Source organism: Aricia agestis, chromosome 8 (genome assembly GCF_905147365.1).
Source record: "Aricia agestis chromosome 8, ilAriAges1.1, whole genome shotgun sequence".
Lineage (NCBI taxonomy): Eukaryota > Metazoa > Arthropoda > Insecta > Lepidoptera > Lycaenidae > Aricia > Aricia agestis.
Genome location: NC_056413.1, coordinates 13,453,084 through 13,584,149, shown reverse-complemented (window position 1 = coordinate 13,584,149; position 131,066 = coordinate 13,453,084). Strand labels below are relative to the sequence as shown.

Here is a 131,066-nt window from a genome sequence, read left to right as displayed (position 1 = left end):
AATCCCGAATTTTGGGGGGATTTCGGGGAACACTTGGGGAGAAACCGAGTTGGCCGTCTGGCAACACTGGGTACTAGGTACCCAGTAATATGTTCGTAAATTATTGACATTACCACAGAATAGATAATAATACAAGTAACATTACCAGACATTATTTTAATCAATATAAGTAGGTACCTAAAGATAATATCGAATTTTCTATGTGCGCTAGTAATGAATTCCTATTAACTTTATCATTAATTGTTTTTCGGTTATAACTGATTTAACAATCGGATTACTGAACGGATTTTAATGAAACTTTACAATAATATAGCTTATACATCAGAATAACACATAGGCTACAATTTTAACCGACTTTCAAAATGGGGGAGGTGTTATGTTCGTTTTCTTATGTTCAACGATTACTCCGCCGTTTGTAAATTTTTCTTTTGGTAAGTATATAGAGTATCATGCCAATTTAGTATTATATTCACAAAAGTGGTGATCTGATGAAGGATCCATAAGTTATCGAGGGTAAACTCCTCAAATTTTATAGGGAAACGTGTGGTGACTTCGGTTTCGTGAGAAGTATTCTAAGCATATGCTATAAAAAAGTAAGATTTTGCACCGAGGTATACCTGGTATACCGTGGTTCGGAAGGTGCTGAGAGAACTCCTGATTCTTTATAGATACAAGGTTGGGAGCTTCGGCGTTGTTTTAAGAACGGAAAGCATATTATGCTACTATGCAAATTACATTCATCGTCATCATCATCACTACCATATTACACTATGCGTCGTCGATTATGAACCTATTATGTGTTATTGGTTCTTTTCATAGTCTTTTAGATCGAGACTCGAGTTTGTCAAGCGATAATTTAAAAAAATCTAATTATAAACCTGAAGAGTATGTTTGCTTGAACGCGCTTACCTCAGGAACTATAGGTCCGATTTAAAAACTTATTTCAGTGTTAGATAGCTTATTTATCGAGTAAGGCTGTAAGCTATATTATATGTATCTTAGGGGAAATATTAGAAAAGGATTATCTCACGAACTACTGGAGTAATTGTTATGGCAATATTTGGCACAGATATAGAGTAGACCACGTGAAGAGAGTAGGGACATAAGCTATTTTTATGGGAAAATGTACGGTTTCCGTAAAATTCCTAATTTACGCGGGCAAAGCCGCGCGGGACATCTACCTAACACTAAAGTAGTTAAGTACACCCACAGAACAAAATATATTAGTAGGTACTGGGTAAACCTCTTTAATAAAATATGCGGTTATCTTGAATGTCGTCGGTCGGGACTCGGGAAGGATAGACGTAGTGCGCTGTGCGCCGTATGCACTACGCGCTACGGTATGAGTAAGCTGGAGGTAAACGCCCGGTTCGTCGCGTCAGAGGAACAAAGCAGCCCCAGGCAGGCTATTGACCTTCGCGTAGTTGAACTCCGATGCACCTGCGTCCTGCACTAAATACGACCTTGAACATGGGTCAGACTAGATTTGTCGATCGCTGAGTACTACGGGCCTTATTAGGTCGCTGCCTATGTTTTGTGCGTTGGAAAAACCGTTGACGAAAAGGACAATAACTTTTGTCCTGCCTCTTAGTTCATAAATAAGGCCATAATAATAAGTATATGTGTTCATAGTTATTCCTTAAATCTATTTTAAAATTTAAAGAAAAATCTAAACTTTACTTCGAAACAATGTACTGGCGGTCGTAGTCATATCTTTAATCTGCGATTCGATTGAACGACTAGCGCATTCATTGATTGACACCATTCAGGGCCCCCGTAAGGTCTACTGGCGTCTGTGTGCAAAAAAGGGATTTTGGCGCCTCTTTAGGCAAATTTTTTGGGTCCTGGCGCCCCTAAAGATGACGATTGCATTGCACACATTGCACATAATATTATGGTAGCGTTGACACCATTCAATTTAATGACTCGGCCGAACGTTGATCTAACAATCGTCACTCAACGTCCAACTAGTTAGCGATTAGTAACATAGTCCTTTGAAAATAGCGGACATGAAATCAGTCAGGTAATTGAATTTTTCCCACTCCGGCGCTAGTAGTCATCAAAACAAATATAGTGTCAAACAGCTCGCACAAGCTGCAGCTAGCTGATAGCACTGTGTTGATATTTTTTCGATTAAATTTGCTTTAACGTGCGTTATCCTACTATCCTACTCCCTACTAATATTATAAAAGCGAAAGTTTGTTTGGGTGTATGGATGTTTGTTACTCTTTCACGCAAAAAGTACTGAACGATTTTAATGAAACTTTACAATAATATAGCTTATACATCAGGATAACACATAGGCTACAATTTTAACCGACTTTCAAAATGGGGGAGGTGTTATGTTCGTTTTCTTATATTCAACGATTACTCCGCCGTTTGTTAACTGATTTTCAAAATTTTTCTTTTGGTGTAAGTATTGGGTATCAACCCAATTTGGTATTATATGAAGGATCCATAAGTAATCGAGGGAACTCCTCAAAATTTATAGGGAAACATGTGGTGACTTCGGTTTCGTGAGAAGTATTCTAAGCATATGCTACCAACAAGTAAGATTTTGCACCGAGGTATACCGTGGTTCGGTAGGTGCTGAGAGAACTCCTGATTCTTTATAGATACAAGTTTGGGAGTTTCGGCGTTGTTTTAAGAACGGAAAGCATATGCATGTCGCAGCCGACAGGTTTAAATAGCCGTTCAATCAAACAGCTAGCCCTTTGACTGAACAACGCCATTCAATCACACGTCTAGCTTTTATATTGAATATTTTAGTCGCTCAAAACGTTCAACACTACAGCTGATTCAAAAGCCGCCGTCTAATTGAAGTAGTTCAGCGCGCACTGCGGCGCTAGGTGCGTTTTATTTACAATATGGCGTCAACTAGCAGGTGTTTGTTAATAAAAGTTACAAGTGTTATTAAGAGGATTCCACACCGCCCTTTTTTCCATACAAACGTTGTCCCCTGTTTCCTCCCTGGATAATGCTAGTAGAGTTATAATTTTTTTCCTGAATATCTACGGCCACTAATACAATGTCCCTATGTTTTCTTTTTTTTCATAATTTAATTATTAAATAAGATATGAACGTTCAAAAACCCAAAAAAATGGCCAGATTTTCCGCTGTGTTCAAACGTCCAGAAAATAGATTTGGCTAGATTATACCAAAAAAGCAAAACATAGGAACACAGCTCAAGCCTTTTTTTAATCTTTAATGAAAATATACTTAAATCGGTTAAGTTTTGGAGAAGGAATCAGGGGACAACGAATCGTTGATTTTCTGGATTTTCTGCAGTTGTCTCTATCGCGTTTTGCGGTATAGGCTTGAAGTAAGGGAGACAGCTATAGATATTACTCGTACTTTTTTTTCATTTCTTTAGCCCCTGGTGTATCCTCTTAAAGAGACAAAAATTGTGGAGGCACATACGAGTGAATTATAATTTCACCAAATATTCGAGGAGAAATTACGGTATAAAACCGTACGGTATAAAACAACCCTAGGTATAAAAAAATCCGAATTTTTATATAAAAAAAATTGAATTGGATATTACTTCTGACACAGAGGTTATTAGAGTGTGATTTTTGATAACATTGATAAAGGATTACTCACACTATCGTTTCATGCCTAAAACTTTTTCTAATTCGATCTAATCGCGAAATAAAAAATAAAAAACTAAAATTACTAAATAAATAAATATCTCCCTACTTGATCACAGTAGGTTAACCAAATTCGGAGAAAAAGTAAAGTATTAAGTGCTTGTTCAATTGGTGTAAAGAAAATTAATGTTACTTGATTAGTTTTTTTTATTAATTTTTATGCAAATTTTTTACCCGGAAAAACGCCAACTTTGACACTCTTTAAAAAAATAACTACAAAGAATATCGATCTCGGAGTTTTACTCTAATGTTTATATAGCTATCGTATAGTATTTTGAAAGAAAAACGTTGTGAAACAAAATCGAGGTTTTTATCACACTGTGCGCCTGACTGCGGCTATTTATATGGGCCGAGGCGACTGCCAGAATATTCCAGGGAGTATCTGACTCGCGTAAACATGGGTTGATCATTTCTAGAAAATACGCGAATGTAATCGTACACAGCTAACGCCATCTAGTAGGGAATTTATGTTGTATAAGTTCCATTGGTTTGACGCTAGATGGCACTGTGTCCGTACCCGTAACAATATTATATTAGTGAGTAAATGTTGGTAATGCTAATGAGTTAATGACTATTATAGTGTGGCGGTACCCACAATAGGGATGATGACAAGGTCAAAGATTAGCGAATTTTGTTAATAAAATAAAGAAATCACGGTAAAAAATAAGTGTTCCCTAAATTTCAGCTCGATAGCATTTGTATTTTTTTTGTTATGCGCCTTCAAAGTTGGATAATCAAGTCGATTTTTTTTATTTTTATTTTAATAAACAATAAATAAAATACGATCACAAACTTAATCTAATACAGTGTAACATAAACCATTACTGGTTTTTCCGCACACTGCCATTCGTCTTCGACAGCTCTTTTTAATTTTCAATTATATTTCCTAATATTTGTATACCATTCGATAACTTATGCAATTAAAAGCAACTTTTGTTATAAACCACTTTCATAAACGCAATATTTAATATACCTATCGAACAAAATTCTCTCCCGATGCATACAAACTACGAAAGAGTGACGTCAGTCTTTCGTAGCACTTTGTATGGAGCATTTCGGGCAGGTCTATTTTATGAGATGTTTGAATTGTCATATCTTGGTGAATTTTTAGGCTATCGGACTCATTCTTTCAGCGATGTTTATATTTTTTAAGGGTCATTCAATTACCAATAAGAAAAAAAATAGTCATCAAGCCTATTCGTCTAACATTCCTGCATCGCGCTATCAAAGTTTTCTGAGCGCGTCGGTATCAGGGATGTTGCGAATATTCGCATCCGCATCCGCTAATGCGGAGCATCCGCGCAAATTTGGACATCTGCATCTGCATCCGCATTAAATCAATGCGGATTTTCATGCGGATGCGGATGTCTTACGAGTTGCGACAAGAAAGAAAAGGGGCGCGTTTAATTTACGAACCTGAAGTCGTAACCGCCTTGACTCGGAAAAAACGACAATTTTACTATTTAGAAAGAAAGAAAGAAAACCTTTATTTGTGCAAGAAAACATATATAGTTTAGTTAATAATACATCATAAAATGTTTTCGAGCACAAGCCGCGCTGATGGTTGGTGCATGGTGAATGCTGCTAATCCTATTGTTAACTTCGAGCATTAATAAAAAAAAATAAAAAAAGCGAGTTTGTTTTATAATTTTCATTTGCAAATAATCATTTCTGTATAACAAAAGTATGATAAAATAAATTGGTAACACATATGAATATTTTAATTTATATTCATATTTATGATATTCATACTTTTTCATTGTTTTAAATTCTTCATTTATCGTAATACTAGTGACCCGCCCCAGCTTCGCATGGGTATAAAATTGAATTGACACTGAAAAAATGATTAAATTCAGCAGTTTTGATTTATATTTATTAATTATCTATATACTACCCGTGGCCCGCATTGGCCGGTACTGTCGCAAAAGCTACGTCCCGCAATTTTTAAATCTGAAATAAGTAATTATACTTATCTTTGAAAATATTCATATAAAACAATAACATTATTTCTCCAGTATTTAATGAATGTTACTCTACTTGAATCACTCTATTTATTAAAGAATACCGCATCAAAATCCGTTGTGTACTTTTAAAGATTAAAGGGAACAAAGAGACAAGGGAGAGGGAAAAAAAGCGAGTTTGTTTTATAATTATGTTAATATATATAAATTCTTCATTTATCTTATAATATGTTAAAAATCTTCTGTACGTGTATTTGTAATTGAACTCTACGGCTACGGCTAGACCGATTCTAATGTTTTTTTTTGTGTTTTATTTAATAGGTTCGAGAATGTTTTAGATTCACAATACGGTTTAAAAAATTATATAGGATACAAAACATCCGCATCCGCGGATGTGAGCCTTTTAAAATCCGCATCCGCATTCACATCCGCGGATGTGTAAAAATCGGGATCCGCAACATCCCTGGTCGGTATATATACGACAGCTGAGATGTATCACGTGGGCTCCGGCCTGACCGAGCATAACACCTCGCTCTTCCTTTGGGGCCACCACGCATATGACATATCCCACATTGGTGACCCTCGACAAAACACGCCTCCTTCATCATCATCACTCCCCGCCCCTCCGCACCGCGCCAGCCAGCATCCGCCTCATCGGGTACATCGTCCACTAGCCGCAATGTACCGCGGCCTGGACGACTCCGCATCGGCATCATCGGGCTTTCTCACTACACCGACCGGTCAGCAAGCAGAGCACATCTCTCCTGGTCAGCACGTAGCATCGGCCCCGCACGGCAGCTTATCCGACTCACTGGATCCCGTGCAGCAGCTTACAGTTCCGACTCACTGGGACTCACTGCAACAGTTCCGACTCACTGGAACTCACTGGCACTGGCGACTCAAGCGATAAGACTTCAAGATTCGACCTCCGGTCTTCGGGGGAGAGTGATGTGGCGGTACCCACAATTCGCCTAACATTCCTGCATCGCGCTATCGAAGTTTTCTGAGCGCGTCGGTATATACAGTGTGTAACAAAAATAAGTGATAATACTTTAGGGCGTGTACTTGTTCCTTGTAGAGAGTTCACTGTGAAAGTAGCAGCGCTGAGATACGATAATTTTTTTTCACTTTTGTATGAGCAAGGGCCCGAGCGTCACGAGTTTCCCCATACAAAAGTGAAAAAAAATGTTGGTCTTTCAGCGTTGCTACTTTTACAGTGAACTCTCTACAAGAAACACGTACACACCCTAAAGTATTATCACTTATTTTTGTTACACCCTGTATACGACATCTGAGATACAGTATCACGTGGGCTCCGGTCTGACCGAGCATAACACCTGGCTCGGTCGGAAGATCTTCCTTTGGGGCCACCACGCATATCCCACAATAGTGACCTCTCAAATAAAGTTCTTCAGGTTCAGTAGGTTCAAGTTTTATTTACGGAGTTAGGTAGGTACTATTGTTATTGGCGCCGAAGTGGCGCTCCCATCCAGACGAATAAGCAAGGGGACGCTTTTGGCTACCGGCCAAACGGAAACTGCCTTAAGACTAGCTTAGATTATTTCAAGAAATATGTATGCGGTATGTGCATTTTATTTATCAGTTTTTATGTACATATTACGGTATACGGAAAGGTAGATAAGAAGTCGCTGTAGGTACCAAGTGGCAGTGTATTAAATAATGACGATGATGAATCGTTTGGTCTCTTAGTCAATCCCCACAAATCTCAGGCAATAATTGTCGGTAGCAGGTACATGACGCAAAGATTAAACGATGTGCCCAGAGTTATTTACAACGATACTCCGATTGCTTACACACACTCTGCAAAAAACCTCGGAATAATTATTGATAGCAATCTGTCCTGGCAGCCTCAAGTCAATGAGGTAAGTAGGAAAATATTTCACTCGATACACATGCTTAAGCGTCTTCAGAACTTTTTGCCCTTAAAAACTAAAATTTCCCTAGTCCAGTCACTCATTTTCCCTATCCTTGATTATGCTGACTCCTGCTACTTAGATGTTACCGAAGAGTTGCTGACTAAGTTAGAACGTTTGCAGAATCTCTGCATTCGTTTTGTCTTTGGTCTTAAAAAGTATGACCATGTCTCTGCTTTTCGGTCACAGCTAAGGTGGCTTCCCATTCGTCTTCGGCGAAATATCCATATTCTCTCCCTCCTTTATAATATCCTTTATAACCCGTTGTCTCCCTCTTACCTCGTAGAGCGTTTTAACTTCTCACGATCCTTAGACGTCCCTTGTAGACCTAATGTTAGAACGAACCTTTCCCTCCCCTCCCATCGCTCCAACTTCTTTTCCTACTTATTTACTGTTCATGCAGTCAGATTGTGGAATTCTCTTCCCCATGCCATCCGTGATAGTCCTACTATTACTGTCTTTAAAAGACGCTTGAAAGAGCACTACTTCAATTCTGAATCCAGCCATGATTATTAAATATACATATAGAATGTATTTATTTATAGTATATTATAATTTATATAGTTTATGGTATAGTATACATATTGTATTATAATATAGTAAGTATGTTATTATTATTATTTTATCTGTGCACGCTCTATCTGATGTTTTCTGATCAAATTTCTCTTCTTAGGTCTGCTGGATGAAATCTCTTTAGAGTTAAGCAGTACCTGTTGTGTCGTCTTTCTTTATAAGTATAACTTGTTACATGTTTTTTGTGTGCAATAAACGGTTAAATGACAACTCCCACACCGGCTTCGGTGAGGGTGGCCGCTTTCATTGAAACCAGGCCACTACGCAGGAGTAATTTTATAGTGCCCAGGTGTGTGGGCAGTACACAAGAGCACTCTCTATTCCTTTACTCTCATAACCCAGTGGGACGGACGACCGACACGACTGCCTGGAGACTGGCGAGAGATCAGCTGTAGGCCTACTAAGAAACCGTTTTGAGACTCAAACAATCGGACTAGAATGCCGCGTCCTACTCTAACAAAGTCATTTCACGTTTGTTCTAAAGAGTAGAACGCTGAATTCTCGTACGATTGTTCGAGTCTCAAAACGGTTTCGTGGTACAGCCCCAAGCGCGGGACCGGCTCTTTAAGTCTTTAAATGGCAGTGTATATTGGCATAAGAGATTTTTGTTATTCGTCACTTGTATCTCTATCATACTTCGTCATCTTCTCTCGGAATAATCGAACTCGTACCCATCCGGTAATACCAATATCTATTTTGATGGACGACCTCGTTTCGAATCGGTAGCGATTTCACCCGCATGTCAGAATTGAAAAATTATAAATTAAAATTGTATGTCAAGGAGATTGATAAAACCCCTTTTGCGACGAGAATAATTATTTTTAACAAAGGACGAATTGGAAAAATGCTAACGGCGAATATTTTGAAATTTAGATTTTTATCTGTATAGCTATTATATTTTATTTATTAGCTACATTGGAGTTGAGTTCACTGGGGACATGAACCTCCGAAAATTGTACTCTCTAAAATGATTTTCAATTGATGTTAAAATAATAAACGCACCTCAGTTGATCTATAATTATTGTTTCAATATGAAATGCGTGACCATCCCCTAAAAAATTAGGCTGCGGCCGCGCTTCGGAGGTCCTTCAACTTCGTGGGGTTAATGAAATAATTGGCTTACGGCGATTTCACTAATCTGTAAGGTGGTTTCAAATTCAAGAGATTCTATTATGTTTTATTGTCAGTGCTCCACAGTACACACACACCCAGTAAATAACAAAGTTTAGACAAGATTATTTTTACAACATATGTACTTGTCTCCTGGACTCTAACTTCGGTAATAAAAGGAAGAGAAAGAATAACCATATCCGTCATAATAATTTTATTCGCATATTATAATTGATTATGATACATGGAGCACAACGGAAACCGGTCTGCCGTAGACGCGGATCACCTCTCAGACATTTCCGCTCCAAATTAAATTATTTATATTGCATCGACATTCGTTATGCAAAAACGTGGCTACATATTTACTAGTGAGAAGTCTCGAGGCAGCATCGGTCATATGGACGCGAGGTCCTCGCAGTGCAGTCGGCCGCACGGAGCGTGTCCGTCGGCCTCTTCGTACATATACTTAAATAATAACAGTCAAATAGACAGCCGAATGTCCGTCCAATCATTATATTTACATACTAACAGACACCACGCGGACGCGATCGCGGCCTCCAGGGCCAATTTTACCGACGAGATGACGCGTCACGGGCGCACTGACTTGTATGGTTTTTGAATAATATTAAATCACTTTTTTTTATAATTTACGACGAAAATACCGAGAACCTAAGTCTTATGACGTTATTGCCAAACATAGTCCGTGCTTTACACACTTGGTCGCCGCCGGAGACGGGTCGGGCCGAGCACTCGCGAGTGTGGTCGGGCGCACGTGTGCCGAGTGCGGGTCGAGTCCGTGGTGGAGCCGGGCCGCTCCGGTCGGGCTCCACTCGTGAACCGAGCACTGACGAGTCGGGGCGGGGGCGGAGCGGGGGCCGGGCGCGGGCCGCGCTCACTCGGCCTTCACCTCCGCTACGGGGGTCGCCTCGCTCACGGGCGCGGCGTCGTTGGTGTCCTCTACGCTGGTCGGCACTTCGGTCCCCTCGTTGGGACGGTCGTTGCCTCCTCCCCCATCTACAATTTAAAAGATATTAAAACTAAAGTAATGTATAATATGACTTTAGCCGCGTACTGATCAAGCGAGCAGCCCTCGCGAGGCAGCCTTGGACATTTGCCGCAGTACGCATGCCGCCGGTCTGTAAGTTTTCTAATCCGAGGCTGCCTCACGTGGCAAGGTCGAGCCAGCATCGACGCTCATAACTCACGCAAAGAATAAGCGAGGCAAAACATTACCGTCTTGAGTGAGCGCAGCAAACATACCGAAGCGCCTTTGAGCATCGACAAAAACCGACAAGATCGGCTCGGGCCGCGGCACGCTTGGGCGAGGTAGCGCGTACGTTTGCCTCTAGCGAGGCACGTCTTGACCGACCGAGGAATGGGGATTGTCCATTTTTTTTTAATTTTGCTCATTACTAAAACATTTCGGGGAATAAGGTCAGTGATCGTTTTTCTGTATATAAACGAAAAAAATACCCATTAGTTACTTATATTTTTGAACAAATATGTTTAACCTTAGTTTGACCTTCAATGGCGTTAAATTAGCAATAAATTCGACCAACAATACGTTTCAAACTTTTGTAATCTTCTTTAAAACACTGCAGAGGTCAATTGTCCGCCGATGATGACGTCAGAGCGAAACTTTAAAAATTTATTGAGAAAAAACTAGCCAATGAATTTCAAAATTATTTAATTTATATTCTTAAAATACCCTATTTTAACGAAAAAAAATTCAAAATGTACATGTGATTTTTTTTGGACAATGCCCATTGCCATGCGAAGCTGCTCGCTCAGTCAGTACGCGGCTATTTACTTTTAACACTACCATTTTGTTTAGAGTAAGTACTTGTCAATCGTAGTTTTTTTGTTTTTTACATCACTAGTGAAGCACGCAACTCCGTTGTGCCAAAATTAGCTTTATCGCCAGGAAATCGTACACTTTTCCGGGATAAAAGTATCCTATGTCCTTTCCCGGGACTTACGGTATCTCCATTCCGAATTTCAGCAAAATCGATTCAGCGGTTTGGGTGTGAAGAGGTAACTAGGGTTGCCAACTATACTGTTTTGAACAGTATTATACTGTTATTCACTAAATTATACTTTTTACTGTTGAACAAAAATAAAGTATACAAAATACTGTTTTTAGCATCAAGGTGAGAACACTTTATTATGCCATATTAAACTTAGACGCTTAGACATTTTATTTTTATTTTTAGTAAGTTTGGCGAGAAGCTCTAATAATGTACGTATTTAAACGAATAAATAAATAATATACTGTTCATTTTTCTAAAATACTGTTTAAAATATTTCAGTGATCTGAATATACTCTATTTCTTGTGAAAAAAGTTGGCAACCCTAGAGGTAACAGACAGATGTACTTTTGCATTAATGTAATATTAGAAACACATCCAGTGTTTTCATCATTTCTATATCAACTAAGATTGTCGAAGAAAAAAGAATAATTTTGCTTTGCGAGGTCGAGTTTAAGAATAGAGCAGAATTCTGAATTGGATCACTCACTACGCTGATGATGATGGTAGTAGAGGTTGTGTCGTGGCGCGTGGTGCTGGCGAGGGGCGGGCGCGGGCGGCGCGCGGTACATGGGCAGCGCGGGCGCATGCGGCCGCTGTATCGGCGCCGGGTACCGCGGGGCCACCATGCCGCCGCGGTTCATCGCGTTACCGTTGTTACCGCCCCTTCCGTTGTTACCACCGCCTACCATCTGAAAATGCAGGTATAATTTACTATTGCTGTAGTTACATTTTGAAGTAACTTTATCTGTTTTCCGTCGATTTCCTAATGTAGAATTTCGAATTGGAATTCCGTGAGACAAGTCTGCTTGCACTTGAAACGTATGTGCAGAATTTGTTCCCTTCAGAAAGAAGCGAACATGTGCGTCAGTTAACCCATCAATCCCCAAGTGTCTGCGATACCCATGATGCAGGTGTTTTCAACAGATTTCAAGGATTCGGATGTTTGAATACGGAAAACGAAAGCATTTATAAATCTTTCTCTTTCACTAAACGCTTTTTGTTGACTTTTTTAAAAAGCATTTTACATTTATTATTTAGTACCTGGATGACCAAGCTTTGCTCGGTATAGCAAACACTCATTGACTTCATGTTACTTAATAACGCCATCTGCTGGTCGTTAAAACAATTAGTTGCTTACAAAATAGTATTATTATTTGCCAATAGATGTCAGGAAGAGTCATATTTTTCTGCTTATCGATTATCGATAAAACACGCATAAAAAGACATTTTCTGAAAATGATTCCTAGCTAGATCGATTTATCGCCCCCGAAACCCCCCATATACTAAATTTCATGAAAATCGTTGGAGCCGATTCCGAGATTCCAATTATCTATACTAATATTATAAATGCGAAAGTATCTCTGTCTGTCTGTCTGTCTGTCTCGCTTTCACGCCAAAACTACCGAACCGATTGTAATGAAATTTTGTATACAGATAGCCTAAAGCCTGAGAAAGGACATAGGCTACTTTTTTACTGGAAAAAAGGGTTGTAAGGGGGTGAAAATACGAAAATTTGTTCAAATAAAGTTAGTTCCAAAAATTCATAATAGATGGCGCCGTGCGTCTCTTACATCGCGCTAACGCTTGCCCAACATCTTTCTATAAGAAGTGGTATCATCATACACATAGTTTTTTTTTTTACGATTTTTTTCGATTGTTATTTCTATTTTACGTTATTTAATAAGTCAGTACTTTATATTATATACAGTGACGTAACCTTAAACCTATCAATGATAAATAGTTTATGGGTAAAGTTGTGTAATTGGGGGGCTAAAGAAGCTTTAAAATTTGGCATAAAATATAAGGTTTAATTTAAAAAAATGAAATATTATGTGCACACTGCACAGCTGTTTTGATTTAAGGGGTATCAGGCTTTTTTTTATAAAAGCTTTTGACACCAATTTTGTTGACATCGCGCGCTATAAACTGAAGTCCACGCGGACGAAGTCGCGGGCAACAGCTAGTATATATATATATATACACAAGAATTGCTCGTTTAAAGATATAAGATTATGTATCTCAAGTTATTACCTGTTGATGTTGCTGGTGTTGTTGGTGTTGTTGGTGTTGTTGGTGTTGCTGGTGCTGCTGGTGTTGCTGTTGCTGGTGCTGATGCGGGTGTTGGTGGTGCTGGTGCGGCGTGTGGGCCGGCGGCGGGTGCTGCGGGTGGTACTTGTGCGGGGGGGAGTGCGGCGGCTTCTGTTGCTTGGCGCCCTTGGGCGTGGGGGAGGCGGAGTCGCACAGCTGCGCGAAGCCGTTGGCGTGCTCGTGCAGCGGGCTCTTGAGTTGCGGCGGCGGGCGCGGTTGCGGCGCGTACTGCTGCTGCAGAGGCGGCGCGCGGTATTGTTGCTGAGGATTTTATTAAATAAAAGTAAAATTGACAAATAATTATACACACAATTTTTGTTACTAAACTCGGAAACAACTTCGCGGACTTATGTGAGACATATTATTATGTTGCTATTCTTAAGGAGAGTACTCAGTACTCGATTCTCATTATAATTATGTAATAAAATTAGGTACTTAATTTTTGACCAAATTTTCCTTCAAATAAATGAATCATGGACACTAGTAAAACATAATATGCGGCCGGCGCGGCGGCATGCGCCATCAAAGAAACACCGCGCCGCTACCCTTCCCGCGCGGTGTCCCTGCGTTGGGTAATTATTTAAGGGCTATTATTTAACTTTAAGCTACATCTGCTCGGTAATCAATTGATTTTTTTCTTCTAATACAATAGTCACATATCGCATCTTCGAGTATTGAACAATGAACATGTCTAACCAGTCATGCTGTATACACATTACACATATGTTGTACACCCTTACTATATAATGACAATATTTAAACAATGAATACGATTTACAATGTCTGATAAATAAGAATATTCACTTTATTAAGAAGCATGAAACATAATACATATTATATTTTATTGTATTAAATTCTTTATTATAGTTTGTGCGTTCTAAGATGATATATATGGGTGACAGACAAATGCTAACATGCTAAATGCTAACTTATTAATAAAAATTATAAATATTAACTGTGAAAGTATAAAATTATTGTTACGAAAACATTTGAAAAATGTCATATGCATGAAATGGAACTTATGTCAATAGAGATTGACTCGGTTGAATCGAAATCAAATCGATAAAAAAGGGCGGCCATCTTAAATCGCCGCCGGCACCACTGAAATGTCAGTACTGCTGTGTGCTGCTAACTTATTAATAAAAATTATAAATATTAACTGTGAAAGTATAAAATTATTGTTACGAAAACATTTGAAAAATGTCATATGCATGAAATGGAACTTATGTCAATAGAGATTGACTCGGTTGAATCGAAATCAAATCGATAAAAAAGGGCGGCCATCTTAAATCGCCGCCGGCACCACTGAAATGTCAGTACGAAATCGATAATTTCGATTGCAATTCCTTTACGAAGTGATTCGATATTTTTAAACTATCGATTAATTTTTGTTAGGTAACTTCCCTACTATTGCCAATTATAATGTGTCACGCATATCATCATAAAACGCACAAACTATAGTAAGAAGGTGGGTGCATTTTCGGTAGGTTCATTTTGGGATATTTCGACATTGTTTGGTCTGGAAAATTATATTTTAATTTTTTTTATGGTTTGTATAGGTAAAATATATTTCTTCTCTCACTCACTTGCATCTGCTGAACGGCCGCCGCGACGTGTATTTGAGATGAGAGGAATGGCGAATTGAACGCGTTGGACTGAGCCTGCTGCGTGAACTGGAGCGGGTATGTGGGCGCCGGAGCGGTGGGCGGCTGGTAGGGCGAGTAGTAGGAGGAGGCGGGGGGCGCGGGGCGGGGCATCAGGCCGGGCAGGGAGTACGACGCGTCGCCCACCGGCGCCGAGTAGCCGAGGAACTGCTGTTGAAATGTGTTGACCCCGCCTACTCCGCCGACCCCACCCACTGCACCACCTTTACTGCCTGTTGAATAACAATGTGTTACGAAAATGATGTGAGAACGTCGAGCTTAACAAGACTGTTAAAGAGAATGTAGGAAACACTTTACTAATATATTTTTTACATGTCTTATTGACAGATGCCTTTGTCTTATAAATTGGAAATGTCATTTGGCAGACAAGAATAGGTAAACATATTGTATGCTAGGTCTTAATTTTTAGTTTTTCAAGTATTCAACATTACTAAAAATATATACCAATGGCACCAATTTGTTGAGTTGAAGGCTTGACTGTAGCCGACATGAGGGAATTTGAGGTGCTTGAAATAAGGACAGTGCTTGGACTGTTACCCAGTTGTCCGGATTGACCGAAAGCTGCCCCGCCTCCTGCAGCTGCCGCCTAAAAAATAAAGAAAACATATTAAACTTGCAACACTATTTCGACGATTATATTTTATTTAAAACTTTTAGGTAAAAAAGAAAACAATAATTTACAAAAACATATAAATGGGCTTACCATGCGATATTGACTCGGAAGGCTTTGGAACATATCTGGAGGTGGCTGGTAATTGTATGGAGTAGCAGAGCCAGCACCATACGGGTTTCCTGGAAATCCTCCAAATTGTCCTCGAGTTTGATCCAAAAAAGCGCCATATAGTCCACCCTGCTGTGGCAGCTGTTGAGATGAGCCCAGCAACTGCTGCGATGAATTGAACAACACAGCGGGAGGCGACGGCACAGATAGCCCACCGTACCCGCCCTGGTAGCTCACATGATTGTAATGCTGCGGCGGCGGCGACTGGAGCTGCTGAGTCGGTTTCACTTTGCACACATTCGGTGGAGCACCCGTCTCCGTGTTATTCTCCTCGAATCCAGCGAACTGCAATTCCTCGCTACCTTCAGCTACGGCGGGCATTTCCCACACCTTCTTAACACTAGCGATTTTTAAATTGAGATCCGCCGCCAGTGGTGAGATTGTGTTGGAGGTGCTCATATTATGTGTACCCCTCGGAAGCCCCAGTGACTTGCTAGTTTTGTCTTCCGTGAGTTGTCCGAGATCGGAGTCGAATGCGAAGTCTAGTTTCATGTCCGAGGAGTCCTCAGGTTTTTGCGTTGTGTCGAACGACATTTGCAATCCGAGGGACCCTTCGGCCTCGGACACAGGTCGTCCGGTCTCGGCCTTGATCATTAATTCCTGAATAGACCTCGGCCTCGCCCTCACGTCGCCATTGAATGACATAGATCTCGACTCCATTTCACTGGATACTTCCTCCCCTTGCGGCTTGGGTCCTGCTGAATTTGGTTGATATTTTTGTTTCAAAGCCTCTGCAGGCGGTGCAGTTTTGTAATTGGTATTCTCAAATATAATAGTCTCTACTGGAGGAGTCGCTCCATCTAGCACTCCCGCTTTTTCAGGTCCTAAAGGAGAAGGTGCTACAATAGCCGCTTTGGCTTCTGCTGCATTATCGCCGGGACTGCTACGCTGGCTCGATTGACTCGACTTGGCGTCGACAGGAACTTCAGTGGGCTCCTCCACGTTTCCTCGCAATGTTTGAGCGATAGGCTTGTCCCAAGCATTGACAGCTGGAGGAGGAGGTGCATTGCCAGTCTCCGGTCCGAAGCTGCTTGTCAATCCCATCTGTTGCTTCTGCCTTTGTTTTACAAATCGAGGTGCCAAATTAGCTTGCCGAGGCCTATCATACTGAGCATTCGGTTTGCCGCTAACGGGAGCAGAACCACGCGAGTTTGACTTATCATTTCCACTTCTTGTTGAGGACCCATTCCTTCCTCCACCTTGGTTAGACCGAGATCTCGGTTGCTTCTCCTCTTTACCTGTATTAGGAGTGCCCCTTGCGTCTTTAGAGGTTTTCTTATTACGAACTTCTTGAAAACCGTCATCAACAATTTCTTCGTCTTTCTTATTGCTAGAAATTTTAAGATCATTGAAACCTTCAGCTATTTCAGTGGCCTTATTTTCTCCTCCCATATCTTTCTTAGTCGTTTGTTGACTGCGCGAGTTGTTTTGGCGGTTGTTAGCATTTTGATTACGTCCGCCATGTGGACCTTTCTGGGATTGAGAACTCTGTCTGCCGCCGGAACGTCGACGACCACTCGTTCCACCCTCAGAATGTTCAGAAGTTGTTTCCCAATTTTCGTCTTCTCCACTCTGTGGGCCACCAGCACCTTTCAAACGCCTGTCTCGACCTCTCCGATTGGAGGAGTTTGCACGAGATTTATTAGATTTTTCCCTATCTTCCAGGTTGTCCTTGCCGTCCTCGCCGTCTTTAACGGCTCTATTGGCTTGACCGAACGGACTTTTCGTATTCGGAGGTCCATATCCAGCTAGCCTTTTAGCTGGCGCCGGGGGCCTAGACGTACCCTGGAATCCACCTCTACCTCTACGAGAAGGCTGACCTCTAGGAGCAAATGGTTCTCTATTTTCTAAGCCATCAGTCTGATGAACTATCTGTTCCGAGGAAGGTTGGGCTGCATCTTCAGGTCTCTCCTGTTTCTTTCCACCTCTAGGACTTCGCGGCGCTTTGCGCCTTTCCTTGCGTTCCACGTTTGAACCTTCTGTCGAACCATCCGACTCACTCGCTCTATTGTTAGACCTAGAACTACGATGCGTACGGCGACCTCTAGTGTCTCTCGCTCCCCATCCCCTGACATACACATTGTAACCACCACTATTGTATGGTCGTCCTTTCTTCTCAGACCCCGAGCCGCTCGATTTTCGTTCAATAGGATCTTTTATCATCTTATTTAGTTGTTCATTACTGAAATTTCTCTTATCTTCGAGGGCACGTTTTTGATCCAGACCAGAAGTATTATCCAAAGAACTGGAAATATGTCCTGCATTAGTGGGGTCTGTGCTCGATTTAGATGCCAATGACTCGGACTCTGATAGATCTCTTTCGGATTTTTGAGTACTGAATTGCTTGTTTTGTTGAATACTTTCTGGTGCTTGCTGTTTTACGTTAAGGTGTATATTAGAAGAAACTTCTGAGGATGACATGGTTTTAGTTGCCTGCATGCTTGTTGCAATGGTGGGTTGTATTTCAATGTTTTCTTTTACTTGAATAGCTGAAGTGGATGATGACATATTTTGCACATGAACTTGTTGATGAGATGAGATTTGGGCATTGCTTGAACTATTTGAACTCGCAACACTACTATACATATTGGAGTGGGATTGGGTTGATAAGTTGGAAGAATTATTGCTTGCATTCTGATGCGTGTTAAATGCGGGTGGAGGATTATGAACGGCCTTATTCTCAGATATTTCAATTTCTTTTGACTCTTCTAAGTTACGCCTCGGTGATGGCTCTTTTTCCGTCCTTGAAAGCGCATTTTGTTCTTCTTGTGCGACTTCTGCCCACGAAGACTTGCCGAAATCTTTTTCAAATGAGTCACTCGGCACTGTGTTAGATGGGGGAGTAACTCGTCTTTCGGCAACTGCAACTTGTGGCGAGGTATCGCTAGAAGCAAAGGGCTCAGCTAAACCTATACTTTTTCTCTCAAACACTTCTGTTAACTTATCCGCAGCAGTTCGGCTTTGTTGTAGTGGATCTATAGGTGTCGCTTCTGATGGTTTTCTATCGTCACTACGTCGATCCTTGTAGTCATTCGAATCTTTAGAATTAGATCTATCCAGCTCACGCCCAGATCGTTCGTAGTCTTGCATTTCAGATCGCCACTGGGGGCCCGATGATACATCTTTGTCCCTGCGTACATCATCTTCGCGATCAGAATAATCCCTGAAAATAATAACAAAGAAAAATATAAATTAAAAAGTAAAAAATATAGATTTAATCACAATTCAAAAAGGACATACCTAGAATAGGAACGGCGACCATTTGCATGCCTCGGAGCATTATATGGGGGTGGCTCTTGTCTTCTGGGCGCTGGTTTGTTGCCAGTAAATGCCCATCCACCTTTATGCTGTTCCTCTTGCTGCCGATTCTGTTGCTGTCTCAAAAAGCGCGGGGGTAAGTTGGCATTGAACGGTTTCGAGAAAGCTGGATTAGATTGATCGCGGTCCCTGTCCCTATCGCGGCCGTAATCTCTCTCCCTGAAGTCACGATCGCGATCCATTCTGTCTCTCTCGCGGTCTCTTTCATTACGATCTTTGTCCCTGTTGAATCTCTCGCGATCCATTCGATCGCGGTTATCGTTCCTCTCCCTCTCGCGTACTTCGCGTTCCTTGTCATCTTGACGTTCTCTATTATCTAATCTACCTCTATCCCGCTCGCTCGGCCTATCTCTGTCACGATCACGGTCACGATCGCGATCACGGTCCCTATTTTCAAACCTATCTCTATTGTCCATACGGTCGCGGTCCCTATTGTCGACGTCTTTTTCCCTTAACGAGCGTTCCCTTACGTCATTTCGCTCCTTGTCGCTTTCTGCATGATCCCGGTCCCTAGGAGGATTCCTATCTTTTTCCCGGCTGTCAATATCACGTTCCCTGTTATCATTGCGGCCTCTATCAGACCTGTCTTTTTGTGTAGACGCGTCTCTCATTTGCCGGCGCTGCTCCTCTTCCTTTCTCTGGCGAGCTCTCGCGACTGCTTGTGCCACTTCGTTACTCTGTTTTTGCCGTCTTTCGGCCCACAGCTGCTCCTCATCGCCGGTTTCTATTTTAGATTCGCTGCGCTCGCTCTCAACATTGGAACGATTATTATTTTTTACAGTTTTACTAGCCGGCGTCGACGATTCACCATCCGAAAAGTCCAATTTTTGACTGAAAATAACATATCCTTAGTTATAGTTTGTTATTTAGGCTATATTATAACAAAGTTAAAATATTATTTAGGGTAAGTCTTCTTTTTTACAACATCGGCTATTTCATAACATTAAAAAATACTTACTCATAATCAATGTCGTCATGCTGTGCCCATCCTGCATCCCGTGAGATGTCATCTAGTGAAGATATTTGCTCCTCACGCAGTATGGGGCGAGCAGTGAGCACCTCCACCGCCCTGGGTGTGACGGGCTGCCGGGGCACTTGTCTCTGACTCGAGTTACTGTTCGAGTTGCTACCTCCTGTATTGCTTCTATTGTCACGAAGAGTACTCAATGTTCCCAATCCGAGGCCAGCTCCATTGCTACCTTTCATCAGCTTAAAGAAAAAATAAAGTAATAAATGATAATTTTACAACAAAATGCAAATTGTTAAGTATGAAATGAAACATTTAACATACGAAGGATGGCAGAATAGCACGGTAGGCGGGTGTTTGCTGTGAGGCGGGCGTGGAGGCGGGAGCGGCGGCGGGAGACGATGAAGTTTCTGGCCGAACGCCGGCTGTCCCACCGGACGTCCAACTGCCTTCCGCTATACAAGAAAAAATAAGTAATGTCAAAAAGAAATACTTCTTGTCTCTTAATTATAAGCAGAGGTCGGAATTAGGTAGAGATATCCAAATGTTGAAGTGAAATGAAAATGTTTTCTTATGGAAAATCTCGTGTGGCAAACAATATCACGAATAAATAATAATAATCTCTAATGGCCTGTCCACATTTCCACATCACGATGTTGTCAACGTGGAACGGTGCGGTAACGTGGCACGGTACGTTGACGTGACGTGCAAATTTACGTTAACGTAACGTAAAATGTACGTCACGATATAGCAACATTGTACGTCGCCATGCCTTGTAAAACTGCAACATTCTTCACTACTGATCTAGATTCTACATCTACGCACGCGCACAACACGTATTCTGCTTTTACTATTTTTAAAAACGTAGAAAAAAGACGTGCATTTTACGTTACGTTGAAATAAATTTGCGTGCGTGACGTTAAGATTTAGACAGGCCCTAATACCTCCGTGGGGCTAAAATGGTCGCTTTGAAGAATCATGATATGAATCATTTTTCTAAAATCGCAAAATGCAACTCTGCTTGCAATTCATTTCTGTATTTTTGTACTGACTTGGCATTTGTCAGTTTGACAGTTTTGACAATTCATTTGCTGAATTGTTTGAGAGTAATTACTAAATGTGACCATTTTAGCCCCGTTGATTATATTAAGATATCCTATTGTTATTTCTCATCATTAGCCCCTTACAAAAAGGGAAGGATTGTAAGTCTCCCTCTCTCTGTGTAAAATGTGTCATGAGAGAATTTATGTTAAGTTAGTGCTAATCATCTTTGGTATGATATCTTAGTTCCCAAATGGATAAATCAATTCAGCTCAATGTTTTTTCAAATGTGTACTGCAAAGCTGTTGCCGCAGCAGCATCGTTTAGTCGTTTAACATACATATTTCAGGACACAGGATGGTTGGATTCCGATCCAGTGCACGCGCAGCTTTATAAGCTGCGCGTGCACTGGATCGGAATCGGAGCGTACGGATTTGTTTGCTTTGTATTGATTTGTATGGTACTGCGTGCACTGGATCGGCATTTCTGCGCCTGAGACCGGAATTTATGCCAATGATGTCATCCGCAGTGAACGGGCTATTCGGATTCCGATGGTTTCAAGCTCTGACGTGTTTGCGATGACGCGACGGCTATACATAAATACTTATTCACGATGAATGACGATATTTTCATTACTTTAGTGGAAAAATATGAAGAACTTTACAATCTAAAACATCAACATTAACCAACTGAGGAGAGACAATATTTGGGGTGATATTGGGCAAATAATGAATTTTGTTTCCTCTTGTTTCTCTTTTCCTCTTCTGATAAAATACAGCTAATTACAACAATATCCTCTTCACTATTCTCCATAATGAAAAAGCATGTTAACAGGCTATGAGGGATTAAAAATAACTAAATTGCCGATGCTGAATGCGAATGCAGTGGACGCACCCCATCGGCATTTTGTAAATGACGACGCTCCGTACGCTCCGATTTCGATCCAGTGGACGCTCAGCTTTACCGGAACCGACAGTTGAGGTGGGAGGATGACTGGCGCGCTGCACTGTCGTCGTCATATTTTGCGTTGACGTCCATCGCCACAACGCAACTATGTTCGACAAAATGCGTCATTTTGTTCCTATGACGGAACAGCATCGTATCTCAAAGCAGGGGGGCATCACTCTTACTGATGAGTTGAATAAGTTATAAATTTTACAACACTTTAAAGATGCATACTTTGTGGTCTGAGTTGGGGCTGGGTAGCAGTGTGCTCCGCAGACCGATGTGATGGTTGTGCCGCAGCCTCCAATGAGGGGAACTCTGTGCGGAAGTGTGGGGACGTGGGTGGCGGCAGCGGGACCCATCCTCCAGACCCTGCTCCCGCAACCACATTGCTGTTTGGTGTTGTAGTCTGAAAATCATTGACATTATTTTATGGAAACTTGTTTCAATACTAATAAACCCTTATTAATCGGGACTTAACGCGACTTATCCTAGTAGTAATGCTACTACATACTTTTTACTACTAGAATAAGTTGCATTAAGTCCCGAATAATAATTTTTAATTATAATGCAACGCGAAAGTTTAAAATTTCAACTAATGAACCCTATTTTTGGCATGATATTGTAATCAAATTTTTCATAAGCATTATATGAATCTCAAAAAAAAATCTATTTAAATCCTTGCAAACAAATAAAATTATTTATTATAAGAATGTGCTTCACATTATAATGGAATGTACAATATAATTGCTTTAGTTACATTTACATAATCTATTGTTTCAATATCAGAAGCACACGGAACTAATTTAATATTAAAACAAACAGAACTTACTATTGTCTGAGAAATGCATGTTACTGGTGCAGATACAGTTGTTGTTGTAGTAGAAACAGAGCTGAAAATATAAAAATACATTAGGAAATATACAAATAAAAATAAAAAAAATGTTTATTTAACTCACCACAGGTACAACAACAAGATGTTTTACACACTACAAATTAGTTAGCACACAACTTCACAGAAGTAGTAGTAAATGTCAGAACAAAGAAGGCAGTCAATCTTGGCTACATATTACTATCTTAAATTTTAAAATGCCCTACTTTAATTGGTTGATGTGAATTGTGAATGCAATATTGATCAACTTCAACATATTATGTTAAGATAGTAATTAAGATAGTAATATGTAGCCAAGATTGACTGCCTTCTTTGTTCTGACATTTACTACTACTTCTGTGAAGTTCTGTGCTAACTAATTTGTATTATGTGTGTACAATGTTATGAAAAAGAAAACATAATAACTATACAGCAGAATTTTAAAAAGTAAAATACAACATACTTAGCATTAGAATCTTGACCGGTTTCAGTTTTTAAAGATGGAAGATTGGCTGGTGGACGTCTTGCGGAGGGAACTTTTCCAAGACTTTGCATTCCATGTTTACGGCTTAGTTGAGATTTTACAGAGGACGGTTCCGAATTCTCGTTCTGAAAAATGTTTAGGTAATTTTATTTATTGTACTGTAACATGATATATGCTGGATTTGGAACAATTTTATCATTAGTTAATGGAATAATAGCACTTCTGATATGCTAACAGATTCGCCATCAAGACTCTTATTGAACAGATGACTTGCTAAAAAAACCGGATCATTACTATATATTATTATTAAACATTGTTATCAAACAAAAATTACATTCAGTTTCTTGATCAAGTTGTTGTTTAATCTGCTATAAAAACAACAAATTTTAAAATGAAAACGTATGAGATATTTATTAAAGTACTAAATTTCTTTTTAACAAAAAAATTACATAGAGTTACATGTTTAAGGAACACTAGCTATTTGACCGAGCTTCGCTCGGTATTCGATAAAACACGAATAAAATGACATTTTCTAAAAATGATTCTTAGCTAGATGGATTTATCGCTCCCGAAACCCCCTATATACAAAATTTCATGAAAATCGTTGGAGCCGATTCCGAGATTCCAAGAATTGCTCATTTAAAGATATAAGATTATAGTTTAATTTTTATAATGCAAAAAGGATGGTAATATAGAGTAATGACCATTATTTACAAAAAACATGATCTTCAGTTGTTAAAACAAAGGCGAATGAATGTCTAGGGAGGTAAACGAACTCTAGTTTTGAAACTATCCAGATGGGACTATTCAGCTTTAAACCAATGTTATTGTCATTTTCACTTTTAAATATCACTTTTTAGTACAGAATTAATTTCCAGTCACTAGAAGAAACTAGAAGTTAAGCAGTGAAATGCGAAATCATATTTTGAAATAATATAAATAGATAATAAATGAGAATTTTAATACAATTTATTGCATTATAGAAAATTACTCAATAATAATTTACTGGGTAATTTAGTAGTTAAGTACCAGTACAAGTAGGTCTAAGGGTGAAGCCAAATGAGCATAATTTAGTGAGGCGCAGAATTTCTGCCGCATAATTATGCTTGTGTGAATCAAACAGGACTTTTGTAAGAAACTGAATGCAGCAGAATTTCTGCCAGCCGAAATTCTGCGTCTCATGGATGAACTGAGAAGTGGAGTGTCTAAGTTATATTCATATTTTATTACTTAGTCATGTTTTATGCAAAACTTACCCGATTAGCGCAGTACAGACTATTGATGTCCAACTTTTGATATTTTTGCTTGCCGGACGTCGGCTTGCTCTGCGCCGTAGTGCCTCCGCCGCTCGGCGTCGAGAGTGCAGACATGCTGCGATATACACACCATCAGGAGTTCACCCTCGCACCGACCACCAACTGCAACCATTACAATCTATGCATTACACAACCACTTTTCTCACAGATTCCATTTGCACAGGAATTTCACTTCACACAGACTATTTTTTTAACTGCTTTTCACTCTGACACGTATGTTGCACATTCATTGACCGCATAGTCTCGTAAAATATCGAGTAATCCACAAAAAACTTGATGTTTTAACAGAAACTAGCCCTGCCCTCTGAATTATATTGACGTGTTACATCCGTAGGCTGAGGGACGCTGAACCGATTATTAGCATTTAAAACTTTTAATTTGAACACTTTATTCACAACACTTTATATCTTCTCATATTATTTGTGGCACAATAACGGTACAAACAAAAAATTAGTAAAGAACGGTAAATAACAAAGTAACTTTTTTCCCCCATTTATAAAGTCTTAAAAACAAAATAAATCAGTACCTCGGTCCGTTAAATTTAATGAATTGATTTTATAAATATCTAAGCTTGTAAGCTAATGTATTTTTGAAGATTACTTTAGATTTATTTCCTAATCTACTCTACCAAAACTTATATCACTTTGTTTTAAGATGGCGTCTGAGACGACTATCTCTTCTACAATCAATAGTGTGACGTCACAAATGACAAAACTCACAAAGACGCGACTTCAATTTTGACAGAGCCCTCTATTGAGGAATAAGAAAAGGAAAACAAATGCGTTCATAAATAATAAAAATATATAGATGGTTTTTTATATAAAATGTACGTTTCTAATAGTGCTTTACAGGTGTTTTATTAATTATCATATTAAAATAAAACTAAATTGTAGCAATAATCTATTTATTATTACAATTTAGCTTTCCAAGCAAAACTTTATAAATTGAACGCTTAAACACATCCAATAATTGACATATGCAGCGTTCCATTTCACGTTATTTTGACAGAATTTTTGGAATGTTTAAATAAAATAGTCTAAAGCTTGTTAAGAGTGATCATGATGATTTGGATGATCGATCGAAAAGGGTCCCGTAACTTTTCGATCGATCATAATAATCTATTATACTCCTTAATAATAAAAATGCTTACACAGCTAATCCATACTTATTACTTATAATATTATAAAACGTAAGAGTTTGTTTGTTTGTTTGAACGCGCTAATCTCAGGAACTACTGGTCCGATTTAAAAAAATTATTTCAGTATTAGATAGCCCATTTATCGAGAAAGGCTGTAGGTTTTATTTTATAACGCTAAGACTAATAGGAGCGAAGAAATAGAGGAAAATGTGGAAAAAACGGGCTGAAATTATTTGAAAGGGCTTATTTGAACGCGCTAATCTCAGGAACTACTGGTCCGATTTGAAAAATTCTTTCAGTGTTAGATAGTCCATTTATTGACAAAGGCTATAAGCTATATTTTATTACGCTAATGTTTCTGTGAAATATCTAATTTACGCGGGCGAAGCCGCGCGGAACGTCTAGTATTATTATATTACGAGGAAAGTGATACGACGTACACTGGTTCATCACTCATCTAGTTGTACCTAACTTGTAATGATATAAGTAAGTACTTGTTATATTATTGTGGTGACAAAAGAAATAAATTATTATTAATAATTATTATTATTACTAGTTTTATATAAGCTTTAAAGAAAAGGTATAAATGGTATGTTTTATACAAACATTTAACTCTTAGCTATGTGTATTTCTGTTTTATCTGAGATAGTTAGAATACGGTGCCAGTCTCGTTCACGCCTGCGCAATATTATTACGGATGATATTGATGAACAGAAATCAGTAAGCGACGATCGGTGAAGTAGTTCATAAGAAGAAGAGTACGAGAGAAAACCGGCAGCCATGGCCGGGAACATGGGGATGGAACAATTGATCCCAATTGTAAATAAGCTGCAAGATGCATTTACACAATTGGGTGTTCATATGCAGTTGGACCTGCCTCAAATTGCAGTCGTAGGTGGTCAATCAGCAGGGAAGAGTTCCGTTCTAGAAAATTTCGTCGGCAGGTAAGAGAGATTTGTAATTTTGCATTTCAATATTTCCAAAAAGCTATTTATGAAAATCAATATATTAAACATATTTTAAAATTAGTGTTATATATGTGTTTATATACGTATGTGGTTAAAATATTTAGGTACAGTAATAAGCATAAAGGTTTCTGTTATGTAAGCTTTAACAGGTATGAATTGATATTACGTATCCGGTATCAGATTGACCTAATTTAAAAATACTAATCATTGTTTCTAAAAAACTTTGATATATTGTCTGTTTAACTCAAACAAAACGGGGTACTACTTTAGTGAAAAATTATTATTAAAATTTCAACAAGATAAACGATTCTTTATCTTAATTATTATGTCTTTGAAAGGGTCATAAATGTGTCTTTTAAAACTACACCATCATAGCGAAAATGGCCCACATTTAATGCGCATGTCACGCAGTATTGATCTTGTTATCTAGCCATCTTGTATTTATATTTTAACGTATTCTTAATTTTAAATATAAAACCAAAATTATACGCCAATATTTTTTAAATTTTACATAAAAAATAAAATCATTGTTTCCCTTTTTTACCCGACTGCCAGGAGGGTTATTCAACTTTCAAGTAACCCAAGAACCAGCACGTCTAGGATCGTAATCCTTGAGTGGGTAGGTACATATAAAAACCCACCCAACATCCACGTGATGTAATATATAATATATTTATAGGCAGACGCAGGCAGACGTTCGACGATGTTTAAATGTAGTCGAATGAGGTATTATACTTAACAAATTTGCAAATAAGAAAGAATTCAATTTGCATTCTAATTTTAAAATACAAACTTGTTTACATAAATCACGATTACGATTTATGTGTCATTTTTACATGATACAATTTTCATACTTACATATTTTAATTTCATCCTCGTTATTTTGACAAATACTTTACAAATTACAAGAATGGAACGGAACGTAATTTTTTTGACATTTGGCGTCTGGCGAATGCATTGACTTTTATAAGGGCGAATGGCGATCCAAAACGATCACCAACCAGTCAACCTATACTAGTAATCTGTGCAGTCAACCACCATATTGAAAAATAAAGTAGTGTATTGATGATGTGAAGTACAGACAAAAAACAGTGCATTTATAGTGATTTGCGGTGTTAATTTAATGTATATCACACAAAATGGCAGGAAATTATGGGATGCAACAATTGATTCCCATCGTCAACAAATTACAAGATGCATTTGTGCAAATGGGCGTACATATGTCTTTGGACTTACCACAAATTGCAGTTTTAGGTAGTCAATCTGCTGGAAAAAGTTCGGTACTGGAAAATTTTGTCGGCAGGCAAGTAACTCAACTATCTCTAGCTCATTTCGTGGAGACTAGGGGCCCATATTCAGTTTTTATGAGAGTTATTTTTATTGGTATTTGAGATGATAAGAGCCATAGTCTCATTATTTGAGAAATATTTATTGTTTATCATAGTCGTGCTGATAATCATTAGGGCTATTATTCGCCTAACTTTGCTTAAGAATGCAAAACAACAACTATGATTACTATTACCTTGTATTATTACATTTTGTACTGTACAGAGTATATTTGAACAAAGACTCCCCCTATGAACATACAAAGCTATTATTTAGAAATAAGTGATAATATACAAGTTTACTAAATTCACATTAATTTTGTGCTGTACAATATGTGGATAGTTATTATATTATCATACTTAGTTTTAGTATGAAACACGGTGGATTTAATCATAAAAAGTACTATTTGTTATGTTATGTAAAAGTGTACTATAAATGAAGTATTTTGTTAAGAAATAGTAGACAGAAACAGAATATAACAGATTCATAATTTAAGGTAAAGGTAGGTTGATTTTAAAGCCAAAGGACATGTTTGATTTTTAACATAATATACAGTAGTTTGACTGACTGGTTTAAGTTATGAGTCATAGTTGTATGAATGAAACATGTTTGTTTCCTATATGAATGATTTAGTAATTATTCATCTGTCTAATATTTGATAATAACGGAAAATGAATTAAATGTTAATACATAGCTATTTTAAATAAAAAAATAGACAATATAAAATATGCAATATTAAAAAGTATTAATAGTGGTACATGAAATCTCCTAACAGTGCTGTTGTACTTAATTTGTGTACACAAGCTCTAAACACTTACACTATGTCTGTAGTTATTGCAGTCTTTATGTTCAAATATTTTCAGGTGCCCAAAACAAAGCAGTAACCAATAGAATTCATACAATTTTTGATATAATATGAACCATTCCATTAGGGATTATTTATATAGGAATTAGGGATTATTGATGTTATGAAATGTTACTAGTATTGAAAACATAATTTTCACTTGATTCAAACTCCACTACTTGTTTGTAATTTGAACTTGGATAATACATATTAATGTTAAAGTTTAAATGTCATTTTATACTAAGAAGGCAATAAGTCAATAACACATTGAACATTTTTGTTTTAGAGATTTCCTTCCAAGAGGATCGGGAATTGTGACTCGACGCCCACTTATTCTGCAACTCATCAATGGCCAAGCAGGTAATATTTTTCAACTTGCTATTTAAATTTCATAAGTAAGTACATGAAAAAAAGATGCCCAATATTGTAATGTTTATCTGTTTATAAAAACATTAGTGTTTTAATTTAATAACAGCTGATGCTTTAATTTTCTGCTAGGGTATTGCAACTTCACAGAGTTGGTTTTGATTCCTTATTGATTGGTATATTGGATTTGACAAACCTAAAGATAAGCAACCTATGACATAGATTTATTAATTAATATTAATTAATAAATCTATGTCATAGGTTGATTATCTTTAGGTTTGTCAAACATATGTTTGACACAACAATACAACTGATAAGTGAGCAAATAGAATACAAATTAACATACATGACATATAATAATATGATTTATCATGGACGCATCTTGTCAGTAAAATTAACAAATATGAAAATATTATTAAGTTGAAAAACCTAACATAATATTGTGTTGTTAAGTCTTTTAACATTAAGAAGAGGCATACTTACATATAATATGTAATGTATAGGTTGCCTTAAAAATACATAGTATGTTTTCTACTATTGCTTAAAATCTAATTGTATAGAATGTGTCCCGACACCGGTGTCCGATCCTTTAATGTTATGATGTATGGTATATTTTATTGACGAATTGGCCCTTAAATTTTTTTTTCTCTGGGTCTAATACTAATCAACCAATACTTCATAAGAAAATCGTTATAACTTTTAAACTATCTGACTTAGAGCATAGAGGTAAAGGAATTTATTAAAGATGAGAACCTCCTCTATCTTTTTAAAGTAAAAAAGAACCAGTTTAGACCCAATTTCACCAACCTCTGTTTGTTAAATCCTAACAAGGCATTATTTAACGGACCTTGGAAAATTAAACAGACTGTTAAAATACTTATGTCCCACAGTAAAAATTTAACAGCGGATTAGTAAATGCAATGTTAAATTGTGGCTAAGTGAACAACGAGTGAACAACTATCAATTCGTTCATTCTTGTAATAACGCGACGAAATTGCAATGTACAAGATTAATACGACATGTTTGCTGCAATGTGTCACTTTCTTCCATAGTAGTATAATAGTAGATAATGCGACCAAATTAAAATATCACTGATCGCATACATTTGTTACGCTATAACAGTTCTTCTTAATTTACTAATAGTTTTAAATTTAATAGATTATTATTGTTACTAATAGTTTTTAATTACTAATAGTTTTTAATTTAATAATAGTTCTTCTTTATTATCTGTCAAAGCTGAAAACATGAATCATAATACAAACTTTTAGTTACATATTTCGGTTTGGTAATTTTGATACAAGTTAGTATATTTGCAATGTCAAGGAAAATCCGAAGACTGAATTTTTGGCAAAGTGAAAATAAATAATTATTCATAGCTATGAAAATAATTAATAATAAGGACATAGCGGAAACATGGCAGAAAGACTCAAAAGTCAAAACAAATTCTTTTATTGATATTGCATATTATTGTCTTTGAAAGTTGTTATTTTGACTCATATAACAGCCTGTTAAATATTTAACGGACCTCCCATAGCAGGAATTAAATTTAACACCGTGTTAGGTGATTAAGGCCCAATTTCACCAACGTCTGTTAGTGTTAACAGCTTGTTAAAATGTCATGTCTTCTCTTTCATTCGTATGAAAAACGAAAAAAGTAACGTGATACTAATCCGAGCGTTAACTTTAACAGTCGTTGGTGAAATCGTGCCTTAACATGACATGGCAAAAAACGTAACCCTTATAGATTCGTCATGTCTGTCTGTCTGTCCGTCCGTATGTCACAGCCACTTTTCTCAGAAACTATAAAAGCTATACTATTGATAATTAGCAAGTAGATGTAGTCTGTAAACCGCATTAAGATTTTGATACAAAAATAGAAAAATTAATAAAAATTTTAGGGGTCCCCATAGGTACAACTGAAACAAAAAAATATATTTTTTCATCTAACCTATGCGTGTGGGGTATCTATGGATAGGTCTTTAAAAATCATATTGAGGTTTCTAATATCATTTTTTTCTAACCTGAATAGTTTGCAAGAGAGACTCTTCCAAAGTGGTAAAATGTGTGTCGCCCCCCCTCTAACTTCTAAAGTAGGGGCATGATAAGTCTAAAAATAATATATGATGTACATTACTATAAAAACTACTAATGAAAATTGGTTTAAACGATATCTAGCAAGTAGTGGGACAACGTAGTGTATGTAAAGTAGTGGGAACGATATCTAGCAAGTGAAGGGACCGTGCATTTTATGACGTTATATGGAGTTGTTGTTAAATGGAGAGAAAAAAAAATCAATACTTTTTCGTCATTATACAGTGATTTTCTTTTACTAACCGTATTTACAGTTTAAAAGTTTATGTAACTATTTAAACTGAGAATATTATGATAACGAATAGATATTAATAATCCATGACTCCTTATTATTAGTTAGGGACTAAATTCTAAAAAAACCTACATAGGCAATCAATCTCAATTCGTAAACAAAAGGACTAATTTCTTAGAAAGTTCTGTGTGCATGATGCCGAAAGTCGAATTTATTGCGGGCTAGGATAACAATGCGACAAAAAAACGTACACAGCTGTGCAGTTTTTACTAATTTTAGTAATTTAAAAGGTACTTTTTATTGTTCAATTGTTGTCATGCTGACGTTATTGAGAGTGGGTGTGATGCTATGTAGAGTGTACCAGTGTATGGTAGACAAGCTAAACCAACCAAAATCAATTGATTTCGACGCTTTAGAGAGTTTGTCGTTAAATAGAGTGACGTTACATGGAGTTTACACTGTACCTAATATATTAACACAGTATGGTTTATAGATACGACATTCACATTTCTAAATAGACATTCCATATTTCTATATTTTTTATTAATTACAACATGATTTATTTACATTTATATACCAAATCTATACTAATATTATAAATGCGAATCTCTGTCTGTCTGTCTTGCGCGTGGCCAGCGCTCATCCCGGGGGTCCTGGGTTCGAGTCCCGCAGGCGGAACAAAAAGTTTTCAATGTTCCCAGGAACATTGAAAACTTTTTGTTCCGCCACCGCCACCGCGCGCTAGAAACTAAAGTCCACGCGGACGAAGTCGCGAGCAACAGCTAGTCTTGTTATATAACAAGTTTGCAATAACTATTTACAGTTTTTCTATAATTTTATAAATTAATATATAACAAGTACATTAGTCAGTTTTCATTTAAGTATATTATAATGTTGTGCCATTTTTTCTTTTATAACATATACATAATGTATTAGTACAGTATGGTTTATATTCATGCTAGATCTTATTAATGTGACTTTTTTTTTTCTTATATACTTACATATTTTATACTTACATATATATCTCAGTTATTATTTCTATACATTTTTATTATTATTCATTTATTCTATTATTATAGTTCTGTGTATGTCATTTTAATCACAGTTATTTACATGCTGTATTATACATTATATTAGTTTTCAATAATTTACAAACCTTAAATTAATTTTCATTAAATCAACTGAAATATAAAAATTAATCAAAAACCTTTTAATTTAATTACAATAAACCTTATTGCTGCTGCGGAACCCTTCATCAATAGTACTTTGATGATATTATGATGCTCGAATTATTCGTAATTAATTATAGATGACATTTTAATAATTTTGAGAGTTGTCGTTTTCAGGGTTTCGTACCCAAAGGGTAAAAACGGGACTCTATTACTGAGACTTCGATGTCTGTCCGTCTGTCTCCAGGCTGTAACTCAAGAACCTGAGCTGAGCTATAGCTAGACTTCTGAAATTCTCACAGATTATGTATTTCTGTTGCCGCTATAACAACAAATACTAAAAATAAAATAAATACGGTATTTAAGGGGGGTTCCCATACGACAAACATAATTTTTTTTGGCCTTTTTTGCTCGTAATCAATAATGGTAGCAGAGGCATTCATCAAGCCCCATACGGTCACCAGTGACCGAGACACAATAGAAATTCTATTGTGTCTCGTTTTTCCACGATCGACGGGTTTAATACTCAAAATATTTTTGATTATATATGTACTTTAATAATTAATAATAAAATTAAAATAAAATAAATATTTAAGGGAATATCCCATGCCATACAAAAACAATTTTTTGCCAACTTTCGCTCAATAACGGTACGGAACCCTTTGTGCGCGAGTCCAACTCGCACTTGGCCGCTTTTTTATTACTGTATAATATACCTACAGTATACAGTTTTCTGCCGCTTTGGTATAGGAATAACAATTTATATTTTATATTATGAAAAATCGGCCAAGTGCGAGTAGGACTCGCGCACGAAGGGTAAATTATGTTTGTCGTATGGGAACCCCCCTTAAATACCGTATTTATTTTATTTTTAGTATTTGTTGTTATAGCGGCAACTGAAATACATAATCTGTGAGAATTTCAGAAGTCTAGCTATAGCTGAGCTCAGGTTCTTGAGTTACAGCCTGGAGACAGACGGACAGACATCGAAGTCTCAGTAATAGAGTCCCGTTTTTACCCTTTGGGTACGAAACCCTGAAAACGACAACTCTCAAAATTATTAAAATGTCATCTAAAATTAATTACGAATAATTCGAGCATCATAATATCATCAAAGTACTATTTAGGTAAAGACTTCAAAAATTCTAAACAAAATCATATTGCTCTCTCTATGGCGCTGAGATCAATAACCTTACATAAACAGTGATTTCAAGGATGCATTATATTTTTTCAACACGTAAAAAACATTCATAGCTCTGCGGTAAACAGCTTTTTCAAAATTTAAATGTCTAGAGAGAAATAATATTACTAACGAGCTTTTGCCCGCGGCTTCGCTCGCGTTAAGAAGTATCATTATATACAAACTTTCATCCCATATTTTAACCTCTTGAAGGTGGAATTGATCAAAATCCTTTCTTAGCGGATGCCTACGTCATAATATCTACCTGCATGCCAAATTTGAGCCCGATCGGTCCAGTGGTTTGGGCTGTGTGTTGATAGATCACCATGTCAGTCAGTCACCTTTGAGTTTTATATATATAGATTACTAGCTATTCGACGGAGCTTTGCTCGGTATTCGATAAAACACGAATAAAATGACATTTTCTAAAAATGATTTCTAGCTGGATCGATTTATCGCCCCCGATACCCCCTATTTCATGAAAATCGTTGGAGCCGATTCCGAGATTCCAATTATAAATATATATACTTATATATAAGAATTGCTCGTTTAAAGATATAAGATTATACTTACCCAATATTTTACACGACGTTGATAAATATGCGTAAAGAAAAGAGCGTAATGTTAATATATCGTCTCTACATTTATAGCAATAGAACATTAAGGTGCTCCTCACCTCACCGGGAGCATTCCCATGTAATGGAACGTTACAGAGTCGAGCATTACATCAGTGAAGGAGGAGAACCGTGCATTACACTGCGCACCGTCGAATAATGTTACAAATTACAATACACGCGAATACTCCCAGTGAGGAAGCACCTTTATATAATGTTTTAAAATATCTGTAGGCTTAGCATAATAACAGTAGACATAGGAAAGAATCGACATACTGACAGATTTTATCGACAAAATGGCGGATTTCCATTGTCTAACTATCACTTTCTATTCTTCCGTAGAAAGAAACCATTTCTATGGTGACCATGCTACGCCTGCTGGTTGATAACGATGAGGCAATATGTTAATAAATATTGTTTGCTACAGAGTATGCCGAGTTCCTGCACTGCAAGGGGAAAAAGTTTGTCGACTTCAACGAAGTGCGGCAGGAAATTGAAGCGGAGACGGACCGCATCACGGGATCGAACAAGGGCATCTCTCCCGTGCCCATCAATCTGCGAGTCTACTCACCCAATGGTAACTTTTTTTTTATTATAATACGTAGCTTATAATTTCATCGCTTGGCAAAGGTGGAAGATGAATACGCCGTGGATTTGATAAGTCTCTGGCGAGACGAGGAGTGAACAGGGTGGGAGAGTGCAAGTCGCTTTTGATGGATCGCGCTCAGACGAAGATATTATGGTAATAGTAGCTAGTGTACTGTGTATGTTGGTAGATATTGTATACCGTGGCTGGCGCCAGTATCGAGGTATTTGACCCAAGATCATCATTGTACCAAGTGTACCACTTTTACTGTCAAGTGTCAAAGAAGTTTTTAGTGTTGATGGTCGAGCAGAGACGCAGGGTAAAACTTGTTTAAAGCAGTAAGCACTCATATCAGATACTTCATAACGGGTATCTGCGCAAATCGTGTGCTGTCAACACGATTCCCCTCCAATCAAATTAAGAACACGTTAGCTTATTGACCTCTGCGCCTGCGCTGCATATTGGCTACTGAGTACCGAGTGATATAGTAATAGGGTTGCGGTTATTTTTATAGCCCTAATGTGTGTCATTAGGCCTCATTAGTCATATTATAGGTTGGGGAAAAAGTCTTTTCGCATTAAATTTGGTTTAAGCGTTTTCAATCTGGAAATTTCGATATCAAAGATGCACGTCGCTCTGGTCGCCCTGTTACGGACAAAACTGATTCCGTTTTTGAAAAAGTGGAGCAAGATATTAGTAGTTACGATGTAGCTGAAGAACTGGGGATTGACCACAAAACGGTTTTGGCGCATTTGATACAAGCTGGCTACACAAAAAAGCTCGATATTTGGGTACCTCATGAGCTCACTGAAAGAAACCTAATGAACCGTGTACTCATTTGTGATTCTTTATTACGACGTAATGAAACCGTATAATTTTTGAAGAAGCTGATAACTGGTGATGAAAAGTGGATCACTTACGACAAGAACGTGCGAAAAAGATCGTGGTCAAAAGCAAGTCAGGCTTCACATACTGTGGCGAAACCCAGGTTAACTCGCAACAAGGTGATGCTGTGTGTGTGGTGGGATTGGAAGGGCATTATTCATTATGAGCTGTTACCGCCAGGCAGGACCATCGATTTTGAACTGTACTGCGAGCAACTGATGAGATTAAAGCAAGAAGTTAAGAGAAAGCGGCCGGAATTAATCAACAGAAGGGTGTGCTAGACCTCACACATCTTTAGCCACTCAACAAAACATACGGGAGTTTGGCTGGGAGGTGTTAATGAATCCTCCGTATAGTCCTGACCTTGCACCTTCAGATTTCCACCTGTTTCGGTCACTGCAGAACTACTTAGGCAATGTCAGGTTGACATCACAAGAGAACTGCCAAAACCACTTGTCGCAGTTTTTTCATCAGAAGCCCCAAAACTTTTATAGCAATGGGATCATAATCAAACAACAAGATGGCAAAAAGTTATCGAACAAAATGTCACCTATATACTTTAGTCAATTGTAAATAAACCTTATAAAAAACCTTTTGAATTTTTATACAAAATGCGAAGAATCTTTTTCCCCAACCTAATAGATATAGTGACGATGGACTTGGACGATGCGTGTTTCAACTCTCTAGCTATTACCGTTCTTGAATACAGCCTGGAGACATACAGACATACAGACAGACAGACGGACAGACAACGAAGTCTTAGTAATAGGGTACCCTTTGGGTACGGAACCCTAAAAACGAAATAAAATGTATATTCAAAGGGGGTTCTCATACAACAAACGTGATTTTTTTTTACCTTTTTCGCTCTATGTCCTTAATGGCAACAGATAGGCACTGAAAATTTCACGAAATCCCCATTTATATGTGCAATTTAATAACTAATAATTAGATTAAAATAAACAAAATTTAAGGGGGGCTCCCATACAAAAAAACGAAACTTTTGGCTTATTTTTGCTCTATAACGGTACGGAACCCCTCGTGCGCGAGTGCGACTCGCACTTGGCCGATTTTTTTAGAATATTAGTATCAACTTATCAAGTATGGATGCCACAACAGCGAACATCGATTTCAATTGTTTCATTGTTCAAAACATATTTGTAAATAGAAAGATGTTACAGTGATAAGCGACCTTCCCGTGCCGATGAGTCTAATGTGTCTATCTGTTAATGACGGCTATAATTATGCCTATCATTTGAGGAAAAATAGCGAAGGTTGTATGAATAAGCCAGCACTGTGGAGTACGACCGCTGATGGACCATCTAAAACACCTTTGTTTTTAGATGGAGTCATTAGGTTCCATTAGCTTTGTCCACACTGTGCCTTTTTCTGTTCGTCAAGGGCATGCGTTATAGCGCAGTCAACAGCGAACGTGAGGCATACCCGCGACGTATGCCCTCTGACCGTATCCCAAAAACAAAAATGATAATGTTGGCGTTGCGTTCGTTGACGCATTCAATTATTGCATGCGCCAAAACTAAAGTTGAATGAAAGAAGATGACGAAAATTGAAGACGAAAGCGCCTAATGTGGATATAGCTATTCAGGCATTCAAGATCTGTAAGTCGTCATATAATTTGCTAGTGTTTTAAACAAGCTGAGTAAAAGACCTCGTTTAAAGGAGAATAATACATATATTCTACTATGTCCAACTATATTGATAGTTAGATACCTAGTTCGGATCCAATGAAACAGCAAAATAGTCTTTTCATATACTTACGTTTTTTTATAAGAATATCATTTTATATCGAAGCTGTATTAAAGTTGGATTAAAATATTGGACTCGGGGTAAACGTTAAGACACGTTTAAGGGGATATAGGTATGATATCTTCTTACAGCATTAAGTCGATGAGTAAATAAGTGATTATCCGAGAGTATTAAGCTTTAATCCGTAAACGACTTCAAAAGATATCGATTTACCAGTTACCTAGACGTCTGGTATAGACTATAGTAAAGTCCGATTGGTTGTTTGTTCTAGTTAGCTGAAATGTCAAAGGTGCAATCGATGATATAATCAATAAACCATCTTATGTTATCTATCTTATTAAGTTACTATGTTGTTTTTCATAGTTGCCCACAACTTGCTAGTGACTTTTCTCATGTATATTTTTTTCCGGTGTACAAATATCTTAAGCCCCTTCTAGGAACAATCGGTTTTGCTGTTTAGGCTAGAGGTAACAGACAAACAGGCATAAAGTACTTTACAAGATTGAAATCTGAAAAATCACAAATTCTTTAAACCGTTTTCGGCCAAAATGCAACATTTACTGATTGTTCTGCGCTATCTATATTGTCGAAGTGCTGATTTCGGTTCAAAGAGCTCAGATCCAAATCAGTTTAGTTCCGGAATCCTGATTCGCTTAAACGGGATAGAAGGTGCGCTGTTTTCGGTACAATACGCCAACGCAAAAGGTTGACAAAGGTTTGCTTTTGAACCTATATCTTTCAAGGGTTATTCTATCGATATCTATCTAGCAACGTGTAGCTCATATGTATATTATGAACTTATCCATACCGCGTTCCAAACTCAAGGATAATGCAAGAGGCGTCATTTTGGCGATTTTCCTGCACGATATCAGAATTGCTTTATAAAACTTCCAACTGCCTCAAACGCTCAAGGTCGCACCTTAAGCCGCCAATGACCCCATGCCAAGTTATTGTTTATAAAGCCTAAAAGCACAAAAGCTATCCTTTAAAGAAATGTCCTGATGCCATATATGACGCCATTGCGTATGAGGCATGAGTGCAATTATGATAATGAGTCAGTGTTGATCAAGTGCCTGAGATAACTGTCTGATTAACCATACTGACAACTACATACTTTATCTATACTAATATTATAATTCTGCAGAGTTTGTTAGTTAGTTTGTTTGTTTGTTTGTTTGTTTGTTTGAATGCGCTAATCTCAGGAACTACTGGTCTGATTTGAAAAATTCTTTCAGTGTTAGATAGCCCATTTATCGAGGAAGGCTATAGGCTATATTTTATTACGCTAAGACTAATAGAAGCGAAGAAATAGAGGAAAATGTGGAAAAAACGGGGGGAAATTATTTGAAAGGGCTTATTTAAACGCGCTAATCTCAGGAACTGCTGGTCCGATTTGAAAAATTCTTTCAGTGTTAGATAGCCCATTGATAAGACAAATAAGAACGAAGAAATAGAGGAAAATGTGGAAAAAACGGGCTGAAATTATTTGAAAGGGCTTATTTGAAAGCGCTTATCACAGGAACTGCTGGTCCGATTTGAAAAATTCTTTCAGTGTAAGATAGCCTATTTATCGAGAAAGGCTATAGGCTATATTTTATCATGCTAAGACTAATATGAGCGAAAAAATAGAGGAAAATATGGAAAAAACGGAGGAAATTATATGAAATTGCTTATTATCTTAAGAACTACTGGAGCAATTTTTATGTTATTTGGTAAACATGAAGAATAGACCACGTGAAGGGACATAGGCTATTTTTTTGCCGAAAAATGTACGGTCGCGTGAAACTCTTAAATTACGGAAGCGAAGTCGCGCGGAACATTTATATTATAATGTAATCGTAGGAAAGTCAATTCTGTACATTGAATATTTTTGTACAATGAATAATACTTGGGACGTGATCTACTATGCTAACGTGGACGAAGTCGCGGGCAACAGCTAGTCCAGAATAATATTTATCATTTGTCGCACTCGTTAATAGTGTATTAGTCTCCATAATTGTATTATATTTATGATTTTGTCTCCCTAAAGGTTAGATAGTCAAAAGTAGGGCCTAAACCACCATGCTGTGAAAATTTACTAACATTGTAGATATATGCTTTGGCATGTCTGAAAGGTAGTGTGGTTTCAGCCTCCAGGCTTCGTAGACTAGAGAAGTATAACAGTTATCTGGAATAATCAAACGTTAAGGCCCAAAAATGCAGGATTTCAAAGACTTGCTACTTCTAATTTTAAAATACCATACTTGTCTGCCAAATACTGTCGTGTTCGTAGAACTGACTCAAGTTACATTGTAATTTTTTTTTTTCGCCATTCACGTCAGCTCACAGATTGGCCGGACGTGAACACTTACGATTACCTACTGGAAGTTGTTAAAAAACCTCCATCTACCGACAATTATTCTTTGCACGTCCATCAATCATCAATAGTTTCGAACTTGTAATTTGTTTTACCTCCGTATCCTGAGGATACTATCCTGATTATTGAACAGATACATACAATCCTCTCTCCAGTAAAAATCTCGGATGTGATTCTGACTTTTTTTGACTGGTTCCGTATTAGATGTATAGAATGACTAAAAGATTGTAGATGGAATAACAAATTCGCGTGATGGAATAAAAAAGATGAAATATCTAATTCCATTCTCTAATTTCGAACACTTATTTGGCCCCACTAAGTTGATCTAAAGTAGCCAAATAAAGCTATAAACCGTGTATAATATAGCTTGCTGGTTCCGGGTCCAGACTGATTATTTTGAATGGTTTACTCCGTAAAGCTTGCGGCGACAATTTGTAGCAACGAAAAATTTAACTAACCACTGGCAGTTTCAATAAAACCAATCTGTTCTTTGCGTGACCAAGAGTATTTCAGCAACTTACGTGTTTGTAATATAATCTTGAACATTGCCCGTGTACTGACGATCTTTTCGACATAATGCGATTATAAAAGATTATATTGTTAGTTGTGAACACGTGACCTACATATTATAAAAATATTTATATTCACTGTTAAGGTAACTCGACTCCTGTTAGCGTTATTTCTAGCCTTTTTACACTTCAATCACCCTCTATCATCAGCATGGGCGCCGGCAGGGGGCGCCAGGTGGTGCACTTGCACCCCTCGGGAATCGCGGGATCAACAGAAATTATTGAAATAAAAAACCGTCTGTAACTCTATTACCATGCCGTACAAAGATAATTTCAGCGTTCGCCTACTACGGCCTAGCGCCCTAATTTCAAGTCTCGACAAAAATAATTTAATCTCGACGCCCTATCTTATCTAGACATCCTTTGTGTTTGACTCAGTGTTAAATCAGTCGCGTTCGTATTGACCACTCCACAATGAGTAAATAATAGCAAAATCAGAGCAATGAGCATCGAAAAATAATCATTGATTAGTCATTAGAGAAACAGACACGAATTATCTGTACGTCTTTGTATTGTACCTATCGATCGTTGATATACTTTGCTGCTATTGTATCAAAGAATTGTAAATATTTTCGTGCTTGCATTGAACATGATATTTTATCTATTTTATAGTAACAATTTACCGACAAAGTAAATAGTTGAAATATTAATAACTAGATTCTACCCGCAACCTCAGTTCATCAGTTAAAATTAAGCATAGATAGACAGAGCGACCAACTTTCGCATTTATAATTTTAGTAAAGAGACTCGTGGGCATTGCCCATTGGTCATTTGTTTTTCACATCCGTCGATCTAATGTGGAAACTTCAATACTCCGAATTTAATAAAGCAAATTTTGAGGTCGATTAACGCTACTAACAGGCTACAAATATAATATAATTAATGATACAGGGATATACCTACTATAAATGATTAATCAATTGAATATTTTTTGGTAGGTATTTGTTAGATTTTAAATATTTTTGATAAGTAATAATTCTGTACAAGAATTCTTAATCACAGTCACAAAATTTAATGTTAAATGTCGGTGTGAAAATTAGTGTTAACTAACTAAATCGCATTTGTCATTAATTGTCATTAATTGTCATAATTGCCATAATTGCCATTTTGACCGTCTATAGATGATGCAGTCATTCGGCTATACGGCACACGAAATTCTCGATTTGTGTTCGTCATGATTGACGAGTCAGCGGCGCGGAAAAGACATTGAACTTGTCACCGCCCACGACTGCGGGTGACTGCGGCTTATCACCACCGTGACCCGGCTTGTTAGCTGTTACTGTACAAATTATATGCAATTTCGTGTGATGGACGTTGATTTTGTGTTTGTTTTTCCTCTGTATGTATAAGTTAAGCGTTTTTATACCTGCCTTTACACTACAGAAAGAGATTCGTCTTACATCTACAAGTGAGACGTAAACCTTCGTCGTCTTACTGTACAAAATGTCCATCAAATGAATTATGCAATTTCATTTGATGACATTGATTGTGCGCCCAAAATATAGTAGATTCTCTACCTGCCCCCTTTTTCTGCAAATATGTACATACTTTTGAATCTCTACAAAAGTCTATGCGTATGCATATAATTTTTTTTTGCACAAGATTATTGTGTTGGTATATAAATAAATTATATTATGTCGACTAAAACTTGTCAAATGTAGAGCAGCAACTTTATATGGCTGATTTTATATTAAGTAGTTCCTTTCTTTTACGCACGTACACGTAATTATGTGGTTACCTTGCGTATCTTTCTAATTAGATTATACATACAGTTAAAACTGATCGCATCAAAAGTTTCGTCAGGGCCTCCGTTAGGCTAAATAGGATGTAAGTATCTGTTTCATGTTCTACCTAGTTTGTTACAAAACAAAATTAACCCTATCGAGTACATTGTTAAACCTACAATCTTCACTCTTATATTGAACGTTCCATGGCCATGGTCAAAGTCATTAAACGATAGCATCGTAACCCGCATAAGGTTGTAAAAATTGACTCTTTTAATTTTCGCTTTTTAGCTATAACCAACATACATTGGAGTCTATAGACCTTACATTTTGTAGTGGGGTCTGGCCCCTGAGATGCGATGGACAGTTTAGGTAAATCTTTGAATCCTTAAAATAGCGGAATTTGATTTGCCTATCTGTCTTCCTGGAAAATACGTCTATGTCCTATTGTACTCGTACAGTACAATGTAATTCTTCTTTATTTTTAAATTTTATTATGTCGATATCAAATTTTATCTCTATTCATATTTCATCTATGTATATAAAAATGGATTTTCAATTGTGTTAGTAACGCTAAAACTCGAAAACGGCTGAACGGATTGGGCTAATTTTAGTCTTAAAATATTCGTATAAGTCCAGATCAGGGAAGGTTTTAAAGTGACACGAAGTTCACCGGGACAGCTAGTAATAATATATTTTCGGCTCCTTCACATTGCCGTCACGGCTCTAGCGTACTCGTACGTACACGATGCGTACAACTATAAGGCCAAGGTTGTGTTGCAATTTTCAACGATTATTTCCGTTCCACATATACGCGTCTTGATTTAATGGATTTTTATGGCCGCAAGCGCTCACGATGTCTGTTTATATTGAACGAAGTGAGTGTTTTGCCTGGGAATATCGCACTAAAAATACACAAATTCCCAGCCACTAATAAATTCTATGTAGTCTTAGCTTCTAAAGATGTAGCCTAAACAAAAGTTTATTGAATATTGTCTACACCTAAAACTATAGCAACATCCAATTTAATAATGTTTCAATTTATATCCGTAACTGATCGTAATTATTTTTTACCGAAAGAATTAGGTATTGTCGTCGCTGGAGTGACCCAAGGATCAATTGTGGCTTCTTTTTAATACAATGTATATATACCTATGCCTTCTTACGTTTTCTGTTTGTTCCCAGTGCTCAACCTGACGTTGATCGACTTGCCGGGTCTGACGAAGGTGCCGATCGGTGACCAGCCGGTGGACATCGAGCAGCAGATCAAAGCGATGATCTTCCAGTTCATCCGACGCGAGTCCTGCCTCATCCTGGCCGTCACGCCCGCCAACACCGACTTGGCCAACAGCGATGCTCTCAAGCTCGCCAAGGAGGTGGACCCGCAAGGTAAATGTTAACGCCGCTTAACATTTTATATTTATAATGCGACAACGCTTTAAATAAACGTAGACCGGGGGCGCTGCAGGCAAAGGAGAACTGTCAAAAATGTCGTTTTGTATGATGGCGCCTTGTTGCACTATAGACGTTTCCGATGGAACCGTAAAAAAGTAGGCTATGTTCTTCCCTGTTGATTACTTTACATGCCAATTTTTGTAATGAAAAGGTTCCTTATGTTACTCAAAGGTCCAGAGACTCAAGGGCGTCGCCAGCCGATGGCGCAGGGGGGGGGGGGTAACAACAGTATGTTAGTACTATATACATAGGTATTTTTTATTGCTCTTAACTATGCAATAAAAAACATAAAAATGTCATTTTATTCGGATACCGAGCAAAGCTCGGTCAAACAGCTAGTGTATATATATTCGTTCGGCAACTTTTTTAGAATCTCTCTCTGCCGTTGCAGACACTAGATGTTAAATTATTATGAGGTATACAATAGCGACCGGTAAATGGGGTTATTATGAGGTTTCTACGTAAAAGTAAAAGTGTAATCGCCCGATGAATGGTATCAATCAGTTTTGAATATATTGCAAAAAATGCTGTTTTATTCAGCTAGGTGTTAACTATACTTCTCAAGGACTTCCTTATTTACAGACTTAACTAGGCGGGATCTACGTTTTTTGCTCGGACTATGTGAAGTCGATATTCTACGTAATCTTACAGGTTATTGATATAACCTGACCAAATTAATTAGGCTAACGTTTGTCCATGAATCAATTTTCAGTTTACACATTACGCAGTAGGGATGACGACAAGGTCAAAGATTAGCTGATTTTTTAAATAAAATAAAGTCATAGCGATAAAATACATATAAGTATTTCCAAAATTTCAGCTTCATAACAATTATATATATTTTTTGTTATGAGCCTTCAAAATTGTAGTCGATTTTTTCTATAAAATGCCTTAATTTTTGTATACCATTCGATAAGTTATGCAATTTATAAAAAAAAAATTCTTATGAAACCACTGTCATAAACGCAATATTTAACATAGCTATCGAACAAACTACCTAAGCGTGACGTCACAGTTAGGTAACATTTTGTATGGATATGTTGGAGAGTTTTTAAGCTTTTAAAGTCAATTTTGAATGGTCCTTCACTTACCAACACGAAAAAACATCGTCATGCTTACTGTGGGATACGACGCAGACTACAAAGCCAGAGTTAGCTGTGACATGTGATAGGGTTTCTCTGTGATTGTGTTTAATTTTCACATCGTTCATTGATCGGGGAACTGTTGACGTAACCAGTTTACTTTCTCACATTATCCACGCCATCATTAGTCACTTGTCTAATTCACCATCGACGCGTGTCCGACAATGGTACGACAACGGTGATTGCTAAAAACCGGAAAATTCTATAATTTTATGGGCATAATGGATCAGTGGATGAATCTTCACACAACCGTAAATATAAGGAATAAAATATTTAGCTACAGAAGTGAACTTGATATTATCTGGTTCCAAAGATTGACTACAAAGCGTGTAATTTGAATTTATTATTGATATTCTGCGTTGATCAGACGTCTTACTTTTTAGTCGCGCGTAAATATGACATAAATGTGCGCGTAATAAAAACCAACAACAAAAATTGCATATCCTAGTGATAGCTACCAATAGAGGAATGTAAAAAAATTCCATCATTTTTGGTAAAAGATGACCCATATTATGTGTTTACACGGGTTCCTGTCGTTGGGCTAGTTTCCGAACTGATGGTAGACGTAGGCCGGTGGGGTGATTAATGATTATGTCAATTAGATGCAATAGCATGCCGTCCTATTTTCGCCTGTTGTACTGCTGATGCAGAGTCCAGAACAAATTCACCCTGCATGGACTTACTAGACCCAACACAAAATGTATTGAAAAACTTGTTATTTTTTCCCCGACAGGTCTCCGCACGATCGGCGTGATCACCAAGCTGGACCTGATGGACGAGGGCACAGACGCGCGCGATGTGCTGGAGAACAAGCTGCTGCCGCTGCGGCGCGGCTACATCGGCGTCGTCAACCGCTCGCAGAAGGACATCGAGGGCCGCAAGGACATCTCCGCTGCACTCGCCGCAGAGAGGAAGTTCTTCCTCAGGTATGGACTACTACTCGAAGACCACCTTTGGGAACGTACCCATACTGCGTAACCCATTAAGAGGGGGAAGGCGGTCTTAAAAATACTGCGATCAGTCACAGTTGTGTGAGGTACTACTCAAAACCAACTAACGACAAATATTATATAATTTTCATTTGCTACACTTTCTACTTACAAAATGATTTAAAATCATTCTTGTCAATACCACGGGGGGGGGGGGGGGGTCTTGGTATATTATACTACGCGTGGTTACTGAGGGAAGGGAGGGGTTAGAAATCTTAAAAAATTGATCACGTAGTATGGGTACATTCCCTTACTGCTATTAGATTTAGCATTAAAGTGGTTTCTTGTAGTATCTCGTAGGAGCAGCATCCACAGGGTTTTTTTTTTAATGAAATAAGGGGGCAAACGAGCAAACGGGTCACCTGATGGAAAGCAACTTCCGTCGCCCATGGACACTCGCAGCATCAGAAGAGCTGCAGGTGCGTTGCCGGCCTTTTAAGAGGGAATAGGGTAATAGGAGAGGGTAGGGATGGGAAGGGAAGGGAAGGGAAGGGAATTGGGGATGATAAGGAAGGGAATTGGGCCTCCGGTAAACTCACTCACTCGGCGAAACACAGCGCAAGCGCTGTTTCACGCCGGTTTTCTGTGAGAACGTGGTATTTTTCCAGTCGAGCCGGCCTATTCGTGCCGAAGCATGGCTCTCCCACGTATAAAACGGGTTGTTATAAACTTCACCTAACGTTGTGGTAAACCTCAAAAAGCTACTAAAAGATCTACTATTTAAATGCTGGGGATATCTGTTATAGCTCTGTGTAAATAAAAGGAAAGGTGGAGCTAGCTTATAATATAAGGTCTGGGAGCTACGACAACTGCAAAGAGTTAAAGTTAAAAAATATATCTCTGCCTACGCTACACCCTTTCCTTATTAAAGACGTGCTTAATTATTTCAGTCGATATAATCCTAAGCTAATCTTAATGGAGAATCAATCAATCAAATAAAAGCTGTCTACTTGTCATTACTTTGTTAAACTACATAATAACGCATAACCACAGTGTCGTTATTTATTTTTAGGTACCAAGTACATATACGTATGAATTTGATACAGTAGGTAATCTCATAAGGATTAAAATATAATGTTCTCGTTACAAGGTGACCTCAATGTTTATATGACGTCACACATTCTTGCCCGCTAATTGTTTACCTGCTTTCATGTTTGATTGAATGCTCCTTGTTTTACTTTTGTTTATATTTCGCTCCAATTTAAATAAGTATTATGTAAATATTGAAATAAATATCAAACACAGAAAATCCCATGCGTCACGTATTGGAATGATGTTACGAGTAGGTACTATAGAAGAACAATTTCTCAACTATGTAGAAACGAAGTTTAGTCTTCATATTTCCCAATTATTTAATAACAATACTACGTAGTACGTATAATTATGTACCAAAAAGAGAATGAATTTAACATAGACACAAGAGTGCAGGAAATAAAATATACATAATGCCTTATGAGTTATGGGGTTTCAAAAGATGAGAACTTGACTACGATAATTACCCCTTGTTACTTAAAATATCTATTGATATTTTATTTATTAAATTGGTTCTGTAGTTTAGGCGTTAGTACATATCACACGCAATATGGTTAAAAAATGCAGCTTCGCCGTAGTTTCTTCTTTGCGTCCAATTACCAATTTAGCTTTCTTCAATGCCTGCAGGCTTAGCACGGCCACAGTAGAAATGCGAAAGAAAAGAAACGCCGACAGTTTTGCGGACAAACTGACAAATTTCCTTTGTTATAGACACTTTGTCTACTATACCGTAAGAATAAACCTTTCTCTGGTGGCCATGCTAAGCTTGCAGATCAGGTTATATAAAATATTTTGTATTTTCCAGCCACCCCTCGTACCGTCACATCGCTGACCGGCTGGGCACCCCGTACCTCCAGCGCGTGCTGAACCAGCAGCTCACCAACCACATCCGCGACACGCTGCCCGGCCTCCGCGACAAGCTGCAGAAGCAGCTGCTCACCCTGGAGAAGGATGTCGACCAGTACAAGCACTTCCGCCCCGATGACCCGTCTATCAAGACCAAGGCTATGTTACAGTGAGTGTATATGTAGAAAACGTAGGCAGATATGAATCTGACGAGAATGAGTATCTAACCGTATATATAAATGTATCGTAATAAACCGTATATATATGATATAAATATCTAACCGTATCGTACGAGCTTCAAGGAATTGCCCAAATGAAGACAAAATAACGCCTTTATTTTGTCATAATCCAGTATCTAGTCAGTTTCCTATCAAACAGCAAAATAGTATTTTAATAAAGTCAAACGTAAAACGACACACTTTTAAAGTTTTGAATCAGAAGACTTTTATCTTTTTCTATTGATTTGGTATGTAGTAGTTTGAGAGAAACGGGAGTACATCGGACATTTCTATTAGGCTTATAAAGGTATTAGGATCGCGGGTGCAGAGCACAGTTTTTAAGTTAGTCCTCTATAGTTTTTATGTAAATGTTTGTTATCATAATATAATAAATAATAACCATGCCTCTTCTAGGATGATCCAAACACTCCAAACGGACTTCGAGAGGACCATCGAGGGTTCAGGATCGGCGCAGATCAACACGAACGAGCTATCCGGCGGTGCCAAGATCAACCGGCTGTTCCACGAGCGATTCCCTTTCGAGATCGTCAAGATGGAGTTTGATGAGAAGGAGCTGCGTAGGGAGATCGCGTTCGCCATTCGAAATATTCACGGTATTAGGGTAAGGATACATCTTATTTTGATTGATATATTATAGAGAATGTGGCAAATTGCCCCACCCCGACAAGTGCGCCATATAGCTATAATTCCATTTAAGTCGGTTAAAATTGACGTTACTTAGATAAAGTTGGATCTAATAGTCCTAAAAGCAGTAGTTGTAATGTCTTTAATACCACGTAAGGAAACATTATCTTATATTTTTAAACGAGCACTTGTTTCGGAATCGGCTCCAACGATTTTCATGAAATTTAGTATAAGTATAGGGGGTTTGGGGGCGATAAATCGATCTAGCTAGGAATCATTTTTAGAAAATGTCATTTTATTCGTGTTTTATCGAATACCGAGCTAAGTTCGGTCAAATAGCTAGTGATACTTAATACGATAAACGTGCTTTAACTTTATTTTATTTTATTTTTATTTTATTTTTATTTATTTAGGAAAACTTACAGCTAGAGTAACAAGTAGTTTTAAAATAACACAGGAAGGCCAATTACAAGTTTTCACACACATAAAATACGCTAGAGAAGTTAAACAAAGAAACAAACAGCAAACAAAGAACATAATACTTACATAATAATATTGTATATGATATTGATTTATTTTCTTATTTCAGGTCGGTCTATTCACACCGGACATGGCGTTCGAGGCTATAGTAAAGAAACAAATCGCCAGACTAAAAGAGCCATGCCTGAAGTGCGTGGATTTGGTCGTGCAGGAACTGTCTAATGTAGTGCGCGTTTGCACTGAGAGGGTGAGTAAGTAAAGACTAGATAAGATCGCATTAATTCGCCGTGTAACGTCCTACAGTAGTTTTTCAAAGGTAATGGATAAACGCAAGAACAAAAATGTTGCTGAATTGTTGTGAAATATTTTCCACTTTTCTCGTTCTAGTGGCCACAATCACCGCTTTTATAAATTCAATAGCCCAGTGGCTTAAAGCTAGAATTGATTCCCGTTTCAAAAATATTTTATTTTTACGTTTGGTTAGGACAATGAAGTCCACCAGATTTTTTTGAAAAAAAAAAAAGGTTATGCGTCTAAAAATAGGTCCCTTGTCTCTCGTACTCGTACTGAAATATAAAGGAACAGAGGGTGCTCTTGTCTATGCACTTGGCACTATTAAATGACTCCTGCGTAGCTTTCCTACTTTCAATAAAACGGGCAACCGTTACCATTAACCGGTGTAGAAGGCGTTATTATTGTTTTAAAAGGTTATTTTATTATTCTTTTATGCCCCTCCCCAGATGTCGCGATACCCTCGACTCCGCGAGGAGACGGAGCGCATTATCATGTCGCACGTGCGGTCGCGCGAGCAGCAGTGCAAGGATCAGCTAGTACTGCTCATTGACTGCGAGCTCGCATACATGAACACCAACCACGAGGACTTCATCGGATTCGCCAAGTAAGTTTGTTTTACTATGTAAAGTATAACATTTTCACACAGAGACGCTACGATCGGTTTGAATGTGTGCGTGCGTGCGGGGTGCCTATCCGGACGCACATTTGTGTTAGGAGTTAAGACGTTAATCGTAGTAAAGGTCACTCGGTATCTTAGGATTGTATAGCAGAAAATTGTGTGTGTGTGTGTGTGTGTGTTTGTTTGTTTAGCATGTCGGGAGTACGCCGTCGATGAGCCGTTATTGGTAAATCAGCGATCAGACATTGATACCTTTTTGGTCCTAAGATTATGGTTCGTTTTTTTTTCAGTGCACAGAACCAGTCTGAAAACGCAACCAAAACGAGATCGGCTCTAGGAAACCAAGTCATAAGAAAAGGTTTCATGTGCATACACAATCTGGGCATCATGAAAGGTACGTTAAAATTACAAAGTCATACAATAATTGCGTGCGTGCGTGTACGCGAGTATGTGCGTGCGCGCGTGAACGTGAGCGTGCTTGTATCATGCAAATTCATGAATATTTTGAGTGCTTCAATCGTTCAGACACAGCGGGAATCATTCGGTTCCCGCTATGTCCGAACAAGAACTTATCTAACTATACCTTTGGTATGCAGGTGGTTCCCGCGACTACTGGTTCGTACTGACATCAGAGAGCATCTCGTGGTTCAAGGACGAGGAGGAGCGCGAGAAGAAGTACATGCTGCCGCTGGACGGGCTGAAGCTGCGAGACCTCGAGCAAGGGTTCATGTCGCGCCGACACATGTTCGCGCTCTTCAACCCTGAGGGCCGCAACGTGTACAAGGTGGGCCGACGGTCTATGACGTCAGAGCCTGCAACAGAGACGTTTTCTTTATCGCTTCTTTATAGAGTCGCTGTTCAAAATGTATGGAATTGACATACGTGGTAGAGCCATGCTTCGGCACAAATGAGCCGGCTCGACCGAAGAAATACCACGGGCTCACAGAAAACCGGCGTGAAACAGCGCTTGCGCTGTGTTTCGCTGAGTGAGTGAGTTTACCGGAGGGCCAATTTCCTATCCTTCCCTTCCCTTCCTTACCTCCCCTACCCTGTAATCCTATTCCCTCTTAAAAGGCCGGCAACGCACCTGCAGTTTTGATATTGCGTGTGTCCATGGGCGACGGAAGTTGCTTTCCATCAGGTGTCCCGTTTGCTCGTTTGCCCCCTTATTTCATAAAAAAAAATACGACGAGTCGAACGTCGACGTCATATTAGCGACCGCTTATGTCAATTCCATATATTTTGAACGGCGATTCTATAAAGAAGCAATAAAGAAAAATTCTTGGCTAAAGAACCAGGTTACACGCTCAGTTCAGTCCATCAATCTGGTAAGATTGACGCGAAACTGAACGTCTAAGGCATCCATTATACGCTCATGCAAGCGTCAGTCAATTCCGTCAATCATGAGACATGAATTATGTTTGACTGATGGTGACTGATGTACTGACGAATGTATCCAGATTTTCGTCAATCAGCTTCATGCAACCGACAGTCACGCTCTTACACGGTAGGTTACCCATCAGTCACAGTCATGACTGTGGTAAAACTGACAGCAAAACCTACCGTCTAATGGATGCCTAACCAGTTGATTGATGGACTAATCATTTCTTTATTATCAACTTTTTAGCCATCAATCTAGCGTCATACTCAGACTGATGACAAACACGTATAACCTACGTCTAAGACAAATACGACAATTCCTTCGTCCTAACGAACTGTCTCTGTCTGTTATCTGTACTGATTTACATGAAAATTGATATGGAAATACTTCAAGACACGGGAAAGGATGTAGGATAGTTTTTGTTGCGGAGAAATTTACGGTACCCGTTAGATAAACAGCTAATTCTAGAGTAACAGAGTGGCGGGTTATACGCGCAGGCGGGGTATATATGTCGCAGACGAATTGTATTATCCGCCGTATTACATTACGGCTAGCTGTTTTAAAAAACAGGGCCGTTTTGTAATGCAGCGGTTTAACGATTAGCCGGATTGTTATTGCGATACGTTCTTCAATAGGGCGGCCCACGTTTAGCCGCATCGTACTTTCCTCGTATTGGTACTTTCTTTCTTTACTGTTTTACATTGAGAATAATAGAATTTTTTTAAATGCACCTGAAAATTGTGAAAGTTATTAATTGCTTTGTTTAATTCACTCAAAACGTCCCAATTTAGCAACACACTTTCGGTATCCAACGCCATTATTCTTGTTATGTCACAGGCAGCGCCAAGAATATTAAGAATCGGAACTAAAAACTGTCAAAGAGGCGACTGATCTTTCGCATTATTACATTATAGCTAGCAGTTTCGAATAATTTACTGCGCCGAATACATTCCGGCGATTTTTTCATTCAGCCGCATTTAATCTGGCTAATCGATAAATCGCTGCATTACAAAACTGCCCTGTTTTTTAAAACAACTAGCCGTAATGTAAAACGGCGGATTATACAATCCGCCTGCGACATATATACTAATATATTTGATATACAGTTAGACAGTTGCCATTTAAGATCATCATCAGTAACGTTTTCTGTTTTAGGACTACAAACAACTGGAGTTGTCCTGCGAGAACCAGGACGACGTTGACTCCTGGAAGGCGTCCTTCCTCCGAGCCGGCGTCTACCCCGAGAAGACCTCCGAAGCCTCCAATGGCGACGAGGTAAAACCCTTTCACAACTACGCTCATTGGCTAATATTTTTCCTAATAATATATTTATGATATAAGCAGTGTTTGTGTTCATGACACCATTCTATAACCTATGATATATCATTGTATATTTGAGTTACCCAATAATATATTGTTTTACCATGCGATACAGGGCGAAGGACACGAGGTTTGTCGGAGGCTTATTATACCCTTACTGTTCACATAGCTCACTACACATCATGTGTGAATATCCAGGGTGAATTTCAAGAAATATAATACTATTGTATAGTATATTTATTATATTAGAGACGTGTGAATATATTTTGTTCACTAGTTTTTTCTTTGACTAATAATACTGTTTCATACACTTATAATAACACATACACTTTTTTTTTAAATAAAGTTCTAACATAATTCTTTACTTCATCTGGAAGATATATACTTACTTCTTAACATAGTTCTTATTGTTTCTCCTCAAAATTCTTCTTTACACATTCAAATGAAAAATATTTACACGTCTCGCCTTACGGTAATATGTAAAAGTTTTTCAGCTGAAATTCTTGAAATACATGCAAAGTTATATGTAGCATGGCATGTAGAGACTTCGCTAAGAGTGTTCCATCTTGCACATGTTGAGGGTTACATAACCGTCATTCACTTCTGTTCATTCGTATGTTATTCATTTTACGCTGTATTTCGGAAGACTACGAAAACTATAAAAGCTTTTAAGTATTTTATACTTGAAGTGTTCGCTGTGTTTTTACGTCTACAATCTTGAACAGTATGTTTTAGCGGTGTTTCTCTATTTTTAGTTATTTCTGCCTTTACCATCGTTTGGTGTAAATAAAGAAGTAAGTTATTCATAGTTTATGAACTAACTGCATTGGAGTTGGTGATTTTTACTAACAGATTGTATTGAGGTTTCGTAGATAAGTGGGTGTGTCCAGCGTACCTATTCCTTGCGATTTTCTTGTGCAGAAAATTGCTGCAACATGTACTGACAAAACATAATAAAAGTATAGATTTTTTTAATACTGTAATTACAAGCGCTACCTGTCTCTGGCTTCTATTTTCCTGCTTTCTTGGAACTGTTGATGCTTAGGAACAAAATTATTCAAGTGTTTCATACAAAAGATGACTGATGTTTCTGATTGGATTCATTATGTCTGATGTAGCTGTGCCGTTTTGTTAATTAACTTATGTGGAGTTGGTTTTGCCTAGCCCAATTGTGGAGGTGGTGAGTAGAAGAAAAAAAACTTCATTAAGTTTTCTTTCTGCCTCCGTGGGCAAGTGAGATATTTTATAAGAGGAATATGGGAGAATACTGGCTTGAACGAGGCTATATATCATATAATATGTAATAGTGTAGTTGCATGCTTTTTTAAATCGAATATTTCCAGCTTAAATATAAGCTATGAAGCTACTAAAGAAATTTATTTATTGATGTAGTATATAATACATATAATATAGATCATTCACCTCATTGAGTTTCTAGCGTTAAAGAGTGCAGTAGAGGCTTATATTAGCTTTTAGATGAAATTACAGCGACGCCTTTAAAACAATTGATAACACAAGAATATTAAACTGAACAAATATTATACTTTGACAGCATCAGCTGCAACTGAAACAAAATTTTGGAATATTCATCAAAGATAATATTATATTTGACAAGGACTGGAGCTAATACGAAATGTTAATAGATTTTCTACGTAAATATGACATCTAGATCAATACAACTTTACTAAACAGAACTCGTGAAATTTAACAGTATAAACTATAGTGCGGAAGCGGAGGCATGTATGAGGCTGCGTTTCCACTGAAGCGGAGCGGATCGGAGCTTAGCGGTGCCCGAATTGACCAATCGTGCCATTCCAGCGGAATGACAGCGAAGATTACGAGCATGGTGATTGGTCAATTCGGCACCGCTAAGCTCCGCTCCGCTTCAGTGGAAACGCAGCCTAACAATCTTTGACCTACCGCTACTAGTCTTCTTTGCGTACCTGGGGACAGGTGATAGCAGTATACTTCCGGACGAAAGGGATAGCGATCATGGGCCACAGAATTTATACATGTTTCGCCACCGAACTACACTCAACAATCATTGAATCGGTAGCAGACAGGCCCAAATTCACTCAACAACTCGACATTCAACGAGTAACAAAGAGCTGACGCATCGAGTATTTTATTTTCAGAGCTCCGACAACTCCGCCACTAGCAGCATGGACCCGCAACTCGAGCGCCAAGTCGAGACCATCCGCAACTTGGTCGACTCCTACATGCGCATAGTGACCAAGACCACGCGAGACCTCGTGCCCAAGACCATCATGATGTTGATTATAAACAACGCCAAAGACTTTATCAACGGAGAGCTCTTAGCACACCTGTACGCGTCTGGCGATCAGGTATATAAATTGATTTAATGTGGGTTTCGTGTAATTCTGTAATGTTTTATTACGGAATAAAATTATATAACTATGTCATATAAAGTGAAGATAAATTAAAGAAGTATATTTACACATTAATTCCATAGTCTAATAATAATAACATAGTGTACGAGTTGAATTAAATCACCACAACGCAACTGCAGGGGTGCGGCTTTGGGTCGTATATTATGTCACTTATCTGACCTTATTTTGATACTTACATTCCTAAAAACAAATAAAATCAGTAAAAGGATTCCTTGATTAATCATCTCCGTTTCATAGTCACAAATGATGGAGGAGTCGCCCGAGGAAGCTCAGAAGCGCGAGGAGATGTTGCGCATGTACCACGCGTGCAAGGAGGCGCTGCACATCATCGGCGACGTGTCCATGGCGACGGTGAGCACGCCCGTCCCGCCGCCTGTCAAGAACGACTGGCTCGAGAGCCGCCTCGACTCCAACCCGCGCCTGTCGCCGCCCTCGCCCGGCGGACCGCGACGCGCCGCGCCCGCGCAACAAGGTATGTTCCGTAGTCCTTTTAGGGCTCCCACACAAAACTGCGAATTCGCATCGCATCGCGAAAATCTGCGACAAAACTCATTCTGAAAATGACATTTCGATGCGATGCGATGTGAATTCGCATTTTTGGGTTTATTAGTGGCCCTTAAATATACTTCCAGAAAATGTAGAAGGTTTTATGCTCGGCTATGGATACATTTTTTTTATTTACACATGTCAAGATATACGTCAAACGTAGATTTGTTGATTTTACGAGTATGAGTAGATATGTTTAATTTACGAGCGAATATATCTTAATAATCATTGTATATTGTATTAAATAATAACCTATGATTACAAAACTAAAGTATTGGTAGGTAATGGTTATAAAACAACTTTGTCGCATGTGAACGTCATAAAGACGTTTACATGTAACAAAGTTCAAAGACTATTAGTTTATTATCTGTTATTAAGAAAATATTGTTGTTTATCCTTGTAGGCTATTTATTTATATTGTCGATTATACTCATTTATCATTCTTTTAATTTAAACTTGCATTTTTAAGTTTTGTTATATTTTGTTCCATCAAGAAAATTTATTCCTAGGCAGTTGACGGACCTACGTCATTTGGTCGACTTATGTCAAGTCAATGTTAGCTGTGATCGGTCAGATGGGTTTGACTTAACGCGACCAAATTACTTAGGTCCGCCATCTGCCTAGGAATCAACTTCTCTAATAGTACAAGGTACGATGAGATTGACATCGTCTTTTCTGAACAAAAATCCCGTTATTTTTATACTATTTATTTACAATATTACTTGTTTGCCAGCCTCGTTAGGTCAGCGGGGCGCGCCCCCGGTGCCGGGCGGCGGTGCGGGCCGGCCCGCGCCCCCGCTGCCCTCACGCCCCGGCGGCGCCGCGCCCCCGCCCCCCGCCGGCCGACCCAACCCCGCGCAGGGCTTGCCCGCCCCCCTCATACCCACGTGAGTACATTCATACAATAAAAATAGTAATACACGATGACGTGAGTGAAAGAACACAATAACTAATAGAAAAAAATTGCCGTTTTTATGCATAAACTGTGCATTTTATGTGTAGCCAAATAATATAATATTATTAGCCAGGTGATGTAGTAGATAAGTTACAAGTATTGTTGAAATTCTAAGGGAAAAATGAGTAACTGTCCGTATGTTACAAAATGTTAGTTATCGTGTTCATCCACTCACGTCTTCAATTACACATACCTATTGTTATGTCACGCGTATATGTCGTGATCGTACGTGCACATATCGCGTATACTCAGGTACACGCACATACACACACATGGGGTTTCACGCGCACATATCGTGATCGTACGTGCACACGTTAATGTACGCGTATACTCAAGTACACGCAGCAGATACTTTATAAGCGTAAGCAAACGCACACATACGTAAGAATTTGTACGTTTACGCACAACTACACGCAAAGTTCAAATACACAAATTACTTTTTGGATTTATTTCAGCATATAGTTTGTTGCAAAGGTTTTAAAGTATTGCTGACACAAAACTTATTTTCAAGATATAGTATAATATCATCTGTAATAATTTATTTTTAAAAATTGTAAACTGACGAACAGCGAAATAAACCCAAAAAGTTTGTCAAAAGTAGAAAAAATATTAATAACACCTATTGAGTAATGATTCTGAGTCATTGCTTAAAGTAACGGCCTTTTTAACGCAACTTGTTTTTGACGTAATTTGCAAAGAAATCAAAACTAACAACTGAGGTTTATTAACATTTGTTATGATATAGTTACAGTATCTTGAGTTGTTTAGGTGATGTAACAGCCATAATATGCATCTAGTGTGGGCCAAAATATAATAAATACTATATTATTAATATTATGCTAGTAGCAGCAGGTCTGGTAATGGGAATTCGTATAAGGTTATACAAAATATCTGTAAAAGCTTACAATGCATTTTGATGTTCTCGCTTGTTGAATATGCTTTATATCGTGAAGTCGTATAATTTTTGTAATGACCAATAAGCGCAACGTTCTGAATCATTCTATAGAATGTATACCAATGTGGCGCTTTTTATAGCCACTGAAATGATTATTACAGTTCTCGGCATAATCGAGAAGACTACTTGCTTGTTTTAATAAATTGATTGCTACAATAGGAAACATATAATTTATAACTTTTATACCATTGTATGCAATTCCTGAATATTTTTGGCACGTGAAAGAGATATTATGCGTTTTCCCGTTGCCGGCCGTAGTAACATAAATGGGCTTTGGTGAATTAAGCGAGTGAGTGTGTGGTTGTTCGCAGACGGCGCTAAGCGTGCGGAGGCGGCGTTACTAACATAAGTTATATACGAACATAAGGTACTAACTCTGGCGTGCTTGTTAACTTGTGCAATTGGTTTGAGTAACACCTGCGGTCGAAAGAATAGTGTCATGCGACTGCTTTACCGACGTGCGACGAAAAAGCGCCATCTAGCGACATTCGATGCTATAAGGTTTCGGTCGGTAAAGCAGTCGCCCCATTCGATAATAAGCTAATCCCTGTCGCATTTATTATTTGTATTTTTCTTAGGATTAAATTTGTTTTTTTACAACGTATTCGCTAATGTTGATGATTTCAATCTCTACCGAATTATAATTTACTAATGGGTACGCAGGTATCTCCATTTTTGAAAAATAATGATTGTCTAAAGTTAACAACGGCCAGTAGAACTATAAATATTTATACATATGTTATATACAAGTATAGTTAATGAAACATGAATACTTATGATAATATATTAAAAATGTTGCTTCCAAATCTATATAAACATAGCGGAAATTTAAATCTAGTTATAGTAGTGATATTGTATGATAAGTGCTTGACCGGACACGGAGTGAAAAAAAAAATGCATGAACTTTCTGAATCAGTGTATATATTATTTGAGTAATAATTATAATTATTACATTGATGTTATGATGAACTTTGAGAATGAATTTTGTGTTACTATATTTCTGAGAAATTTTTAGAATCAGATTATATAAAGCCCATAGCGCTGTTATTGAAATCTTGTATGAATTTATACGCTGATGAGTTGAGGTTCTGTATGAGATTGTTATATACCATGATATAATGCACATCTTACATATATTTTGTGGCAATAAGTATAGGGTTGTGCACTCATCGAAATTTCCTTTACGTTGTATGAAATGATTTCTAATACATAATATGATACGGCGTTTGTGCATTACCTTTATGTAACATATTTTAACAGATTTTTTATCCTTCAGGGGCATATTTTTAATTCCTTATACTGCCCCAAATATTTTTGTTACTGTAGGAATTATTCCAAATAACTTTCTTTATCATATAATTATGATTTTCTCTATACTTGAATACAAATTCTATGAAATTATAATCTTAAATATATTTTTTGTAACATAATACGCGATAACTCCTCATAATTATTAAAATTTAGAGACGCACAAATATGGCCTCTATCTAAATCAATTTAATTCTGGTAATGCACATTCGACAATTCCGGGACACACTATATTTTGATGTAAATTATTTTTCTCATAATGAAACTATTTTGTTAGTATGTTTATATGTTATTTATGAATATATTACATTTATCCGTGTGTAAGTAGGAGCACTGCATGTATAGTTGTCACTAATGTGTGGTCTTCAATATTATATGAATCACATTTTGTATCGTATGTCAAATCGTCAGCGCAAAATGACCTAAACTTTCATATTTTAACCTTAAATGTCAGTATAAGTTCGTTAGATCTTCTTTTACTTTTTCTTCAAATAATAAAAAATCTTTGGTCTTTTGTGCTGACTCTTTTCTTAACTTTCACAGTTGCCCTGTAAGAATAATTTTGCTTACACGCCCGATGTGTAATATTATGGCAGTTACATTATACTAATAGCTCTTACAGAGAAGCTGTGAGGAATATAGTTTCTTTGTAGCATTATCTGTGTTTAAAAGTAAGCAAATCTAGTGATTTTTTTGTTTCTATTTACGTCCAAGTAATATTTTAATAGGCTTTAAGACCAACCTATAAAATAACACATTTTAGGTGTAATAAAGTTTCTCAATTAATATTATCTTAATGTCTTCAACATATTAACATAAAGTCATATAATTTAGAGTTTATCTAGCTGGTGATCTTCGCTAAGTGCTAGGCTTTACGCTAATAAATAATTATTGACACCATGTGTGGCTCGGCTTTTAATGAAGGATTAGTTATATTAACTGTAAAGTATATACGACTGACATGCCACCTAAAATTGGGTCATATGTCATTAAAGTTCGACTAGTAAATTTTTATGACAGTTGATGACCGAAAAAATGTTTCGTTGGTGCAAAAATCACACAAACAACACCTGGTTGATGATGTTAATATATTTTAAATTGAGAACTTGTGATGATCCATCGTGCGTGATCTAACTAGGAGACCGGGAGGCGGCAGCGCAGCGGCGGCGGCCATGAACCAGCTGCCCCCGCACATGCGGCAACAGATCAACCAGGCCGTCGGCCAGGCCGTCACCAACGCCGCCATGAACGAGCTCAGCTCGGCCTTCGCCAGATTCAAGTAAACAGACACCGACGCGGCGTTACCTCTTGTGATTGTTGCGTACCGTACGCAAGCGTGCACGCAGTGCGTACGAATTTGCGTGCGAAGAGTTTTTGGCGAATTAACAATTTTATAAAACTCTTTGTCAAAGCTCTAGTTTGGCCGTAACAGTCACAAGGGACACGCCGCGGCCACAAGGACCAGTGACGAGTGACGTTGGCTTTTGTAACTGTCGATAAAATGAATGTTGCTGCAACGTGTTCGTAACACCTAACGGCGCGGCTTTTATCTGTGTAAATAAAACATGTTCAATGGGATTGTAATCCGTAACAGTTTATTGGTCATTAAGTTAAGCGATCTCTGCTTTAAAATTAATGTTTTTATTTCGATATAACGCTTTGAAAGTTATCTAATGACTAATCGGTTTAACATATTTTTTGTGAGATTGTTTCTCGTGTGACTAGAGAACGCCGACTATTAATTCTATAAAACGAATGTGCTTATTTAATTAATTCTAAAAATAATCCTTTTTCTGTGACACCGTAATGTTGTCGTTTGTTTAATTTGCTAACATTATAAAACTAACTGTAATCCTCCAGGATGTTATATCTGAACTGATTAGAAGAATGAATTATCATAATCGATAGGTTTAGGATTCGAATAAGTTATGTATACCTTTATAATTTAAAGTTATTAGTAGTTATTTTAGCGCTAAGTCATTAGTAATTTTCGACGCGGCTCGCCTAAGTTGAGTATTTATTGCGAGTGTTACCATGTACGAATTAATTAAAATATAAGTTCGCTTAGCATTTATTTGTTTTGTAATTTTGAGCCTACACGAAGACCACACGGCATAGCAGTGCTGCTACGACCATCTCTATTTTTCTGTCAAAGATATTATTAGTTTGAAATCGGTATAGAGATGATATTTTGTAAATGTCAGTATTATCAGCGAATTATACTTATGCGGCGCTTTAAGATGTAAAGTTTAATCCAGTGGAGGGTCGTGGTTTATTGTTATAATATGGGACTACTTAGTTTAAGTTGTTAAGATTCAATGGCTTAAGATGAGGCGTGTGGGACTCGGCTTCGCTGTTTAGGTTTCCGATGCAGCCGATAGCGCACAAGTGACCTAAAACTGAATGACTGTAAAATATCAAAACACAAGGAGGTCTTACCGTGAGTTTTCACATTCGAGAGCAAGGCTTTTCTACGAACTTGTCCGGGCGTATATTGTCATCTGATGCTATCAATACTCAAATCGACCTGTGAAATATTTTACCGAGAATAATCAGGTCCCGATTACGCCACTTACGCGCTGTGGGTCTCATATCTGTTTGGAACTGACAAAGGAGTTAGCTATTCGTTGCATATTGCAGTATGCATTTGGTGCAGGCTCACGAGTCGCCTTTTCACGGTGCCGCGATTGGATTTTAGCGACAGATTGTAATCAGCATATCATGGATATTGGTTTATAAGTGTTCTAGGATTATATACACTAAAGTTTCGAGTATATTTGTTGATGTTGCACTCGAGTCTGCTGTGCGTACGCGCACGCGAGCTGCGTACACTAGTCGCGTACGCGGTGCGTGTGCGTACGCATCGGGACCAGTTTTCTTAGCTACGTAGCAGATGAAACAAATTTTCATGTCAATGTCTAGGTGTTTCGGTAGCTTAGGGACCCTACGTCGTCCCGAAACTTTTCTCCGTCTTGTAGTGACGTATAAATAAGGTAATATTGAAATATATTCGGGCTTCACCGCTCCGCGACCGCGCTGTATCGGGTCGCTAGCCAAAATGTTCACAGTTTGTATCGTATTCGTAAACACGAGTAAGACCAAAGCCAATGTCTTATATTGTTGCTGTTAGCAATATCTTTGGTCAATTATTAGATTTCAAAGTGGTGATGAAATATAAATCGTTGAATTTTAATCTTTTAAACGTTCATGTAGTTGCTATGCTTATAGCTATTACATTCGTTCACTAGTTTCATGTTCGACCGGCTTCGTAAACGGGACGGAATGTTGTTATATGGCCACAGACTGAAAATCGTAAAACTCAACAAAATTAGAACTACTGTCGCATGAGAAATTCGATTTTGAATATTCCTTGACTTTAAGTTTAAAACGGTGGCCAGTAATAAACAATAGTCTAATTTGCTTGTCGTACATATTATATCGAGAAATAATTTAGGTCCTATGCTTTGAAAAATAAAATAAATTATTTTTGAGATATAAAAAAAAAAACAACAGTATCTAAACATTTCAGTGCAACATTACGTCCATCTAAGATTCAGGATCACTGCTCTCATTAAAAAAAATCTATATCATACAAAAAATTATATCAGGCGTTTTATAAAAATATACTGCGCCCTATGTTCGCGAACAAGGATACGTCACATGTTGTGTTGCCACATCCTCTGAGTATTAATTTTTATATTTTACAATTTATTCTAAAGATGCTTATGACATGGTGGTATTCCCATTTATTATCATGGTAACACTGACGTACCCTTGTCTGGGATCGCTTTTAGACCGTGATGTCAACTAGGAGGTATTTTGAACAATAGGCGTCGTTATACAGTTCCTACACAGTCGCCGTAGCTAGCTCATCTCGATATCATAAGTTTTGCTCTCTTGTTAATAGCGATAGTACCATCGACAAAAGGTATAGAACAGATTGTTGGATTTGATATAGTTTATGAATATTGTTAATCTTATTCTGTATAAATAGATTAATTAAAAGCTATATGTGTACCGGGTCGTTTGATTTAATTAATACAATGTCGGCACAGTGGCTCGAGTAATTTTTTTTGGAAACAAATTTGACAAGAAATAAACAAAAAAAGAACAAAATAGTCTAGAAATATGTATAATAAGTAGCACTTTTATTATAATCTAATTATTTAAATACTAAAAAAGCTTTCAAATGAAAAATATTGCTCAAGTCACATTTGCTTTAAGCTTAATTTTGTGTGCTTTACCCCCCTAAAACAATAATCGTCAGGATCTATAGGTAAGCAGTATTTGCATTACTACAAATGTTTCAGTAAAATGATAGACTTTTTTTGCGGCTACAAGTTAGATTTCATTATTTTATTGAAATATGGTAAGAGAATTGGCTTGTTTTGAAACATTGCATGTATTTTTAGCTTCAAATATCTATCACTTTGGTGTCATTAAATATTAATTTAAATCAGTAAATAGGGAATACTGATACCTAAATAGGTGTAAACTCTGTGTACAAAATGAGAAACATTTCACCTTTAACTAAATTGGCATGATTACCTAGGTTGTACATATTAGGGTCTATACAGACGGACGGCATTTCAACTGCAATCCAACCGCAAATTGCAGTTCAAGTGCAGTTTGAATGTAGTTGATAATGGTTTGCAGTTCTATTGCAGTCGTGTCAACTGCATTCAAACTGCACTTGAACTGCAATTTGTGGTTGGATTGTAGTTCGTCTGTATATACCCTTAGAGTTCTCTTTCAAAGAAACATGTGAAAATTCGTGTTTTAAGTAAAGAGTATGAAATCAAGAAATATTAGAAAAATTGTGATGGAATGCATGCTCAAGTATTTAATATAATTATACGTATATATAAGTATTTATATAGCTTAACGTTGTGTACATATCAGCTTTCACTTTTCTGTCTGCAACACAATCATTATAGATACATCACCCGTCATCTGAAATTTCGTAATGCGTTTATATTCTACTAAAAAAATAATCGAATGAATAAATAAAATAAAAAATAATAACATTATTTTTTATGTTATTTATATCGTTGTATTTCCTATAATCGCCTGTACAAAAAGTCATCCAGATATTCGTAGTCAACTATTCGAATACTAATGTATATTTTATGTGCAGCCGTCCCGTGCCAAACGTGCCGCCGGCGCTGCCCAACCGACCGCAGAACGGACGGCCATTTTGAACGCCCGCCGCCGCCATCTTGAGGTCGTGTCGCCATGTAAATATTACGAATTGGTATTAGCCGCGCTTTGTATAGATGTATAGTAATTATACATCTCGGTTCTACGTTATTACACGCTACATGTGAGACTAATAGACTAAAATTATTTAAATAAAATTAATTGAAAAAAATTCTTATGTCAACATTATGAACTGTATTTTGTATGTACTAAGTAGGTGATAAATGAGTATAGTTAGTCAATTTATTGCAACTTATTTAGTATTGTTGGAAAACGAATAGAATAATGAATGTAACGAAATTGTACGCAGCGAGCCTTATAAAGGTGTTGATGTTTAGTGTTTATCGTACGGAGTACAAGGTGCTGTTATATTTGTATCGAATAATGCACTAGCACCTGAGATAATGTACTAACGGGGTTGAGGTGAAGTATTCATTTACAATTAAATTTGCCTGTTTCTTTGCAAAAACAGTTGCAGGTAAGCTATTATCCTTTTGGCCTGTTAATATAATTTTGCATGGAAATGTCCAATTGAAGTTATTTAGGTGTGATTTCTAATTAAGTCCTAATTATTTTCCCTGTGAGACTGACTGTCGTTTTGGTCTATAAGTGTGTATTATTAGAATTACTCTAAATTATATTATTGATTTAATGTTAATCAATGATTTTATTAATTAGTAATTGATATTTCACCCCAACCCTGTTAAATTTTTAGACCGAACAAATAAAGTGAACGTAGAGCTCTGTGAAAAGTTGGTCTGGTTTTGTAGTAGTTAAGCCAGGGGTTCCCAACCTTTTTCAGCCTGCGGCGCAGTTACACGTAAAATATTTTGTCACGGCGCCCTACTCTACATAAATATTAGAAAAAGATACATAAATTAAATACTTTAATGAAAATAGTTAGGTTAAGCAGGTAAATAATAATAAACAAATATTAATCATCTAGGTGCTTTACATAATTAATATTATAATTTAATTTTATAATTTTTGTGGTTTCGGAAAATATTAAGGATCTACTCATGGCGCCCTTCTTGCCTTTCCACGGCGCACCAGAGCGCTGCGGCGCGCAGTTTGGGAACCCCTGGGTTAAGCTAAACTTAACAAAATATCACACTACACAAACCGCATACGCAACTGCTTGATTGCAAAGTGATAAACGTAGTTTTGTTGCGTGTGTGTGCGTGATGTTGTGTAACTACACGGCGAGTGAGGCGTAGTTTTATCAGCCTCAGTATGTGATGCGCAGAACTCTATCCTTATTTTTTATTCGGTCTGAGGTTGAAGTCTTACGTTGCATTTAGTTGAACCTACCTCGTCAACAACAGTGAGTGTTAGTTGTGTTCGTATTTACTATTTACTAATTTATAGCTAAAACTAATGTTCGCTCAGTATCTTTGTTTAAACGTTACTTGCTAAGTTCAAAAATATTTCTTATTCAGACAATTAACAACAGAATAATGTTGATAACATTTTTTTACTCAATATCCGTGAACTGATTTTGCCATTTTCGGATTTGTAATTATTAGTTATCGTTTTAATTTTATGTTATACTATTTTTAAGTTTTAAGTAAACATTTTACCTCATCGCATGCGTTTTATATGTATATAAATTTGACCAGACATACACATTCCCCCGCTAGTTGTTGACGCGGTCGGTCGTTTGTACCTAATATGTGTATATAAATGTATAAATCGTCGACCTGTTTTTACAATGTATACAAGTTGAATAAATGTACATAAAATATCTCCTCTATTATTCCGACTTCCCGCGCTGTCCATGAATCAACTGAATCACCCCGTAATTTATTTTTATGAGGCCTCTTAAAGGGTTGCTTATACGACGAAAGTTGCGCAATAAAAACGAACGAAGAAAAAATCCTTGTAACAAATGTCATTATCGTAATTCATAATGGAGTTATTTTATTAGTACTAGAGTTTGATTTCTATTACTTTGGGTGAGGTTAGGAGGGATAGAGATGGAGCTTTTACAACAGATCTTGGTAAAATATTGTGTCCGACTGATTGTTAATTTTTGCTAAGCGACCTATTAAATGAAGGCGCCACCACTACGTACGTTCAATTTAAGCCCTTTTAGGCTGAAGGAGTTGAAGCTTTGGTCAGAAATAAAATGGCAAAATATTATGTTTGTTACTTAGAAGTCACTAGTCAGTACCCAATAGCAAGCAAAATGTTTTCATTAACTGCATAAAATAAAAATACCGATAAAACGTTCTAGTGTAGATCGAGCACGACAAACGCATGGGGTATATTATACCCCACGGGGAATAATTCACATTGTTCTACGTAATTATGTTGACTGTAACGCGTAGTTCACACACCGGTCGGCAATTTGGTACTTTAGGGTTGACAGAAGTTAATTTTTTCGTGAACACAACCGGCGAAGGGAAAGGTCCCCGCTAATTGTTAGATCGCATGACGGCCGAGCACTTAACAATATGAAACGTTTCCGAAAACAAGAATCCATTTTACACAAATTAACCACCAATAAATACTGATTTTGTTTGTTTGGGTTAACTTAGGTATGTAGGTAGGTATATTTTTTCCTTAATTTATTTATACTAGGTAAAGGTTTTATAATTTTATTTTATGGTGAGTAAAAAATACGTGCTTCCAAATAAAACCACCTAATCGACCTTAATTTCAAATTGATAAATATAATACATACCTAATATGTTTAATGTTGACAAAATCTAGACTAGAAACCTAGAAAGTCACTAAGGCTGCCTTCACATTAAGTCGCGAGTAGTGCGGCGGCCGCGCGACTTCTAATTTCTATACTAAAACGAGCCGCGCGTCATGTTCTCTATATTTTGGTAGATAGGTTAGGTATTAGGTCTAGGTGCAAATTTTACCTACGTTTACAATTTTACCTTTAGATTTATTCTACCGTCTACGTATTCAAAGTAAGTGTTCAACTTTTTAAACATAAGTGATCATCTCATTTGTACTGCATCTAACACTTCCTGTACAAAATGAAACATTACGCCCATATTAGGTACCGTTAACGGCGGTATAAACTATCTACTTACGATAACTACTCCATTCGAAACGGAAGCTCAAATTTCATAATTCGAAATGTAATAACCAATGACAAAGCTAATTTCGTCACCAATTTTCTTCAGTAATAGCATTAGAGTTATCTATCGCGTAACAAACCGAGACTAAGTGCGAGCAGTTTCCGTCGCGCCCGAAGCGGCCAGAGAGGGAATTACTGAATAATTTGATAGGGGAAATGATTGATAGAATCACACCTATCGATGGGAGGATGGAACGGTGTAAGCGCCATATTGAGTTAAGATTTAAGGCCTTTAAGCTTTCGACTGGAGGGACTGGGGATTTGTTAGCATGTGTTGCAGTCTATGGTATGGTATTCATAGGTAGATAATTAAAGATTGAAATTATAGTTACAGTATAGATACGATTTATAGTGAATTTGTTTTTTATAGTGTGCTTAAGACCAATTTTGAACTCAAACGCGCAACAATCTAATGCTAAACTTTTTAACAGTTGTCTTGTCTAAACATTTTTGCTAGGATATATCATAGATTCATTTGATATGACACAATAAACCTTTTTACCTTACTTTACCTGGCGCTTACAACTTTTCCCCCCATTACGCCGCTAGAGGGCGCCGCGAGCGGACAACTCGACCGACGATTTAATCAAGTCGCACTTCTAATGGCTTTCTCTCTTCATTAAATTGTAATAATGGACATTGTTTTTGTTATTCGGATCCGTGGTCGGCGTGTAATGAAGCGGCGGTCACAAAAAATGATTGCTACTACAGTTTTAATGGTCGTATTAAGCGAGGATATTGCTTTTATAACGCTATTAAGCTTAGCGCTTGACTCAAGTCTGAGGCTGTTATTTTCGTTCGGAGTTTATTTTAATGACATTTATGCAGTTGTTTTGTTGGGACGTAGTACCCGTTAAAACCATCGTAAACATTAGGAATCGCTATTCATAATTGATAGATATTAAATACCCGTTATGCACCAAACTCAAACACTTGTAAGTTCTAACACCACTATCCGAACTATATTTTAATAACTTCCGTGCGCATTAGTTCCTCGTTCAAGGGTTATATTACCCAGGAAGACTTTACTCTTTAGCCTGCATTGGTAAACATGTTATTATAGATCACACTTAGTCTCGGCGGTACAATTATATGCTACTGTGTTTTAATAACATCCATTACCAACGACATAAAGTGGCATTTGACCCGCGATCGGTATGATGGATAATGTGCGGGCAGAGGGCGGCCATTAGAAAATATCTTGAGTTAATTATGCCTCCAGTAATTGCACACAACAGGTTCCAGAGGTGTGCATAAAGGATTGACGAAGTGGCTAAAATAACTAAATATGATTAAGAACCCGAAAAGAAAATCTAAAATACAAATTTCATTTCCACTAGCTGTTAAGATTTAAGGCGCTCCCCCTACGGAGATGCTGTAATTTACCATTTTTAGAGTATTATTAACTCAAAATTTGAAAGTACCTAACAAAGTTATAATAAAAATACAGCAGTAATCTTCAGCATATGAACATTCCTTTATCTGTTATTAATTTCCTATTTTTGTTTATTATACCTACTCATGACACCAGCTTCCAAAGTAAAACCAATTTATTTAAATTCAAGCATACATTTAGCATCTCGCTAGTATTTACAAATTACGTTTATTTGAAACATTTGAAACGTTTTATTTCATTATATAAAGTACATATTTGCCGTTTGAATTATTTTAGGTCAATTTTGAACTAAGATAAGTAAAAAAAAAATAGGATTTTGGTGCGATCTTGGCAACGCGGTAAATGTATGGTCAAGGTCGTTTGCTCAGGGGATGGCCTTAAGAAGCCGTTGACGCGGCGCCATATAGATCGCAGTGCGCTTTTTTGTATTTCTTTGTTTGCTGCCATATATTATGACGAAATACGAAGTTGATTTTGTAGGGTATATTAATCGAGTTACTAGTCTATCAATTTATTTCTTGGTACTGGCAAAACCTTTATCTATACATTAAATTATAAATACAACATAATAAATACCTAGTACAAATCAATTCTTACCATTAAAATGTGCACATACAACACATGAGCAATTTAAACCATTACCCACAGTCATAGTTCATTACAGTCGGAATTTGCACGGTTTTACATAGGTCCTAACGATACGTTTCCCAGTTTAGGGAAAGTACAGTTAATAGGTGCAATTTTAACATTAATCATTGGCCAGTCCCCTTATCGTGAACACAGTACTGTGTAGTATTAGTTATGAGCTTCCGGACTGTTTCGACTTATGCTGTAATCAGTCGAACTGTACCATACCGGGCTATTTCTTCAATTGTAGAGCTGCAATGTAGAGGGAAATCTGCCTTGTGGAGGAGTTCTTTTTAAATTACATTGATTTGCTGCTTACATTTTGAAACATCGGACAGAAAAGCATTAAAGCAAATCTTTATAAGAGCAAATTCTTGATAACCCCTTAGAGCGAATTTTTAAAAGCTTTTATTTAACTTGCTCTGTATGTATGTAAGTATGTATGTTACGATGGAATTTTGGAACTCAATTTTGAAGTAGGTAGATATATTTAACCGATTGAGCTGAAATTTTGCATACACGTTTAGTTTGGATGACCATGCACGATGTGGTATGTGACATCACTCTAAATCCAATATGGCCGACCATCCATGATGGCGAAATAGTTATGAAAATGCAGTCCTACAATATGGATATTAAATAAAAGTGCTTTTTGAGAGTAACTCGAAAACGAATGTAATGTCATTCTACATCCAAAATGGCGGCGCATCCAAGATAGGGGAATAGTTATATTTAATGCACTACTGCAATATGGGTATCAAATGAAAGAGCTCATTGAGAGTATCATGAAAACGAATGTACTGTCATTCTACATCCAATATGGCGGCTCATCCAAGACACAGGAATACATAGTTACTTTTAATGCACTTCTGCAATATGAGTATCAAATGAAGGGCTTCATTGAGAGTAACTCGGAAACGAATGTAATGTCATTCTACATACAAAATGGACGCTCATCAAGATAGGGGAATATATATTTTTAAAGCACTTCTGCAATAATATGGGTATCAAATAAAAGGGCTCATTGAGCGTCGTTGTGTCGTGTCGTGTCGTGTCGTGTCGTGTCGTGTCGTGTCGTGTCGTGTCGTGTCGTGTCGTGTCGTGTCGTGTCGTGTCGTGTCGTGTCGTGTCGTGTCGTGTCGTGTCGTGTCGCGTCGTGTCGTGTCGTGACGTGACGTGGGGTAACGTAACGTGACGTGTCGTGTCGTGTCGTAATTTGCCGTGACGTGTCGTGTCGTATACTCGTATCATGTCGTGTCGTGTTGTATCGTGTCGTGTCGTGTCGTGTCGTGTCGTGCCGTGCCGTGTCGTGTCGTGTCGTGTCGTGTCGTGTCGTGTCGTGTCGTGTCGTGTCGTGTCGTGTCGTGTCGTGTCGTGTCGTGTCATGTATCGTGTCGTATCGTGTCATGTCATGTTATGTCAAGTCAAATCCAGTCTGGTTTTAGCTTTTCTTATCATGCAAATTGTACAGTATATTGAGGTTATACCTTAATATACATTTCAAGGAGAAATTTATTTTTGTCTTTTAAGAGTGTTTTTAAAATAAAAGCATTTTTTCAAAAAGTTTTTTGAATATAATTTATTTCACAATAACTTTACATAAGAATGACACGGGGTCAAAAATATGGAAAATTGTTATTACGAAAACGGAAAATATAACTTTATAAGCTTTTTCTAATATTTTGTAAGTTGCCTAAAACCTAAATAAAATTGTACTCTTAAACCCACATAATTTCGCGTTTTTACCGCAAAACAGTAACATATATCTACCTATAAATGAATTAATTTGAAAAAGTTCTTAATCCGCCTTAAATGTGTTAAAGAATGATAAGTGTAGTACGTAGTCGCTCATTATGTAATTATTAACTTCCAATTTTATGAAAAAATCTAATTACAACAGAACTGTTGCCGTCGTTATATAAATCACTAATTAGTTATTACAAGTAGTAAGTGCTACTAGTTGTGTGTAGGGACTAGGGCTGTCGACTCGCAGTAAGCTACAGACGTTATTATTTGAATGTTAGAATATCCATACAAATTTTATGAATGCGAATGTGTGTCTGTCTGTCTGTCTGTCGGTTATTTCTACACGCCCAACCCGCTGAACTGATTTTGCTGTTTATGGAGATACTTTGAGTCCCGGGAAAGGACATAGGATAGTTTTAACCCCGAAAAAATGTACGGTTCCGGCGCGATACACGAATTTTGTCATAACAGAGATGCCGGCGTCATCTAGTTCTAATAAGACGTAATATGGAGACATGGGAAGGCCAGGTTTCCATACAAAACACTCATACTTAACTGTAAAGTCGTTAATGCACATATTTTGTGGACTATGAGTGTATTGTATGCGCGAAAATGTTGCCTTCCGTTAATTATTATTAATTGCATGGGCGTATCCAGACCGTATTGTTTTATTCGACATTCTTAAGAATATCAAAATAAAGTCGTAACTATGTGGATTGTAGGTAACCTCTATCGGCGGTAGCACCGCTTTTAATAGCGACTAGCTGTTGCCCGCAACTTCGTCCGCGTGGATGTATGTTATTAAAATCGAGATTTAGAAAATTGAACATCCATCTACGACTATTTTAGTTGGATTTATATTACATACGAAATTGTTAATTTACATCAAAGACCCAGGAAACTTGAACCACAGATACTTATCGTTTTGAAAAATCCTTTCTTTGAAGACCGCTTGGCGTGGACAGGGGATGGGGGCCACAGTAGGTATAGCTAAATTAATATTGGAATTTGTTGTGGACTGTTGCCAATAATAATTGTGACAAAATCGCTTGAAGGCACGGATTAAGTTTCTATAGCGGTGTCCACGATCACCGTAGTATGCGACATCAGATTTACTTACACTGTAGTTTGTCTAGCATTGTAGTTCTCCCAGAGAACATGATGAGAGGTTTATTCAAACATATTGCCTTCGGTCGTACATATTCTACCATTTCTACTTATGTGCTCGCCTGATGCTATAGTGACTTAGATTCGTAAAGTTTGACTTTAAAATTTCCATGGCCGGTAACGACTTGAGATACGCAGTGGTCAATATCCATTATCCATCCAGGGTTTGGATAATCGTTTACGAATATTAGGAAAAGTTTTAAAGATCGACCTTTGCTAGAATTGGTAATCACTTTGGTTGTCGTTGTTAATTTCGAGGAGTTCCTTCAATTCCATTACTTATCAAGTCACTATTTTTAGGGTTCCGTACCCAAAGGGTAAAAATGGGACCCTATTACTAAGACTCCGTTGTCTAACTCCAGGCTGTATCTCAAGAACCGTTACAGCTAGAGTTCTGAAATTTTTACAGATTGTGTATACTTATCTATTGCCGCTATAACAAAAAATACTGAAAATAAAATAAAATAAATATTTAAGGGGGGCTCCCATACAACAAACATGATTTTTTTGGCCTTTTTCGCTTGATATTAATAATGACAACAGGCAGGCAGTTGAAATTTTCACAGAATTCTTAATTATATATTGTGTACTTTAATCATTAATAATAAAATTAGAATATAATTAAAATTTAAGGGGGGCTCCCATATAAAAACACAACATTTGGCCTATTTTTTCTCTATAACGGTTATTACGGTACGGAACCCTTCGTGCGCGAGCCCGACTCGCACTTGGCCGATTTTATTGTAAACATGGTATCAAATTCGGGCAATCTATACAACAAAAAAAGAATTTTGAAAATCTGACCACAAACAGCAAAGTAAACATTAACTCCTCCTTTTTTGAAAGTCGGTTAAAAATTATCTAAGATGTTGACCAGTGATGTAAGGTATCATCATGCCAAATTTCATTGAAATCGGTCCAGCGGATTCAGAGATTAGCCTGTACAAACAGACAATCAGACATACAGACAAACAGACAAACAAAAATTTCCAAAACAGTTAAAATGTGTTCTATTACTCTTCTTACATGCCCCTGACTCGTTTTTTCAAGTTTATTTTCAATGTACAAAAATTTTACCTCTACGATTTTATTATAAGTAAGTATAGATAGATAGAATAGAATAGATATAGATAGTATGCTGTATGCACACTAGTATATTATATTCAATTCAAAAAGTTGTGTGGTCACATACTAATCATTTGACCTCTTTTAAAATGAGGTCCATTCAAGATTTAACTCTTCAATCACTCAAATAGCCCTTTCAAGCTCCTGGTTTTTCCGGAATTTACTTTAGATAAAAAATTTCTTAAAGTCAATATTTTGGTTTCCATTTGTTAAAAACACAAAGCTCTTTGGCAGGAGAATAATCACAATTATTATAATTTTTCTATTCATCTTTTGCAGCTGATTAAATCTTTCATATCCATACATGGTTATACTCGAGCTAACACTTTTTCTTTATCGCTTCTATTTAGAAATAGAAATGCCGAAATGTATGGAATTAACTCAAGAGTTCGATAATATGAAGTCGATATTCGTCACATAGTCATGTTAGTTCCATACATTTTGATTGGCGATTCTATATAGAAGCGAAAAAGAACACGTGTTGGCTAGAGGCTCTGGCCATACAATTTTGAGTCAGAAAAATGAACACGGGGTATTTAAAACAAATAGTCCTCCAGAGGTGTCAGCCCTGTGCGTACAGCGGAAATCTGTAGGTCGATATAATGAAACAGTTGTCTAATTTAATTGGCAATACGCGGGTTCCCACACGTCACAAGTCACCCTCCTTCCTCCCCGCTCCCTCCCCACTTCTCCCCACTATTCCCCAACAATTAGCGGCTACGTAATTACGAGTAATCTCGTACATTGTTCGTTAATAAGTATACTTTAATAATAATAACATCATCAAAAAAAACTTTCGGAAGCTATTTCTCAACATTTTAGTACTGAGTGATTATAAAAGAAAAAATACGTGTATTTTTATTTTTAACAAGGATCAATATATCAAAATTCGGCTGGAAGATTTTATTACACCCTGTATAATACATAATAACTATATAATATGCTAAAGTTAGCGTTTACCATTTATTAAGGTAAGTATATTGAAATTCAATTGGATTGAAACGAAGAAAAAATGCAAAAGTACCAAAAATCCACCCACAACAAAAATCCACCATGAGTTTAGGACAGGTGACCATAAACGAAATCAGAATTCAATTGCTGCAACTTCCGGCGTACAAGATAAATACAAATATCAAATAATCATAAAAGCGACTGAACCATTACGCCACCCTATCCCCAGCCCCAGCCCCACGGCCCCACAGCCCCATAGCCCCACGGCACCACTCAAATTAAGTGTGGCTCGATCAACAGTCATTTCGGTTACAATTAACCACACATTTGAGTGAAAAGTCAACCACCCACTTCAATTGATTTATTGTATCCTTCTAGTTCCATTGTACGTAACTTTTGTGTTACATCGATATTGTAATTACTTTTTAGATAAGATAAAATTGATTTTACTCGCTTGTATTGATTTCAAAATGTTTGATTAATTATTTAAGGGTTACTTACCTATTTAATAGTTGTATAGAGCTAAGATGGTTCATGGTATGTAAAATTGGCGCTTAGCTCGTAGCAGTAATAATAGTATGTATTTTAAAAAGATAAAACCGACTTCAAAATTGTACGTAATTGAGAATTAAAATTCCGTATCTCAAAAACTACTACACCGATTTTGGTGAAACTTGCACTATTCCCTGAGTTGAACAATACCTAGTACAACAAAAAAAAAAGAATTAATTAAATCGGACTTGTAGTTCCGGATATATGCGAACACAAACATAAAACATACATACATACATACATACGCTTTTGAAAATTGGCACATTTGCTCAGATGCTGATATAGACTATCATAATTATACGAAAACTGGGCAGTTCTGGGAATATTACATACATACGCGTCGAATTGATAACTTCTTTTTTTTAAGTCGGTTAAAACGTTTACTTAATTGACATGTAAAAGAAAATAATAATTAAAAAATAATATAAGAAGCATCCAGTTTCCTTGTTAAAGAATTTTGTCTGTATATTATACAGCATGACTGGTCGATTCTCATTATAATTATGTAATAAATTAGGTACTTAATTTTTTACCAAATTTCCCTTTAAATAAATGAATCATGAACACTTAGTGAATACTATACGGCCGGCGCGGCGCGGCGGCATGCGTTGGGTAAATAATTATTTAACTTTAAGTTACATTTACTCAATGATCAATTGATATTATTTTTTTATAAGTAAGTATTATTATTTTTTTAACTAAGTAATATAATTTAAGTAGCCAAGGACGTGATGTCCTCGAGTATTGAACATGTCTCACCAGTCATGCTGTATATTATTTACTACAATTACCTTCTATAAAGTGCAAGCGCTATATTCTAGGTATTATATTTTCATTAGAAAAAAATGTAATTAAATCCGAGACAACATGTTGCTATGGGTATAATGAAAAGTAAAGGTGATACGTAACCAGACGACGCATAACGTAACTATCACATTACATTGTTTCACAATCATGCAATATTAATTGGCTGTAAGTAGGGTAAATACTTGTAATTTACGTCTCTTTATAATGCGTTTACCATTTAAGAAGTAATCACATGCTTTTCATACCCACACCAACAGGTTTTTTGGCGATTATTAAACTGTTTACAAGGCAAATTCGAGGACACAATTTCGAATTTTCACGAAAAAAAAGCTTTTGTTACTAGAAGATACGTCACAAATTTATATTATTTTTAATGTTAATATCGCTTCTAGTATTTGTTACATCGTGGCCATGTATGGCGTGTGCCAGCGAGGGCGCTGCGCTGTTCATTTGTCTAAACGCAGTAGCCTGAGTACCCTCCAGTGGGGCTGGGAAAGTGTTGCACTTTACAAAAAGTTAAAACGATTCTCGAGTTTTAACCACTAGCGATTTTATTGTTTGAAGTCTGCAATTGATGATTTCACGAGGCATAATCGATAACATTGTCACTAATTGCGCGCCGATTACTGGTCGATTTCGAATAAATATAGCACGCATTAAATCCATACAAAGTGTTCACATTGTATGTAAAATTGCCTCGATTCGGGAATGTCATTACGTCAAATTCTATACAATTAGAGAAACTCCGAATTAAAAGTTTAGATTGCCAACGGCCGAGTGATATCCATCTCCCGGTAATTTTCGGCTATTTGGTGACTTTCGATCGAAAACTTTTTCAATTAGGCCGTGTATTAGAGGCATTTGGGGCAATAAAATCATGGCCTGATAATTCCAGCACTTGTGCTGATAAATGAGAAATTAATGAGTGTATAAATACCCCTGCTGGTGTTATTCCTGTTGTAGCATTTTCAGCAGCTTTCGAGAAGTTAAACAACTGCTTTGATGGATGTAGAGCAGTCTACTCTACATCTATGCTTTTCATAAGTATACCACGAACGTCAATTTTTTTATGTAAGAAACTTACAATTTCCACTAAAATGATTTTTCCTCGAACGTCATATTGTTCGCTTATCAGAATTTATTCAAAACCATTCGAATTTGGAATATTTGCCACCATATTGAAACTGTCACAACGCCCAGTAGTCCTCAACCATTTGCGCCAGTTGTTTCTCGGTGTCGGTGCCGGTGGGGAAGCGCTTGCTGAACACGAAGATGTACTTGTCGTGGCAGTCCATCATCACCAGGTACCTGTCCTGCACCAGCTTTAGCCGCAGGTCGTAGCGGCTCAGACGCGATGTGTTGGCGATCCCTGAACAAAGTTGATATAAACCGAGGTTCATACTCGAAATACTACTAAGTATTTCGAGTATGAACCTCGTGACGAGAACTTACCTATGAATTCTTATGTGTAAACTGTAGTAAAGCCTTTAGAGAAGTATAATATAGTTAGAAACAATTACTTAGAAAACATTTCGGCGCGATAAATAAAAAATTAGGAAATGTTACAATAAAACAGAACCATACTATAATATTATAAATGCGATAGTGAGTCTGTCTATCTGTTTGTCTGTCTGTCCGTATGTCTGTTACCCCTTCACGCCCAAACCGCTGAACCGATGTTGCTGAATTTTGGTATGTAGATACTTTGAGTCCCGGGAAAGGAGTAAGGACATATGATACTTTTTATCCCGGACAATCCCGCGCGATAAACCAGTTTTGGCGCAACAAAGTTGCAGGCGTCATCTAGTAATATTATAAACACTTACTAGAAGATGGGAACAGTATTGTCCTATACGCGCCGACTCCTCGTATTCTCTCCAAGTAGTAGTGTCTCTTCTTCTTGTGAGGCAGATCCTGGCAGGGGATGGTCATCTTCAGACTGATGCTGCTCCACTCCACCCCGTCTACGAACTTCCCTACGCTGTCTCTGAGGATGTCTTGGTCCTGAACAAGAAAAAAAAATCTCTTACTGCCGCACTCAGAGTGGAAAATTAATTACTTAAATGTAATTAATTCAAATTTTTGACATGAGCCCCATACATTATCTGTCAAACTCTTTATTAAATTGAAGGTTAATTTCATTTAAATGTCTCTGAGTACGGAGGTTAGTTCTTTTAAACTTTATAGCTATAGGAAAATGCCGCCCTATTGTTATGTAGGAACATGTTTCTTAAATAAAACAGAGTTCGATTTTGTGGCTGTTGTTAGTTATAGCTGTGCGTTTTAGCTTATGCAGGCGCAAAGTATAAAAATAATAGATCCTAATCTCCAATCTAAAAAAAGTGCAGTCGCAGCCAGAAATTTATGGCCTGTCCTCAAATGATCAAATCCAAAAAAAATGAGATACGAAGACGTGTAACGTGTTCAAGGGATCGCGCAGCTTACTTGATGGACGTAAGAAAACTTACCTACGTTTTTTTTTTTTTTTTTTTATGAACTAAGGGGGCAAACGAGCAAACGGGTCACCTGATGGAAAGCAACTTCCGTCGCCCATGGACACTCGCAGCATCAGAAGAGCTGCATGTGCGTTGCCGGCCTTTTAAGAGGGAATAGGGTAATAGGGGAGGGTAGGGAAGGGAAGGGAATAGGGGAGGGTAGGAAAGGGAATAGGGTAGGGGATTGGGCCTCCGGTAAACTCACTCACTCGGCGAAACACAGCGCAAGCGCTGTTTCACGCCGGTTTTCTGTGAGAACGTGGTAATTATCCGGTCGAGCCGGCCCATTCGTGCCGAAGCATAGCTCTCCCACGTTTGCATATTTATGCATCCTCCATTTGAAGGCCTGGGAATCCTCTTACGTTTTCAAATGTACAGTCCCTAACAACTGAGGCTGTACGAGTAAATATTGTGTTTACATTGTGCATGTTTATAAATAGTCAAGAAAAAGTTATGAATTAATTGTACCTATCTAATGGGATTAATGGAATCTATAACAGACAATGGACTAATAAACATTATAAAAAGCTAAACACTGTTAATAGCACATACCACAATATTATAGAGCCAGCACATTCGCAGACGACACGCTAATCTTAAGCATTATTATTTGTTTCATCACAATTCACTCGCAACATCATTGTTTAAATAATAACTGTTAATTATTTCAATCACTGTAGATAAGCTAAGTACTAAAATTGACTAAAAGAAAAAAAAACCTGGTTTAATTTGCAAGGAGCTTGCTATTCCGATTTCCAGCGATAGATATGACTCCAATAAGATGTAATATGTTTCTACTAGATAATGCCCGCAACTTCGTTCCGCCAAAATTAGTTAATTTCGCGGGAACGGAACCCTAATTTTTTCCGGAATAAAAAGTATCCTATGTCCTTTCCCGGGCACAAAGTATCTCCATACTAAATTTCAGCAAAATCGGTTTTGGGCGTGAACAGGTAAAAGCCTGTCCAGATGAGGCGTTTTACGCGTTTTAGGCGCGCGTATACACCCGAGATACTAGAGCTATATATTATATAATCGCGTCCAGATGCGTACGCGCGTTTCCTAACTCGCGCGTAAAACGCTTGCAATGAGCGGGACTCTCGACTGGCCGTAAAACGCGCGAGCGACGCGCGAGTCGAGAATCGAGATACTTGGGTCTTGGGTGCCATTGCAGCGTCCAGAACAGAACTACGCGTGAGTCCGTTGCAAATGGCCGTACCCATTTGATTGGAGCGTGATAACTTTGAGTCCATGTTTGCAGCGTAAAACCGCGCGTAAAACGCGGTATCTGGATACAATAGAAATTTAAACGCGCGTATGGACGGATGGATGGTAAAACGCCTCATCTAGACAGGCACTTACAGACAGATACACTTTCGCATTTATAATATTAGTATGGAAATATGGATCTTGTATTTACCTCTTCATCAACTGCCGAGAACTCCAAGCAGTGTGGGTTGCCTGTCCCGTTGAGCTTATTGTTCCTGAAGTGTATGAGGTGCCAGATGCCCAGGGGCTGGGTTTCGTCGAACGTCACGTTGGCTGCGAAATCGTAGCAATTCGGTACACCGCCTTTAGCGGGAGCGAGTAATGCTGTTAAGTAAAGAGTTGATTAAGTTAACAATTTCAGGACATTTTCAGGTATAGAGTCTACAGACTAGAGTTTAATCGCTCTAATTTAAGTTTACTATTATTAAAAACAGCATGAAATTGTACATATTATAACTACAAGTTGGCACAAAGAACATAATATACCTACCGGAAAATCCACTTATCTCTGACAGAAAGAAAAAAAGTGGATGTTTAATTTGATAACATGAAGTACGTTCTAAAGAATCTTTTAAAGATAACAAATTAGGCACTGTTCGTACTATACGGATTGATTGTAAGGAAATGAGGAAAATGTCTGCCCGTGGGAGAGCCATGCTTCGGCACGAATGGGCCGGCTCGAACGGAGAAATACCACGGCCTCACAGAAAACCGGCGTGAAACAGCGCTTGCGCTGTGTTTCGCCGAGTGAGTGAGTTTACCGGAGGCCCAATCCCCTACCCCCCTAGAAATGCCGCAGTTGAAAAACAATTTGTTACCCAAGGAGGGTACCAACTGCGTTGGAGAATCCCTCTCTGGACGTCCAGGCTCAGAAACTCCTGGAACTGAACGTGGACGTCCAGGCTGCCCCTCGTATTCTGGGGAGGGCAAAACTGCGCTTCAATCTGCTCGGGGCAAGAGCAAACACACAAAGGCACCCCCCTCGATATTAAACATGGACTTTTGTAATATCAGGGGATTACACTCCAACCTTAATGCTGTCCATTACCACCTTGAGACGGCAAAGCCGGCTTTGCTCTTTTTAACCGAGACGCAGATATCATCTCCGAGTGACACATCATACCTTTCCCACCCAGGGTATTACCTCGAGCACTCCTTTCTACCCAAAGCTGGAGTGTGTGTGTATATCAGAGATGATATCAGCTCTCGCCGCCTCAGCAATCTTGAGGTCACGGACCAATCAACTTATGGCTCCGCATAGATTGCGACGACCACCCTCGCGTCTATGCGTGCCTATATAGGTCCCATAGTGGTGACCCCGAGACGGACGGACTCTTGGAGCACCTGCAAGCTGCTTCAGATTTTGTGCAGCAGCAGATCCCATCCGCAGAGATCATAATACTTGGCGACTTTAATGCCCACCACGCCGACTGGCTCAATTCCAGTAAAACTGATCATGCGGGGAGATCTGTCTGCAACTTTGCCCTTGCGAACGACTTGACACAACTGGTTACTACGCCTACGCGAATCCCAGATGTGGATGGTCAGAATCCTTCCTTGTTGGACCTCCTACTGACTTCAAATCCTGACGGCTACCAAATATCCGTAACCTCACCACTTGGTTCATCGGATCATTGCCTTGTTAGGAGTTCTGTGCCACTTACGACGGTGTTAAGACAGCGCGCTGTTAAATACCGCCGTGTATGGCACTACAAGTCAGCAGACTGGGATGGGATGCGGTCGTTTTTTGCATCCTATCCTTGGGGGCACGTGTGCTTCTCGCCGGATGATCCCGACAACACTGCCAACTCTGTTGCCGATGTGGTGATGCAGGGGATGGAACTTTTCATTCCGACCTCTGTAGTGCCAACTGGCGGCAGATTTCGTCCCTGGTTTGGTTCATCTCCCAAAAAAGCTTCTCGCCGGAAGCAGGAGGCTTACCAATCCTGGGCCAACGCAGTGTCTGCTCGGGATTTAAATACCAGCACATATAAAAAGGAGTACAACCTTGCCTCTAGGTCCCTCAAGAAAGAGATTACTCGGGCAAAGCAACAGCACGTCAATTGAATTGGCAAGAGACTTGAGTGCCTCCCCTCGGGAACCCGTGCATTCTGGTCTCTGGCCAAAGCTATCGAATGAAATTTCTGCAAGCCAACCCTACCATCCCTACACGTAGGAAATGGATTGTTGGCCCACGACGCAAAGGACAAAGCCGATCTTCTGGGCAAGCTCTTTGCCTTGCTTTGATGAGGGGGGGGGGGGGGGGGGGGGGCAGAAACCGCCGACCATACCGCGATGCACGAGCATCATGTCGGATATTCGGTTTCATCAGCGCTCAGTGCGAAAAGCCCTCTGTTCCCTTGGTATCCAAAAGTCGAGTGGACCTGACGGAATCCCGCCTATTGTGTTGAAAAAGTGTGCTCCAGAGTTGGCTCCGGTCTTGACGCGTCTTTTTCGGCTCTCCTATTCCAAAGGCATCGTCCCGGCTTCCTGGAAGACAGCCTTGGTGCACCCGATCCCCAAAAAAGGTGACCGCTCAAATCCTTCCAACTACAGACCAATCGCTATAACCTCTCTCTTCTCGAAGATAATGGAATCCATTATCAATAGCCAGCTTCTTCGATACTTGGACGGCCAAGTCCGGCCGGCTTGGGTCGCTCGGCTGGTGATCTCTTGGCATACCTGACTCATCGTTGGGCTCAGGCAATTGAGTCGAAGGGAGAGGCATTGGCTGTTAGTTTGGACATTGCGAAGGCCTTTGATCGGGTTTGGCATAAAGCGCTGCTATCAAAGCTTCCATCATACGGGCTGCTCGAGAAATTATGTAAGTGGGTCACTAGAAGCATAAAGGTCGTAGTTGACGGCGAATGCTCGGAAACTCAGTCTGTTAATGCTGGTGTCCCTCAGGGCTGTGTGCTATCGCCTACTCTATTCATACTGCATATCAATGACATGTTACAAACCAACGGCATTCATTGCTATGCGGATGATAGTACAGGTGATGCTGTATATACCGGCTCCCCTAATATTTCTCGGCAAAATGTCACTGAGAGTCGAAACGAACTTGTGTCTAAGGTGGAGAATTCATTGGAGAAGGTCTCTGAATGGGGTAGACGTAACTTAGTCCAATTCAACCCCACCAAGACACAAGTCTGCGCGTTCACCACTAAAAAGTCACCAATGGTCGTTTATCGTCGTTTCGAGGACACATCTTTAACCATCTCCCCTAGCATTGAGATACTTGGCGTCAACATATCGAGCGAAGTCCAGTTCCGATATCATCTTGAGGGTAAGGCCAAATTAGCCTCGAAGAAGCTTGGTGTACTTAACAGAGCGAGACAGTACTTCAGTCCGGACCAACGCCTACAACTCTACAAGGCGCAGGTTCGGCTTCATATGGAATATTGTTCTCATCTCTGGGCAGGGTCGCCAAAATACCAACTGCTCCCTCTGGATCGTATCCAACGAAGGGCTGCTCGAATTGTTGACTGCCATAGTGTTTCAAACAGCTTGGACCCCCTGGAATTAAGCCGAGATGTAGCTTCACTCTGCATCCTCTATCGGTTGTATCACGGGGAGTGCTCTGAGGAATTGTTCGGAATCATACCACCTGCAACTTTTCGCTATCGTCCCACGCGAAAAACATACCATCCTCATCACCTTGATGAGTGGCAGTCTTCCACAGTGCGTTTTTCGCGTAACTTTCTGCCGCGCACTGTAAAACTCTGGAATGAACTGTCACCAGCAGTATTTCCGGACCGATACGACCTGCAAACCTTCAAGAAAAGAACGTATTCCCTCTTAAAAGGCCGGCAACGCACCTGCAGCTCTTCTGATGTTGCGAGTGTCCATGGGCGACGGTAGTTGCTTACCATCAGGTGACCCGTTTGCTCGTTTGCCCCCTTATTTAATAAAAAAAAAATGTAGTGTATATCTTTACTCAATGATATTATATGAAAAACTCAATGAACGTAACGCTAACGCTAGCGCTAGAAAATGTATGGATTTGACATTAGTATTCGCTAGCGAAGCGATGACTAATGTCAAATCGCATACATTTTGTAGCGCTAGCGTTAGCGTTAGCGTTAGCGCTTTGCCACTTGTCTACAGGCCCTGATCTATATGTTGTAGAATATCATTGCCTTTACTTTAATTTGACAATGATCCAAGCCACGGAGCTATCTGCTATAGTCTTTATAGTCACCACACTTTATCATTTGATAATCTTTCTTTCTTATATATAAAATTCTCGTGTCACAATGTTAGGCCGCGTACTCCTCCGAAACGGCTTTACTTATTTTAACCAAATTTTATATGCATATTCAGTGGGTCTGAGAATCGGCTACTGGGTACTTTTTATATTGATAAGTGCATTTGTTGAATAAATAAAAGTAAATTTTTACAACTCGAGACCGACGGCGACCATTGTTTGTGCGACGGGATAGCGATGGACGTTGCCATGGTGACGTACTTATTTAGTCACTTCAATAAATAATACGGCCGAAATAATTTATATGGTAAAAAAAACGTTTGCCGGGACAGCTAGTATGTAATAATAATATTATAAAGTTGTGACCTATTAGTATGTGAATAACTTATAAGTTATAAGAATAGTTTGTAACTCACCTTACGCTTTGTGCCAAACATTTTTTGCTAATATTGCGAAATATTAAAAAAAAAAACATATTCACCGAAACATCCGAGGAGCAATAGGGGAGTCATGATGAGGCCGCGAGTGACTACGAGCTGACACACTGACGCTGATTGAGCGAGTCCAAACGATAATCTTAACTGCTCATTAGGACACAGGCTAGGGCTACCGTAGAGATGCCACTTAAAAATAAAATAAAATTGTTTTATTTATGATTTTTTTTATGAAATAAGGGGGCAAACGAGCAAACGGGTCACCTGATGGAAAGCAACTTCCGTCGCTCATGGACACTCGCAGCATCAGAAGAGCTGCAGGTGCCGCCTCCTACTCTAACAATGTTGTTATGAAATGACGTTGTTAGAGCAGTACCTACGCAGCATTTTTGTCCGATTGCTTGAGCATCAAAACAGTTTCGTTGTAGGCCTACTGACCCGGCGAGAAGAATAGGTGCCAGAAACTCGGATTAAACACATCCATGATGATCCATACTCAATTCTTCAGTGATAGAGTTATAAACGCGAAAGTATGTCTGTCTTCTTGTCACATTGCCTGTCTCATGTCTGTTTAGTTTAGCTGCTAATTGAACTCCCCCATTTTATTTATTTTTATGTGCTTTATCTATACACTAACGTTGGTTACGGAAAACTGTATATTGCCAATTTGGTAGTCTTAACTCTATTATTGTAATCACTTTTTATCTTCTTCTAATATATAAAATTCTCGTATCACAAATTTTGTAATGTACATTCGTTAAGTCTGAGAATAGATCTACTTTTTACTACTAGACATAATTTATATTATGGCAAAACAACGTTTGCCGGGTCAGCTAGTTTATTAATAAAAATTACAAATGACTTCACACGACAACATTAAAATTCAATAACTATTATATTAGCAAATTAATAACAATTAATTTGTTACTTTGATGGCTAATTAATTTGAGTGTAATTACGAGTAATTAATAATATTATGATTGGTGTGATAATGTTAGAAAGTGGCGTTTCCACGATTTCACTCGGTCTGTGAGTGGCTGAGTAGATGAATGCACCGTAACTGAATAATCAGCCGCGTCCTGTGCTCATTTGCCGGCCAGCGTCATCACACGTAGGGTCTTTCACACTCACCGTTTGACCGCGACAGGTCAGGAATCAGCGTATCAATCTTGCAGTGTACGGGGGCTTATAAACAACTGCGCAGAGACAACTTGACACGTAGAGAATAGAGACATAGCTGATTACTAAATAGTGGTAGAGACGTTTCTAGGGAATATCCGTAGTAGATTAAACTCTGGGTGTTATAGACAAATTTTGTATCTACAAAAAAATAGTGATTTTTTTAAGTATTCAGGAATAAGCCGCGAGCAAATCAGCAGTTACAAAAATCGCAGCGAAATTGCTGCTGCGATTTTGCAATTTAACCAGCACGGACGTTCTATAAGGCGCTTAATTGAATCAATATATGATTTATGATTTTATGTAGTCTAACAATAGTCGGAGTCATCTTCGTCGATATTGCCTGCAAATTGAAAGTTAGGTAACTGATGAGAATTGCAATCGGAAATTGAAAGTCAATTAATTCAAGTCTAAAGCTCGAACAAAGATATTAATAAGTCATATTCCATGACTCAAAAAATCTATTCCTCCTTTCTAGATGCCACACCTCAGTGTGGACTGTGGTAGAACCAAATTATTTATGTTGAATGTATTGCATTAGAACTAGGTACTTAAAAACTTTAATCTCAGAGCAAGTTTGTTAGAGAATAAATATGAAGATGTATTACATATTGATATTATATTAAATGCGAAAGTTTGTCTTGTCGGTTACCGGCTTCTTCCGACCAAGATATTTCGAGTCCTGGGTAAGTGGAAAAATGAATAGTGATAATGAATAAAAATCCCGTGCGATTAAAAAATTGCTGTATTTTGGACTAACAAAAATATTTACACAGTTCTACAAAATGAATAAAAATCCCGTGTGATTAAATAATTGCTGTACTTTGGAGTTGCCCTTACTAACAAAAATATTTACACAGCAAACAGTTCTACAAGGCCTGCTTGACATGGTCTTGATAATTTTTAGGGTGTGTATGATATATTATGTACCCTGTGTAGTGTGTATAGTTGACTGTGGAAGTAGCAGCGCTGAAAGAGTAACTTTTTTAAACATTTGTATGGGCAAATTCATGAGGTTAGGGCGCGTGCCCATAATTATAATATAACATGACTGGTGACTTGAGGTGAGATATGTTCAACTCATTATAATTATCTAATAAAATTAGGTACTTCATTTTTGTCCGAATTCCCCTTTAAATAAATGAATCATGGACACTATTAATTACGCGGCTAGGCAAGTAGGCATACTATGCGCCCGGCGCGGCGGCGTGCGCCATCAAAGAAACACCATGCCGCTACTCTTCCCGCGTCCGCGTCCTTGCGTTGGGTAAATAATTAATAATTATTTAACTTTAAGCTACATTTACTCAGTGATCAATTGATATTATTTTTTTATATAATTTTTTTCAACTAATATAATAGTCAAATATCACGTCCTCGAGTATGGAACATGTCTCACCAGTCAGTATATCATAATTGCTCTTTCAGCGCTGCTACTTTCACAATGAACTCTATATATTTATAAAGGAACTTACATAAGGGAACTCTCTATATAAAAAAAGACTCGTTTCTTGTTCACCATCATATTATATTCTAGTATATAGTAATTGCTTTAAATCGAGTGAGTCGGCAATTACTATTGTCTCTGTCACTTACACGCTAACTACTAATTGCAGTAGATAGGTTAGTTACAGCTTACTATGTAGCCGCCTAGCCGGACAAACACAATGTCTACAAAAACAACTGTCTGTCCTCTAATTGCCGGCGATGACGTGAGGCGTCGCATTAAAATCTGCTATCGACATCAATAAACAATTGTAGCAACTATGTTACTGTCTTACTATGTTACTAATTGGCGTAATAGTATGGTCGTTTCTAGCTTTTACAACTAATTATTCTTAAAAAGTAGTTGCAAGATTTTAGTTTTAGTAGACTTTTTAGTAGACATTTAGTAACCATTAATAATAATATCCAATATAATAGAAATAAGTCGGATTTTCCTTCCTGACGCTATAACTCCAGAACGCACGAACCGATTTCCACGGTTTTGCAATCGTTGGAAAGGTCTCGGGAAAAAACTTCAAGAAAAAAGCAGGAAAACAGGGAAAATCATTTTATGGCAAAACAACGATTGCCGGGTCAGCTAGTTATAATTTAAAATACATAATAAGGGACTATCCATAAAGTACCTCACACTATTTTCAAGATTTTTAGACCCCCTCCCATTGTCAGAGGTGGTCACATTTGTGAACCCCCCATAATTGACGTCAGTCGTCACAAATTGTCAATTTTACATTTAAAAATTAAAACCACCTCAATAATTTTTTTCGGTATTCAATTTACTAAAGGAGGACGGGTAAAATGTACCCACGACAAGTAACGCTGAGACGTATGTCGTTAGAAAGCTCTTTTTGTGACTAGCATATTTTGTTATTATGGGGCCCGGCCGGGGGCCAGCCTCATATCACTGTGGGCGAAAAGTTATAGCTTAAAAAATAGTTTACTTCTAATATAAAGAAAGAGAGTATATTTATTTCCTTACTGTACGAGCACTGTTGCCATTCTGTACTCAGCAGCGCTACGGCGCACAAACCGTTTGAGCTCCTGGGCAAATCCTGGGTAAGGTTAGGTTAGGTTAGGAGGCTAGTGGAGGGAGTCCTGTGTTAGGCAGATCCAGGATATCCCTCCGTATACGGCTGAAGGCAACCGCAAGTGGTTTTAGTGAGTAAGAGTCTCACATACCCCCGGGGTGCTTCAGCTTAACTGTGGCACATACCCGACCCGGGGGACCCATGATGGGTTTCTCCTGAGCAAAAAAAAAAAAAGGTTAAGAGGCTAACCTAACCTAACCCATGAGGCTAACCTAATCTTACTCAGAAGCGGTCTGTGCGCTGTTTTGGTCCCTGTGGACCTTTAACTATTGACATCAACCCTTTGAGCCCTGTTCCTCAAATAAGATGTCAAATGGTTGAGTGCTTAATCCCTTATGCCGTAGCGGTGCAATTTCCTTATCAAAGTAGCATGATCAACACAGTCTAAGGCTTTAGAGAGGTCGTAAGGGTTGTTTTTGCACATTTTTGCACCGCAGGTTTATACATTTTTTGTTGAAGCATGTTTAATGAAGGAATGGTACCTAAACTAAATGGATAGGTACTATTATTTGTATCTACCTTTTAGGGTTCAACAAAACAAAATTAATATTTAAACGGGGCTCCCGTACAAAAACAAATTTGTTGTCCAATTTTACTCTATAACGGTACGGAATCCTACGTGCGCGAGTCTGACTCGCATTTGGCCGATCTTTTTATTTCTTATTTTAAACTTCTAAACTAACAAAAATGTATTGTAAATTTATATGGTTACCTAACATAATACAATTTAAATATTCAAAACTCGTAACAATTAACCTACGTTTCGTCCGTTATTGTAACGATGAGACGGCAGACGGCAGGTGGTTGTCAATTCGCAACCGAATACGCTCAGAGCGCGCGTGCTCGAAACCGCAACCCCTTTATTTTAAACAACTCGAGCATTTTCTTAACAAAATTCACTTTTAAAACTTTTTGCTCGCGGCCTTTTTATTTGAAGACAATGGATGAAGTGGGTAACTAACAATTTGAAAAATGTGTTTTTTTTTCATAAATGGAGGCTTTGGGACCGGGAAAATCAATTGAAATAAAAAATGTGGATTCTATGCATAGCCAGATGATGAGGTAAGCTACAAGGTTTGTTCAAATTATAAGGAAAAAAACTTAGTACTTAATTGCTATTAATATGTTGTAAAATGTTAGTTACCTTACCCACTTGTTCCACGTCTTCATTTGTAAACACCAAGATTGGGGCACGGTTTCTTGAGACGGACAATGCGCGGCCCCAACCGCACAGGACGCTCAAACCCCTGCGGTCTATTATACGTAACATAACACCTCCGATACGGATATTTAAATAGGTCGTATTAATTAATCGAGGCGTATTTTTTTAACTAGTCAGTACTCAGTTACCCAGCGAAATTTAAGACGTAGATGATGTGCAGGATAGAAATAAGTTTTTGTTGGTGTTATGTTTGCAAGGCGGGTTGTAAACTTGTATTAAAAAAACGAGTTTGTGTTTTGTTTGCTAATACATGTAAGAAGCAAATTTTATCAATTGAACATGAAACCCTAAAATAAGGGTCCCTAATAATAAGAGTATTATGTACTTAGGTACGTGAGTAACATTAGTATGATAAAGAAAGAAGAAAATTATTGTTCACAATCTAATAGAAACAAGGTATACGGGTATACCACCCGAGACGCCCAAAAATCAAAACTCGCACTCCTATCTACAGCTCGTAAAATATCGACATAAAAAAACAATAAAATTTATAAACTATGTAAAGTGACAAAACAATTTCTTGTTTATCTGGAAACGATATCGGTAAACGCTGGTATGGCCCATTCAGAGCCATTCTCCCTTTCAGTTTCCACGTTCTCGAGTCTAAAGGCTTTATAATAAAGGTGGTGTAGAGGTAGAATAATTGTGAACCCTTCAGTTGCCACGGTATTAAACCTTATGGCTTTGTAATAAAGGTGTTATTAAGGGTAGAATAGGTGTGAACGGTGTGTAATGTTCGTCAGCGTTTGGTTTACGATGGGGACGGTATCTGCGATATGCAGTATCTCGGCGCCCACCAGTACAAGCAAACGTTGCTTTATGAAGCGTGTACCCGATTTATACCCGTATCGCTACTTCTATATTTATTTGGAAGTTGTAGGTCTGGTGTACACAATTACAAGCACTGTCGCCCCACGCGTGGTCGCGGACCAATTCGTATCAAGAGATTTTCTAGCTTATAGAGGTAGAAAAGAAAATCCCAAAACAGCGACTCTAGCGCGGAATACCTAGTTGTCACGGAATAGTGTAGCGGCGCGGAATACCTAGTTGTCACGGAGTAGTGTAGCGGCGCGGAATACCTAGTTGTCACGGAATAGTGTAGCGGCGCGGAATACCTAGTTGTCACGGAGTAGTGCTTTCGATCCGAATACTTTCATATGACCAATCTTAGGTTTATTACCAGACCAAAGTTCTTCCGGAGTTTTATATGATAGTGATCTAGTCGGGGATCTATTAATGATATATGCTGCAGTTTTTATAGTCTCAGCCCAGTAAAACTTTGATAAGCCAGCATTTAGTATCATACATTTAGCTTTCTCGACTAATGTTCTATTTAGCCCAATGAGTTTATTTAGCCTCTCTGCGGCTCCATTTTGTTCCGGAGTATACGGTGTTGATGTTTGGTGAATTATTCCGGAGCTTGCTAGAAAGTCAGAGAATGGCTTGTTGCAATACCATTATCCATTTTCTGTTCGAATACATTTGATTTTACACTCCGTTTGATTTTCAACTTCCTTTTTAAAGTTTTTAAATTTTGACAGTACTTCGGTTTTGTTATTCAAGGTATAAACAAAAACCTTTTTAGTATAATCATCTAAGAATGTTAAGAAGTATTTGGCTCCCCCAAATGACTGCATTTCCATAGGGCCACATAAGTCAGAGTGCACTAGTTGTAATGGTTTTGTAGTAAGCGACTCACTGCTTTTAAACGGCAATCTTGTCTGCTTGCCCTCTTTGCAAGTTATACAAGTCAAATTATTATTGGGTAGCTTTTTATCAAATAATGTTACTTCTTGCGTACAATCTTTCAATTTCTTTAATTTTTCAAAATTTAAATGACCTATTCTCTGGTGCCACAAAAATATATAATTTTGTTCAACTTCTGACATGTATGCATAATAATTTATTCTGTTAAGCCGGTACATGTTGTCCACTTTTGTTGCTGTTGCTACTATTAAATTTTTTCGGTTCAGTATAACACAGCCTTTGTGATTAAATTTAACTTGTCCACCATTTTTGGTGATTTGATGTACAATTGACAGCAATTTCAGGAACTTAAAGAACATCAGTGAATAAAATTTTGTTTGTCTTATTTTCTCCATTCAAAATATTAAGAATTACATTACCCGCACTTTTAACTGAAAGTGTTTTGTTATGTGCAACTTTAATTTCATTGACAGGTGGAGAATGTTTATTCTGAAGCAAAGTTTCATATTTTGTCATGTGCATTGAGGCACCGGAGTCTATAAACCAAGCATCACTATTGTTGTCAGAAACTGTGAATGCAGCGGCATAGCTTGAATTTTCTTGCTTTGGTTTCGGTTTAGACTTGCACACATTTGCAATATGACCATACTTGTTACATTTAAAACAGCGTGAACCTCTCTGAAATGGCTTCTTATATTGCTTAGTCTTAGCATTGCTTAAATTTTAGCTTTCACAGAATCAGAACTGATGGAAAATGGGAATAGATTTACAGCAAAAGAAAAATCGACCGTCCATTCAATAGATATAATTTTAATAGAATGACATAACAAATGACAGTTGTGAATATCATAGGAATTAAAAAGTTAAGAAACCTTGATTTGAGGTTTACATAATATACTTGGATATTTGTACTCTAGTACGTATATTCCAACAGTCCCCCTCAAATATTCAAGTAGTAACACAATCAGAACTATTTTATAATAATTAATTCAATGTTTAATTTCTTACTGAAATAACTTAGCTCAAGTTTACACTGAATTTAACTAAAACAAAAATATATCACTTTAACTATTATAGATTAACTTCAATCATAAAAATAATTAATTTCACAATTTAAATTAAATTTAATTTACTCCTTATTTCAAGAAACTTTGGAGTATGTACCATCTTCGTGAAGATATCAGCCAGTTGATTTCCTGTGGAAACATATTCTAACTTTATTACTTTGTTAGTAATTTGTTCACGAGTAAAGTGGTACTTTATGTCGATATGCTTCGACCTTTTATGATTTGTTGGATTATTGGCTATACTGATGCAGCTATTATTATCCTCAAATATAATTATTGGCAATTTTACTGGAATCAAAATACTATTTAATAAGGATTTTATCCAAATTGCTTCTCTAACTGCTTCAAATAATGCCATATATTCGGCTTCTGTTGAGGAAGCGGCGACAGTGTTTTGCTTACGCGTATTCCACGATATTGTACAATTATCGAAAATTTTAAAAACATGTCCAGTTGTACTCTTTCTATCAATTAAGTCGCCTCCCCAGTCAGAATCTGCATAACCAACAACCAATTGTTTAAAATTACATTTTACATAGGTCAACTTTAAATTAACAGTGCCTTTTATGTATCTCAATAAATGTTTTAAGCATAGCCATAACTCCTCATTATTTTTACTTTGATATCGACTTAGAATACTTATTGCAGCACAAATGTCTGGCCGGGTGCATAGCATCGCATACATAAGACACCCTATGACATTTTTACAAGGTGCATCATAATGTACGTCTGAGCTTAAAGCTTCATAATCTAATTTTGATGGAAATGGTGATTTTGAAAGATTACAATCACTCATGGAATACTTATTCAAAACACTTTTAAGGTACAAAGATTGATCTAAAGTTAATTTACATTCAGTTCGTTCTATTTTAATGCCTAAGAACAGTTTTACTTCATTTAAATCTGTCATACTAAATTCTTGCATTAAACGTTTTTTATATAAATCCATAATTTGTTTATTTTTGGTACATAATAAAACATCATCTACATAAAGCACAATGTATACATTTTCATTCATACTATTTTTATTTAAAATATATAAACAAGGATCTACCTGTGAATGTTCAAAACCTATAGCCTTAAGAGTATGATCGAAACGTTCATACCAACACCGAGAAGATTGTTTTAAACCGTATAGCGACTTACTTAATTTACAAACTTGATTGGAATCCGCTGTAACACCTTTCGGTACTTCCATATAGATATCCTCTTTAAGAATTCCATTTAAAAACGCGGTTTTTACATCCATATGATGGGCATGTAAGTCAAACTGATTTGCAAGTGCTAAAACAAATCGTAAAGTTGTAATGCGTGCAACTGGAGCGAACGTTTCGTCATAGTCTTGTAAGTATTGTTGTGTGAAGCCACGAGCGACTAGTCGCGCTTTATAGCGTGTAGGTTCACCCAACTCATTCTTTTTAATTGTAAAAACCCATTTAGAACTAATAATATTTACATTTTGAGGTCTTTCTACAAGACTCCATGTATTATTACTTTTAATAGACTCTAATTCACTCTCTATTGCTTTTAACCATTTACTAGAATCATCTCTATTAAAAATATCGTCATAATTATTAGGTAACATTTCATTTGTTGTAAGTGATAGATAAGAGTCAGGATCATCCATTTGTTTGTAATCAATTGCGGGCAATTTTTGAATTCTTTCACTACGTCTCAGTTTGCTAGACGAAGGTTCAGCTTCTGAGCTCATGTGAGGACTACTGTGTTTGTTGCCTATTAACTTTGCCGATTCATTATAGGGCTTATTAATTTCGGCGGGAATTTTTACTGGTACCAAATTGTTGACAGGTCTAGAGGATTCAAAATTCAACTCGTCAAATACAACATCCCTTGCAATTAGGAAATGATTATTTTCTACATTAAATAATTTATAACCATTTTGGTCGTAACCGACTAGTATGGCTTTGAAAGACTTTTCGTCAAACTTCGATCCCTTAGTTTTGTCATGAACGTAAGCAGTAGAACCGAAAATTTTTAAATGATTAATTTTCGGTTTTTTATTATGCCACATCTCGTATGGTGTTTTATTATTAGGAAGCGCTTTTGTGGGAAGCCTATTTGTTATATATGTAGATGTTAATATAGCTTCGCCCCAATATGACTTATCTAACTTCGCACTTGTAACCAATGTTCGCGCCATTTCGGTTAACGTACGATTCATGCGCTCTGCGACACCATTTTGCTGTGGCGTGTACGGTACAGTCAAATGATAAGTTATTCCCTTGCAAACGCAGTAATTTTTGAACTCATTAGAGAGATATTCTCGCCCATTATCGCAATACAAATTTGTTACTTTGAAGTTAAATAGATTCTCACTCTTAGCTACAAAATCTTGGAAACATTTAAGTACCTCAGACTTAGCATACATTAAATAAGTAACATTGTAATGCGTAAAACCGTCAATAAAAGTTACAAAATAATTTTTATCGTCAATAGTAGTAGGTGTAATCGGGCCGCATACATCAGTGTGAATAATAAACAATGGTCGGTTATTATTAATTTTATCTTTACATTTAGAAAAAGGTAATCGAGCTTGTTTGCCAAGTATGCAAGACTCACACAACTCATCTGTAGGTATTACAATATTATCAAAAATTTTACAATCGCGTTCATCAACTACATTTTTCAAAATATTAAGTTTCTGCTTATTTAAATGGCCAAGTCGACCATGCCACAACGTATATTCTTTTAAACAGTCTTGTTGTTTTACAGAAACTACATTTAAATTACACTGAGATTTATTAATTTGAAAAGTAATACTAAATAAATTATTTAAATTCTCACCAGTCATGTAACATTCTTTATTTTTACCAAAAATTTGAACACCGTTATTACCAAAAATAACCGTCATACCAGCCTGTTGCATGCGATTTACCGATAATAAATTGTAACGTACCTCCGGCGAATACAAAACGTCATCGATTGAACCTAAAATTCCTAAATTAGTGGTTACTTCTATTCGTCCTTTACCGAACGCAAGTATCGAAGCTCCATTTTTGGCAACGCCGATCTTCAGGGGTGTAGGTAATTGCACGTAGGAAGTAAAAACATTCTTAACATTTACAATATGATCTGTCGCACCAGAATCTAAAAGAAAACAAATCGTATTACTGTTACAATAATTTGAAGTGCGTAACTTACATTTTGATAACATAAAAGCGAAACCGCCCTCATCATTGTCGTTGCACGGTTGAACGCTGTTTGCAGTTTTCTTGATGTTTACAGATTGATTATTTTGTTGCAACTTCTTGAAATATCGACAATCCTTCTTGAAATGGTTTCTACGTCCACAATAATCGCAATACATTTTTGATATTTTATGCAATGAATTCCTGGGCATATAATTATTTTTCTTTTGAGTGTAGTAATTGTATTTGTTTTTATAAAAACTTGACGACTTATTATTGGCATATTTCGTATTCCCTGTTTGCAGGGCTTTCAGTCCTGTCGTAGGTTCCGCCTTCAATTTTACTTCATGATCTAGTAGGCGAGTTTTTACAAACACCAAATTTAGCTGCTCTTCGCCGAGTGTTTCCAACGCAGTAATAACGCCGTCGTATGAAGTGGGTAGCGTGAGCAATAGATGCGATATTTTATCCATTTCATCCAGCTTGGCACCAGCGGAGATCAATTCAGTTACCAAATTATCGAAACTAGTAAAATGTTGTAATAGTGTCAAATCCGGCTGTAACTTGAGGTTCAATAGCTGTTTTCGCAACGCTAATTGCGTTGCCAAGCTCCTCCGTTCGTAAATCTTATCCAGATTTTCAAAAATAGATTTGGCCGTTGCTGATCCCTTCGCAAAATTTAAAAATGCGTCACCCAAATACTCTACGACTGTACCTTTGGCTATCATATTTTTCTTCGACCATTCAACATCGGCATCCTCTGGAGTTTCGGAATCAACAACACATAGCACTTGAAGTTCCTCCAGCAACGATCTTATGCGAAATTTCCATGTACTATATCGCTCGCCAGTAAACTGATGGATATTTCTCTTGTTGCGCGAATCCATTATTATTTATGCAAAAAATTACTTGTATTTTACTTTTAGCTACAGTTAGCGACCTGGGCCCATAACCTGATGGAAAATGGGAATAGATTTACAGCAAAAGAAAAATCGACCGTCCATTCAATAGATATAATTTTAATAGAATGACATAACAAATGACAGTTGTGAATATCATAGGAATTAAAAAGTTAAGAAACCTTGATTTGAGGTTTACATAATATACTTGGATATTTGTACTCTAGTACGTATATTCCAACAAGAACTAATAGACATATATATATTTAAAAGTCTACACGCATTTGTACTGCTCTACCTAAAGTGGAGTCTCCTTTTAAGTCTACGTCACTTTGTAGATTGTCTACACTCTGCGCCTATCGCTCTCGCATTCTACTTTAAGTCTACCTATGTATGTACTTGTCGGACCATTCAATAATATTGTTTAAAATGATATATTGCTTTACATGCTAGAGGCGGCATGCACTAGCATAAACTGTAAACAAAAAGGTTTTGTTCCACGTTTTACAACATTTCTGCCAATATTCGACCGATATGACTAGGAAACGAAATCTCGCGATATTGGACTCAAGCGAGATCTCGCTAGTATATAGAAATCAATCTCTCGAAAACTCGCTAATTTCGAGATCTCGCAAGACTTTTTTCATTCCTTGTGTTTATTTAATTATTTGAAGAAAAATAAGGAAGTTTTATATTATAGGACTTAGGAGGGAAGTAATACAAAGATCACCGGTTCATCCAGGGCCAGTTTTAGCACTACCAGCGCCCTGGCCGAGATTTCTTCGGCACCCAGGGTGCTGATATTGTTGAAAAAATTTGGCGCTCCTTATGTTTGCCTTCAGCGCTCCTTTTCATACGGCGCCCTGGGCGGTCGCGCATCGTCACCCTCCCTCCCTAACGCCGCTACTGGGTTCCTCTAGTTTTGAATATTATAACTCCTTAACTTAAGATGCTATGCTCGAGTACAATTAGTTAATCTCGCGAAATCTCGCCCTTTTTCGCTAGTACCGACTAGCGACCTATGCTCCAACCTTTTCGCGATATTCCCTATTCTCTTTACTAACCTAAATATTAATTTCAACGTTATTTAGGAGCAACATCTATAGTAACGTAATAACTAATTGATTGCCAATTGTTCTGTTCGATCTAAGCAGAAAAAACTTTAAGTTATATACCTTTTTCTGGTTAGATCGAACAGAACAATTATTGTTAATCAATTAGGTATCAAGTATTAAGAGACGCGTAAAAACCCTGGTGTCGTATAATTTGTAGTGAATGCAATTTCTCGTAATCGTTTACCGCGAGTCGCTGACACGGCGGCGCTGAATCAATCAGACCGAATAAGGAGTTTCTACAATTATTCTCTAGGAGTTTTTGCAGTCATTACCGCGATCACAATACAGGTGCGACCGTTTAAAAAGTATTTATTAATTTCCTGGATTCGGTCACCTGCCGGCGGCGATACATCATACGAACCATTAAATCTCGCGTTTCGCGAGGACGTCCCGGCGTTTTTTAATTACCCGGCTACATTAACGTAATCAAAGTTCGATATATCATACTCGCACTATCTCCGCCTCGCTTTGATTAATACTTCTAATGAGTGCGGTGCCAAACGAGTTAATTAAGCGGTCGTTTTTTACGGCGCGCCACTGTGCCCGTAAACGCGCGCATCCATCATCGCTTTGAGCCCGCCGCCCGCCGTCCGCCGCCCGCGCCCTAATGATTGAAACGGATGCACTCGCCAGTACACCGCCTAATGAAACGTACCCGACTGTACTCACAATACGCCCCTGATTGTGTGAAATTGAAACGTGTAATGGAACCCACTAATCACTTTTACCTCGATCGAAGTTGGTAATTCGAAAATTACACCTGACTCTCGCTTCTGCGTTTACTGTTTGTGATTTTTGCGATGTTTAATGCAAAAATGCAGATTTCGCTTTTAGCATAAAACGTCTGTCTTTGCTGCTTAATGCTCTGCAATCTAAAAGCTCCATGAATGCAAAGCAAATGGATGAATAAAACGACAGAAACAGACTAACAGCACAGAAGCATCTTACTAAATATCTCGTGTTGTAATTTTTGTTTTCTTCTAGTCACAATATTGAATAATAAAACTTATTTATTAGCAATATGTCGGCACTCGGTGCGGTTGTGTGTTATTTATTGCCACCGGTAGCTGCCTCGAAGCCTCCGGCTACGTTTAAGCTTGAACTCAAATTGTGATTTAAATTCTGAACAAACGATTTAACTAAAACAATTATTATGAAACGATAAATATTAGATGTGAAACAGCTTTAATCGTTGAGAGCACATCCTCTGTAGTAATATCAAACTGTCGAGTTTTCACTGAAACTTTTATTTTTTCCGTTCTTTCTGACAAAATACCACCACCATCATCATTAAAATGTTATAAACCTTTTAATGTATTTAATTTAATTAAAACTGGTGTGAATGATCCAGATGATTCGGAATGAGAGTTGATTCTGTTAGTGTAGGTGATCAATCACGGCGGCGCAGGCGCACGTCTCATCTGATAAACGCAATTAGCTACCAAATCTAATCTCACGGACTTTTTGGAACTTATTTGACAGCTAATGTGAGTAGGATTACTAATTTCACGCGTAAGCGTAATATCGAAATTGCTTGCGAAATTATTCGGGAAAGGGGTCAGAATAGCTCTATCTTTGTAGAGTCGAACTTTTAATGATACCGAATCATCAGATATCGAATCGTCATTCGGTTCCACGTTTAAATTTTTAATTAGCTCGCTTTGTGGTGTCCCATTGTGTCGGCGAGTCATTCCGGTGGCAGTATCGAGGCCCAGCGTGAGCCGCTACCAACAGGTGGCGCGCATCGCCTTAACGTCGGAGCCGCGAATAAAATTAATGATGTTCGCGCCTTAATGACGTCTCCCGACGCCGCTCCATTGTGTCCGTAATGCAACAATTATTGAGATCATTTATTAAGTTTATTGATCTTTTAAGTTAATCTTTTATTTCGTAATTTAGCTCGGCGCGAACTCGGAAAAAAACATCTCATATGCGGGGCCGTTTTTTGGACTATTTTTGTCATTATCCGGCGTGATGTGAAGGCTTTGAATGTGGAGGCAATTACCGCCCCGCATGTGGTTTGATTATGTACGACGATTTCGTTCTGTCTAGCGGCCGCCCCCGCCCCCGCCCCCGCTCACTCCCCGCCGCCCGCCGAAGCCTCTGCCGCAACTTTTTAGGCTTCCGTTGGTAAATTGACGTTGACATTAGGAGCTATTGTTACAAATTAAGTTGAATTATAGTCACGAGAGTACACTGTTACATTGTAATCATCGGTTTTTGGCTGTAACTGTTCTTACACCCAGCAATGTCCAACATTTGGCATGAGCCAGATATTATTCTAATGCTAGTCAAACATGTCAATGTTACTTCTTTAATACGACCTACATAGCTTTCTTGATTACATATTTGATATTATAAGTTATAGTACGGCCTCTGTGGCTCAGTGGCTCAGTATTGAGCGTGTTGGTAGCTCAAACCGGGGGTCGCGGGTTCGAATCCCGCCGACTGAACAAAAAGATTTCAAAGTTCCTGAGTCATGGATGTGTATTAAATATGTGTATCATAATATAATAAAAATCTAAAATATATGTATAGTATAAAAAATATTAAATTTATTTCCGTTGTCTGGTACCCGTAACACACCCTCAGGCACTTACCACGGGGACAGACTGACGTGGTGTGAAGCGTCCATAGATATTATTTTAACACATCCAAGCTCCACAGGATGTCTCGCTTACGCGATTACAAGGTATTTCTTTACGAGCTTCTGCTTATAAGTTTGTAATTAGCAGGCGCGTCGTCGGCGTCGCTTAACCCGCGAGTTCGCATACAATTACCAGTTCTCGTTACATGACTCATTAAACTAACAGTCGAGGAAAACACGTCCGGCAAAATAATATAATAACTCGCATTAGGATTACGACGTGATTCTATCGACGAGGATCGGTTTCCAATAATTGCGAAGTAGGTTCGAGGCTTTATCTGTCGATCCTCGATCGGAAACCGGCGCAATTAGTCGGAATCGTGTCGGAATTATTGTAATAACCGAAAAGAATGATTCTAACGATCTCGGATGGCCGACGATTGGTGTATCGCGCACCAATGCGCGGCCGCACGACGGCCCGGTTAGCCGATCCACAGATAAGCTAATTATACTCTACGATCTATGATTATTCTATTTTTCAGATGTTAAGCTTCGAAAAGCACTTACGTTGTGAACTCTCGGTCGTTATTAATTCGAAAGGCATAATACGGCGCTTTCAATGCCGTGGACCACCGGAGAGATTTATAATTAGGTTAATGTTCGTATTCGTAAACGTTACCTTAATACGACTTTGCTGTCATACAGTTCTTTGGCTGACGAGTGTTTTCTCTGTTTTTGTTCAGATTCATTTGCGGCTTCCTCAGTGCTAATGGCAAGTCAACTGTCGAGATCTGAATGGAATCGAATTACGAATAGATACCTCCAGTTTTAACCCAAATTTCAATAACGAGCTTATTAGTTTAAATCGTTTATAAAGATATAATGTCTTTTTATTCATTAACATTTAACATTAAGAGCGAAAGAGATAATGTGATATTTATTATCAATGGTGTTGGCAAATTTAGTTACTCGCTAATTATTTTATTAAATGTCAAATTACCTCGATTATCAAATACGGAACTCTACATTTTCTATCACCGACTCACGCCTGACCGGCTAATTTGATCGATCGCCGCGTAAACAGTCATTAATCTATGTTACTAATTCTAATAATTCCTAACGCTATTAGCGAATTTCGTTTAGTCTCATCAACCTCACCTGTTGGTGATTAATGTAAGGGAACGTACCCAAACTACGTTATTACTTTTTTTATACAATTAGGGGGCAAACGAGCAAATGGGTCACCTTATGAAAAGCAACTACAGTTGCAGGTGCGTTGCCGGCTTTTTGAGAGGGAATATTATGGTCTCTTCTTGCAGGTTTGCAGATCGTATCGGTCCGGAAATCTGCCTTTTTCACGTTTATACTGAGACCTTCGTTACGAGTTACAACTTATATGTACTATTAGTTTTATCTAAAAGACTAGCTGACCCAGCAAACGTAGTTTTGCCATATAATAAATTATTTCTACTATCAATATAAAAAGTAGATAAAAACTTATTCTCAGGCCTAACGAATGTACATATACAACATTTCATTAAAAACGGTTGAGCCGTTTTGGAGAAGTTCGCGCACAAACACTGTGACACGATATAATTTTATATATAAAATTCTCGTGTCACTGAGCTATTATAGCGTAGTACTTCGTGGCCCATCCCAGGTGGATGGCCCACGAAGTTTGGGTATGTTCGGGTATGTCACGTAGTTTAGGTATGTTCCCTCATATTGTTTTCCGTTTTTTTACATAAAAGCTCGCGTCGAATAATAATTGTAATAGTCATATTAAAACGTCTCAAGCATAAATTAGAAACCGGTGCTGCTAAATCAAGTCATTATAGTATTTGCATAAAACATGTTAGAAATGTAAGATATTTGTAGCTTTGATACGAGCTAAAATTATGTATTAACTATTTAGATATAAGAATGTCGAATCGTTGATCCCTAGCGAAAAAAAATTGGGTGAAATGCCAATATCTTTTTTAAACTCTGCACAATTAATATGAACTTCGTTTCCTAGAAAGCAATTAAGTGCCTTTAAGAACCCCGGCTAAAATACCCGCAGCTCTTTTGCGATGGATCGAAAATATCTGAACAAGGGGCTGGCGTTACAGAATATCTAAAAGCTTGTCCTGAAAAGTACTTTAGCTTTAAAATTACCTTAAATTTTATACAATGGGTATAAATACTAATTAGGATGTTATGTATGTTGACGTCATACTGTGCGTTCGAAGTTATATTTCCTCTGACAGGACCTCTATTACCGACGATATAAGGGTCGACTTTACAGAAGCCTTGATGTTATGTAAGTATGTATTGTCTAGATTGTAGGTACGGCAGTCACGTAAAGCGAAGAGGCGATCTCTATTCTTCTCTGTACGTGCCTCCAGTGCTCAGTCCTAGGATTGTCATAGACTTCATAAAGTCTAGATATACTTAAACGTTAGCATTATCTCATAAAAATAATTTTGCAGCATATAACTTTCAAGGTCCGCTGTTTTTGTTCTGTGACGTTTCCAATATGCCAGATAAAAACAAGCAATTTGTATAATGCGGGCTCTACACTCGCGGCGCGAATTGCGGCCGCGATTCACGGATGCTACGCGCCGTGAACACGATGCGAATAAATACGAAGCCACCAAGCGCGAACGCGAAGCTGCGAAACCCTCCTCACTCGCGGTTCACGGCCTTCGCGGACTTTCGCGCCGCGAGTGTGGAGCCCGCTTAGTGATTAGCTGTGTCAAAAATTATGTTTTATGCGTATAACGCAGGCTTTGCCATATTATGCATATTTTTTTAGAGTAGTTAGTAGAGTAGAGAAATGTAGAGAGCTGAGAGGTAGAGCGCAACCAAACGGACACCAATAACTCTCTATTGAGCTGTTTTTATTTTATTGGTAGAGGCAACTGGTTGCAGCGTTATGGTGGCCCAGTAAAACAGAACTCTTACTGTTACTGCCGCTCTCAGAGACGAAAAGTAGTTACTTAACTATAATTAAATGACATAAGAGTCTTAGGTTTTAGTTTTTTACGAATTAATAGTTATAATTCATAAATGCCTCCGAGTGCAGCCGTCAACGATATTGGCAGCCGTATACGGGCTCCACACTCGCGGCGCGAAAGCCCGCGAAGGCCACGAGCCGCGAGTGTGGAGGGTTTCGCGGATTCGCGTTCGCGCTTCGCGGCTTTCCCCGTCCGGTGTCGGTTTTTTGGCCCGCGACATTTTGATAAGCACACTATGTCAGAGCAGCAGCAACAATGACTTCAACGTCCATTTTACTCAAATGCGCGAATGTAACTGCAAAGATTGCGAATGTAGAGGGCCGTATTTATCCGCGTCGTGTTCATGGCGCGTAGCGCCCGCAAATCGCGGCCGCAATTCGCGCCGCGAGTGTGGAGCCCGCTGTAAATGTTGATTGTCACAAACAATACTAATTTCAAAGTTTTTAAAATGTCTTGTAGTACCTATCTCTGTCTGTATCATTCCTGGTCTATGGTAGGCTTTAACTGCGCCATGTGTAGGAACACTCATTACGTACATAATAGGCATGTGGTCGTGTAAATTGCCCTTTACACTGGAGACGCCCAAGGTATTCTGCAATTTTATTGAACTATTATTTAGTACCAGTTGATCTCCCGTCTTTGTTCATCAATGTTAGCTTGACAATAATGTATAGTCGTAAAGTAAGGTTCAATTTATATCTATCCGCGCGATAGAGCGGTTTGGCCGCTACACAACGAGATCATAAGCAATAATTGTTGTAATATGTAACGGTTTATTTCATATTATTGTGATAGTCAATTTTAAAAACATACTTGTGATCACGTGGTGTAGAGGCCAAAGCTCGGTCGATATAAATCGAGACTTGTGCGTAGGGAGGTTAGTAGCGCCTGCAAAAAAAAAAGAAGGAATGATGACACTGCAGCAAGACTGTAAATTTTATTAAAGACATATTTACTTCAATCTGTCTAGTATTCTCTAATCAACTTGTACTCTACTTGTACTGTAAATTATAATTTAGCAGTATCCTACTCTTAGAGTACGTAACCTTCTTCTATTAAAGTCGTATCTTCTCCTATAAAAATACGAAAAGATAATATCCTTCTTCTAAAAAAAGACGGATTTGCGTGAACATTTTATAAGGTCACTTTTTAGGGTTCCGTAGTCAACAAGGAACCCTTATAGTTTCGTCCTGTCCGTCCGTCTGTCTGTCCGTCTGTTTGTCCGTCTGTCTGTCTGTCCGCGGTTTTGCTCAGAGACTATAGGACCTAAGCTATTATTTGGCACGAATGCACATATTAATAATGCTGAGAAAATAGTACATAAAACCTTCCCTACACATGAAGCGGGGATGAATATTTTTTTTCGCGTCCACCCCATCGTGTCGTTGGATAGGTTTTAAAATAATAAAAATATTATGAGTATTCATAGATCATTTTCCGATTTAGGGATCTGTTTGTGAAATATTAAGTTTTAAAGGGGAAAAAATTGTTAGAGTCCAGTGTCCCGTACCCCTTCTACCAGCCAAACGGTTGCTTCTGGAAATGTGGCCACGAGTAGGAAATATGCTGAAATTAAAAGGAAAACTATCAGGGCTAAGAAGAATTTATAAGTAATTATTGAATATTGAGCAATAGTCGATCAACTAAAAAATATGTTCGGCGAAGTATAAAGGAACTTTTCGTTCAAATTCCTTTGATAACTGAGTTGATGTTGTTAGTAGTGTAAAACACGTTATAAAATATGTACATTCATTGACCATACAAACATTTAAAAGAACTAGCGGTACTACGAAACCCTATATTGCGCGTGGCCCGCCGCCCGACACGCACTTGGCCGGTTTTTTTTATTTTAGCGAACTTAAAGTAGTAAGTTTGTTTATACTGTAACTTGAATTTATCGAATAACTTACGAACTATCTACGAAGTAAGAGAATGTAACTTATTTTATCGATATTACATTTCGATAGCTGTCATCACACACATTCATTACTATTGACAGTCAGAACACGTGACTACCTGTAATAATAATAATCCATAATTGAAATTTGTCAACAGACTGTAAATTTGACAGTTAGTATTTGTTGCTGCCGGCTTTTATTGGTGTCGTAGACGGAGTTTATGTATGGTCTATACAAGTACAAGAAGAAGATCGTAAAGCGTTATCGACAAGAGTTTGTCATTACTTTTTATTGTTTGTATAAACTCTTTATTAGAAAGTGTTGAGACACCGATAAGTTACGTAGCAGTTTTTATATTATTTTCTATAAAGCTTTTAAAGGTAAAATTATACCACCCATAAATTAGGCATTTATACGTGGGAGAGCCATGCTTCGGCACGAATGGGCCGGCTCGACCGGATAAATACCACGTTCTCACAGAAAACCGGCGTGAAACAGCGCTTGTGCTGTGTTTCGCCGAGTGAGTGAGTTTACCGGAGGTCCAATCCCCTAACCCCTACCCTATTCCCTTCCCTACCCTCAACTATTCCCTTCCCTTCCCTTCTCTACCCTATTACCCTATTACCCTATTCCCTCTTAAAAGGTCGGTAACGCACTTGCAGCTCTTCTGATGCTGCGAGTGTCCATGGGCGATGGAAGTTGCTTTCCATCAGGTGACCCGTTTGCTCGTTTGCCCCCTTATTTCATAAAAAAAAAAAAGGCATGTAAAGATTTTTTCTGATATAGGCACCGTACAATCTGGTTTTCTAGTTTGTAGATAGGTAAATTTTTGTACCTCATTTTCATTAGAATCTGCTTGCAAACATTGTTTGTATAATTGATAAATAATAGGATTTATGTACAGAAGCCTGAAAAGTAAAACGACCGAAAAATCCCTTACCAACAATAAATAATTTGACTTATATAAAATTAGGCGGCAAACGAGCAAACGGGTCATCCGATGGGAAAGAAACTACCGTCGCCCATGGACACTCGCAAAATCAGAAGAGTTGCAGGCGCGTTGTCGGCCTTTAATCTTCGATCGCTAATATACTGTTGATCCTGGTGACACAGGAGTTGCAGTGGTGGGAATGTGTGGTGAGCTATTTGCCCGTTTAAAAAAATATACTAGTGATCGAAGCCTTTAATCACCTAAACGCTTGGGCTAACTTTACGAGAAGGATTCTCTTTCTTAATAGCGAAGTTAAGCTGACAAAACCTTCTAGCTTTTGCCAACTTACCAGAAAAAAAGTCAGACATAATATAATGACAGCACTTATTTTACCTGGCGAAATATAAACAAATGAAACGTAGGTGCGACCGGATGGCATGAAATTGCCGAGCCAAATGTTGGCGACTAAATGATTATTTCTTAAGGGTATAAATTATACAGGAAACCACTTTGAGGTCAAATTATTCGCAAAACAAAGTTTGCTGTGACAATGCGACATCAATTTATTTTGTAAATTATTCACATATAAATTATGCCTTATTTCTTCATTAAATGGTTTACTCAGGTAAGTTTAAAATATCTTAGATTTTAATTAAATTATTTTACAAAAATTATTATAAACGAGCTTTTGCCCGCGGATTTGCTCGCGTTAAGAAGTATTATTATATACAAACTTTCACCCCCTATTTGGACCCTTCTTTTCTTAAAATCCTTTCTTAGCGGATGCCTACGTTATAACGTCTACCTGCATGCCAAATTTCAGCCCGATCCGTCCAGTGGTTTGGGCTATGCGTTGATAGATCACTATGTCAATCAGTCAGTCACCTTTGAGTTTTATATATATAGATTATTGGGTTGATGCTTGATGATCAGAATGTTATAATATTTTTAAAATAACCCTATGTAACTTGACTCTATGTCTGTCTGACTATCTCATTGATTTCTATGACAGGTATATACATGCTAACTAACTGGGCACAAGCCCAACTAGGCACCGTAAGCTCAATAAGCACAATAACAGAATAGGTGTTAGTAGCTTAACGACTTGCAGATTCTGCGAGGAGGAGGACGAGACACCTATACACCTCCTCCTCGACTGTGAAACAGGCACCTTGGTCGCTACGAGTCGCCGTTAAACCTTGGTTTGGCGAGGTTTAAAATGTATTAGTTTTTAAGTTTTTGAAATAATAATAATAATAATAATATCATCTATGGACGCTTCACACCACATCAGTCTGGCCCCGTGCTAAGTACCTAAAGGACTTGTGTTACAGGTACCAGACAACGGAAATATATTTAATACTTTTATACTATACATATATTTAAGATTTTTATTATATCATACACATATTTAATACACATCCAGACCCGGGAACTTTGAAAACTCTTTGTTCCGTCGGCGGGATTCGAACCCGCGACCTCCGGCTTGAGCTACCGACGCGCTCACCACTGAGCCACAGAGGTCGAAATGAATAAAATATATATATAAAAAAAACTAATACTCATCTACAGAGGAAATACGTGGCACCAACCCCAACCACATTGTTCAATTCGGGAGCAGCATTGGGTTGGGGATGGTACCCTAAATCTAATGCGAAGGAGTCACAACAGATCCTCAAAGGTCGCAAGGACATCAAGGCTACTTGACCAGCTGTCTTCAGCACAAAAAAAATTATATACATTTCAGGCTTGGGAAAGGGAAGAAATAGTCGCAACAGCCCAACGAAGTTGCGAGCTAAATCTAGCTGCTTTAATCTACTTAAATAACAATTTTCTTAAAACTGTACCACGCTAGAGGATATAACGTATGTCCTCAATTTACTTTTACCCATAATAAGACATAATTGTTTGCGGTGAGCCACCCCCGAGCGCAGGAGTTACCCATCGCGAATTATTTCGTAATGCGCACAATTACATAAAACATGTCATTTTATAATACCGCATTTTATCGCAAAATATCGCTTTCCAAATGGTAATTGCGCTCCTAAGCATCGATGATAATTAAGACATTCATAATATAAATGCTTCAAGTGTATAGTTAGTGCAGAAAAGCCTCAATGAAGCTTTTCTGCATTAAACTTAAGACATTCATAAATAAAACGTTTCAACAAAGTTATATAGTTGGTACAGATAATTATTATATTATTTTTAATATTTAAGAATGGTTAAAATTTGGGTATGCGCCTAAGATGAAAGCGCTAATGCTTAGTGAATAATATTATAGGTAATGTTATAAACTCTGGTCAACAAACTCAGTAACCGAGCATAAGTGTAACCGAAAAACAGCAATAATCAAGTGCTTGCCTATTTATTTGCGTCACGCACAAGGAAAAATAAAATAAAAATAATTTCTTTTGTTTGTAATATAATTAATAGTAATTACCGAGAGTTTTCAAACAAGTTATGTATCTATTAAATATTTATATCTGTACTTGCATTGTTATAATTATGTACTTACGTTGTTTTTACACAATTTTAAGTAATAAGATGTAAATTGTGTCGTAAAATATGAGACATTGTATTAGTACAAGTATATTAAATCTATACTTAATATTATAAAGCGGAAGAGTTTTTTTGTTTGTTTGTCTGAACGCGCTAATCTCAGGAACTACTAGTCCGATTTATAAAATTCTTTCAGTGTTAGATAGCCCATTTATCGAGGAAGGCTATAGGCTATATTTTATCACGCCAAAACTAATAGGAGCGAAGAAATAGAGAAAAATGTGGAAGAAACGGGGGGAAATTATTTGAAAGGGCTTATTTGAACGCGCTAATCTCAGGAGCTACTGGTCCGATTTGAAAAATTCTTTCAGTGTTAGATAGCCCTTTTATCGAGGAAGGCTATAGGCTATATTTTATCACGTTAAGAGAAAGGGGAGCGAAGAAATATAGGAAAATGTGGAAAAAACGAAGGAAAATATTTGAAAGGGCTCACGAACTACTGGAGCTATTTTTCTGTTATTTGACACAGATAAGAAGTAGACCACGTGAAGGATCATAGGCTATTTTTTGTGGACTAATCTATCTGTGAAATATTATCTAATTTACGCGGGCGAAGCCGCGCGGAACGCCTAGTGTGAAATATAATTATGTATTTTATTTCATAATATTTTATAATATTGAATAATTTTTGATGAGTTGTACATGTGATAATTTTGTTTCAAGACTTTGCAGAATGAAGTCACTCCTAAAGAACAACGAACCTTATTGGCATTCATAAACTTGCAAGTACATAATATAAAATGTCGTATTTTAGTGTACACCTATGAAACATACGCCAATCGATAGAGAAGATGTAAACAAACATCTTTAAACAATAATTATACTCTTTGAAAAAATGTAGTACCTAAATGATATACTTTCTGAGTTATTTTAGTTTGAAAATGTAAAATAAATAATATTTTAGTTACTTATACAATCTGAAATATTTAAAAAAGTATATAATTAATAATATTATCATTTACGACATTTTGTCAAAGTATATTTTGTTGTTTGTAATTATTTTTTCTGTCGATTGACGTATGTTTTATAGGTGTACACGAACATAACTTTAAGTAGGTAGGTATGCCACGCTCCATACAAAAAAATTCCGTTACGTTTAAAGGAATTTGAACAAAAATTTATTTTATGCTTCGCCGAATACATTTTTTTTAGTTTATTACTCAAAAACTTATGAACTCTAGCCGTGATAGTTTTCCTTTTAAATTCAGCATATTTCCTACTTCCGTGAATTTTTTCACATTTCCAGAAGCAACCGTTTAGCTGGTAGAAGGGACACTGGACTCAACGATTTTTCCACTTTAAAACTTCATATTTCACAAATGGATTCCTAAATCGGAAAATGATCTAGATGAATACTCGTCATATTTTTTTAAAACCTATCCAACGACACCCCCCACGGTCGGGTGGACGCGAAAAAAAACATCCCCGTTTGATGTGTAGTACCTACCATAAAAATTTTTTTTTTAACAATTTATAATATACCATTTTGTCGGCATCATTAATATCTGCATTCATGTCGAATTACAGCTTTGTAGGTCCTTTATAGTCTCTGAGCAAAACCGTGGACAGATAGACGGACAGACCAAAATTATAATGTTGACTACGGAATATTCACTATATTTTTAATATGGATATGGATTATATTTTAGAAGAAATGTAATAATTCGGTCGCGGGTGTCGGCGGCCGGCGCGGCGTGGGCGGCGACACGGCTCGGCCATTTGCTGCTCCAGCTCAGGTCTGTTATAATTCATTTACCATGGACCACAATAGTACCACGATTCTGATATTTTGATTAAGGCGACTAATCCAAAATTGTCGATTTTATAAATCATTTTTGTACTTGATAATAAGCCCCGAATTGTTTAATTTTCTAAACACAGATACTACATTATATTTCCGAGAATTCGATCTGAGCGAAAACACGATATCGTAAAATTTTCTCGATAGAAAAAAATCACAAAAATGCATCTAACTTTGACGATTTTTTTCATATATTGCCAAAACCATGCATTAAACTGAGTTAATATTTTTACACATCTAATAAAAGTCTATCGCCGAGGGTTCGACCTAGCGGATTTTTAATATTCTTTATATTTTTAAAGATATTTAAGAAAAACCACATTGGAGCTTCACCGCTAAATTTGTCTCACCTCTCACTCTCAGTCGCAACAGTCGCGTTCGCGCGCGCCTTATGGCGGCTCTCGACATAGGCGAACGCGTTGGCCAACGCGTCTGCAGACGCGTTGGCCCAATGTGTAGAACGGGCGTTCGCGCGTTGGCCGTATGTATTTAGACGTTGGCCAACGCGCGAACGCAAACGTTCGCCTATGTCGAGAGCCGCCATTAGGAGAGGATGTACTTCTTTTTCCTTTACTCCGGATGGATAAATATTTAATCGAAACCATGGGAAACAAACAAACATTAAATAAACACACTAAACTACTACCATTACAGGAGAAAACGGGAGCCGATGAACAATTGTAGAAGGCTTTTTAATTTAATATAAAATATGTTTATTTGTTTACGAATATGATAATATTATCCTTTTTTTACGTCCGTGATATTATCATGACAAATAATTTGTCAAACCCTAATGTAGCGGCCGCGCATGCGTAGTGCTTCGTGCTTGAGATGATACCATTGGACGATCTGCATGTATCGTCCAATGGTATCGTCTCATAGCACGAAGCTTCGTGACGATAGACGAATCAGCGGCCGCGGCAATAGAGATTGAAAAAATAAATCAGCTTTAAATCGATATCGTTTTGACAAAAACTAGTGTATGACAGCGATTTGAAAATCGATTTGGTTTCAATGAATGTCGTACTCGATACTATGGAAATATCGAATAAATTTCTTCGGAACAACGCTACGGTCTTGAAATGATAAGATTAAATTGTCAAACAGTGACAACATTATAATATTATATGCAAAATTTTGCACTACTTCGACCATTCGCTTGACAAGGGCATCGCCAAGGGGGGGCAAAGAGGGGCAGCTGCCCCCCCCCCCCCTACAGATTCTAAAAAAGTTGCCAAATATAATGCAAACAACGACCACTATAAATTAAAATCTGATAATTAAAAAAACATACAATGTTATTACTTATAACTTATTTACAAGTTTTTTATTGCATAGTCAAGAGCTCGTGCTCGTAGCTTTACATTGGACTCTGTACTGTCACAGAATATACATTAATTAGTACTAAGATACTCGCCAACAAAATAGTATTATATATTATATATATATATATATATATATATATATATATATATATATATATATATATATATATATATATATATATATATATATATATATATAAATATATATATATATATATATATATATATATATATATATATATATATATATATATATATATATATATATATATATATATATATATATATATATATATATATATATATATATATATATATATATATATATATATATATATATATATATATATATATATATATATATATATATATATAAGATAAGAGTATAAACTGCGAATAATAAAAACTAAGGAATCGTAACTCCCATACTATTATCGTTTTAAATTTAACGTGAGCATGTTTTTTGACGGAGTTACTTTTCCTTACTTTTTATTATTCGTAGAGTATGAACAAAGTTGACGGTACATTTATGTAAGGATTTAGAAGAGTACATAATATACTTACTACATAATATATTATAAGGTCTTTTATACCTATGATATTGCCGTTTTGTTTGAAAAATGTTCTTTTGAGGGTTCCGTACCCAAAGGGTAAAAACGGGACCCTATTACTAAGACTTCAATGTCTGTCTGTCCATCTGTCTATCTCCAGGCTGTATCTCAAGAACGGCTATAGCTAGACTTCTGAAATTTTCACAGAATGTATACATCTGTTTCCGCTATAACAAAAAATACTAAAAACAAAATAAAATAAATATTTAACGTACAACAAATCTGATTTTTGCTTGATATCAATAATTGCTATAGCTATAGGCACTTGAAATTTTAACAAAATCCTTAATTTTATTTGTATAATGGATAGTAAAATTAATATTAAAGGAGCTTTTTACAAAAATTATACAAAAATTACAATTTTTGGGCAATTTTTACTGGGTTTTTTATCAGCACCAGCATCAGAGACGATTTTAGTGATACCATGGCGGGTAACTCCGCCGTTAGTTGACGGATTTGCAAAACTCTTTTGTTATTGTACTTATAAGATGTAGTCCGAATTTCGTAACATGTTAACAAAAGTGGTGATCTGATGGTGCAATTCATAAGAAATCGAGGGGAGCTAAAAGTAGGAAACTAGCTGACCCGGAAAACATTGTTTTGCCAATAATTATTTTTTATAGTATCAATATAAAAAGTAAATAAAAACCTATTGTCAGGCCTAACGAATGTACATAGTGTCTAGCTAGCGAAAGATGAGACTGGCTTTTTATTCCAAAACTGATTATGGCAACACTGTCATTAACGTCATTGTCACCTATAGCAGCTGTTGTTTATGTGTCAAAGTGAAAAATATTTCTGTGGCTTACGTGATTTTCTAATTTAAACGTGACGAAAACTTTGAAAAGAGATTGGCGAAAACTGCTTTTAGCTATGATTAGTAAATACGAACAAAAAAGAAGTGAAAAGGATGCAATTTTTAAACAAAAACAAGATTGTTTACATGAAATATCCCAGTACATTGGTAAGTACAGGTAAAAGATTTGATACTTTCAATAACAATTATTTAAAATCATTATTATTTATCATGTAATTGAATTTATTGTTTTACAGGTAACATGAATGATGCAAAGGATTCAGTTATGCAAGTTAAAATATCAAGCATAAATAAATCATGAGATTATTATGTTCCAAGAAGAGTGTTTAAAGACAAAATCAGTTCCTAGAGATTTCTTCTTAGACCGGTAAGACGTTACAAAAAAAAATGCCTGAAAGCAACCTTGTTATTGAATGCTAACTTTATTTATGAACATATTTTCAGATGTCAGTGTTTGTACCCTAAAGAGAATTAAAAAAGAAGGCCACATAAATAAAGGCGTGTGGTTACGGGAGTCTGGCTAGGAGGTGTAAATGCATCCGCCGTATAGTCCTGACCTTGCACTTTCAGATTTCTACCTGTTTCAATCGCTGCAGGATTCCTTAGGCAGTGTCAGGTTGACATCACAAGAGGACTGCCAAAACCACTTGTCGCAGTTTTTTCATCAGAAGCCCCAACATTTTTAGAGCAATGGGATCGTGTCCCTACCAACAAGATGGCAAAAAGTTGTCAAACAACCTATATACTTTAGTCAATTGTAAATAAACTTTATAAAAAAAGAGCTTTCGAATGTTTATATAAAATGCGAAAAAAAAATCCGCAACCTTTGATTTTCTGTGTTGTTTTTTCATCTCCCCTTAATCCTTGGTTTTTAATCAACTTGCAAGGGGGGGGTTATTAGTTTCAGGCATGTACAAGTATGTATTAAAAATATTTGAGTATAATTAACTGGTGGGACCAAAACATTAAATGTAAAAAGGAGCCAAGCAAAATATTGCATAGCCATGCAAATTGCAATATATCTATCGTAAAAAGTTTTCAGATCACATTCAAGCCAAGCCTTCAACTTATTTTGTAATTTAAATCAACATTCAGTGAATTTATCAATAGTTTTCTTTATTTCATAATTATTATAGTGGTTCGGCAATGAGCACAAATTTACGGTACGCTATGTACGCCAGTCCGACTCGAACTTGGCCAGTTTCATAATTTTTCCTTTTATTGTGGATAACGACCTACCTTGTTACCAAATTTCAAGGTTCTAAGTCTGCTAGAAGTACCTACCTTAGAATTTTGATGATCTGTCAGTCACTTTGATCATCCGTAACTACTAAACTATTTATCTAAATGTTATGTAATTTGGAGGTTAAGCTAGTTTTAATACTTGCTCCTAGTCACTGAAATATTAAATCCCTAGCTTTATTAACATCGAAGATAAAGGGGGTGTGAAAAAGCCGCGAACCGCTTCGAGAAAACTATGCTACGGCCGTGCCTTTGCTAAAAAGCTTGGCTGGAGCACTGCCGTGCTCCCAGATACAATCTATGATGCTTGCGAGTAACAATAATATAATATTATACGAAATTATTTAACATTTAAATTAAATTATATTTAAACTTAGAAACAGTAGTGACAATTTAGTTTAAGAAAATGAAGATAATAGGCCTGGAGATACTGACACAAAATTCTTGGTCATTTGTACCAGTATGGCGGTTTTACAGGGATATAATTACATAAAGGCAAAAAGGAAAATGGTGGGAAAATGATGGTCATAGCGCTCATACTGGCAGCCCAAACACGTGGACGTTAATCGAACGTGTCGGATAAATAACGAGTGTCGAACGATTTGTTCCACAAAAATGCTTGTATTTTCAGATAGTCGAAAAAAAATAAGTAGGCGAAAGCGTAATGCCATACTTGTCGGGTGCGGCTTACAGCCCGATATACCGACGCGAATACGTCAATTTTAATAAAAAAATTGAACCATTTGTACCAGGCTAATTTTTGCATAGCTAATCAGCGTCGAGTAGCCATTCACGAAAATCACCTTGCCATACTTTTCCGACAGCGCCTAATGGCCGCCATACCACTGCAAAGGTGTAATTTTTTTCTTTTCGCCAAACGATTTATAGACGTGATTATATTAAATAAAGTTATAATATTTTTGTAACAACTACAGCAGAATCGATCTAGTAGTGTCAGAGCCTCTTCGATTTCGATAAATAAATATATATCATTAATTATTACTAGTGTTTATGGCAAAAAGTATTAATTTGATTCTCAAATTACAGATAGAAAATGTGACTTGAACTTCTCAAAATTTTATCTGATATATTTAGTTATACTACGTTCGTACAAAAAGTGATTACGAGTTATAATTACACAAAATAGCCGCGGTGACATTTTGAATGCGTTGGGCGAGTGCGGGGGTATGAAGTGCGCAGGTGAAAACCGATTTTTTTCTGGCATAGGTCGCCCCCTTAAGGGCCGCGCCAAGTATCGCTTGCGAAGTCAGCGGCCGCCTGTGACCGCTCGTGGCCGCCGGCGGCCACGATTTCTCAAGCGATACTATAAATGAAGATAAAGTTTAAAATCATATGACACCGAAAGTGCTCGCATGGCCGCTGCTATTCCAGTGTGGCGCGACTCTAATACATTGGAACTCTGGTGCTACAAAATTGGGGATCGATTGCGTAGCAGCAGAGCTCCAGAGTAAATGTAGAGTTTCGTAGCAGCTCCGAATGCTCCGATGCGATCTCGATACTATAAACTTACTACAAATCTTTCAAAAACTTTTTGGTAACTTGACACAAAGTATATACAGTATGTTGTGCCACAGACAAGGTAAAAAGGTCAGGAAAACCATTCGTTTTACTATATCGTTATGTCAGATTTAGTTCTCTTCCCCCGCATTGGGGTGCTAATTCCGCTTCAAATAGGCACAAAAAACAGGTGGGTATCATAAGTCCAGCGTACTTGTGTAATGGAGGTCAGTGGGTAAGAACGACTATGGAGTTTCGATCACAATGTTTTATTGAAAAAAAAAAACAATTCAATAGAAAAAATCAAATTTTTGTAGAATAACGTAGGTTGCTAAAACCATATTTTGCAAATAGGTTTTACTGTAGTTGAATGTATGGCAATGGCATAATGGCACGTATTCACTAATCGTTTGAACAATGACACAGATCTTCCGTTGACTGCACAGGGATAACGAGCATAGATACGAGGGCTGCTATTTATGTATCCGGAATTAAAAAAAGAAACAAACATATATCATTTAATATGGTTTTATTGCTTTTTTAAATATTCGCCGCGATGATCGACACACTTTTGCATACGCTGGAACCAATTTTCATAGCACTTTTTCCATTCTGATTGAGGTATCTCCAAAACGTGCATTTTGAACGCATCAACAGCCTCTTCGCGGCTCGAAAAACGTTGACCACGTAATTTGTTCTTCGCGTATGGAAATAAAAAGAAATCGTTAGGTGCCAAATCAGGGCTGTACGGCGGATGACCAGTCAATTCGATCTTTTGACCCTCCAAAAACTGAGTTGTTTCAGCTGAGGTGTGACAGCTAGCATTGTCGTGATGTAATATGATTCTGCGTTGTCGGTTGTCCTTTCTTATTTCTTCAAAGACTTCTGGTAAACAAATGGTCGTATACCATTCAGAATTAACCGTTTTACGATTCTCTAATGGCACTGTAGCCACATGTCCATTAATTCCAAAAAAACAGGCGACCATTTGCTTCAAAGTACTTTTTGCACGAGTAACTTTTGTTGGTTTCGGCTCATCTTGGAACACCCACACCGTTGACTGTTGTTTAGTTTCGGGGTCATATGCATAGATCCAAGATTCATCACCTGTGTAGATATTATAAACGGCTTTTGACGTACCACGGTTGTATTTTTTTATCATTTTTTTGCATCAATCGACACGAGCCCGTTTTTGATCGATTGTCAAGTTGTGCGGAATCCAACGCGAACATATTTTTTTTACAGCCAAATGTTCGTGTAATATCTTATGTATGCTCGTCATACTTATGCCTAAGGACGCCTCTATCTCGCGATATGTAACATGACGATCACGCATTATTAGTTCCCGCACAGCATCTATATTTTGTGGGACAACAGCTGTTTTTGGGCGACCTTCTTTATTTTCATCCGTGAGCATAGACCGCCCACGATTAAACTCACTGTACCAGTGATAAACAGTGGTTTTTGATGGTGCTTCATCTCCAAAAGTTGCGGTGAGTTGAATAAAGCACTGTTGTTGATTTAGCCCACGCCGAAAATCGTAGTAAATCATTGCACGAAAATGTTCACGCGTTAAATCCATGGCAAATGAAGACACGCAATTTTCAAAATGACGCCACAATGGAAAAATAATTGACAGTCACATGAAACAAAATGTATTCTTCAACCAAAGAGTTCTATTTTCAAATGTTGTAATTACTTTTTAAATATTGTTCTTGTAAGTGGCCAGTTCCGGATACATAAATAGCAGCCCTCGTAAATATTATATTAATGAACAAAATGATACAAACCGCGTAAAAAGCCCCATTCATAAGGCGAATTAAAAGCGTATTAAAATGTCTAAAATGTCAAATTGCGAGGACGGATGGCTTATTAGCTAGATATATCGCCGCCTCCTCTTACACCGCTCTGTAACATGTGGGGGTAAAATATTATACAAAATTAAGTTAACACTATATCTGTTACGAGGTTTGCAGCATTTCCTAAAGTAATTTTATAGTAGAGTTGGGAATTCTATACTAAATAGAATGTTTAATTCAGCAGTCGTTACTAATTGTAGTTACAAATACTACGTGTATAACATATATTATTATATATATTTATTAATAATAATAATAATATAGTATACATATTATATTATTATTATATGACCCTTGACTAGGAACTACAAAAAATGAAAATATAAACTAAATAAAAGTAATTATTTCGAACCGTAACCGTACCTTAATATTAAATCTTTTCAGGGGAAATTACTGTCATGATTAAAAATGATAAAAATGCTAAAAATAGTTGCTTAATAATATAAAGCTCATCCCTGTATTTGGCTGCTTACAAACTTTAACGTAACATCTAGAAATGAAAAAAAACATGAATGCGTCTTCCTTGAATATTACAATGCGGTGTGACTGGTGGTCACACCACATCCCACCGCTGTCGTGGAATAGATACCGCTGGCTCTGTCACTAATGACTTCCTGTTATTTTTTATACGCCAATTACCCCCTGCCTCTCCCCCGCGCCCTGGTCTCCACGCCGGACATCGAGCTACAGACGTTTTGTGATCAATTTAGATTGCCATTGTTCTAAATTGGTGTATAACGACAATTTACTTCAAGTATCAAGATTAGTTGCGCGTGCTGCTTGACACAAGCTTTTTTTATGTCAACTAAGTTACGGCCTAGGAACGCAAAAGTGAAAATGACTCACTATATTTTAAAAGAAGTCTGTAAAAAATATTATATTATCGAGAACAATAACAATAAAAAAAATAAACTAACCATTTTCCTAAACTTTACAAAAGTCATTTAGCAGTATTTTCCTCAATAAATATTAAGTTCCTTACCGTAATTAAGCTGAAACATATTTCAGGCGATAAGAAATTAGATACTTAAGTAAAATATGATTACGTATTTAACTTTAAATAATTGCACATTCGGCATTATTCACGTATAATGCATGTCTGTGATTAACATTTTCGAAATATAGTTTTAAAGTAAAATTCCGTATTTTAAAAATATTTTCCGAGTGCTTACGTCCCAAATGTCTGAAATAACTCGACAATATTATTTTCCCTTTAATGACGATGACATTACTGCGGTAGTTTATAAGGCACTTAAGCCGTCCCGTTAACTTATCACAACACAATAGCTTGTTACACCACAATTACAAATTTTCATTTTACATGTACGATTTAAAAATGATTATATTCCGAAACAATGAACGTCGCATATAAATTAACAATAATTGCAATTATAAATTGAATTAACACTAACTTTCACCGGGGTAATGTTTATAGAATATACCGTTAACCGTTACGTATGCTACTTATTGTAATCCATACTTCCATACTAATATTGTGTGTCTGTCTGTTACCTCTTCACTCCCAAACCACTGTGAATATACTTCGAGTCCCCCTAAGTAAGGACATACTTCTTTATCCCGGAAAATGTACGGTTCTCGCGAGTTAAACTAATTATGGCGAAACTGAGTTGCGGGCGCCGTTTAGTGTATAATACAAATAATAACTAGCTGTCCCGGCAAACGTTTCTTTGCCATACTTATAAAGTATTTCGCCCGAAACCCTAGCTTTCAGATTTATCATCTCTCTTTTATATTTTGCAGAAAAGTTTATCTGTACCATCTTCTACAAATTTATTTAATACATTTACAAGATAATTTAGAGAAGATCTGTCAAGGTTTCCCAAACAGTTTTTACGGAAAACTCGACGGCCGCGCACAGTGGATCGAAAATCGAGTTTCATAGACATAGGAACTTGAGTTACCAGATGTAATTTTTTTGGGCTGAAATATGTTCTCCTAGTTGTTATTACATAACAAAATGTAAAAAGACTCAACTACGTGTAATAATAAAGGGGTTATAATTTTTTAAATAAATTTTTGTATGGAGCCGACAGGAAAAATGAGCATACCTATCTCTATCGCATGGTTGGCCGTTATATCCTCACACACTATTATAGTACTAATTATTACTCACATTTTGGCATATTTTGTATTACGGCACCATTTGCGATTTTTTTTTCTAAAATTCATCAAAATTAAAAATATTTATTCTATTTGTATTTGTTGCAAAAGTTTATGCTATGGTTAAATGATGTCTTTTTAATAATATTTTAATACCATAGGATCACATAATTCGTCAAGTGCGAGTCGGACTCGCGCACGAAGGGTTCCGTACCATTATAAAGCAAAATTAGGCCGTAAATTGTGTTTTTTCTATGAGAGTCCCACTTAATTTTATATTTTAGCGTAATATTATAGTTAAATATTAAAGTACACATATAACTAAGGATTGTGTAAAAAATTCAAGAACCTATCTGTTGCCATTATTGATATCTAAGAGCAAAAAAGCCCAAAAAATGACGATTGTTGTATGGGGGCCTCCCTTAAATATTAATTTTATTTTGTTTTTAGGGTTCCGTAGTCAACAAGGAAACCTTATAGTTTCGGTCTGTCCATCCGTCTGTCCGGTCTGTCTGTTCGTCTGTATGTCTGTCCGTCTGTCTGTCTGTATATCCGCGGTTTTGCTCAGAGACTATAGGACCTACAAAGCTGTAATGGGGCTACCGTTTTTTTGCTCAAAGCATTTACATTGATCGCTAAATTATACTTTTTGGGATAATTTTACGAAGAAGATCGCTTTTCAACAGGTAAATTGCATAAATAATAATTTATGTCACGAAAACCGCTAAAACTAGTACAAAATAGACGTTTTTGGACCTCGCGCGACACTAGCGCCTCTAGCAGAAAATTCACACGCGGCCATTTGGCCTGAATGCACTATACTGTATTAATGATGCCGACAAAATAGTACCTATATGAAATCTTAAAAAAATATTTTTATGGTACCTTCCCTAAATCCCTACACATCAAGCGGGGAGAAGATTTTTTTTTCGCGTCCACTCTATCGTATGGATAGGTTTTTTAAAAATATTATGAATATTCATAGATTATTTTCCGATTTAGGGATCCGTTTGTAAATATAAAGTTTTAAAGTAGCCAAAACGTAAAAGTCCTGTGTCTCCCTTCTACCAGCTAAACGGTTTATTCTGGAAATGTAAAAAAATCAGAGAGGAAGAAGTTCTAAGAAGACTTCATAAGCTGTTGAGTAATAGTCGATCAACTAAAAAAATTGTATTCGGCGAAGTATAATGGAACTTTTCGTTCAAATTCCTTTGAAATAACTGAGATGATGTTGTTAGTATATAGTAACACGTTATAATTGTACGTTCATTGACCATACCAAAGTTTTCAAAAACTAGGGTACTACAGAACCCTATATTGCGCGTGGCAATACTGAAAAACCGGCCAAGTGCGACACGCACTTGGCCGGTTTTTCAGTATTTGTTGTTGTAACGGAAATAGATATTACATAATCTGCGTCCTGCGAAAATTTCAACTATCTAGCTACCGTTCCTGAGTTACAGCCTGGAGACAGACTGACGGATAGACAACGAAGTCTCAGTAATGAAGTCCAGTTTTTACCCTTTGGGTACGGAACCGTAATAAATAGTTTAAACCATCAATAACACTGTACTTAGCTTTCTTAATCATCTACTCTTTGAGTGTAATATAACTAAATACCTAGTTGAAATTCACAGGACGCAGTTTATGTAATATCTATTTTCGCTACAACAAACAAAATATACTAAAAACAAAATAAATGTAATATTTAAGGGAGCCTCCCATACAACAAACGTGATTTTTGGTCTTTTTTGCTCTTAGATATCAATAATGGCAACATATAGGTTCTCGAATTTTTTACACAATCCTTAGTTATATGTGTACTTTAATATTTAATTATAATATTACACTAAAATATAAAATTAAGTGGGACTCTCATAGAAAAAACACAATTTATGGCGTAATTTTGCTCTATAATGGTACGGAACCCTTCGTGCGCGAGTCCGACTCGCACTTGGCCAATTATGTGATCCTATGGTTTTAAAATATTATGAAAGAGACCTCATTTAACCACAACATAAACTTTTGCAAAAAATACAAATAGAATAAATATTTTTAATTTTGATGAATTTTAGAAAAAAAATCGCAAATGGTGCCGTAATAAAAAATATGCCAAAATGTGAGTAATAATTAGTACTATAATAGTGTGTGAGGATATAACGGCCAACCATGCGATTCCAGAGATATGCTCATTTTTCTTGTCGGCTCCATACAAAAATTTCTTTAAAAAATTATAACTCCCTTATTATTACACGCAGCTGAGTCTTGTTACATTTTGTTATGTAATAACAACTATGTAAAAAAAAGGAGAACATATTTCAGCCCAAAAAATTACATCTGGAAACTCAAGTTCCTATGTCTATGAAACTCGATTTTCGATCCACTGTGGGCCGACGCGACGGCTTTAATAGTCTCCAATGTTGGGACTGTTGGGACTTGGGAGATTATTACGGCCGTCGGCCGTCGAGTTTTCCTGTACGGAACCTTAGTCCCTATGCCTAGTAGACAACTGGCAAGCGATTATCGTAAACGCTAACAAAATTTATGCGATTTGACATAAGTCATCGCTTCGCTAGCGAATACTAATGTCAAATCCCATATATTTTGTGACGTTGGCTTTGGCGTTTACGATAATCGCTTGCCGCTTGTCTAGGCCCTCAGGAACGCTAGTTCGAAATCGCTAGATAAAATAATGTACTTAATGTAAGTTTAAATAGTTAAAGTAAATGCATAATGACTTGTTCTAAATTTGAAATCGGTGTAAGAACAAAATGGTGTCATACGATTGAAGGACCTTTATGATGAGCTGGCTAGGGAGTAGGGACGATTCATTATGGCCCATTACCGGTCGTGTTTATCGGCTCGCTCTCTACGGCAATAAAATAACGTACGAGCGAGATAAGCGGACACTGCTGTAATCTCCCAAACAAGGGACACTAATTCGATTGTGGTTTGAACTTTTTTTGGGGTTCACAAATTGAAGTAAAAAAACTACAAATTGTTTGGCGGCCATTCATTAGTTTGGCGGCCGATGTCGCTCGTCGCTCGGTGTCGTTTTCGCTAAATTAGTAACGGAAATCGCGCTTCGCCTTAATTAATTAAGTTGTCTTTGTTATTAATATTATTTGCAAAAAGGAAAGTCTGAACGAATAATTCAATATTACCTCCTTTTAGTTAACTGTACACTTTATGATAAAGCTTCGTCAAGCATGTCTTAATTTCTTTGGTTTGTTTGTTTTTATTTTTTGATTAATATATTGTTTGTATAAATTCTCGTGTCACAGTGTTAGTTACCTTACTCCTCCGTAATAGCTTTACTGATTTTTACCAAATTTTATATTATGCATATTCAGTAGATCTGAGAATCAGCTACTATCTATTTTTCATAACCCTAAGTGATAAGATTTGTTCCCATTTTTTTTAATTTTTGGACAACATTTTTTGTTTTTTTTTCTTTAATGTGGCTTTAAAAATATATATTTATAAATATACAACCCTAAGGGCCTGTTTTACCACTTTCTGATAAAGTGCCTAATAGGCTATTCACAACTTTTTTGACAGATTCTCCATACTTGATCTGTCAAGTTAATTGGTGGATAGCCTTATTAGGAAGTGGTGAAACAGGCCCTTAATTTTTACTTTTTTATCACCAACCCCTATTTTTTAATACTTAGCTATTTTAGTAATTAAATAATTTTTCATCCCGCTCGACAACTGATCAATTAAGTATCGTCTTTTTTGTACTTAAATGTTTTTCACTCTTTTTCGATTAAAATTTCCCTGAGCTTATGGCAAATCAAATTTTTTTATAAAAATAAACACTTATTTTTATTATTAAAGTTTATTTCTGATGAAGCAGTAATACTTTAAATGGCAGAATAACATTTTCCGAGACAGGTAGTATGTAATATAATAATCATATCTAAATAAAAGAGACATAGTAAGGGCAAGTTATTAATCGAATATAGTCAGAGAGAGTAAAATCAATGAGCTAATTTTAAAGAGCTCTACAATTTTATCATAAATCGTATTAAAAGTTAAAAATATATGCGCAATAACTAATAACCACAAAAAAGTGCTTTTAATAAAAATCAAAGTTGATTAATTTTCAAGTTTTTCGGGTATTAATTACTATTAACACCTGTTAATAAGAAGATTATAGAGATAAGTTCATTTTGAGAATGCTCAATTTGTTATTAGAGATTTTAATAAGTAATAAGTTGATGGATGGTCAACACGTTACTAAAGTTTTCAAATATATTGTTAAAATAGAGTCAAAGGTCAAAACAGATTAGTGAGCTAAGAAGTTATGAAAATAAATCAGTTTTCATTACATCTGCCAGCCTTTTAAAAATACAAGTTTATAAAGTCAAAGTAGGTAGATCTAACTAATTAGTAATTATATAGCTTTATTTGGAATCAAAAAGCCGTAACGAACATAATTTTTTATAACTTATTTTAGAATGTTAGTTTAGATCTTAATTTTTATTAGATTCTAGAATTTTGTTTAGTTTGCAAGCTATAAAAGACTTTCCAAGTCTTTCTAGTGAAGAAATTTTTGACACCATATTTTTCCATGTGCTTACTTCAAAACTCTACATCGTGCAGCTATAGCACTTGGACGTTTAATGACCCAAAAATCTTATCAACTGAATATTCCAAAATATATTTAATGCTAATAAAGCTCGGGTCGTAATCAGATTTAATCGAGCAATTAACACTAACACATTAGCGTTTCGTGTAATTTGTGTATAATTCATACAAAAACTGTCGGCGTTATCGAGGGTCCCAATAAGGTGGTTTTAAATACATTTAGCTTATCGGGCGTATAGTTAAAAGCTGTATAATAGTGTTATCGGCGGGCCGGCACTAAATTGGGATGTCTGGCGAGGCGGCCTTATCAGTTTTGTCGTGTTCATCTTGAGTTGTTAGGCTTTACCTTGCCATATACTCTCGGGTGGCGGCGCGGCGCGAGGGCGTGTGTGACACTGTCCCCCGGGCCTCTTATTACCTATACAATCTGAATGAAACTTTTAATACGCGATAAGAATAGACCGGAATATACGGCCAAATTGAGGTTTATCGCTTGATAAAATAAAGTTTTACGATCTACATTACTTTTATTAAATTGTGTTACTATTTATTGTGACACAATTCCTTTTGATTATTATAAAATAATAGAATTTTATAGAAACTATTGAAATGGCACAAAGTACAGGTGACACAAAGAATTGGTTGTTGAAATGGTCCTTGGCCTAATATGAGCCTCTTTTATGAGTGTAAAAAATGTTATCTAAAATACTTATTTTCATCTGTTAAAAATTGTCTCATTGTATTTTGTTAAGGTGTAGTCGTTGTAATGTTTTAAATACTTGTTTCCTTGCATCTCTTTTTCAGGAATGACCGCATTTTCAGTATTTTATTTCTTTATTTCCGGCTAGGAACAAAAGTGTTGTAAGTAAAGTTTTGAGATTTTCACGAAACGCGCCAGCCCTCGGTGCGGGCGCGGCCGGACGCCACGATTGATGACGCGCGTTTTTGATATTTTTTCGTGTCGTTTTTGGTCTTATTGTCCACGGTTCATTGATAAACGGACAGGTATACGTACTCAGACGGGCGCCAACATTCCTCGCCCCGACCTCACACTCACTCGAGGCGCTACAAAAACTGATACTTTTTGTATTAGCACTTTTGGACGGTTTTTTATTTGGCCGTGTCGTGTTGTTTGTTTTGGTCATTAGATCGGTCGTAGGAAGTGAACCGATAAACCCATTGGCCCTAAACGTTTTATTGAGTTCGGTCGGCCGGTTTATTTATGATTTGTCTTTTACGTACGGATCATTCCGATAAATTTTCATTGGCCTGACCCGAATTAGCACCTCGGCACTAATTATAAATATATGAGCCGTTTTCGTAAGTTTATTGGTGTTCACGACGAAGATTACATTATCACAATTGAACATCTTGATTTTTAGTTCGTTAATAGCGACCGGTTACGGTTTATGACGGACGGGCTGTAAATATTTCGTCTTTGTGTTGTAAACTTATAAGTTGTAACATTTCACCGGTTCGGTAAAACGGTTATCTCCGCGTTATTTATTGCTTTCCGCTTTATAAATACCGAATAAAATGACCGAATCGATTCCAAATAAAACATTTTATTGGGTGATATATTATTATGTATCATTCACGACGTTTAGTTTGAAAATATCATTTTTTATTGCCTATGTTTGTTAATGAGAATATTTTCTCATCGACTCCGAATAATCTGAAGTATTAAACACTCTTATCGGTATACAGTTTGGACGGGGATAAGTGTACATAAATTAATAAGTCTATTTATATTAATGTCCCCGTTTATTGCGTGTTTAAATCCTATTCCTACGAAAGTCCTTGCTTAGTCACTCTTCGTAGTCAATAATGATGATCATCGACGTAAATCGAAAATAATTTGAGGGACTTTTGAGTTCGGGCTGATGACCACTTATTTCTATTAATGATCCCACGGCCGGTGTCTTTACGACAAAAGGGGCGTAACCCTAATAGTGCAATTTTGATTTATTTAGCGAGTCATTTCCGGTGCTAAAAGATTGTGGTTTCGGACTTTTGTTTTTACATCCTGGACCCATTCTGTTACCATTTAAAAAAATATCATTCATACTTTTTTACGACGTTAGATAATTTTCGAGATTTGACCTGTAAAGGTGTGGCAAAAACCTATATGCTATAGTATATTATCATATATGCTATAGATACGTTACATAACTCAACATAAAGTTTTTTTTTTAATTATGTTCTCTTTATTTCATTGTTATCTATTAAAATAATACTACTTAATATATTAATTTTGTAAACGCGGGAGGCTCAAACGGAATTTAAAAAACAAGACAATGGTAAGAATAGAAAATGATTAACTGACCCATGACGATGTTTAATTAAATTAACATTTAATTAACATCTAGTATTGTAAGACACCGCTACTTAATTATAATTAATATTATATAAGTATGTATTTAGGGGTTACTTTAAATAATTTAGTGAATAAGAGTTCGTTGTACTTTCCTAAATATAAAATAGTATTAAGGTGCCCATTAATATAGTTATATTATATTCTAAAGTTTTGAATGATCGCAAGTATGGGAAAGAATAAGTAAGTAGTAGGTAATAACTGCAAATATGCGTTAATAGGAATTGCGATTCTGTCGAATAGGGAATAACTAACATTAATGATAAACGTGTACTACAGTACCTACACGTTAAAACCAAGGTAAAAGAGGTATGAGTTGATGTAAAACAACTTCTTTCATTTTTTATATTTTTTGCCTATTAGCATATTAGGGAGGTATGCACTATTGATTTTTTATCGATACATTTAGCAAAATATTTGTTGAGGCGATGTTTTTTGTGTGGAGCTGACGATAAACCGGTAGGGTTTACATAGAAAGGGATCGATTTCCTAACATTGACACCAACATGTCGTATTTGGGAGCAAACTGAACATTGTTATACATCTAATGGATACGCAAATATGGTCGATACTAGCAGTAAGCAGCAATGACTAAAAGTTTAAGTAAACTTAAAATATCGTTTACAGAAAATTCCCATGAGGACTATAGTAAATTTAGTAAAATCTTATTTTCTATGTAGTATAAATTATGACTTTATAAAATAATTGCGTTTGTTCTGTATCATAAATCTTTACTTTGAAAGATCTATTTTCTTGGTTGTTACAGTTTTCATCTCTCACATTCTAAGTAGCAAAGCTCAAAAAGTAAATTGTCACTTTTTATAAACGCGAAAGTTTTTATTTTCTTTTTATAATACTATTAAAATTTACTTTTAAATATATTCTTTGGTCTATTCACCACAATAATTTTATACTAAAAAAATTAGTATTCCCTTTGCACTGAGATATAATAATTGATAAGAATTCGCACTCGTCGCGGATGAAAGTTATTGAAAATTATTATCTTAACCCACTGCCTATGTCGAAAGTGACCAACATAAAGTAATTAAAACATTTCACAAGCGTTACAGTTTATTAGAAATCTCGTTTTGATCTCGTCATTGTGACGATGCCAGCGGCCATCAGCAAGTGTGTCAAATATTTAGAAACCGTCTCGATAATACTTGTCATCGATGGGTAATTAATCGATTTTATTTAAGCCCCGACGGGCGAGTGTTTGATAAGTGTCAGCTAATCGAGTGAATATTTTACGGATCGGATAATGTAGTCTTTGAGGTAAAAGGTAATGAATGCAATTAATATGCTAATGCGATAGGAACGTCCGTAATGCTAAAGATTTGTCTCCATCATTTAACGAATCGCTTTCCAATCAGTTTCTAAATGTATAATTTATTTAAATTAAACTCGGAATTCGCTGACCGTTTATACCGATCGCCAATCGCTCAAAAGCTAAATGACGAAAATTAGTTTGGAATTTAGAACGTAAATCAGTGATTTGGCTTGTCACAACATTAGCATATTTCGTAATTTGAGTTTGGGTCACAAAGTCAAATATAAAAATGTGTTTGTAGCCTCTATCCTCTATCTTGTTTCTTTATCATAAGTTTCTTAAATAGACGCGATGATAAAAAAAAACACATTTAAAATGGCTACAGCAGTTTTCATTCAGGCTTAGCATAACAACAGTAGAAATGGTAAAGAATCGACATACTGATAGATTTTAGTGAGAAAATGGCGGATTTCCTTTGTCTTACACTTTGTATATTCTTCCGTAGAAAGAAGCTATTTATAAGGTGATCATGCTAAGCCTGCTGGTCGAGTAAAGCACGCCGGTCTGAAGATCTTTCTTTGACAAAAAGAAACGTATAATTAAGAAAGAAGAAGTGGCAGACGTATGTATAGATTTGCCACTTAAAGGTCTTTCAAAAATTTCATAGTCACCGCTTTTCAAAATCCGCGACAAGTTAAAAGGGGTCTCTGGAAGCGTGATTTAAGGGGGATTCCCAAAATGTTGTTTGTTTCACTGTGTTTCACTGTAACTTGTTGAAACTCTTAAACAACAATGTAGCGTAACTCTAGCCAATGTGATAGCGTATACTTAGTCGTTTTCTAGCACTTGATGCAGTTCCAAGACTCCCAAACAACAAGTTTTTGGCCGTGGGTATCGGTCATTGGTATCCAAGCTAGAATTATTTGGCGCCAGGTAATTACGTGTGAGTCACATTTAAATGAAGAACATCACTAAAATGAAACGTCTACGAACATCGTATCGTATAATATAAATTAAGTAGTAGAGGATCGTAAAAACAGGTCTGCACATACCTCCACGTCCGAATGATCCGAAATTCTCACAGAATCGAACATTTAATAATACGAACGATCGTAATGCGAATCAAACGATTAATTTACCACATAAGCACGTCACGTACTAAGTAAATCATCGTGGTCGATTTCGGGATCGATTTTACGATCGGATCATTCGAATAAACCGAAATCGATTCGAATTGATCCTAAACACTACAATCAAGTGGTAACTTGCAGCTGATATGTGATCGCCGACCAAAAATAATACGACACTGGCCACGGCCACAATGTGAATAAAATACAGTAGAGTATTTCTTTCGTGTTCTTCAAGTTAAACTCGCTCATCACAGACCCAACTTTTACGCTCGCGACGTAATTCTGCGTTGTTTTACTACTTTCAATTAATTGAAATCCTACCAATGTGTGTGCGTTTACTCCATATATGGGCTTTCCAGTATAAAGACGGTGTACTATATGTATGTATATTGTGCCACAGGAGTTTCCTTCCTCCCCCACGTGTCCGCCCCCGCCAGACCAGTCTTAGACATAATTATATTGTTTGCAGCCACATTTAAATAAAAATAAAGCGACTATTTTAAAATATATTGTAGATTTAATTTTATTATAATAAAGACTCATAAATTTTAATTAATACAGGCTGTTTTACGTAAATACATGAAAATAAACTCGGCTACTTTTTAATTACGTATATTATAATAATTAATTAGGTAATTAAATTATTTAAACATGTTTAATCGTGTAATAGCGGGGTATATATCATACGGAATGGCAATGGGCTGAATTATTTAAGCTAGAGTATGTTTTGAAATTACTTGTTCCATGCAACGTAGAGCAGCATGTTATAACTGTGCAGGAAAAACATTATGATAACAATTTGAGACCTGTTTTGTAAAAAGTATTTTTTTTTTAAAAGAATTAAGGGGGCAAACGAGCAAACGGGTCACCTGATGGAAAGCAACTTTCGTCGCCCATGGACACTCGCAGCATCAGAAGAGCTGCAGGTGCGTTGCCGGCCTTTTAAGAGGGAATAAGGTAGTAGGGGAGGGTAGGGACAGGTAGAGAAGGGAATAGGGGAGGGTAGGGAAGGGAATAGGGTAGGGGATTGGGCCTCCGGTAAACTCACTCACTCGGCGAAACACAGCGCAAGCGCTGTTTCACGCCGGTTTTCTGTGAGAACGTGGTATTTCTCCGGTCGAGCCGTCCCATTCGTGCCGAAGCATGGCTCTTCCACGTATAAAATCCTACCTAAGAATAATTACTATTTTCTTAAATAAGTGTACGAAGAATCCCCTTATGAATGTAAATGTTTGCATTAGGCAATGTAGAGCCATAGACCACATGCCAAAGTAGATCCTTGTGTAGGTGTGCCGTGGGTGTGTGCCTGTGCTGTGTGCAAGACGCAACGGCCGTTTATAAGACTTCCCATATAATATAATGACTAATGAGTGATGACTAATGACTAATGACTAGACATCGGATTATATGCATTTGCATACTTGCATATGCAAATGCATATAATGGCACTTTTTGGCGTTAGTGGATAGCGCATATTTTGGCAATTTTTCGTTGATAGTGCATATTTCGGTAGTTTTATGCCCTCGCAGTCTTCAAACTAGCTATCATGACACACATCAAGACCACAAAACAGAGGTATAGATTAAAAAACACTTCAAATATGTGGCTCCATCCCCATTAAAATAATGCAATACACCCGATAGGTACAATATCTTTCTAGAAACAAAATTTTTCTTTGTATTTGGCAACATTAGTAAAAAATTGGAATAAAATAGTTACCGATTTCTTAAACTTCCATGGTACATTAAGATTGCAATCGGAAAATGTTGGTAGAAAATTATTATTGGTGCTGTATAAAAAATTAAAAATCCTGGATTTGATGAAATTATAAAATTGACGCTTTAGCTCTTCACAAAATTATAAATTTTAATAATAAGTGACATTTGATTGTGCATATTTCGGCCATTTATCGTGCACACTTGCATGCATATTTCGGCACTTTGATCGTGCATCCGATGTCTACAGTAATGACATACAAGCTGGCTTCCATCCAAACGAACGCATTTTTAGGTAGGTTTTTGGTGTATTGGTCAGCTATTTGGCTGATTGGAGGTACCGTGAATGAACATCCTTCTCTTCGTTCACAAAAGAATAACTTCTATAAAAAAATAATATTAAAACATGGAAAATTACTGTAAATACTAAATTGTTTTAATTTTAAAACTCGAACAAAGATTTACCTTATCTAATCAACATAACCTAATATTTAAATTAAGAACATTATTTTTTTAAACTGACAAAAGCCTTGTACAATTAGTACAGTCGAACACATAAATATGCTTA

General features: G+C 37.3%; 3 protein-coding genes and 1 long non-coding RNA gene across 13 annotated transcripts; 1 reads left to right on the top strand and 3 right to left on the bottom strand.

The window, feature by feature from the left end:
- Positions 1-9,427: 9,427 nt before the first annotated feature.
- On the bottom strand, positions 9,428-25,426 carry LOC121729801 (protein split ends-like). The gene is made up of 14 exons (XM_042118427.1): positions 25,260-25,426; positions 24,674-24,835; positions 23,397-23,542; positions 22,895-22,955; positions 22,297-22,471; positions 20,401-20,531; positions 20,068-20,318; positions 19,032-19,940; positions 15,714-18,954; positions 15,455-15,596; positions 14,933-15,222; positions 13,290-13,607; positions 11,746-11,947; positions 9,428-10,242 (listed from the first exon to the last, which is right to left on the bottom strand). Exons 2-14 carry the CDS (start codon positions 24,785-24,787, stop codon positions 10,121-10,123), a joined length of 6,102 nt encoding a protein of 2,033 aa, XP_041974361.1. The 5' UTR covers positions 24,788-24,835; positions 25,260-25,426; the 3' UTR covers positions 9,428-10,120.
- Positions 25,427-26,554: 1,128 nt separating this feature from the next.
- LOC121729934 (dynamin) lies at positions 26,555-71,303 on the top strand. Of its 10 annotated transcripts, XR_006036042.1 has the most exons (19): positions 26,555-26,815; positions 29,296-29,369; positions 35,089-35,238; positions 43,731-43,934; positions 45,876-46,068; positions 47,969-48,178; positions 48,642-48,849; positions 49,462-49,599; positions 50,093-50,250; positions 50,556-50,659; positions 50,862-51,049; positions 52,802-52,921; positions 53,082-53,096; positions 55,102-55,311; positions 55,615-55,849; positions 56,657-56,810; positions 60,280-60,420; positions 64,279-65,112; positions 71,293-71,303. XR_006036042.1 is itself a non-coding variant. In XM_042118657.1 (18 exons), exons 1-18 carry the CDS (start codon positions 26,652-26,654, stop codon positions 64,340-64,342), a joined length of 2,730 nt encoding a protein of 909 aa, XP_041974591.1. In that variant the 5' UTR covers positions 26,555-26,651; the 3' UTR covers positions 64,343-65,174. The 10 variants fall into 10 exon arrangements, 9 of the variants coding, with proteins under 9 accessions (XP_041974591.1, XP_041974594.1, XP_041974595.1 ...); XM_042118657.1 differs by lacking the exon at positions 71,293-71,303 and having other exon boundaries at positions 64,279-65,174; XM_042118665.1 differs by lacking the exons at positions 60,280-60,420; positions 71,293-71,303 and adding an exon at positions 58,145-58,200 and having other exon boundaries at positions 26,557-26,815; positions 64,279-65,174.
- On the bottom strand, positions 65,616-75,392 carry LOC121729935. Its single transcript, XR_006036043.1, has 3 exons — positions 75,380-75,392; positions 68,371-68,379; positions 65,616-65,697 (listed from the first exon to the last, which is right to left on the bottom strand). It is a non-coding gene; the product is annotated as an uncharacterized LOC121729935 (long non-coding RNA).
- Positions 75,393-75,834: 442 nt separating this feature from the next.
- On the bottom strand, positions 75,835-84,353 carry LOC121729391. Its single transcript, XM_042117890.1, has 4 exons — positions 84,264-84,353; positions 79,724-79,896; positions 77,635-77,812; positions 75,835-77,177 (listed from the first exon to the last, which is right to left on the bottom strand). Exons 1-4 carry the CDS (start codon positions 84,292-84,294, stop codon positions 76,996-76,998), a joined length of 564 nt encoding a protein of 187 aa, XP_041973824.1. The 5' UTR covers positions 84,295-84,353; the 3' UTR covers positions 75,835-76,995.
- Positions 84,354-131,066: the final 46,713 nt, after the last annotated feature.

Coding starts and splice junctions, on each gene's coding strand:
- LOC121729801 (XM_042118427.1), bottom strand. CDS start 24,787: ATGTCTGCACTCTCGACGCCGAGCGGCGGAGGCACTACGGCGCAGAGC. Junction 23,543..24,673: donor GTCTGTACTGCGCTAATCGG/GTAAGTTTTGCA, acceptor AACATTTTTCAG/AACGAGAATTCGGAACCGTC. Junction 15,597..15,713: donor TTCCGAGTCAATATCGCATG/GTAAGCCCATTT, acceptor TTTATTTTTTAG/GCGGCAGCTGCAGGAGGCGG.
- LOC121729934 (XM_042118657.1), top strand. CDS start 26,652: ATGGCCGGGAACATGGGGATGGAACAATTGATCCCAATTGTAAATAAG. Junction 26,816..29,295: donor CTAGAAAATTTCGTCGGCAG/GTAAGAGAGATT, acceptor TTTTTGTTTTAG/AGATTTCCTTCCAAGAGGAT. Junction 55,312..55,614: donor TGTACGCGTCTGGCGATCAG/GTATATAAATTG, acceptor TCCGTTTCATAG/TCACAAATGATGGAGGAGTC.
- LOC121729391 (XM_042117890.1), bottom strand. CDS start 84,294: ATGACTCCCCTATTGCTCCTCGGATGTTTCG. Junction 77,813..79,723: donor TCTCGGCAGTTGATGAAGAG/GTAAATACAAGA, acceptor TTTCTTGTTCAG/GACCAAGACATCCTCAGAGA. Junction 77,178..77,634: donor AATACTGTTCCCATCTTCTA/GTAAGTGTTTAT, acceptor AACTTTGTTCAG/GGATCGCCAACACATCGCGT.